This window comes from Natator depressus, chromosome 1, assembly GCF_965152275.1.
Source record: "Natator depressus isolate rNatDep1 chromosome 1, rNatDep2.hap1, whole genome shotgun sequence".
In the NCBI taxonomy this organism is placed as follows: domain Eukaryota; kingdom Metazoa; phylum Chordata; order Testudines; family Cheloniidae; genus Natator; species Natator depressus.
This window is the reverse complement of record NC_134234.1, coordinates 154,749,254-154,893,432: the sequence shown is the minus strand read 5'-3', so window position 1 is coordinate 154,893,432 and position 144,179 is coordinate 154,749,254. Positions and strand designations below refer to the sequence as shown.

The following is a 144,179-nucleotide window of genomic DNA, read 5'->3' as shown; positions in this document are numbered from 1 at the left end:
CCAGCAGTGAAGGAGGAAGACCTTGCTATTGATATCTCCTCAAATAAAATTTTAATCTTTTTATGACAACTGAATATGCTATTCAGCTTATTTAGTCCTATTCTGGTTTCCCCAGTGTCCTTTCCCCTTAATAATTAAAAAGAAATTAGAGCATCTTTGTAAAGCTCTTACATGGAGAGGGGAAAAAATACAAGGATAAGCCTAGCCAAAATGCAATCATCTAAACCATATGGATTGTCTATCAAACTTAGCAATTTCCCTTCATATTGTATTAGAATGGCTCCATTATAACCCATCTGCAAACTCTTACCTCACTTCAGCATTAAATCGCCCATCCCCTTACACTGGTAACACCTAAATACATGTATTTAAATTTGAATGGCTCTCTAATGCTAGAACAAATCCCATCATAACAATCATCCTCCAGAACGGACATAAAGTGTGTTAGCTGTTACTCTGTACTCCTACAGCTTTGATAATGGAGTTAGCACAATCTCCACCAAGCCTAGAAAAAACTCTTCTATATGGATTGGGAAACAAAGGGCTCAGAGAGCTCCTCCAGACAAACCGGGGGGAAGCATGTACTTGTTTGAAAAACTTAAACCAAACTGGTGTTAATACTGAACAGCTTTATAGGCACCTCCAAGGGAAAGAGTTTGTAAGCAAAGTATTAGCTGATTCTGTGCTATCACATCAACCACAGAACCATCTCACAGACCTCATTCACTTTAAAAGTTTAACATAGACTTTTCAGAACATCTTTCAGGCACAGAAGTTCTGCATATCAAGCCAAGCCTAGAGTATAAACAGGAGGCCTCAAAGGTCAACTTCAAAAGATTTAGATTGGTATTGGATATTATGTAAATGACATGAAGCTTCAGAATACAAGATCCAACATTATATTTTACTCATAGAACGTATTATTCACCTTGAGGAATAAATATTAGTCTATCAGCTTCTCACTGTAAGAAGCAAATGAAGAAGCAAATTCTCTACCCTCTTGTACGGATGTGGACAATCCCTGGTCAGTAGAACCAATATAGCTGCATTGCTCAGGTGGGGTCTGGATTAGTAGGCATAGATGCCCCCTGCTTGGTTGTGCTAAAGAGGCCAGAGGGAGACCCAGAGGAGGCTCAGGCCGGGACAGAAAATCCACTGTGAAAGCTGATCCTACCATCTCGCTCTTCCCCTCCATAGCAGAAGGGTAACACAAAAGGTCTCATGGAAGCTTCTCACCATTGCAGGCTACTCAGGCTAGGAAGTGAGCTAATGATTTGGGCCTACATGCTTAATATTAAGATCTTAGTTTTTGTTCCCAAGTATATTTCTGAGTACATTTGCAGGTGAAACAAGTGACATGATGTCATAAATCCTTACTAAAATGTAAAAATATTCACAATTTTACTTATTGTCCCATTTCTTTATTAAATGTTGACAACAGGATTAAGGCTAACATATTTGGGCCTGGGAATTTTTATAGCATGTTGGGAGGGCTTCAGAGAACCTCTGCCTTAATTTATCTCCATGTGACCAGTACTGGAAATTAAGTAGTTAGATTATTGTGTCGTCCCCCCAAATTGTACATTTTGGGGAGTTTATAAATAGGGGAAAGAAGCTGACTTGACTGAAATAAACCGATGTTACTTAAAGAACTTTGGAGTGTGTATCATTGTTTCCTTAAATTAAAAAGAGGAACACAGCTGATATATTAGATGCACAAGTCATTGCAGGCGGGTGACAGGGGAAGTTAAGGAAGGGAGAGACAAAGAAAATAACCCTAAACCAATGGCCCAGATTTTGTCCCCCACACCAATGTACAGGGACAAACTGGGGCGGAAGGAGGTATAGCCATAATGCTCAATGCTACAGCTATCCTGGCCTGTGGAGCAGACCATCAGAAGCCAGGGGTAGGCTACTGTAAACTAGAGCAGTTCCTGGGGCTGCACCTGCAGAATCTGGGAGTGGTGAAGATGACAAAGCCTTCCCTCCTCCGAGGCTTCAGCTTCTGAAAGATGCAGCACATAATTAGCCATCTGCATTTGCATGGTGCTTCGTGTGTTGTGTCACCAGAACTTGGTCTATCCCTCATAAAGCAGGAGCCTGATTCTCCTTTCACAGTTATAAAATAGAAGTGTCGCCACTGAAATTCCTCAGCAATCAACCAAATCAATGGAGACATAAAGCCCTGTATAAGTAAGAGGAATACCAGGCCCTATAGCCCTTTCCTGACTTTATTCCCCCCCTTGCAATGCAATCACATGTGTGCTTTCATATATAATACTGACTTCAGGGTGTTACCCCACTGTACAACTGCTGCAGATGAGTGGAGAAGCAGGCCCCTGGTTTTAATTAGAACAAGGGGTTTTTATATAGTTTTACTGTAACTTTCCAGATGCTCACATTAAAACTGCATATAAAGACATTTCACAGCAGCCCACAAAGCATATAGTAGTAGTCACGATGGTGCTTCGCGTAATTACTACCTCTCATCAGATGGAGGCTGAGAATAACAGCAAGAAAAGCCTGCTGCAGGCAAGGCTAAAAGGATGAAGGGACTAATAATCGACTAATTAAAATTCTCACAGAAGGAACAGGCTTTGATTGATAGAAACTGCAAATGAACAACTTCTCTAATGAAGAGCAACTGTCTATCTTGTCGCTGACTCAACAGAGAGCGGGTTTTGACAATAGGCAGAAAGTTAAAAACCTCTCTGAGAATAGAATGTCATATCACATTTTGCATCTAGCCTACTCCAGGTATCCCATAGTTGTACAGTCACTGACCATGGGCCCCATCCTGTATTCCCCCGACAGGCAAACTCCCACTGCTTGCAACTGAAGCGTTGCTGGTGTAAGAAATATGGGAACCAGTTCTGTATAGGCAAATTTGGCTGCCATTACATGCTCAGCAGTAACTCATGAGCAGCTCTGGGCATGCAGCAGTGGTAGCTCCCATGCAGCTGTTTGTTTGATGTATAAAGTACACCCTAACATTGCAGATCCCGTCAACATTCCATTGTTGCAGGTAAAGCTGCACCCTGCTGGGAAATTCCCCCAAGATGAGGACCAGGAGTAGTTTCCACTGCCACACTCCCATGGGTTCTGTTGAGGGAAGGTAGCTTTAATTTGCCTCCAAGACTCCAGCAGAGCCTTCCCAGGGAAGGTTGCTTAGGCTGTAAGCCGAACCAGCAAACCTTCCAGATGCTCTGGCTACTCCCCGTCCCTAGCCAGTGAGCCCACATCTGGGGCTGTGGCAGCTGACTGCACATCACTTGGTGGAGTGAAGTGATCTCCCTTGATGCAGACTGTCCATCACCAAGGGACCTCTGCCAGGCTCCAGGACTGAGCCAAGCCCACTCTTTGCAGGAGGTGAAGAATTACGTGACAACACATGTATAACATGGAATTGCAGTGAGATATACCAAAAGTCAAGGATGAAGAGGGAGGCTCCAGAGCATGCAACAGGGTGGAGGGTGAGACAATTGAGTCCCTGACTTGATATCTGTTTCAAAGGAGCCTCAGACTCCATAGCATGTCAAAGGCCAAAGAAAAATCTGCCCACAAAGCAGTCACGCATTGTTGTCTGACAGGTTTCAGAGTGATAGCGTGTTAGTCTGTATCAGCAAAAACAATGAGGAGTCCTTGTGGCACCTTAAAGGACTCCTCGTTGTTATTGTTGTCTGAGGTTCTACAGCAACACACACCTTAGTTTGGAATCTGGCTCTAGGCAGTGTATACGCATCATTGGGGCTGGAGAGGTACATTGTAACCACTGCAATTTCAGGCACTTATAAACCAACACCAAAATCAAAAGGAAAAAAAAAAGGTCCCACAGTTTCTTGCCTGTTTTCTGATTGATTGTTTGCCTTCAGCAGGAAGGCACCCATCTGTACTTTGTGAGCAGTTATCTCAGGGTCAGAATTCAACCTTACATACATACACAGGAATGTGGCCTCCCTCTTCACTGGTAAGAGAGAACTCAATTTGCACTCTCCTATCCCCTGGGGTGAGGGACGCTGCCATTCTATCCCTCTTTAGTCTCCTCTCTAACTAGACATAGGCAGCTGCACCATTAGCATTTTCCCTGACCGCTCCCGCACAGTCTCCTGTCCCTCAACTGTCCCGTCCTATCTTCACTGGCCTGCCATATGTCACTAACATTCTGCTACCCATTTTATTCTCCCTCTGTATGTCATGCCTTTTACCTTGCAACTCCCCACACCACCACCACACTCCTGCACTGCCTACTCTGCTCTCAGTTTGCCTGCTGCTCCCTCCACATGCTCCAACTCATAGTTTATTGTCTTATTTTCAAACATATTCCACTTCCCTGATGCCTCATCTCATTCCTGGCACCTTCACAGGCTCGTGTGCCCTGCCTGATGTTCGCACTGTGACTCAGGGGTCACCATCTTGCAACGATCTGTCTAGGGACAGACAAGCTTTCATCTACAATGGTTAGAAGTAGAGCTGTGTGGAGTGGTCTGACCCCCCCCCAATTCCCCCCCCCAAAAGTATTACTTGTAACTGTAGTAAGAAAAAATTAAGGTAGACGTGTGATTTAAGTTGATGATGTACCTTAAATACAACAACTGCAAGGCAATTTTGGGGACGATTTAAAGTGTTACCTTTTGTGCATAAAGGAGTGTTCAGTTGCTTGATGGAACTACTAAAGCCTCTTTCTTAGGGAAGCTCTCTTCCCCTCTGCCCTCTTTTCTCATTGCATAACCCCAGAAGGTTGGCTGCTACTTGCACTTATCCATGTGTCTTTCATTTTAAATCACTAGATTTAGTCTGCTGCACAATTTGTCCAGATTAAATTCTGTGCTGATTAACAACCATGACAAGTACACACAGTATTTTCAGTCAGGCTCACCCTTCAACATGACGAGACACGTACACCCTGATGTAACTCCATCTGTTTCAGTGGAGTTTGCACCAGGATGAATCTGGTCCAGCTTGTTTAAACAGAGCCGGAAAGGAATATGTCACCGTATTGTTCTGAGCAGAAGTAGATATAAAGATCATGGTTGTAGCTTACTTTCTTCATTAGAACAATCTTACTGATGTAAGAGTCAAGACACATACCAAGGGGAAATTTTATAATCACCTGGAAAAATAATTAACCTTGAACTACATCTACTTCCTAATGGCATGTTGTGTAAGCAACAAAACACCATCACATGATTTTGGGACCAGGGATGTTCCCCTTCCAATTGTTTTCATCTTGGAGGCCGCCAGGGTGCTTACGTGCACTTTCGACTGCCGTTGTGAAATATGTGTTCCCTGTTTGTTCTTGTACTGCCTCTGCAGGAAATCAGAGCCTTCGACTTCCTGTAAGCTGCAGATGCATTATTCTTTGTATTCCCCAAATAGGAAGTCCTGGGGTCATTCTGCCAAATAAATGGAAACTTAATTTCATTTCAGCACAGGATTAATTGCTAGGAAGTGTCAGGATATTGATGGGCTGATAACAAGACAGTCAGACCAGAAACCTTTTATGGGCACCAGAGCTAAAGCATTTGGCTACAGACATGAAACAGAATCCCTGTATCAAACTATGGGGAAGGAACGTTACCTGATGAGAAGCGATACAGGGATGTCTGTTATTGCTTTGTTTATCCCACTGTAAACTTTACAGCTTTATATTTTAGGAGGAAAAGAAATAAATTGCTTCTGATGACTAAGCCCTATTTTTGATGACTAAGCCCTATGATTTTTGTTCTTCAAATCTCAGCATTCTATAGTAAATGGGCCTGATTGTCCTCTGACTTACACACCAGTATTACAATAGCGTAACTCCATTGGCTTCAGAGGGTATTCTTCTGATTTGCACCAGTATAAGTGAGAGGAAAATCTGGCCCCAAATTTTTCCCTGCATATAATTTGAGGTTGCAGACTTCTCAAGAGACTGAGCACGTGGAAAATCATTGTAAAAGTAACATTTAAGCCCATTAAATTCTGTGAAGTTAAATCAGGCATGAATTTGGTCCATTATATTTTAAGCACTATCCAAACACAAACTTATCACCACCACATTCCTTTGAGGTTAGTATTATTATTATTCCCATTTGCAGATTTGGGAAAGTGAGGCGGATAGGTTAAGGGGCTTGCCTATGGCCAGAGACAGTCAGCTCAGAGCTAGGGTGCAGAGGCCAGGAGCTCCTGGTTATCAGTCCTCTGCTTAGCTCACTAGACCCTTCTCCTCCCCCTCCTGAAATCTAGTTTCAGGGACAATTAAGCACATCATTTTACCATAATAATGAGCTAAAATCATTTTAGATGTAACTCCACAGATGTCCACAGAATTCCACCAGGGATTAACATGGCCTGTGGTGGAAAGAGAACGGAAAAGCTGGGTTCTTATGTGCACCAATTGACAAAAAATCCTGCACTAAGTTTCCAGAGATTGGGGTAAGAGGTCTTCCTGAATGATAGGACTGTATATACTCTATGTTTGTCTATAAACTGCTGTATTCTCTACAATATTTTCTTCAGGCAGCTGCTGAAATGGAGGGAAGACCCTCCTTTCCACAGAGAAAGCAGAATACCTAAACTCTGGGGTTGCATGAATAGATCTTTGAGGAGTATATAAATAGAATCCTCCTTTCGCCTCTTCTAAAAATATGCATGTTACTACAGTAAGTGTTACTATGTATTTAATGTACACACTTTTGAAGCTGGAGCTATTTCATTTTAAATCTGATGTAGAAAAGAAGTCAAATGAGCTTTATGTGTCTTCCCCAAGTGCCTGTTCATGAGACCCCATAGTGGAATAATAGATAGGTATGGTCTAAGAGTAATATTGAATGGAATTCTGAAATGAGTTCTGGAGAACCCAGCCATGAATGGCCAAGTCAGGACTGACCCTTCCAGAGGAAGGATGTACGTGTTAATGAAGACTTTTGGGAGCTGGAAAGGACGCCATATAGATCATCTCAATTGGTGATCATTTTAGAGGATCTATTGCCACAGACACTTACTCTAGTGCCATGAACAAGAAAAGAAATCAGCATTGTATCACGGAGATGAATCATTGGCTGAAGCACTGATCAAGAGAGGAGGCTTTGGGAGTTAGACAGCATTGATACTGTGTCTGGTCCCAGTTCAGCAAAGCTCTTAAGCACATGCTTAACTCCTCCATCCCATTCGGGGAAGTACTTTAAGCATGTGCTTAAATCCCATTACAAACCATGGAACGTATGTATGACTTTAAACATTAAACTCATGATTATGTGCTTTGCTGAACAGGAATGGTTTGCTGAATTAAGGCCTTAATGAGGAATGGAGAGTATGTGGTGGTGGTGATCTTCTTTTCTTAAGCTGAGCTGGTTTTGAATGCTGAAGGTCAGTTCCCATTTCTCTTGTTACAAGGACATTAAAACTAGAACAACAGGGAAAAGAGCAACCATGTGCATGACAATCAAAGTAGCACATAGGAAAATAATGATTCTGAAAAAGATTTGGGGGTTGTGGTAGATAATCAGCTGAATGTGAGCTCCTGCCGTAATGTTGTGTCCAAAAGGGCAAATGCAATCCTGGGATACATAAACAGGGGAATCTCGAGTAGGAGTAGGGAGGTTATTTTACCTCTGTATTTGGCACTGGTGCAACAACTGCTGAAATACTGTGTCCAATTCTGGAGCCCACAATTCAAGAAGGAGGTTGATAAATTGGAGAGGGTTCAGAGAAGAGCCACGAGAATGATTAAAAGATTAGAAAACATGCCTTATAGTGATTGATTCAAGGAGCTCAATCTATTTAGCTTAAAAAAGAGAAGGTTAAGGGGTGAACCAAATACAGTCTATAAGTATCGACACAGGGAACAAATATTTAATAATGGTCTCCTCAGTCTAGCAGAGAAAAATATAACACAATCCAATGCCTGGAACTTGAAGCTAGACAAAGTCAGGCTGGAAATAAGGCATACATTTTTAATGGTGAGAGTAATTAACCACTGGAACAATTTACCAAGGGTCATGGTGAATTCTCCATCACTGACAATTTTTAAATCAAGACTGGATGTTTTTCTAAAAGGTCTGCTCTAGGAATTATTTTAGAAAAGGTCTATGGCCTGTGCCATACAGGAGATCAGACTAGATGATCACAGTGGTCCCTTCTGGCCCTGGAATCTGTGAATCTATGGGAAAAGGTAAGATGCAGAATGATTCTTCATTCCCTGAGGGATCGGCATGAGGATAATGCTCCACAAAGAAATTTATGAGCTCTCCTAACTGATTTATTACAATTGACTCAAACAACTGACACATCAGTATTGAAGGACATGCTCTGTATGGGAGAGAGAGAAAGGGGTGATGGCACACGTAGAGGACTGTTTAGAACTGGTGAAATATAAAATTCAAAGATGATATTAGATTGGAAATTTGTGATCAAAATTAGCAACAAAGGAATAAATCTAACTGTAAATCACTTTTGTTACAGACTAAACTCAAAGGAAAGAAAGATGAATGATTTATCAAAGAAAGAACTCATGATAATACACATGGTAAGTACTGTGTTTGTGGGGAGACAAACAAAGGTTACCAAGGAAGGTTTACATCGTTGTCCACAAGGGTATGTCCTTTCTACAAAGGGCTAGGAATGCAGTGGAAAGTGGGGCTCTCTTGGACTGGGTAAATAGAAATGCTGAGGGGCGGGGGGTAAATAGAAATGCTAGGGGCACCTATTCATTTCATTATTTGAGTATTAAAAAAAGAGATAACAGTAAGCAGTCAAATGAAGGCACTTAACAGCGCAAATTGGGCAGATTTAGAGAATGAGTGAGCAGGGCCCCATGTGTTGCGGTATTAGGAATAAGAAAGGGAAAAAGAATCGGCAGCCCTTCAGGGCACCCAAACAGCAACAAGGCAAGTGATGTAGTAAAAGGGAAACACCCCAGGCCCTGACCCACAGCTCTACCTGAGGGTGGCCTCACACAACAGGGTGATTTTATGTCACTACTGCACTCTCCACGTTCCAGTGCTGCTCTGTGCTGAGCCAGTCCCCTATTGCATGTCAGAGCACAGCCTTTCAGTTGCTCTAGCTTGTGCCTGCTGCCAACAGTCCCAAGGGGAAGCTGTGGCAACCAGAGATCCCCTTAGCACGTTGGAGTGATCATCCTGTGGCTGGCTAAGCCTTTTTTTTTTTTTTTTAGACAGCTTTGTGCTGCTGGAGCGCAGCCAAGTGGACGAGTTGCGGGGCGGGGGCGGGTTTTGAAAAGTCCAGCAAGGGATGTGCTGAGAGTAAGGCTCCTACAAGAGCCACACTACAAGAGAGTGTGCCAAGACCCTCTACACAGGTGCCCCATGCCTACCTACTTACTTACTCCATCAGAGCTCGGCACAGATCATGGAGGAGCCACTGGGTTTTGTCGGCAAATGCTGCCCCTGCTTCACCTGTAAGAGGGGCTGGGCAAATCCTATCTCTACACAAGGTGGAAAAATGTGTAGGAAATACTCTGATGGGAACCTCACAATTTCCTGTCAAGGACAGTCGGATTCAGTGAAAGGCGCCCAAGCAGTCTAATTAATTGAACAAGGAAATTGCAGGGCCCTGAGAAGTCTCTCATGCGGTCATTTTAAAAACTAGATCTTATGAAACTGGAGGCTTCTGGAATTATGAAGAGAACCCCAAAAGGGAACAGAAAAGGCCTTCCCCTCCCCCCTCAGAAAACCTGAGGAGCTACAAAAGATAGAAAAAAGAAAAGGGAGTGGTGGAGGGGAAACTTACCTGACCCTGGACTAGATGACCTCTTGAGGTCCCCTCCAGTCCTACGAGCCTATGATTCTATGACCCCTCTGAGGTCCAGCAAGGCTCCCTGGAAGTTGTGCCATCACAGGGTATCACAGTGGGATAAGCACCTTCTGGCCAACCACAGCTTCAGAATCATGACATCTAAAAAGAGAAGAGGAAGGGGATAAGATGAACATTTCTGTTCTGAAGAGATCGTTTACTTTTGCTCATTGGGGCATTTAGCTCCTAACCTGACTATTCACCTCCTCCCCCCCAACCCCACCCACCATTTTGTTTTAGCACTTTCAGGTCCCCTTGCAGGCACAGGGAACCCTGTAAATGAAAAATGGTTCGTAGTCTGGCTATTAGTTGGCCGACACACCTGGGGAAGTTAGCAATAGAGAGTGCCCCTTCTCCCTTGGTTCCCCAGGCAGCCTCTTCTTTGCATCCCCGTAATGCCATCCTTGCCTGTCCTTGGATTATTCCCTTAGCAAAATAGCATTGAAACATTCTCTCATATGGTCCTGAACTTGCATCATGGAACAATTTACTGGGGCTCTCCCCTCCTGCCTTGAAATTCTTCTCTCACAGTCCTTGGCTTGTGGAAGTGTAAAATCTTTCAGTTCCATGATAAGAAATTCTTCAAAAGGGAGGTGCTTTCTCTGTACTCCTCACTATTCTCTCAGCAGCCTAGTTCATGCCCTAAACCTCCTTTGATCATGTTTTTGTTCTGCTCAGCGCCTGCAAAAATATACCACCACTTTCCAAGTATTATGGGCAGCTAAAGAAAGCCACAAAGCTGCCCCCGTCCTGCAAGATAAGAAACATGCACACTGCATTTTCCCTATGAACTTCCATTAGCCTCTCTCCTATATAGAAGGGTCTCATATGACTTCAGAGTATGTACTTTGGAAAGGAGATCTTTCCTGGCCATTAATGCCTTGGCACCACGCCAAAGAGTGGCATTCAAGTAGGACAAAGGCAAGGGTTCAGTGTCACTCCTTAACTGTGCCAAAAGCAAGGCGAAAGCCCTCAAATGACAACGGCAGTTTGGAGAATGGAAGGAGCTATACAAATAAGACAAATCAGGTGGGCTTTTCTCATTAACCCTTACAGCTGTCATCTTCCAGACAGCCAGACAGATGCACTGTAAGGAGGTAAGCATAGACATATGTATCAGTATATAAGTACAGCCAAAGGGTAACATTTTCAAAGTGTCTAAGTGGTTTAGGATCCTAGGTCCCAATAACTTTCAATGGTACTTAGGGCCAGAATTTTAAAGGTATTCAGACACCTAAAGATGCAGGTAGCTGTCTAGTTTGGTTTTCAAAAGCACCTAGGCACTTAACTCCTATAGGCACCTAAATACCTTTAAAATCTGACCCTTGGGACCATAAGTCACCGTTGAAAATGGGCCGTAGGACCCTAAGTCAATTAGGCACTTCTGAAAATTCTACTGTTTTCCAGATGTTAATGTTACATTTTATACCATTTTCTTTTTTTGCTTCCCCTGGCCACTTACCTCACCGCCTCCTTTGCTATTCCAGGAGCAAGGAATTGATGGTGCTTCCATGAATAGCTCAGATTGGTTTTGTTTATAGTTCTTAGGGGATTTTCTACAAATATTTAGAATTCCAGGGCTTTTCTAACTTCACACACTTCAGTAAAAAAACAACAACAACCCAACAACCTGAACTTTTTATTGTGTTAAATTTCCCACCTCTCCTCCCTGCTCTTCTGCCCACCCCCCTCCTCCCTCTAGCATCGTCAACACTCCCCCTCATCCACACTTATAACCATGACATCACCACCACTGATTCATCCCCTCCTTCTCCCCCTCATCAGTCCTCTGTTGCTGTTTCCTCTAGGCTCTATAAGAATTTTTAAATCCACTGACTCTCCCTCACCCCCAGGGCTTTACTCCTTTCTCACTACAACGGTTTCTTCCTTCTCCTCTCTGAACTTTCTGTAGCTCCCTTCTCCCCACCCCACTCCTGACTACCCAAAATGTCACTTTCCTTACGTGCCTTCCTCTAGTCTCCCATTACACTGACCCTCTCTCCTCAGGTGCCTTCATTAGCTTCTTATCTTTTTCCACACAAAATTCAACCTTATATTCTCGTCTTTAGAGTCAATGCAGTGGCATCAGGGATGAACTTGGTGATTTCTAGTTTTTATGATTTTCAGTGAGTACTACATTTCAGTGTTTTGCGTTGTTTTAGCATCTTACTGTGGCAGAGCTCAGTTCCAAAGTCCTTCTCACAAACAGGAGACATTTCAGAAGAAAACCCCTCTTCTAGGAAAGAAGCCTGGCTATTTATTTTAAAGACAGCCAACACAAAGTAACATCTCTCCAAATGGCACTCAGCTCTTCAGACTACTTATTCCAAAGTTGGTTGACAACAGAAACCACCAAATCAATCAAACAGAGGCTGTGTTTTGAAATGCCTGTCTCAAGGGTGAAGAGATTCTCTCTCCCTCCAGCAGGGCTTCTAAACACTGTGTGTGGATCTGTGGGTAGTTCCAAAAATTCTCTCTAGCAAAAGAGATGAGGTGTAGTAGGAAACTGTTGCCCCTCAGGTTAAAGTGAACAACAAAGCCAATGCCACAGGATTACCTTTGGTCACTTTTCAACCTGTGTGACTTTAATCTATGGGAATGGGGGTGGGTTTTTTCTGTTTATTGCATCAAAAGCCATTCAGGATTTAGATGAATAAAATGGTACCTAATTCAAGGATTATACGTAGTCAGATAGATAAAATGCATCGCTTTATATTTTCCCATATAGATTGAGAGCTGTTCAGGGCAGGGGCCTTGTTAGTGTACTCTGCTAAATTCTGGTTCTGTTGAAGTGAATGGCAAAACTACCATTGACTTCAGTGAGATCAAAATCTACCTCACTGTCTGGAAAGTGCTGGCACTATCTCAGTAACAATATTGCACACTCTGGATTGACTGCAGCTTTGCTAAGCCTTTTTCTGTGTACACGTATCTTTTATAAGGACAACTACAAAAAGAAAGTTACAAAAGCAAATCTCTAATGCCACTAGATTTTAATGCCTACTAGCCCTAAAAAAGAGCCAAGTGTGTAGACTGAAAGAGCTTTACACAAAGTTAGTTTTAACTACTTACATAACTACAATCCCACTAACCACTCGTTTCTCAGTGTTACTGCAGCACCTCAAGGGCCAGAGGCTAAAAAAAGCCACAGTCAAATAAACAACTCAGTGTTCCTAGCTTCAGTGAGTCCATTATGTTTCTTTGCAAGCAAAACACAGTTTTTATTTTGTTTTTGTTTTTTAAACAAAAGCATGGTAATAATTTCTGTGTAGATCAATCCTCCTCCCACCCCCTAACCACTGATCTGGGGCTCAATGCCAGAGAAATGTCCAGGGTGGGATTCACAGGCACCTACATCCCCCTTAGCTGTCATTTTACATACCTATGTCCAACATTAAGGAACTGCTGGCATTCACAAAACCCCTGCTCCGCTGCTGCCTAAACCCGTAGGCACCTAAAATCCCTAGACACCTACAGTTCCACTTCTAAAGTCCCCAAAGTGCTTAAATTTTGGTAGCTAGGCATGCACACAGCCATGAAGTCATGACACTGCCCAGCAGCTCAGTGACTAACTCACACACAACTATGCGTTTCCACACCTATCTTGCCTTCAGGTCCTAGTCTGGTAGGCATGTTCAGATGCATATAAACCCATGCAAAATGGCCTCCCCCACTTCTAACCACTAGACTAAACACTAGAGCACTCACCCAGATGACAGAACTGTGGCCAGGCCAAACCTGAATGGCACTGTAACCCCACCCACCAGGGTGCCACTTCCAAAATGGGGAGCCAGAGCCAGGCCCAGGCCTGCAGGACAAGAGCTGTCACTCTGGGGTGAGTGCAGGGCAGGCTCAGGGCTGCTGAAACAATTTTTAATAGTGCATGTTTAAAACCACTGAACAAAACTGTACACCCAGTCTACGATGGAAGTCAGACGTTTAGTTGCTATTATTACTTGAAGCCGGGGGTGCTGCTGCGCCCCTAGTTCCAGCACCCCAGGCAGGCTCGCTCTCCAACCCCCTTCCCTTCTCTCAGGGCTCTCGTCAGTGTTAATTTTTCTGGAAGGGTGAGAGCCTTTATTTCAGATTTTGCCCCGGCCCCCAAAAACTTCTGTGCAGCCCTGATTAAAGGCTTTCATTGACTGGGAGCTCAGTCTACTTATCTTGTCAAATAGAATCACGGTATATGTACCCTCACGAGGAGAAGATATTGACTAGCAGAGAGTCCTTTAATAAAGCAGACAAAGACATAACAAAATCAGTGCCTGGAAGCTGAAGCTAGACAAATTCAAATTAGAAATAAGGCACGTTGTTTATATATTAAAAAAAAAAAAGAGGGTAATTAACCATTTCAACATCTTACCAAGGGATATGGTGGAAGTCTTCAGATCAAGAGAGGCCATCTTTCTTCAAAGTCTGCTCTAGTTCAAGCACAAGTGGTTGGTCTTGATGGCAAAGGGTGCAAGTCTATGGCCTGTGTAATGCAGGAGACCAGATAAGATAATCACCTCTAGGCTTAAACAAAAAATCTATGAACTGAATCTGTTAAAACATTTTAAAACTTTTCTGGGCATATTCAAAATGAATTATGGGAGAAAGGCTGTACTACAGCTGAATTCCAACAATGGAAAATTAAAAGAAAGTCTACACGTCTGTCTGTGTGAACCAGGATTTTCTATGACCTCCATTACCATAGTACATACATGCACCCTAATTAAATGTGGAAAGCACAGGGTTATCCCAAAACCTGTTCTGCTACACCATATGTGAATGTATGGTAAATACAGAGCTGTTGCAGAAAAAATTGTCACACTATTGGAAGGAAAGCAATAGGTTACATATTCTGATATGATCTACAGTCACACTTTCTGCTTGGGTTTCTTTCTACTGTATGTTGGTTTCTGAAAACACCTCTCCACAAATAGAATTCATTTAAACTCTCTTCTCTTTCAGGCACTGTATTCTTAGCATGCGTATTCATTACATTGATTTATTCTGCCATTATGAGATATCTGGTCTTTTGCTAGTGATGTAGTCATTTGTCAGCAATTATTTGCAATAGAACAGACAACATGCTTGTTGTCTGGAAATATTTCTGATCAATTGTGTTCTGTCAGTGTCACCCTGCACCACAATAATATAATATCTGTTCTCAGTAAGTCCCTATTCAGCTCCTGTGAGAGATTTCCCCTGAATGTTTGGTGAGAAGCCTGAAACAGAGCATGCCAGAAAAATACCACTTTGCTGAGTAGTATTTGGCCCCATTTTATGCGCTGAGATAGGTCCAAGGGCTGAATTCTCTCTTTAACTTATACAGTCTCCAAAGGCTAGTGAGTTTCAGCCTGGTAGTTTCACCTTATTTTGACACCAAACAAAAGCTTGACGTGAACATTCCATCACAGACAGCTGTATCTGGCTGGATGAATAATCACCAAGTTCATCAGCATTAATAGTGTTTTTACTAAGCCTATGACCCAACATGATATTAAAATCTTCTTGGTATCTCTCTCTCTCTCTCTCTCTCTCTATAAGTTTTACTATTGAGTGAGTGGGGGAGAGAGGGTGTGAAAAGGGAGAGTCCACATTTGGACCAAAGCTGGTTTTATTTAATAACACTGAGATTGGGTCTTGGTTCCAGTTAGTTAGGGCTAGTCACTGGTGGTCTTTTAGAGGAGCTGGATTCTGACCTCCAGAAAAGGACCTAGGGGTTGCAGTGGACGAGAAGCTGGATATGAGTCAACAGTCTGCCCTTGTTGCCAAGAAGGCTAACGGCATTTTGGGCTGTACAAGTAGGAGCACTGCCAGCAGATCGAAGGACGTGATCATTCCCCTCTATTTGGCATTGGTGAGGCCTCATCTGGAGTACTGTGTCCAGTTTTGGGTCCCACACTACAAGAAGGGTGTGGAAAAATTGGAAAGAGTCCAGCGGAGGGCAACAAAAATGATTCGGGGGCTGGAGCACATGACTTATGAGGAGAGGCTGAGGGAACTGGGACTGTTCAGTCTGCGGAAGAGAAGAATGAGGGGAGATTTGATAGCTGCTTTCAACTACCTGAAAGGGGGTTCCAAAGAGGATGATCTAGACTGTTCTCAGTGGTAGCAGATGACAAGGAGCAATGGTCTCAAGTTGCAGTAGGGGAGGTTTAGGTTGGATATTAGGAAAAAAAATTCACTAGGAGCGTGGTGAAGCACTGGCATGGGTTACCTAGGGAGAATATAAGAATGGCCATACTGGGTCAGACCAAAGGTCCATCCATCCAGTATCCTGTCTACTGACAGTGGCCAATGCCAGGTGCCCCAGAGGCATTGAACCTAACAGGTAATGATCAAGTGATCTCTCTCCTGCCATCCATCTCCACGCTCTGACAAACAGAGGCTAGGGACACCATTCCTTTCCTAACCTGGCTAATAGCCATTAATGGACTTAACCTCCATGAATTTATCCAGTTCTCTTTTAAACCCTGTTATAGTCCTAGCCTTCACCATCTCCTCAGGCAAGGAGTTCCACAGGTTGACTGTGCACTGAGTGAAGAAGAACTTCCTTTTATTTGTTTTAAACCTGCTACCCATTAATTTCATTTGATGGCCCCTAGTTCTTATATTATGGGAAAAAGTAAATAACTTTTCCTTATTTACTTTCTCCACACCACTCATGATTTTATAGACCTCTATCATATTCCCCCTTAGTTTTCTCTTTTCCAAGCTGAAAAGTCCTAGCCTCTTCAATCTCTCCTCATAGGGGACCCATTCCAAATCCCTAATAATTTTAGTTGCCCTTTTCTGAACCTTTTCTAATGTCAGTATATCTTTTTTGAGATGAGGGGACCACATCTGTACGCAGTATTCAAGATGTGGGCCTACCATGGATTTATATAAGGGCAGTAAGATATTCTCCGTCTTATTCTCTATCCCTTTTTAATGATTCCTAACATCCCGTTTGCTTTTTTGACTGCCACTGCACACTGCGTGGACGTTTTCAGAGAACTATCCATAATGGCTCCAAGATCTTTCTCCTGATTAGTTGTAGCTAAATTAGCCCCCATCATATTGTATGTACAGTTGAGGTTATTTTTTCCAATGTGCATTACTTTACATTTATCCACATTACATTTCATCTGCCATTTTGTTGCCCATTCACTTAGTTTTGTGAAATCTTTTTGAAGTTCTTCACAGTCTGCTTTGGTCTTAACTATCTAGAGCAGTTTAGTATCATCTGCAAACATTGCCACCTCACTGTTTACCCCTTTCTCCAGATCATTTATGAATAATTTGAATAGGACTGGTCCTAGGACTGACCCTTGGGGAACACCACTAGGTACCCCTCTCCACTCTGAAAATTTACCATTTATTCCTACCCTTTGTTCCCTGTCTTTTAAACAGTTCTCAATCCAGGAAAGGATCTTCCCTCTTATCCCATGACAACTTAATTTACGTAAGAGCCTTTGGTGCGGGACCTTGTCAAAGGCTTTCAGGAAATCTAAGTACATTATGTCCACTGGATCACCCTTATCCACATGTTTGTTGACCCCCTCAAAGAACTCTAATAGATTAGTAAGACATGATCTCCCTTTACAGAAACCATGTTGACTTTTGCGCAACAATTTATGTTCTTCTATGTGTCTGACAATTTTATTCTTTACTATTCTTTCAACTAACTTGCCTGGTACTGACATTAGACTTACTGGTCTGTAATTGCCAGGATCACCTCTAGAGCCCTTAAATATTGGCGTTACGTTAGCTATCTTCCAGTCATTGGGTACTGTAGCTGATTTAAAGGTGGTGATTTAAAGGAGGTGGTGGAATCTCCTTCCTTAGAGGTTTTTAAGGTCAGGCTTGACAAAGCCCTGGCTGGGATGATTTAGTTGGGGATTAGGTCCTGCTTTGAGCAGGGGGCTGGACTAGATGACCGCCTGAGGTCCCTTCTAACCCTGATATTCTATGATTCTGTGATGACCTAAGAGCACAGGAAGAAGTAGTGAATTAAGAGTGAATTAAGAACACTGACATGGGCAAAGGGGACTGTGATTTGCTCCCAAAATAGTGCTGTGAGGAGATTGCTGAAGGCTAGTATGGGCACAGGGAGAGATGAAAGCTGCTGGGTTTGGTTACAAGTCCATATGCAGCACTTGGTATAAAGGAAAGCCTGCCCTCTTCTTGACCTAATTGATGGGCTGCCAGCTGCTGGGGTAGGACCTTGTCTACTCCATGTTTGGTATAAAGCTGATCATCTTATCAGTGAAAAAGAATCTTACTAATTCACCTACCTCCTACCTGGGATACTGTGCAGCATGTATTTCAGGGGTGAAAGTAAGTCTAGGGACTTACTGGTACGGGGTTGGGCTGGGGCTGGCTCTGGCCCCCGGAAGCAGCGGGGCTGGAGGAGGTCAGAGCCAGCCCCAGCCCACCCTGTACCAGCAAGTGCCTCCTTCTCCCTCCCCGGGGTACTAGCAGCAGCTGGGAGCTCTGGCAGCGGTTTAAAGGGCCCTGGGCAGTAGTGGCGGCCGAGCCCTGGGCCCTTTAAATCGTCCCTGGAGCCCCGCCGCTGCTTCCCCAGGGCTCCAGCAGCAGGGCTCCAGGGATGGGGCTCCAGCCGCCACTACCACCCTGGGCCCTTTAAATCGTCCCTGGAGCCTGCCGGAGCCCCGGGGAAGCGGCAGCGGGGCTCCGGGGATGATTTAAAGGGTCCAGAGCTCGGCCGCCGCTACCACCCCAGGCCCTTTAAATCACTGCCCCAGCCCCACCGCCGCTACCCCAGGGCTCCGGCAGTGGGGCTCCAGCAGCAATTTAAAGGGCCGGGGGCTCCAGCCACTGCTGGGAGCCACAGGCCCTTTAAATTGCGCCTGGGGAAGCCGATCCACCCCAGTACGGCGCACCAGCTCTTGCCAGTACACCATACCGGGGCGTACCGGCTTACTTTCTCCTTTGATGTATTTGTGATGGTTTGGTTTTGTAATATATTAAAAACCAAGGGATTCATTTTAAAAAGACATTCAAATACTGTGGGGAAACTGTCTTTGCATCCCCTCAAGACCTGGCCATGAAATGCCACTAATGTCAAGGTAACATACCATTTACTTCTGCCCTAGATGGTGCAAGAAGATGGAGAGTTTCTTTTTGTGGCCTATCCTGTCAGTGAGTGTTGGAACCATGCAGGGAACTGCTGATGGGTTCCTGCCTCAGGTGGGGCTCATTAAGTCCACCCTAGGTATAACAGAGGTAGGAGTAGTTCTCTGACCAAAGAGGAAATGAGGATATGGAGTGAAGCAGTCTTCAGGAAGTGTCCCTAATGCTGCAGTTTATGTTGGGTAAGGGAGCTGTGCCAGAAATTATGAGAGAGTTACCCAGAGGTCATTCGCAAAAAGAAAAGGAGTACTTGTGGCACCTTAGAGACTAACAAATTTATTTGAGCATAAGCTTTCGTGAGCTACAGCTCACTTCATCAGATGCATTCAGTGGAAAATACAGTGGGGAGATTTATATACACAGAGAACATGAAACAATGGGTGTTACCATACACACTGTAACGAGAGTGATCAGGTAAGGTTACAAGAAGTGGAAGATTGGAAAAATGACCAGGGAAGAGTATAAAAATATTGCTCGGGCATGCAGGAGTGAAATCAGGAAGGCCATATCACACCTGGAGGTGCAGCTAGCAAGAGATGTTAAGAGTAATAAGAAGGGTTTCTTCAGGTATATTAGCAACAAGAAGAAAGTCAAGGAAAGTATGGGACCCTTACTGAATGAGGGAGGCAACCTAGTGACAGAGGATGTGGAAAAAGCTAATGTACTCAATGCTTTTTTTGCCTCTGTCTTCACGAACAAGGTCAGCTCCCAGACTGCTGCCCTGGGCAGCACAGCATGGGGAGGAGGTGACCAGCCCTCTGTGAAGAAAGAAGTGGTTCAGGACTATTTAGAAAAGCTGGACAAGCACAAATCCATGGGGCCGGATGCGCTGCATCCGAGAGTGCTAAAGGAGTTGGCGGGTGTGATTTCAGAGCCATTGGCCATTATCTTTGAAAACTCATGGCGATCGGGGGAGGTCCCGGACGACTGGAAAAAGGCTAATGTAGTGTCCATCTTTAAAAAAGGGAAGAAGGAGGATCCTGGGAACTTCAGGCCAGTCAGCCTCACCTCAGTCCCTGGAAAAATCATGGAGCAGGTCCTCAAGGAACCAATTCTGAAGCACTTAGAGGAGAGGAAAGTGATCAGGAACAGTCAGCATGGATTCACCAAGGGCAAGTCATGCCTGACTAATCTAATTGCCTTCTATGACGAGATAACTGGCTCTGTGGATGAGGGGAAAGCAGTGGACGTGTTGTTCCTTGACTTTAGCAAAGCTTTTGACATGGCCTCCCACAGTATTCTTGCCAGTAAGTTAAAGAAGTATGGGCTGGATGAATGGATGATAAGGTGGATAGAAAGTTGGCTAGATTGTCGGGCTCAACGGATAGTGATCAATGGCTCCATGTCTAGTTGGCAGCTGGTATCAAGTGGAGTGCCCCAAGGGTCAGTCCTCATGCCAGTTTTGTTCAATACCTTCATTAATGATCTGGAGGATGGTGTGGATTGCACCCTCAGCAAGTTTGCAGATGACACGAAACTGGGAGGAGAGGTAGATACGCTGGAGGGTAGGGATAGGATACAGAGGGACCTAGACAAATTAGAGGATTGGGCCAAAAGAAATCTAATGAGGTTCAACAAGCACAAATGCAGAGTCCTGCACTTAGGACAGAAGAATCCCATGCACCGCTACAGACTAGGGACCGAATGGCTCGGCAGCAGTTCTTCAGAAAAGCACCTAGGGATTACAGTGGATGAAAAGCTGGATATGAGTCAACAGTGTGCCCTTGTTGCCAAGAAGGCCAATGGCATTTGGGGCTGTATAAGTAGGGGCATTGCCAGCAGATCGAGGGACGTGATCGTTCCCCTCTATTTGTTATTGGTGAGGTCTCATCTGGAGTACTGTGTCCAGTTTTGGGCCCCACACTACAAGAAGGATGTGGAAAAATTGGAAATTGTCCAGCGGAGGTCAACAAAAATGATTAGGGGACTGGAACACATGACTTATGAGGAGAGGCTGAGGGAGTTGTTTAGTCTGCGGAAGAGAAGAATGAGGGGGGATTTGATAGCTGCTTTCAACTACCTGAAAGGGGGTTCCAAAGAGGATGGATCTAGACTGTTCTCAGTGGTACCAGATGACAGAACGAGGAGTAATGGTGTCAAGTTGCTGTGGGGAAGGTTTAGGTTGGATATTAGGAAAAACTTTTTCACTAGGAGGGTGGTGAAGCACTGGAATGTGTTACCTCGGGAGGTGGTGGAATCTCCTTCCTTAGAAGTTTTTAAGGTCAGGCTTGACAAAGCCCTGCTGGGATGATTTAGTTGGGGATTGGTCCTGCTTTGAGCAGGGGGTTGGGCTAGACGACCTCCTGCGGTCCCTTCCAACCCTGATATTCTATGATTCTATGATTCTAAGGTGAGCTATTACCAGCAGGGGGTGAGGGGGGACCTTTTGTAGTGATAATCAAGGTGGGCCATTTCCAGCAGTTGACAAGAACGTCTGAGGAACAGTGGGGGGAGGGGGGGAATAAACATGGGGAAATAGTTTTATATTGCAGCTGAGATAGCACCAGTGTGGGCATGGGTCAAAACTGCAACTTCAGAATGCAACTCGACATGATTAGCAGGGGCACACAGATCCATTTGGCCTTAACCCGGTTCTCCCCACCAGTTCAATTAGGAATGGTTCAGTTCTCTAATATGTGCCTGGCTTAATAGTGCCCAGGGCTTTGCTTTCCTTGCTCATTTTAAACTTGGCAACCCCGTGCCAGGAGCTCCAAATATCTACAAAATAATAATCATAGTTTCTGGTAGTTGCGTCCTTAAATGGCAGAAAAGCAAGTAAAAAGAAAAAAGAAAAGGAGTACTTGTGGCACCTTAGAGACTAACCAGTTTATTTGAGCATGAGCTTTCGTGAGCTACAGCTCACTTCATCGGATGCATAGCATATCGTGGAAACGGCAGAAGACATTATATACACACAGAGACCATGAAACAAAACTTCCTCCCACCCCACTCTCCTGCTGGTAACAGCTTATCTAAAGTGATCATCAAGGAGGGCCATTTCCAGCACAAATCCAGGTTTTCTCACCCTTCCCCCCCCCCCCCACAGACAAAGCAAGTGATTCCTTTCTTGAAGCTAACATAATATCCCCCATTGAAAATTCAAAGAGGCAGACCCAAACGACTCCAAACGCAAGTGGGGGCCAGAAGAGGAGATCATTTCACTGAAATGGTGAAAACACATTTGACAAACCAGCCTAGTGCTAGGTTTCAGAGTAACAGCGGTGTTAGTCTGTATTCACAAAAAGAAAAGGAGTACTTGTGGGATCTTAGAGACTAACCAATTTATTTGAGCATAAGTTTTTGTGAGCTACAGCTCACTTCATCAGATGCATAAAGTGGAAAATACAGTGAGGATGTTTTTATACACACAGACCATGAAAAAATGGGTGTTTATCACTACAAAAGGTTTTCTATCCCCCCACCCCACTCTCCTGCTGGTAACAGCTTATCTAAAGTGATCACTCTTCTTACAATGTGCTGGCACTTTGACTCCAGGCTGACCCCAACAAGGAGGCTGCTGCAGCTTTTGCGGCTGCTTTCAGCTCTACTTTAGTGCTGACCAAAAAAAATCTGTTATAACAGTCATGCAACGAGCTGAGCAGAAGCATGGGGTCTGAAGAAGAATTTTAAAGACAGGAAGCAGCATTTATATGGTAGAAAAGCATCTAATAATAAGCACTCATTGCCCCTGCGTGCATAGAAATACCAAGGGCAAACTATGACTTTATGCATTTTGAAGTGACTCATTTTCCCTCAAAGTTGAAGAGAGTGTTGAAGATCTATATTTTTCAGAGTGATTCACCCAGAATGGCCACTGGGTTACTGGCTGAGATGAACTACTAAGCTGAGGGATGAAAGCTAATGTAAGGGCCAAGGGACTTGGAATGTACCAGCTATTTGCAGGATAGCTATGGCAGACATTAACACTCAGTTGTCACTAGTAAATCTTAAATTGCTTTGACAGGTGGCAGATTGGGAGCTGTGAATGGCTATGTCTTTCAGGGAAGAGTTTCATTTCTTGGCAAGTGGGACAGAGTCTAGGGAACAGGCCATATTTTATTGATTTTTTTATTTTTTTTTAAATCAAGCATACTTTTTATGGATGAGTTAACTGACTTTGAACTCTTGCGCGGGTGAGTTAGCCCAATTCAGTAGCATGGTTAAAGCATTATGTTACTTCCATCTCATTGTCAGGATTCTGTCTCCAGACTAAGAAAAGAAGTTCCAGATACTTACCCACACACTTTTTTAACACAGGAGAACTTGATAGCTCAAGACATGGGTGATAGAATGTGGAATCTCCCCTTTCTCAGCTCAAATCACTCCCAGAACAATTTGTAACCAAATGTTGACGCATAAACTGGCTATTTGATGACCCCTATAAACTGAGCTGTTGGCTTCAACATAGTTCCCAGCAGACAGGTGTCCACATCATAACTGGCACAGAATTGCACTCTCAGCCGAAAGCACAAAGACTGGGTGCAAATGGTGTCTAATCTCACTTTAGAAGTAGTCAACCCCACAAGCACAAAGCTTGGGACAGTGCGGGGAAGCTTTCATTTCCAGTACCTGTGCTGCATCTAGAAGGTGAGGGAGGCAGTGACAGTAAGTTGGGGTTGCATAGGTTAGCCATCCACACTATAGGATGGTTCTGAATCATTTAAAAGGTCTCTCTCTCCCACTCCCCATTATAGAAATAAATACCAGCATCATGTCAGAAGCTGGTATGGAGGAGGGATTTGAAAGAGAAGAGAACAGATTAACTCTCTAGTTTCAGTCTCCCATAAAAATTGTTTTAAAGCAGTTTGACTGATGAAGGCCCATTTCTCTGGCTCTGTTTCTGAATCTTCATTCAGGATGGGGTTCGGTTTAGTTGATGTCACCAGGGAGAGCTTGTCTTCAAGAGGAACCTACTCCCTGGCTTCCATAAAGGGCAGACTTAGAGTCATAGTTTACAACTGTGAATACCAGCAATGCAACATATAACTGTTAAAATCAGCGTAAAAAGCAATCCTTTGGTAACTTGGAAATTATTTCACATTTAGGCTCAGATCCTACAATCAGCTGCATGCAGTTGAGCCCCTGAACCACGCACGAGCCCCAGTGAAGTTAGTGGAGCTCTCTGAAGGTGCATGTGTCCACCTGAAAGGATCCAATTGCAGGAGGGGGAGCCTCATTTCTTCTGCATGAAGAAAATTCTGCCAGTGAATTGGCTGATATAATTATTACTAATTTGCGTACATTCCTGCCAGAGGTAGCCACAGCAACTTTTGGTACATTTTACAGAGATGTTCATCATGGGTGTCCCATTGTGGGATAGCTCTTGCTGTGTAGTCATATGAAGAAATGAAAATTAAGACAAACCAATTTAAATCTAACTTTTTATAAAGAAGTGTGTGGTCCCCTGACTGAGCTCTTGTAACATCGGAAGGCCAGCAGAAAACTGTTCTTTGACAAACAACCCCCTCACCCACCACCCTAGATGAAATCTTGTGGCTAAAGCGGAGGGATGGGAGTTAGGAGATCTGGAGTCTAGTCCCAGTCCTACCAAAGATATTCTGTGTGACCTTAGATAAATGATTTAACCGTTCCTTTGAGCCATATCCTCTCACTTCACCACATAGGCTGAGAAGCCACAGGAATCCCTGTGGTTTCTCCATCTCTAGAAAAGGAATAATAATTCTAACCTGACAGCTAGCAGTGGATGAATTATTTGCAGCAATGTTTTTCTGCTTGCAAACTATTCACAAGAATACCTAGATAGTTACAAATTTATTCATTATCAATCATTATTTGATACATGCCTTACGTGAACGTATTCCATCCTATGGATTGTTGGCAAACTATTCACTATGACAGCTGCTTGAAGCATTTATACTGTACAAGTAGTCAATTAAGTCACGATACTGTTTCTGCTCCCTGACAAGATGATGTCTAAGTCCACAAAGAACTTTCAAGATGACCACATCAACATAGCTGACACAATTTCATATTTGCACAACTGTTCACAATACTTTTCCTTTTAGCACTCTAATAAGCAAAATTTTGCTCACATAAATGGTTGTGAAAAGTAACCAAAGGAGCTGTGTTTATCTAAATAAATGTTCATGGATACTTTTGTGCAGCATTCAAGCACCCGGGGGGTTGGTCTGGTGGTAAAGACGTTGGTTGGGGACTCAGGCAAACTAGGTTCAATTCCTGTTGTAACACAGCCTTCCTCTGTGACCTCAGACAGCTCATTTAACTTTTCTGTGCCTTGATTCCCCATTTGTAAAATGGGAATAACACCGACCTACTTCACAGAGGTATTGAGAGGATGAATACATTAATGATTGTGAAGGGCTCAGATACTACAATGAAGGAAAACCAGTATCTAGATAAGGTTAAGGCTGGAGACTTTACCACATCTGTTTCTAAAAGAACTTGGCATGCCCTGTTACATAATGCAGAGGTACAGTTTCTCTGCTGAAACAGTAATAGCTGATACCCGAAGAAGATAAATTCCTGCAAGGGCAATTTTGATCAGTAAAATGCATTTTAACTTTATTTTAAAGATACTTTTTTAAATTATTGCATAACAGGCTATGGTTCTCTATAACAAGAATAACTAAGAACACTTATATGAAATGGCAAACATATATATTGAAATATAGGTGAAATAAAAACTGAAGGCAAATTGTCTAAAACCAGCATGGGCTGGCTCTAAGAACTGTTACAGCTGTATCTGAGAACTTTCATTTATTACTTGCAATAAATAGCCTTTCCTTCTAAAACACCTCTTTGTGGGAGAGATTAGCAGTACAAGTGCAGCATATTTTTGCTGTGTAGAAGTTGCTTATTTTAGAATAACAGACGTCACACATTGGCCCTACGTAGAGCACTCCTTGGAAGAGGACCACGGATCCACTTAACACAAAAGTGCAATCATGAAGCCCATTGAAACTGAAGTCTCTTTACAGTGCAAAGACTGAAGGCATTTCTTATTTGTGTAAAGCTGGACAATTGCTCCACTCACACACACACACACAAAATGATTACATGTTGGCTATGCATGAGGAAAAGCTCATTAATCACACCATAGAGCATAAAGAAAAGGAGTACTTGTGGCACCTTAGAGACTAACCAATTTATCTGAGCATAAGCTTTCGTGAGCTACAGCTCACTTCATCAGATGCATGCAGTGGAAAATACAGTGGGGAGATTTTATATACATAGAGAACATGAAACAATGGGTGTTACCGTACACACTGTAACAAGAGTGATCAGGTAAGGTGAGCTATTACCAGCAGGAGAGAAAAAAAAACCTTTTGTAGTGATAATCAAGGTGGGCCATTCCAGCAATTGACAAGAACGTCTGAGGAACAGCGGGGGCGGGGAATAAACATGGGGAAATAGATTTACTTTGTGTAATGACACATCCACTCCCAGTCTTTATTCAAGCCTAAATTAATTGTATCCAATTTGCAAATTAATTCCAATTCAGCAGTCTCTCGTTGGAGTCTGTTTTTGAAGTTTTTTTGTTGAAGAATTGCCACTTTTAGGTCTGTAATCGAGTGACCAAAGAGATTGAAGTGTTCTCCGACTGGTTTTTGAATGTTATAATTCTTGACGTCTGATTTGTGTCCATTTATTCTTTTACATAGAGACTGTCCAGCTTGGCTAATGTACATGGCAGAGGGGCATTGCTGGCACATGATGGCATATATCACATTGGTAGATGTGCAGGTGAACGAGCCTCTGATAGTGTGGCTGATGTGATTAGGCCCTATGATGGTGTTCCCTGAATAGATATGTGGACACAGTTGGCAACGGGCTTTGCTGCAAGGATAGGTTCCTGGGTTAGTGTTTTTGTTGCGTGGTGTGTGGTTGCTGGTGAGTATTTGCTTCAGGTTGGGGGGCTGTCTGTAAGCAAGGACTGGCCTGTTTCCCAGGATCAGTGAGAGTGATGGGTCGTCCTTCAGGATAGGTTGTAGATCCTTGATGATGCGTTGGAGAGGTTTTAGTTGGGGGCTGAAGGGGATGGCTAGTGGCGTTCTGTTATTTTCTTTTTTGGGCCTGTCCTGTAGTAGGTAACTTCTGGGTACTCTTCTGGCTCTGTCAATCTGTTTCTTCACTTCAGCAGGTGGGTCCCGTAGTTGTAAGAAGCTTGACAGAGATCTTGTAGGTGTTTGTCTCTGTCTGAGGGGTTGGAGCAAATGCAGTTGTATCGTAGAGCTTGGCTGTAGACAATGGATCCTGTGGTGTGGTCTGGATGAAAGATGGAGGCATGTAGGTAAGCATAGCGGTCAGTAGGTTTCCGATATAGGGTGGTGTTTATGTGACCGTCGCTTATTATCTTATGCTCAAATAAATTGGTTAGTCTCTAAGGTGCCACAAGTACTCCTTTTCTTTTTGCGGATACAGACTAACACGGCTGCTACTCTGAAACTTATCACAGAGCATGAACATTTCAAGGTGAAATCCCGGTGCTGGGAAGAACTTCAGTATTTTTATGAAGTAAAGTAGTCTGAGTGAATAGGAATTACCTGCAAACCTCTAGAGGCATACATTGGGAGGTTAGATACAAATGTAGGCCATATTTTTCTCTTTAGAAAAGTGGAGTCCTGATAACAAATTTATACACATTGGCACTCAGTCTCCTCTCCATTAAATCAATTTTATGGCTGTGTAATGCTAGTGAAATCAGTGAAGTGACACCAGTTTTACGTGATATGAGGAACCAGGTCCAGATTCTACAAATGGATATTCACACTGACGTTTCCTGAAACTCTCTTTAATGCCATTTTTATAGCATTTATATATTAGAAGACTATAGAGAAATGTAGTATCAGGAAAAGGCTATGATCTGGCCAAACCAGCCCAGCTTTGTTTGTTTGGTTTATGGTATTTATTCCCACCTTTCGGTCTTTGCACTGTAAGTCTTCTGTTCTTCTCTAGGAAAACAAAATCTTTAGGCCTCAGAGTCAGACATAGGGAGTCAAATACTTCCTCCGATTATTTCTTCAATATATTGACAATGAAACAGTTGTGCCTAAGATCACTGCTGACTTGTCATTTGCTAGGGGCCAGATCCTCAGCTGGTGTCCAACAGTGAAGTCCTGTTGAAGTCAATGGTGCTATGATGATGTACACCAGCTGAGGATCTGGCCCCTAAGGTTTAATGTTCATCATTTCATTTCTGAAATGCTCACTGGTATAAACATTTCTCTATCAAGCTCACTGAGTCCTTTAATAATTTTGAGAAAACTTTTAGGTCTTCTTTGCCAGTGAAAACATGGCCAAGGACACACCCTCAATCTGTCCTTATCATTTATTTACAACCTTCACACCGGTTACCCACTTTTCTATTGTCTTTCCAAGGATGTGGCAGCAGTACTTTGTACTTTTACAGAATCTCCCAGATCTGAGGAGCTCAGAATGGTTTGCAAACATGTGCTCAACCTCACTGCAACACCCTGGGAGGTTCCATTCTAAGGCATGTATATTTAGGATTCCTTTCAGTCATCATAACCAAAGAATGGACTTGTGGTTACAGCACTAGCTGGGAACACCCAAGGTCTGGATGTGATTTCCAATTCTGCCACAGACTCTCTGTGCTGTGTTGGGCATGTCACTTAACTTCTCTGTGACTCCGTTCTCCATCTGAGAAATTTGACATAACACTTGCTGTCTTCCACCCTTTGTCTTGTCTATGTAGGCTGTGAACTCTTCAGGGCAGGGTCTATTCTTTACTATAGATACAGGCAGCACCTAAGATGATGGGATCCCAAGTATGGTTACAGAAGGGAACAGCTGCTTAATTGTACAGCAACATTACATGACATCTACACATATCTATCTCCTCTGGTGCAGAAACCACAGAGCACAAACCAATGTTCCTCTGAGCCCCATGACATTCTGCTGTGCTTATTATCATGAAACATGTTTGCTATGGTGGCCAATGCCCAGTTCCACACTTCTCTTCAGTCAAGCATGCCTCCTGATTTCCCATGGAGCCCTCAATGCTCATTGTTTGTGTGGAGGGGCTGTCAGCAGCCGCAGGTGGGTAAGTGTTGGGGGGAGGGGATGGGGGCAGGGGCTTGGGTTCAGTAGCTGCTTCTCTTCTGCATAGCCTCATCATTCTCCACTGCCTTGACCCTTGTCGAGTCATTTCTGCTGTTCCAAGTGAGGGGAAAATGCTACCACTGGTGTGAGTGGAGAATTTTGAGTCAGTGGCATTTTATACTCACTATTCACAGATATAAATCACTACCCAAAAAACAAGGCAATGGAGAATCAGGCCCTAGATGCACTTCTATTTTAAGCATGCATTTGTTGCCACCTATGACACACAGTGGAGGGAAGCACTGGGCCACAGGTTTGTTTGCAGATTCATTTGTTTTATTCACCACTCTAACTGGATTATACTAGAGAAAGGCCCAGGTCTTGTATCTGACTTGCCTGCCCCAAAATGCCCTTACTGTCATTCCCTGGCCCAGAAACTGCACTGCCATTGCCAAAGGTCAGTGGGAGCTGAGGGCGTTCAAGACCCTCCCATGAGGCATTCAGCACCTCACAGGATCAGGTCCTATGTGCAGCAACAACTGCAACAGTAAATGGACTGAGACCCAACGTACAAGGCCACATCTGTAGCTGGTGTAAATCAGGGTGCTCCACTCACATCAACGGAGATACACTGATTCGCGCCAGCTGAGAATCTGGACGACAGGCTCTAAGGCTGGGAGTTGTATAAATACCGGAAATAACTATGCAAAGCATTTGGGCAATTCATATGCGCTCAGTAGGGGTGTGTTTTGCGAAGCCTCCTGTTACATCAAAGATCAATTCCAGGATAGCTGTGACGTGTACGTATTGCTAGCAGTTCTAACTCATCCTGCTTTAGGTCAGCAGCTGAGTCAAATGTCAGGCAGCTGTCACATAATTAGATGTCTCTTCTGGATGAAGATGTTTTAATTTTAGCAATCTCACATACTTTGGGCATGCTTGCTCTTGGATCTGTGCTGCCAAGGTTAGAAATGGGTGTTTTCTGGCTGAACAGCTGTGGGTATCCAATCTGGCGAGGGCTCCTTTGCTTTGGATATAACCATAACTCGTTCAACTTCATCTTCAGGACAGTGGCAGATACACCCTCACGCAGGGTGACAGTGAGTCACCTGCCTTGTTTGTTTTGCCTTGGCTTGAATGAACTGCCTGGTTCTCTATAAAACAGCCAAGCAGGGAGATTAACAGCAATTACGATGCTCCCCTGTTCAGCTCAATGGCAATGCAATGAGCGAGAGAGTACACGGTGCATGGAGTGTTCAGCTGTTAACCTAAACCAGGAAGATTTAGATCTGCTGATAACATGTACACAGTCAGTCTGCCACACAATGCGGCTGACTTCTATATTCTGCAGTGAACAGCAATGGAGAAAATGTGACTCTGGCATCACAGGATTACAGGGCCAGAAAAGGAAAGAGGGAGACAAGCAGAGACATGTTGGAAACAAAACAAGGAAAAAGTTGGCTGAGTATATTTACTTATTTAAACAGCTAACAGTAGGCGCCTAATCTGGGATGCTTCACAGGGCACCCAGGGCTCCGAGTCACCTTGTGCCACCTGCCTCCAGTGTAGGGAGTCTTCCCTATGCCAGCTGGACATTAGCTCCCTAACACAGCCAGCCTGTCAGCCACTCAAGCACTCTTCTCTGGGCTCTACCAGGCTTGCCCTTGCCTTGCAGGTTGGCAATGGATGCACCCCAACCCCCAAGTCCTGGCAAAGTAGGGATGCTCTGGGCCTGACCACTGGATGTCCACAGAAAATCCAGAGCCTCGGTTCCCAGAGGAACAGCGTACCCCAGTTTACCAGCTTTCCCTTAGCCCACCGCTCCTATATCACACACAGCATTTGAGTTCAATTCTAATAAAACAAAAGGATAATTTATTTTAAAAGAAATAGAGATTAAAATAGAAACAAGCATGAGTGATGGAAACAAGTGGTTACACACAAAAGAAAATCATAAAATGTGAACTGGGGCCTACACTCATTAATAGTGACCTTTCGTAGCTAATGAAGCAGATTCTCAACCCACAGTTCAGACTTTTGCTGGCCTCAAGGAGCTAGGACCCAGTCTTTCATGAAGTACCCCTCCCCCCCATCAAGGTACCTCCTCAGTGAGTGGATCCAGAGTGTCTTTCTCCACCCTGTGATGTCCTGAATTAGTCTTTTGTCTTTATTCACAGACAGGGTGCTCCCCTCACTGTCCCATCACTCCTTTACAGTTTGTCTTTGATGGTTGTCCATTGACTTTTCTGGATTGGTGCAAAGGGGAGGGGTGGGGGTCAACTGAGAAATACATTACATAGTCAGCTAGCCAGGGAAGGGTGACAACTCCCTCCTGCTTGGATGGGTCACCACCAGAACATATGATTCCTTGATGACTCAAACTCACTCCAAGACCATAAGAACATAATTTTCAATATAGTTACATTATTCCTTAAATACCAACCTTGCACACATCTCACAATGATTATGAGTATCAACAAGTTACAAGCTTTCATTAGAGCCTTCACATACTACCCTTTATGGATAAGTACCATCAAAGCAGTCTATTAGGTGTAGTGAGTTTGTCAGGTCCGGGACAGGAGTTGCTTGTAAAGAACAGTGAAACCTTTGCCAGTTGGCCCCAGTGGTCCTCTGTGTCACACCTTCCTGTTTGTTTTATTAATAGTTTGCACCTATGGCACCTTTCAAGGATCTCAAAGCACTGTACAAACATCCCAATATGCCTGTTAAGTAGGGAAGTATTATCCCTCTTTTTCTGATGGGCAATCAGAGGCACCAGGGAGCTAAGCACACGTAGCTCCAGATGAAATCAATGGGAGCGCCAAATGCTCAGCAACTCTGCAAATCAGACCCCACATGGCTTGAACTGGGCTCCCACAAACTGAGGGACCCAGAACTAACAGACACTTATTAGAACTTTGGCCTAAATGACTTTCCCATGGTCACACAGTGAGTCAGTGGCAGAGTTGGGGAACAGAATCCAGGAGTTCAAGTGCTCCGCCACTTTCCCCAACCACTAGACAACAGCCCTGTCTGCACCGAGCATGACATTACCCTTAAACTTGATAATGCAAGTGATAACATACAGCTCACTATTACATCAAGGTATTTTGGCTCATTTGCCTGGAGATGTATACATGCTGTACATTTTTAACATTGTACTGGAAACATTTGCCATGAAATGCAATAAAATACAACAAGTGCTTAGCACTGATGCCCAAAGAGATTCAAATGGGTTTTGCAGACAAGTAAGAGGGAGAGCATCTCTCTTTGCCCTCACAATAAGCCTTAGGCTCACTAGAATTCTATCGTATAGATCGCAGAACTAAGCAGGATGTCCTGTTCATAAATCAAATCCCAGCAGGGGTTTCCCTCAACAGGAGTTTTCCCTTCCTGAACTAGACTTTCGGGAAATTAGCATCTTAGGCCCCAACCCTGCAAACCCTTACATACATGCTTCACTTTACTCACATGAATAGTCCCATCATTAAAGTTAAGTCTTTGTGAAAATGTTGGCAGGATCAGGGCCTATGGCTAGAAAAATACACTGTAAAACAGAACATAATATTTCTTTCTAGAGCTACGTATTTCTAACCAAATATTTGTATTTTTCCCTAGGATCTCATAATGGTACACACCCACCAACTGACATTTTGATCAGCTGTTTTGGCAGCCTAACTCTGTACAAGATATGGGATGCACGTTATGGAGTACATCACATAACACTTAGGAGTGTCACATTTCCCTCCCACACTATTATTCAAGCAGAAAATAGCTGATGGGGAGGGTATTTCCTGGCAACCATCCGGAGAAATTGAGGTCTTTGCTTTAGGCCCATCATTCAGCCAGACATTTTTGCCAGGAAATGACCTCCCCTCCTTTTTGGTATATTGCTGTTATAAATCCTGAAACTGACTGACTGATTTTATTTCTTTTGGTTTATAAAATACTTTAGGCCTAAATTTATATTCTCTCCTTGTATCAGTTTCTAAATGTTCAAAAGTGATGAGTGATTTTAGGGGCTCAGGTTGAGACACCGTAAGCAGCCTGATTTCCAAAGGGCAGATATTCTGCAATTCTGGAATATCAGGTCCCTTTAAGATGGGTGCCATCAAATTGTCAATATTTCTACAGCTAAAAATCAAATTTGTATGTCCCCCTCCCCCAAGTCTGGCTAAAACCATGAGTGGGCAAATTAATTTAAATTGATTAAATGGACATGACCAAAGCTACTGGACATCATCCCAAAGGAAATAAAAAGTATGTATCACTTCTTAAAGTCTTGTGCTGCCTAGCTGAGCTATAGGACTAATTATGAAAATGTCTGACATTATAATGAATGAAAGAGACAACCAAAAAACACTTTGTAAATATGCATGCATCCCAGTCAAAAACAAGACCTCTCCATCAGATCCGAAATATACTGTAGTTAAAAATGGATTCTCTCTTTAGCCAAAGGGAACAAACATCTTTTAAACAAATAAATAGAGCTGTACTAATAACACTGTTTTGATTTGCTGGCTATCATAAATATAAAGGGAAGGGTAAACCCCTTTAAAATCCCTCCTGGCCAGAGGAAAAATCCTCTCACCTGTAAAGGGTTAAGAAGCTAAAGGTAACCTCATTGGCACCTGACCAAAATGACCAATGAGGAGACAAGATACTTTCAAAAGCTGGGAGGAGGGAGAAAAACAAAGGGTCTGGTCTGTCTGTATGCTGCTTTTGCTGGGGATAGAACAGGAATGGAGTCTTAGAACTTTTAGTAAGTAATCTAGTAGGTATGTGTTAGATTATGATTTCTTTAAATGGCTGAGAAAAGAGTTGTGCTGAATAGAATGATTATTCCTGTCTCTGTGTCTTTTTTGTAACTTAAGGTTTTGTGTAGAGGGATTCTCTATGTTTTGAATCTAACTACCCTGTAAGGTATCTACCATCTTGATTTTACAGAGGTGATCCCTTTACTTCTATTAAAAGTCTTCTTGTAAGAAAACTGAATGCTTTTTCATTGTTCTCAGATCCAAGGGTTTGGGTCTGTGGTCACCTATGCAAATTGGTGAGGATTTTTACCAAACCTTCCCCAGGAAGTGGGGTGCAAGGGTTGGGAGGATTTTGGGGGGGAAAGATGTGTCCAAACTACGTTTCCCAGTAAACCCAGTTAAAGTTTGGTGGTGGCAGTGGAAATCCAGGGGCAAAGGATAAAATTAATTTGTAGCTTGGGGAAGTTTTAACCTAAGCTGGTGAAAGTAAGCTTAGGCGGTTTTCATGCAGGTCCCCACATCTGTACCCTAGAGTTCAGAGTAGGGAAGGAACCTTGACACTAGCCATTCCAAAAAAAAATTGCTTCGGGTCAAAACAGAAGCAAACATTTTTGGCAAATCAAAAAGTTGAAAAAAAAATTGTCAAAATGAAAATGGTCAAATTAAATGTTTTGTTTAGATCTTGAACATGTTTTCAATTTATTCAATAATGTTAAAGGAAATTTTGAACTGAAAATTTGAAATGTTTTGGTTAGAAATGTCAAATCAAAGTGTTTCTGAGTTTTTAGGAATTTTTTTCCTACACAACAATTTGGCAAAACTGAAAATTCATGAAATGTTTTAGTATCGCTGAATCTGCATTTTTGACAAAAAGGGTTTTGGTCCAAAAAAATTTGCTCAGCTTTATAAATAAACTTAGAAGTAAAAGAAATGCTCATACTTTCCGGGAGCATCATCATCTCACGTTTGGCAAATTCAAGATGCAGTGATTGGGGCTGGAGTACATCAAGCTCCTAAGGTGCCAGAAGCATGCCAGCTGTACCATGACTGTACCACAACTACGTGGCAAGCACTGTAGGTGTTTCAGCAGATAGGCCTTGTAGTCATTAGCCCTGGTGGATCCTATTAATCACTCGAACACATGGCTAAGGGAAAGGGTATTTTACTAGACCTGGCAGGAGAAGGGAAAGATTGCAAATACCTAAGGTACAGTGGCTTAAAAGTTACAGTTCAAAGTAAGTAACAGCAGTTCTTGTTTGGGTCCCTGGGGCAGTCCTGTCAAGAGTAATGGCTCTCCAGGCCTAGTGCTTGGGGTGCCATCTTCATTCCAGCCTCTAGTCACACAAATAGGAATTTGCAGATTTCCAGGCTGAGCTCAGTTAGTGCCTCATTGGGGCCCCTCTGTCCTGGTTCCCTGTCCAGCCACTGCTGCTCCCTGTCTCACACAGCCCTGCACCCATCTGTAATGTCCAGCATTCACAGCCTGTTCCACACACAGCTCTGTGTACAGTTTCTGGGGATTCCTCTCTGCAGCCAGCTTCTCTACAACTCCTGGCTAGCCATGCAGCCACTGCTTCCTAACAGAGCCTGCCTGGCCACTTCCTGATTCAGGACCTTTCTCATTACCTGGCATTACCCATTACCTGGTGTGGGGAGAGGGGCTTAGCAGATCCATCACACTTGTAACCTAAGTATGACAAAAGTGCTTGTGCAGTGTTTGTGGATCTGTCACTAGCCTGGTGTTTCTGTACCATATGATAGAATGGAATGGCTATTTCAGCCAAGGGGTCTGTCTGGGTAGAGGAGCATACCTGCCTAGAAAAGGAGGTGGTCTTTTTTAACAGTTGGCTAAATGGTGTTTTTTCCACACCCCTGACCAATGTAGCTATGCTGCTATAACCTTTCAGTGTAGACCAGGCCTAAAGTGTGAATTAAACTGAATAATTAAACTGGTATAGTCCCCCCATGTGGGTATTCCTGTTCCAGTCAAGGTTGGCTTTTTCCGGTTTAGCTTAAACTGCTTCTAGCATGACATCGCCTAAAGGACTTATCCAGAATAAGAATGTGGTATTCCCCACAATAGCAGAGTTCTGATTGTAACCTTTTTAAGCTTTTATACAAATATAACAATGAATTTTGTTTTGAAACAAAAAATTCGAAGACATTTCATTCAGAAAATATTGAAACGGGATGTTTCAGCATCATCAAATGGTTTCATTTGGGTTTTTTTATTAAATGAAATAGCATTGAAATCAACATGTTTTTCAAAAACTTTTTCATTTTGACCAAAGTAATTTTTTTGTCAAAAAATATTTTCACAAAAATTTCTGACTCACTCACTGCTCCCTTTGCTTTTGAAGACCTTGCCTCAAGTCTGGTTATACTGGCGGGGCTGCCTCTGCTCACTGATACTGGGAGATGAATAACTATCCCACTCACCCAAGCTTTTGCTGTTGCATTTGGGAGCTAGGGGCAAACTCCCATTTGTCCTAAAAGTGAAATCACTATTATCAGAGCTCAGCAGCAGGAGAACCTGAAGTCTTTAGTTCTGCCTTATCTATGTCTGCAGTCAGTGTGTTTAAGGACGTTTGGGAATAAGTCAAGCAGAAGCGTGTGTAGAGCAGGGGAGTGGAAAGGAAGCGAAGTAGTGAAGATAAACAGCAGTGTTTTACTTTCTTCATTTCCAACAGAACGACATTTTCAAGCTGGAGAATGCAGGTAAACAAATATGACATTTACAGATTGTTTTCTCTCATTAGTTGTTTGTTATGGCCCAAGTTAATGTCCTTAAAATCACTTCCTCTGATGGCACTAGTACAATACAACTTCTGAAAGTACAAATTTGTAATGAACTATCAAGCTTGGACAGGTGCATTAGAGATTAAGAGACTAACCATAGTCCCATTAAGATCTATGGCAGCGGTTCTCAAACTGTGGGTTGGGACCCCAAAGTGGGTCGCAACCCCATTTTAATGGGGTCTCCAGGGCTGGCGTTAGACTGGCTGGGGCCCGGGGCCAAAGCGGAAGCCTGAGTCCTGCCGCCCGAGACCCAAGCCCCACTGCCCAGGGTGGCGGGACTTAGGCTATAGGCCCCCTGCCCAGGGAAGAAGCCCTGGGGCTTTGGTCCCCCTGCCAAGGGTGGTGAGGCTTGGGCTTTGGCCCCCCACCCGGGGCAGCGGGGCTTGGGCAGGCTCAGGCTTCCATTCCCCTTCTTGGGGCCGAGTAGCAATTTTTGTTGTCAGAAGGGGGTTGCAGTGCAATAAAGTTTGAGAACCCCTGATCTATGGCAAAGCTCCCAGTGGGAGCCAAGATCAGACCTTTACAGTGTTTTTGCAAGCATCAGTATTACTGGAGAGACTCCTTGCCTGGGAGTCTCAAGAATTCTAGGCTTAATGTTGAATCCCAACTGCTACTTTCTGCAGTAGTGCTGTGAGATGGCAGTTACTGAGATTTCCCATTCATCAGCAAATACATGGAGCCAATACTAATTCTGTAGGAGCAAAGATCAGGGGCAAGTATGCACTGATGTACTGGAGGGTAGTACTGAAGCTTTACAATTCTATATGACCTACAGGAAAGGAGCATCTTTCCCCACAGGCATCCCCAACCTATTTCATGGGGATGTGTTTTTGTCCAGAGGAGGAAATGTTAAACATATACAGTACCTTGTAAAATATTACCACAGTCATAAAGGCTTGTTCCAAGATCAACAAGGTTTTAGATTATTTGTAAGAAGTTTGCCAGTCACATTAACTTGAAAATGTACAAGTCAAGTTTACTTTGTGCCCTCTGTTGGAGAACTATCCTTTCTACCCTTCTGCGTGTTCCTAAGTACACCACATGGCATTCTGTGATCATGATTCCTAGGTCAGCGAGGGAAATGGAAAAAGCACTAGTTTCAGAAAAATTAAAGAAAGCAATCCAGTTTGCTCCAATTTTACACAGAAATTGGACTTACTAAGGGGGGTGTTAGTTCCTAGAACCCATTACATGTCATAGAGCATTATATTCTGAAATTAACTATGCTCAGCTAGCTCGCTTTAACATTTAAAAATAATAGAAGAGTCAAACGGAAGTAGTGATGTGACTGGCTCCGAGGGAGCAAGCACATGCAGCCCCAGGGTGACGTCTGTATCCAGTTGGCTGGGTACCTTTCATAGCATTTGTTGATTAAGTTTGCTCTGCACAATTTGGCCTTGCCCAGAAAAGCTGGTTAAACCCCAGTATATCATAGCACACAATGGGTCAAATCACCATTGTTATTGAGTTCCCTCATACAATGGGGTGTTCACTTTAAAACCTTCAGGTCAATAAATAACTGACACTGACTGCATCTCCTGCATAGGCATTTTTTGGTCAACAGAGCTTAAAATTTGAACAGAAGCGTTTTAGGTCATATATGACTTAACTTGATACTGTAATGTCACTGTTAAACAGAGATATTAAACGGTCATATCTCCCTGTGCTCAATGGATAATCTGGTTTTGGTTTATTCCGTTTTGTTCTCTATGCAGTTATTTGCTCCTGTTCCACGTTAACATTTCATGGACATAGTAGCTAAGCAATACACATCAACAACCAGTCAGCATTTCTGATCATAGGACTTGCCATACTGGATCAGACGTATGGTCCAGCTAGTCTAGTATCCTGTCGCCAACAGTGGCCAGTACTAGTGGCTACAAGAAACCCTGAAATAAGCAACTAAGAAATAACCTACAATTAAGGGAAGTTTCTTCCAAACCCTGTTCCCCAGGTATGGGGCAGTTTACATGTTCTGGGGAAGGAGGGTTTATATCCTTTCCAAATTTTGTGGATTTTTAAAAATCCACAAATCTTATATAACTGTTAATTTCTATTTATCCATATCTAGAGTGACCATATTTCCTTATGCTGAACACAGGACACCTGGTAAAATTACTCATATTCAAGCAAGTTCAATGGCAATCAATCAGAACTATGCAGTACAAACTTTCAAATTACCATCAAGTTAACTGAGCCTGTTAAAAAGAAATACTGCATAGTTGGATTCTTTTTATTTACCTTCTTATCTTTAAGGTTCACACAGGGAGGGGTGACACCCCTACTACCCCTCCCCCAATTCCCGGACACCTCTCTCACACAGGGCGGGTGACCGACTGACCTGACCCTCCCTACCCAGTGCTCTCCGCCCTCCATGCCTGGCTGGGCACCCAGGACGGACCCACCTCTTCTGGTACCTGGCACCACAGCTTCCCAAGGCAACAGGTGGAGGGGGAGGGGGCACACAGGGACACATGGCCCTCCTCCCCAGATTTTTGCCAGGGTTCACACCAGAATGTGGCCAGCAGCAGCCTTGCAGCACTGTGTGGGAGGGAAAGGAGCTGCTTCCAGCCACAGGGGAAGAGGTGGGGAAGGGATGACCTGGCCTGTGTCTCTGCTGCTGGCCACCGACATCATCCAGCCACCTCCGGCTACAGCATGCGCAGGAAGGGGTTAAGCCCTAAGGCTGCACTGTGCACCAGGGCCCAAGGAACTTGACTGCAGGGGCTTCAGCAAACCCAGCTAGAGAGCTGGCTCAGCAGGGGAGAGTACCTAGGAGACAGAGCAGCCCCGGGGTCCCTGGGTGCAGGTCCCGGGGGGCAGGTGAAGAAGGTGCTAAGCCCCTGCCCCAGGGGCTGCTGTGGAGCCTGCAGGTTGAGGCATGAACAGGCTGGAACTTGCTTTCCTCCCCTCCCGCACCATTCCAAAGCTTAGCTGAGGGGCGGAGAGGCTTCCCTGTGCCAGTGCTGTGCGGGGCTTTGGCACACACAGGGCTTGGCTCCTCCTGGCCAGCGGCCTGGTCCGGAGGGTCTTGGGCTTTCCTGGGGTGCCGGCCCAGGTAGAAGCAGTGGGGGAAGGAAGGAGCCTGCCAGCCATACTGTTGGTGAACTGAGTGCTCTGACCAGGGGCTGGTTCTCCACACAGCACTGGGAGCGGGACATGCTCCGCTGGGGGGATATCAAGGAGCAGCAGGGCTGGGGAGGGGGGCAGCAAAGGGGCAAAGCAGAGAGAGGACAGCGAGAGGGGGAGCACATAAAGGGCCGATGGCTGGGCAGCAGAGGCGACATGTAACCGGCCGCTGCCTGCCCGCACTCACCAGCCACAGTAGCACGCAACCAGTGCCGGCCAGAAATGGGATGTGGGGGGCGCCCTGGTGGCTGAGAGCTGGCACATGGTGGGGGCTGCACTGGTGGACCAGCAGGGGGGAGCACCTGGCCCCGTGCACTGTATCTTTGCCCCCCCACCAGCCTTGCACACTAACCCCCATCATTGGCTACTGGACCCCCCTACTCACTGCTGGTGGACAGGCGGCTGGCGAGCAGGGATCCAGCCAGCAGCAGGACATGCCAGTACTGATGGGGGTGGAGGGCAAAGACAGAAAATACAGGACAATTTGCCTGTTTTTAAGAAAAAGCCAGGACACCTGCAGGATGGCTTAAAAACAAGACATCTGGTCACCCTTGACATATCAATGTCCAATCTTTTTTGAGGTCTGCTAAACTCTTGGCCTCAATCATATATTGCGGCAGTGAGTTCCACAGACCAATGGTACATTTTCTGTGTTTTAAAAAAATGCCTTTAATGGTTTTAAATGTAATCTCTTATGATACCTATTTTCTAAAAACTTCCACAAGTTAGTTGGCAACAAAAACTCCATTAATATTAACATGGGTGGCTTTGTGCTCTACTCATTAGTGCACAGGCCTGGGAGTCTGAATTCATGGATTCTAGTCCCCTCTGTGCCAGTGATTGTTGGACAACCTATGTGCTTCAGTTTACTGTCTGTAAAATGGGAATAAATAATTATAGGGTTGGTCACCACCTGTCAGATTCAAAAAACTACAGTACCATTGGCTTCTCTAGATCATGACTGTTAAATGTCATGTGGCATATCCAGCTCACTTCACTAGGAGAAGAGTTTTTAAGCAGACTGTAATAGGGCATAGCAGTGCCCCATTTGCTCCTGCCTCTGCTCTAAAAACCACTCAGAGACCTCCTGACTCAGCGATCACCAGTGCAGTTTATTTACAGCGTGTAATCTCACCATGCACAGCATGGGGGTTTCCATCTGAAGAACTTCCCAGCCTCTGCAGCCAGGAGAGATGACCACCACCTACTCTCCCTCCACTCCCTGGCTTCCCCCCTTTCTCTCTGTCCCCTTGGCTTCCTTCCCCTGAAGCTTTTATGCAGCCTAGGCTAATCAGGCTGGCAGCTGTTTCCCCTTTTGCCAGTCAGGAACAGGTTTCTCTAGGCAGCTCCAATCTACCTCCCTTCATTGGAGCTGGTGTGACAGGGGGCTGGCTCAGATGTTCCGGCCCACCACCCTGTCACACACACAACTAGTAAAAATTTGGCCCCAAATTTAGTTCTTCTATTTAAAAAAAACTATAAACCCTAAGACCAACAGAAACATTTCAATGAAGATTTTGGTCTGATCAACTGGCAAGGAAGACCTTTACATCAGATTTTTTGTGGAGGAAGAAGACGCAAGACTTGGTAGCAGCCTGGAGATATAGGGAAAAGGAGAGAGAAAATCATAGAATCGTAGGACTGGAAGGGACCTTGAAAGGTCTTCTAGTCCAGTCCCCTGCACTCATGGCAGGACTAAGTATTATCTAGACCATACCTGACGGGTGTTTGTCTAACCTGCTTGTAAAAACCTCCAACAATGGCAATGCCACAAGCTCCTTAGGCAATTTCATTCCAGTGCTTAACTACCCTCAGTAGGATTGAAATGAGGCAGGACAAGTTTGCCCATCACTTTTTTCATTCGCTTTTCTATACTGTGGTGAAGGCAGTGTCTACTGAGCTGAAAAGCATCAACATTTATATCGGGCTAGCGACTGCCCCATTTGGCATTGTCAATAGCTTTCATTATTTCTCATTTGCATTGCACTCGGTCCCAACTAAGCTCAGGGCCCTGTTGAGCGAGGCACTATGGAAGAATGACTCTGCCCTGACAAGACAGACAGGGTGGCAGAAAGGAAGTATTATTATCCACATTATATAAACAGAGAACTGAGGAACAGAGACTAAGTGACTTGCCCATGGTCACATAGGAAGTCTGTGGCAGATCAGGGAACTGAATACCACTCCAGCACCTCAACGATAAAACTATATTTCTTCTCTAGGTGGATGGGCTTCAGGAGTAGTCCCCAATTCAGTGTTTCCACTAATTTTTCCCATGCATGTGTGGAATGAATTTTGTTATGTGCACCAATATGGAGGTGATGTGTGGCAGGGGTGGGGCTGAGGGGTTTGGAGTGTGGGAGGGGACTCAGGGTTGGGGCAGAGGGTTGGGATGGGGGGATGGAAATGAGGGCTCCAGCTGGGGGGCGGGCTCTGGGCTAGGGATGAGGGGTTTGGGGTGCAGGCTGCCCTGGGGCCGCAGTGGGGAGAGAGGACTGCCCCCCCAGCCCTCTCTCACCTCAGCAGCACATTGGCTGAGGGGGGAGAGGTGCCCTTCCCTGGCTGCAGCAGCTCTGGAGCTGGGGGAAGAGCGTTCTCCCTGCCTCTCTCCGGCTGCAGCAGGTCCAGGGCTGGGGCCATGGGAGAGGCACCTTCGCATCTCCCCTCCACAGCCCTGAGCGCAGCCATGCAGCTTAGAGAGAACTTAGGTCCCCATTCAGTTCTTGGCCTGAAGGCTCAGAAGCTGCACCACCAGACCTTGAGTAGGGTGGAGGAACAGATGATCCATTAGTAGGGAAGCTGAGAACCCTCTCATCTCCTCCAAAAAAAATCAAATACTGAATTTAAAAAAAACACTTCACTGGTTAAAACACAAATCTTAGTTTGTTTAGTAAAGTTAAATTTCTGATGGTTAATGCAGAGCTGATAATTGTTTTACAGCCTCTTACTTTGGCCCTTTATAATGAATGACAACATCAAAAATGAGATCAGTTTTCAGCAATGGCCACCACCAGCAGCAGCCTCCTGCTCTAAAATATCCATTAACAATTGAAAATGCCTGTTACAATTAAAAAGCCATTATAAATCCATTTTAAAGCATTTTCTCCCTTTCCACATCCTGAGAAACATTTATCACCATGTGGCATTTCAGTGAGCAAAAGGCTCACAATCTGCTCCAAGTCAGAGGGGCTTTGCTGTACAGGATCTATGAAGTAAAACTATTCATTAATTGGCTCCTCCTGGTGGGTAATTTTAATGTGGGTTTCATTATGCTCTCATGTTCTTAGTCTAACCTTGAATGCTTCCCCCTCCCTAAACCAGTTACAGTAGATCTATTGTTTTTAGCAGCTCAGCTTTCCAGCTGACTTTAAGATTTCTGATCCCTAGATGAGGCCTCATATTTGATTGCATTCAGGCTTGCTGTTGCTGCTTATGTAACTACTCTTGCACCTTTTGGTCTCCTGCCATTCAGAGCCACTGCATCAAGGCTGCTGAGAGGGAACCTCCTTTCCTCCTGCTTCCTTAACCAAGATCTGTCTGCTGCTAGATTAGATGCCTGGGCACTGGAGACACTGGCTATGTCAGACATGCAATCTCTTAAGGTTTCCGGGGCAGTCTTACATATTGTCAGCATTGTTAGAGTTGAATAGCTTGACGGCTGATCAGGGCAGCACAGGACATAATTTCTAGAGAGACTTCCTGTGAAGGCTTCCTTACTGGAATGGGAACGTCTCACTTTTCCTCTGCTGTTCTTATTTCAGAAAGATTAAATTTCTGCTGTGGCAGAGCAATAATTGTGTTCATGATTATTACTCTGCCAGAATAAACGTTACTGCTGGAATGAAGGAATGGAAGCAGTATATACAGGATGAGTAGCAATCATTACTTGTAATTTCTTATTAGATTAATAACATACGTGGATGGAGATTTTGTGATTCTTTGTGGTGTACACAGTATGGAGTGTCCAATGTGTTTTCCCAAATGCCAGCTGTGGCCAATCAGGTCTTGAAACGCTGTGCACAGTTACAAGAACAAGTAAATATTAGGACTGTAGGGGGTTTACTGCTATTTCAAAATGTCTACACATCTATATGCAAATGAAATTCAGCCTTGGGCTCTTTGCCAGTTGTCAGTATGCCACGCTGGTGTTGCAATGTGTTCATGTGCCTGTGATAGGATGAGGAAAACTTACACGGCTAGTTATCCTAAGGTTTCACATTTTCCATCAAACTATGAATTGCATTTCACTCTGTGGTTTATGACACTCAGGAGTTATCCCAATGGACTCAACCTTATTTACTGGTCTCTGTCAATCTCCACTGGCTCACGTTTGTCTACTTAGCACAACCTTGTAGCCAATCAGCACTCAGCTATTGTCTGCACCAGAAAGTGTCACAGGTTTAACTTAAAACCTGTTTTTACAGCAGTTTAGATAAACTGACACAAACCCATCTGCGGACACTTTTTTCAGTTTAAAATTGGCTGATTAGCTTAAACCAGTTCCTAGTCAGCTAAAGCTGAACCAAAATAAAACCTATCTGAAGGAAGCATGTTCACCAACTCTTGTTGCCCAGTTTAAAAATCACACCTTAAGTTATACCGGTGCAATCTACTGGCAGTGAAGCCCTGAGTAATCTTTGAGTTCTCATTCTCTATATTAATCTTCATATTGTTTTATTACTGGTGCTGCTTATACAACTTGTCAGTGGGCATTGCCCTGTAAAGCACACTTCATCCATTGCAGGGACAATTGTAAGGAGCATTTACTTACATTTTAACCAGGTCTGATTTCACTCTTGTTGTTCTGTTATACACACAGTCTCTGCTGTTTCCTTGTGTGTGGTCAGAGAACTCATGTCATTTTATCATTCACTTTACACTCAACTTTCTAACAGCAGGCTCTAGCCTAGCATTTGTATCAGTGCATGAATACTCCCTCTCTTATAGCTTTGTTGTATGAGCTTTGATAACCATTAACGTACTATAGGTGAGCAATGCTTGGCTTTAAAAGCTTCAGTCATTCAGGTCACATTTTAAAGGACTTCTTCATCGAATAACTTCCCTGATGCTTCCTGCAAGCTCTGTCTGCACTGGAGCTTAGAGGAAGATTCATGTCATGGCTCCACTGAAGTTCATTTACATCAGCAGGGGATCTGCCGCTAGAGTCAAGTTTTAAATGAGCTGGGAATGCAGATACCAACATAGTTAGAACTTGGTTTGTGGCAACTTGCAACAGAGGCCTTAATAATTCTGTTACAATCATGTTCTAACCCTTCTGGGGACCTGGGGCACCAACACATCTACATTCTATAGCCTTGTCTGCATCAGATAGTTTTCAGAGTAGCAGCCGTGTTAGTCTGTATCCGCAAAAAGAAAAGGAGTACTTGTGGCACCTTCGAGACTAACGAATTTATTAGAGCATAAGCTTTCGTGAGCTACAGCTCACTTCTGTAATGGTATCTTTTTGTTTTTTTTCCAGCAGAAACTGCCTTGACTCCACCAACATTTTGTCTCTTTTTGGTTTGTCTCATACTTTATATCAGAATAATTACAACTCTTTGGAAGTGACTTAGCTCTGTTTCAGTAGGACTTCTATAGGTAAAAGGTAAAGGTATAGGTAAAGGTAACTGTATCTCCATGTTGGCACAACTAGACCGCTACAGTTAGTTCTTCCACTGGTATCATACAGTGCATTGCTTCACACCTGGAATGGCTTGTCTGGTTACCTATGTGCATTCTAGGGTCTACTGGACTGGATAGCAGAGACGTTGGGCACAGACACCATCTCCAGCTGTTCATAACACTCTGACAGTCCCTCCATCTCTGCCTGCCATGCATCAGTGAGGCCCTCGCCCTTGGTTTTAACAAATGTTTTGCAAAACTCAGCAAGCTACCTCGGGGATGCCTCAAGTCATGTCATCAGACACTTCCACCTTCCTAACAGTCTTCCAGATGTACACTCCACAGATTTTACTATAAACAGCACCTTCAAAGGCTTCCTAAGCCCTGGAAGCACAGGGTAAGCTGGGTCTCCCAGGATGACAGTTAGCATTTTAACACCGTTAATGCCCATGGTGACTACCAGGAGCAAAAATTTAACTTTTCATTGCATTAAATAAGAATGAGTTTCAAAAGATTCTGGCTTCATGGATATTTCCAGGCCACTCCACACTGACGTTAGTGATCTTGCCATCGTGATCAGACCTTCCAAGACCATGCACAAATATCCTTTTCTCTTGAACCCTGAGGCCTGGTTTAGGATGCAAAAAATAGGTCCCATCACTGGCCCCTGTATAATTTGGGAACCCCAAACATTCAAAGGCATCAGTTGTTCTCTGTGCATTGCCAAGTTTTTGACCCAGGTCAGCAGCTCATGTATCTTCATCACAACTGAATGGTGGTACTCAGGGGTGGTGAGCTTTGCTACAAACCTCTTCATAAGGAGGGGAGCGCTCATGTAGGGCCCAGCACTGCAGCTCTGCACAGATTTCCAGGAAAGTGGCCTTCTGCATCCAGGTTCTCCAGCCATTGCTGGTCATCCCAGGTGTGCAACACTATCCTTTCCTACCACACGGTGCTGATCAAGCCCAGGAGCATAACTCCACCAAGTGCAGCTGGTCAAGGAATTTGTCAAGGAGTGCCTACCTGGGTCCTTCCACTTCCTCCTCTAAAAGTAGCTGTGTGGAATCACACTGGTGATGTGATCTGCAAATCTTCCCCAGCTGCATGACTGCCAGTAAGTTACTCACCTGTTTTGTGTTAATAAACGGGATCACTGTGCTTCGTCCATGCTGCATGACAGCAGTTTGAAAATGGCTCTTGTTAATGAAAACAAGATGAAGCATAGAATATTGCAGGAGGGATCACAGGAGCTTGACCCCTGAGTCCCACAATTCTGATACATATCCCACAGTCTACTACAAAAGCCAACTGTAATGCATAATGCTTAGTGACATTACTTTGCACCTTGGGATACTCACCCAGCGTACTGCCTGCTTATATCAAAATAGTGCCAAATTGTGTGGACATAATGCTTCACAAATGAAGTACTTTAAAGCAGTGTAGAGAAAGTACTGTGTAGTCCCACTTCAGTTTAATTATATCAGAATAATTATACAGACATAAGTTATGCCAGTACAATTTTTTCATGTAGACAAGGCTTAAGGCCCCGTCTACACTATGGGCGTTTTCCAAATATTTCCCACTGCTGCTGAATCTGCCATAAGCATGTTCACGACACTTGCTCTGAACAGGCTTGTATGGCATAGTGTTGAATGCCAGCAGCCCATAGAGATTAGGGCTCCTGGGTAAAATTTGCAAAAGCCTCTGAGGAGGTAAGAGCCTAAATCCCATTCACCTTCACTTTTGAAAATGGTACTTGGGTTCCTAAGTCACATAAGGCTGTTTTGAAAATTTTATCCCCCAGTATTGCTAAAACCAGTGCAGCCAAATTGGTACTGGCAATCATAGGACATTTTTACAAAATTTCCTAACTCCAGACAGGCGCTAACAGGGCTTTGTCTCCGTGTAGATGGAATTCATTCTCTCAATGGCTGATCTAGATAAGTTGATCCTCCTACCTTCCAATCTTCCTGGTGGCAAATGATTAGCTAGTGCTCTACACCATGTCTTCCCAGTACTCTTTATCTGCATCAGCTGTCCCAGAGCCCGCTGCTGCCTGTGTAACATCAAGTACCCAAGTCCTGGCTACAAATAGTCAGTAGCACATGCCCATTGTCTAGACTCTTCTCCTGTGAGTTAGCTCTTGTGCTGTTATTTCATGAAGTGGAGAGATCATCCACATGGTGAAAGTCCAAGACGAACACTCTCATCAGCAGGGTCCATGAATCAACAGCAGTTCTCTTGTCCACAGAGCTTGCAGCTTGCTCTTCCCTCTGACTTCAGCCTTCCCCTGCTTCTATGGAAGCTCTCCAGTTCTTCAGCCCCAGTTGTATGCCAGGATGAATAAAAACATATAATCCTTAAAGATGAGGTGGGAGAATGCCTTATACAATCCAATTACTGGGAACATGCTTTGGTGAACCTGTCTTTTCCACAGAGGTCTGTGTGAACTTCGATTTTATTCCTGTCAGTTTGGAAAATAAAAAAATAGACTTTTCCACAGAAGTGTCTGAGGGTTGACATGACTTCAGTTGCCACGTGCATGGTACACACCTCTTCAAGGAAGCAAAGTTCAATTTTAATTGCACACTGTGATCTGTGAGGTAAACAGGGATTTTACTAGAGGGATTTTTATAACAGATTTTTTACTTTTTGGCTCATGTTAAGCGTAAGGACCAAATTCTGCTTTCATTTACACTGGTGTAAATCCAGAGTCACTCCATCACTTTCCTCAATGCAAATACCAAACTAGTTCTCCTCTTGATGGCAACTCTGATTAACACTGATGGGAGTCGACAGTATGCAACAAGAGAAGTGGCTTCAATGGTGTTATTCTGGATTTACATGAGTGTTAGTGAAAGCAGACTTAGGCCCTATGTATATTAATGTTTTGGAGGAGAAAAGGTAAAGTGATTAATCATTTGCCATTAGAAAAAAACCCAAACTTTTCAAACTGTTGCACAAAGCATAACATAAATTTCCAAAACATTTATTTAACTTTGTTTTTAAAAAACTAAAATTTCCAACAGCCTGAAGTTTCAGAATAGAGGAAAGGTTTACAAGAAAATAAAACCAGAGATTTATAATGCATAAGTTGACAGATCTTTAATTACAGTAGCACTAAAAGATGTTGCTATTATATAATATGAACTTTATTATCATCTATGTTCCTCTTTTTAAATTAAGAAAAAAATGGCACACACTTCAAAGTCCTTTGAGTAACATCCGTTTATTTCAATAAAGCCAACTTCTTTCCCTTATTTATAAACTCCCTAAAATGTATAATTTTTGGGGGGGTGGGGGAGGCACAATAATCTAACTACTTAATTTCCAGTACTGGTCACATGTAGATAAATCAACGCACTAAATAAAGACTATTCACTACAAAAACATTCAATTCAGTGCAGGTGTAGCTGACACAGTGCTTCAAATGATGAGCTCCCATCTTTAGTAACACTAGATAAGATAAACTGTTTGCCCTATTTTATTACTAGTGAAATGGACATCAAAACCGAAAACAACTAGAACTAGGGTGTGTCAGCTGATCTGTGTTTGGAAGTCATCAGACTTTACTCCCACTACAAAAGGTTCTATTAAATGTAACCAGTAACAGATTGCTTCCAGGTCTCAGCAATCTGGAGAAGGAGGTTGACTCCTGGGCCTACTGAATCTGGGATACAGGAAGAAAAAGACAGCAACAAGATATAAAGCTATTGATAAGTACTACAGCTAGTAAGTACTATTTATTCCACCACAATATTTACAGAGTGAAGGCTTCCATGAAAAACAAAATTTAAAACAGGTTCCTCTAACTTCAAAATAATTCAGTCCTTTTGACTCTTTGAAACTTTTTTGTGTGAACTGAAAAAAGCAATATACTGAACTATCATTTCCTTTGCACCAACAAAACCAAACAAAATACCTTTTCTTTTGCATAAAACCAAGTAATGAACAACAATTTCACTAAGAACTGTAATAAACAGGTTGAACGCTTCAATAAAAACAACTTGTTTAAAAATGTAATAGCGATCTTAAAACGTTATCTGTTTTATCACTGTTTCTGGAGTTTTTCATAATTCAAGTGTTTCAGAAGATGCAGTGAGTTTTACAGAGCCAGCTATACTTTTACTTATTTATTAAAATAGCATAATTAAACTTTTAAAACTAAACAGGTATTTCCTCAAAGTTGGTGGCTCCATAGCATTACGTCTGACTATGAGGGACCATAGCCCCAGCAAGTTAAATCTTGGAGAAAGGGAGCTGGGAGATGTACTGACGCTCACTATCAGATTTAACTGCTTAATTTCCAGTACTGGTCACATGGAGATGAATCAAGGCACTAAATGAAGACTATTCACTACAAAAACATTCAATTCAGAGCAGGTGTAACTGACACAGTGCTTCAAATGGTGAGCTCCCAGCTTTAGTAACACTAGGTACCATAAGATAAAGATAAGATAAAGTTGTAAGGTTTTTACCAAAGCCTCCAATGTGGATGGAAATGCTGTACGTGCCTACGCACACACACATACTTACTTTTTTTTTCTGTTGCTTACTGGCTTCCAATGGTTTGATTAAAAACAATGGGAGAACACCCCTCAGTTGATAAGTACAGTATCTGATTAGACTTTGTTTTTTGCCTTTTACTATATTTTAAAATGAAACACTTTCTTGAGTTGATAGTCCAGGAAATTACAGACTATCACCATTTTGATTTCATCATGGGATGGGGTTTGGTCAAGGTAAGAAAACAAATCCAAAGAAAATGTATTTTAATACTTATGAGATTTTACTCTGACTAACATCTACACATAGTGAGTATTGTATATTCTTGGATCAGAAATAGTATGACTCCCACTAAGTGCTCCTGGCATCTCTTTCTTTTACCCACCCCTATCTAACCTCATTTGTGATATCAGTCTCATATTTTGTGATAACCCTTTGATTTATGGCCTGTATTCTGGGAAGCTTATATATTGTATTTTTTTCATTCCGTGCCAATTAGGATCAATTGAATTTTTTAGTATATTGGCAAATTTCTGCAATGAGGAGCTTTACATCCATTTCTACTAAATTTTCTAGCATTGAATATTTGTAGCATTGTGCAAAACCCCTTTTCATGGCAGCTCGTGCAACTATGTCTTTATCTAATGCATTTTATAGTTCCTCAGCTGTAAAACGACCCATTAGCCATAACAGCTAATTAAGGGACAAAATGCATTTATTCTAAGGACTCCACCCTAAGCAGAACAACTTTGTATATATATATTAAAAAGTAGCTGCTACAGGATTCTTTTTATGTATTTGACTGGACTTGCACTTGATTTCATGTAACCAATTATGCGGCATTGTGTCATCAATGAGTTCAGTGGCACTGGGGCCCCACTTTAGCAAATCACTTAAATGTGTGCTTAACTTTTAGCCTGTGCTTAAATCCCAAATCAAAGTTAAGCCTATGTTAAGTGCTTTGCTGAACAGGGATGGAACTTTTAAGCTTGTCATTGTTTTTTGTCTTGTGCTATTTGAATAACAAAAAAATGCTGCAGCATGATGCAGATGCAAGACACAACAACAAAATTGGCTAAAACTGATTTCAGAAGATTGTGTTCTGAGTCTTCTGCACAGACAATGGACAAGACACCAATGTTGCATTTTTGTTAACATGTTGGGATCTTCGTTTTTCTTAATGTGCTGGCTTCATTGGTGAAGAACCATAACACCAGTGGGTAAAAGGAAGTTATTGTTTCTATAAAAGTATATCTTCTCTGTCACTGTCTCCAACATTGTCACACTGCAAGCTATATTACAAACACAAGAAAACTGGAAATGACAGCGTTATTACAGACATAAATCACAGCATTACAAAGTATATAATATAGCTGGTTTGGGGTTTTTTTTAATTGAGGTAAGCAAGCTTAGCCCTAATAAATAATGAGAATTTCAAATAAATACACCAGTGCTCATGACAGAGCAGTAATTAATTTTAGCCTCTTTGGCTATGGAACTAGGTATACTGAGACCACAGCAATCTTTTCCCTTCTGCAGGGCCTATGGGAAGCTCAGTTGCTATTATTCACGGCAGCTGCAAACTCAGTTCTCCAGCACCTCCACTGAATTTGAATAAAAATTCTAAAGCAGAATCTAATACACTCCACACAACTCCAATTGTCTTTGATTAGAAAGGACAGAGAAAAGAAACAGTAATAAAAATGAAATTTCTTATGTCTTCTGAAACACGAGAGTTATAAAAAGAATCAAAGTTTACTTTTAGCATACTAATTATTAGAGATGGGCTGAACGGCACCAGAAAGGTTGGGGCTATCCTTGAAAATAAAGATATAGTTCAGATGATTATTTTATTCCCGATGTATCACCAATGGGTCAGATGGTTTGGATCACTTTTGAAACACGTTACCAACAAAACCCTATGAAATAAATTAAACCTGTCATTCTTCTGGGAGCTCTTCTAGGATTATGTTCAGGCACCTAACAAACAACACATGCTTTTTTTCCAAGTATTATTTGGATTGGGTTATCTGGCTTCAGGCAGGGATTCTGATACAGGTAACTAGATAGATTGAAATGATTCAATCCAAGTCCATCTCTCCTAATTACTCAATATGTATATTTTTAATCTGCAATAATATTTTGCATACCCTTGCAGCATAAAAATGTGGGGAAAATGTAAACAATTGATGTCATAATACTCCAATGACTATGTCTCTACACTTCACACTCTAGGATTTTGAGGTCTTCAAGCAGTTCTTGCGCCAGTGTTTGCAGCTCTGCGTTGCGGCTCTTTGACAGTGCTATGATACGTTGAAATGGCAAGGTGTCACGCATCTCAGGTGCTGACTTTGCTAAAACTTCTGGCTCTAGAATCACAGACTGGAGAAGCCGTAGAACATGCAGACACACTTCCGTATCTGGGTCTAGAAGTGAGGAAGAAAAGATTCCAGTTACTTGTTACATGCACCCTTATATGCCAGGACTAACATTATAGCTCTCCATCACCATCCCTCATGGACACTGGGTAAAGAGAGAGTGGCTGAAGTTCTGCTGTTCTCAGCTGCTGAAATGGCTCTTTGGGGCTGGCTGGCCCCAGAATCTGAGAAGATATATAAGTGGCTTAAAACCACCACTGCTCTCCTCCTCAGTTCCCTGTGCTAAGCACTTGTTGGAGGGAACTGGTAATCAGGAATATTTTGTTCCCTTCTTCTTTACTCCAAATGTAGCAAATCCCACAGATATGTGGATTTATCAACAACTTGGTCAGTAGCCAAGATTTACAGTTTGCTGCAGTTTCACTTAGAACAGGATAAACTATGTCCCATTACTGTTTAGTCTGTTTTAAAACATTCATTCTGCAATTCTTATAAGGCTTTTCTTTATCTATATAAGGTTCAGATTCCATTTAAGCTCAATAAAACCTCAACTTTAATCAAATACACTTGGTAATAATATGCCAGTCCTCCAAATGCTAAAAATGCAGTTGACACAAACTGAAGTATTGGGTACATTTGATTTTATGGTAGTGGGACAAAACTGGTTTAACTGCTTAGGAACATGTCAGAAAAACATGCCTAGGAAGAGGTACAATTAATTTTGATTTCCATTGTTAAAGGAACAGGATGCACTTATTACTATTGAAATATTAGGAGTGATTCTATTTTAATTATACCCAACAGTCTGTTGGGGGGCTGTTTGTGCCTTTGCTAGATACATCCAGTAGGCAACTCCTTTTATGTTTATATTCTCTAGTTTGCATATTCCAAACTTGTATTTCTAATGTATTTGGTAGCTAAAATATCTATTTATTTGTATCATATGCTGTGCATTTCTACGGTGTCTCTCACTGTCATACCTAGATTTCAGTAAAGCCTTTGACAGAGTGTTGTACGAAAATATTGAAAAAATTAACTGAAATTAGTTTGCATACCAGCATTGCCATGGGGACTGAAGTCTTGCAGTAGGACCACAAATCAAGTGCAGTGATAAATCACAATGCCCTGAGCTGGAAGGAGGTGTCAAGTGGGCTAAAGCAAGGTTCTCTTATTAGTCAGCTTACTTAACACCTTTATTAATGATCTGAAATCACGGTAAGCAGAATGCTAATTAAATTCACATACATTAAATTGGGAGGTGTTGAAAACACCCAACAGGATAAGGAAACAGAACAGGGCCTAGAAAGGTGAGAAATATAGTCAAGAAATGACAAAAGATTTGTCCAGATGGGGAATTGTATGAAACAGTTCAGCAGAGCAGGCATTAAGCACTGGTGGCTTCTTCCAATTTTACCAATATGTTAGTTCAGGGGTCGGCAACCTATGGCACGCGTGCCAAAGACGGTACGCAAGCCGATTTTTAATGGCACGCTGCTACCTGCCGGGTTCCAGGCACTGGCTCCGCTCAGCCTGCTGCTGAACCCAGGCCGGCAGCGGGCTGAGGGACTCCGGCAGGCAGCAGCATGCCATTAAAAATCCTGCTGGCCCTGGCCCGCTCTTCTCCCCATGACCCGCGGGGGCAGGGTGAAGAAGCTTGGTCCTGCCGGCTACTGCTGCAAGGCAGGCAAGGTCCCTGCTCCCCCGCCCCTTCCCCCAGGGTGCTGGGTTCCTGCCCCTCCTCCTCTCCCTCCCCGCCACCAATCAGCTGATGCCCTTGCGAGGGAGGGGGAGAAGCCGAGCCGCAGCGCACTCGCTGCTCCGGGGAGGAGGCGGAGAAGAGGTGGGGATGGGGCCGTGATGACGGGGGATGGAATCAGGGCATAGCCCCCTCCAGCCCCCTGCCGTGAGCTGCTCTGGGCAGGGGACTGGGAGCACCCCCACGACCCTAGTCCACACCCCCAGCCCTCTGTCCTGACCCCCGCACACTCCCAGCCCTCTGCCTGGAAGCCTGCACCCCCCCACACAAACTCCCAGCCCTCTGCCTGGACCCCTGCACCCCTAACACACCCCAGCCTCCTGCACTGACCCCTGCACCCCCCCACAACCCCAGCCCTGACTCCAGCCCTCCCTCCACATACCCGGCCCCCACATGCCCTGACTCTTGCACCCCCCACATTCCCACGCCTACCCTGAGCACCAAAGAGGAGCTCCTGCACCCTCCCGCCCACATTCCCACCTGCACCCCTCGCACCAAATGGGAGCTGCCCAGGTAAGCACTCCACACCCAAACCTCCTGCCCCAACCCTGAGCCCCCTCCCTCATTCTCGCTCCTGGCCAGACCCTACACTCCAACCCCCAGCCTGCTCCTTCACCCCCAGCCCTGTGCTCAGTGCACTCCCACCCTCAGCTCAGTGCAGAGAGAGAGAGGAAAAGAATGGGCTAGAACCAGGGAGAAGGTAGGTACCCACTCTATGTGGGCAGGGCCGGGATCCCAGACCGGCAGCAGGCCAAGTGGCAGCGGGCTGAGGCGCTCAGCCCACTGCTGGTCTGGGGTCCCGGCTGCCGGCCCTGCTCAGCCCACTGCTGGTCTGGGGTTCTGGTTGCCAGCCCCTTGCCAGCTGGGGTCCCGGCCACAGGCCCCGCTCAGCCTGCTGCCGGCCTAGGTGAACGGAACCCCAGGCCGGCAACGGGCTGAGCGGGCTGGTGGCGTAAGATCAGCATTTTAATTTAATTTTAAATGAAGCTTCTTAAACATTTTGAAAACCTTGTTTACTTTACATACGACAATAGTTTAGTTATATGATGTATAGACTTATAGAAAGAGACCTTCTAAAAAATGTTAAAATGTATTACTGGCACGCGAAACCTTAAATTCAAGTGAATAAATGAAGACTCGGCACACCACTGTTCATCACACGTTCTTGTCAACTGCTGGAAATGGCCCACCTTGATTATCACTACAAAAGGTTTTTTTTCTCTCCTGATGGTAATAGCTCACCTTACCTGATCACTCTTGCTACAGTGTGTATGGTAACACCCACTGTTTCATGTTCTCTGTGTATCTAAAATCTCCCCACTGTATTTTCCACTGCATGCATCAGATGAAGTGAGCTGTAGCTCACGAAAGCTTATGCTCAAATAAATTTGTTAGTCTCTAAGGTGCCACAAGTACTCCTTTTCTTATTAATTGCATTGGGGCTGTCATGGAGAATGGCCCTGTGCACTGAGAGTAAGGATAGCAAAATATGGTCCAGTGAGGAGGAAAAGAAGCTTATTGAAATGAACTGGATATAGTTAGTCACACCCCTCTTGTGTTTCAGTTTGCCCATCTATAAAACAAGTCTACTACTTTTAGTAACTCACAGAAGAGTTGTGAGGCTTAGTATATATAAGTTGCTTTTAAATCCTTGATGAAAGATGCTATGTTAGCAATACTATATGCATTTACATTAGTATTATCTGCAAACATCAGAAGTGTGTAAATACTAAGGAAGAGAGGAATTGCCTAAGGGGGTATAACACTGTGCAACAAAGGTAAGGGAAATTATATCTAGCTGCACAATAGGAAAATTTTCCAGTGAAATCTACTGGATTCTGGGAAGTCTCCCCAATGGCAGTCAGACTCCCTATTGGTTGAATCACTTGAATGAAGAATATATTAGGCACGTGGTAAATATAATGCTGCATCACAAGAGGTATGGATAAGATGAACTCCTCTCTGATTTCTATTGTTCTACATGTATTCCAAGACACTTGAATTACATAAATGGATACATGTTAAAACACATACACCTTATCATGACTGTATATGGTTTTGGAAATCTGTTTGTTAAGGATAATTATATTTTTGTAATCTTCTACTTGGATTTTAAATCATACTCAAACAGCCCTTTTTTGGTCTCCCCAGTTTCATTAAGGATTTCTCTTTTAAAAGAAAATAAATTTTAGCAGCGAACAGGCAAAAGGAAAAGTAAGTATGGCAGGAATCTTCATTACTCAGCATTATCTTTATTACAATAGCTTCCAGATTTAGTCATTTCTATACTAGTTGAGTGATTTTATTTACACAAAGCCAAAAAAAAGCCTTAGCTGTAATCATATCACTGCATCACATCCTCCCAACAACTGGCGCATACATTTCTTAGCTAACATATTCGAGTCTAATCATTAAGGGGAAAAAAATGTCACTGCTTGTCTTGGTCTTGAACAGCATGTGTAATATAAGCTACCACAATTATAACATACTGATGCGATTTTAACAAGGTAATGAAACTGTTTAACTTTGCTGACGTTTTGTTAACTGCTAACGAGGTACTGTCTGTCGTCACTGGCACTCAGTCACTGACAAAAACAGCTGATAAAGCAGGCAGATTTTACAGTCACATCTGTCATTAGGAGTGTGCTCTCAGATGAACTATTCCCTACAGCAGGGTTTAAGTAACTGCATTACATCAATGCGAAACAGCTTATCTACAATTGGCTCTGTGCGTGGTGTGAATCTGATGTACATGTGCCTATGACATTTCCTGGCCAACCTGGATGCAATATTTATTGCTGGCAAATGATTTGCAATAGAGTTTAAGGCTCTGCCTACACCAGGACAATATTTCAAAAGTTTCGCCACCTTGGCTAACACTACTTCAGCACCACCAGAGTTAGCAATCCTGGGAGATCTAGTGTGGAGGGGCCACCAGCTGCTGCCCCCATTTTAAGCACTCTCTCACTACCCATGCTCACACTAGGTCTAACTGATGGTGAGGCAAGCTGATAGCAATATAAGGAGCTTTTGTATGCGTGGGCTAATGCCTGTAGACCTGAACCAGTGTCGGCAATAGCAGAGAGATTTTGAAAAATTTCCCTACTGTTGATAGGGCCAAAGAGATAAGAGGTGACATAATAAACAAAGTATCTGCGGTGGGGAAAATGCTAACAAAGAAAGCATTTACAAAGAATGAGCTCTGCTGCTGCAAGTCCTAATATTGAAAGTCTGCTTTTTCTGCGTACCATACCCTTTTATATTCTCTTTTTTTCACACCAGTTCCTGTATAACTGGTGTCAGTTCAATCTTCCCTTTTGTCAGGGGACTGTTCTCATTGCTATCTCAGGAGATCAGCCAGACAGCAATCCCATCTGTTAGGGCCAAAACTAGTTTCCACACATGTAAATCCATTAAAGCCAATAGTGCTACTCTAGATTCACATCAGAGCTGAGAATTTGGCCCATCTCCTCCACAACATGCCTGATCACTCACTGGACATGGAAGTGAGAGTCCAGAGGTCTTTCACATGGCAAAGTGATGCACTGTACATGTACCTCTTAGCTGCACAGCTGTTTAAGTAAAATCTTAAGCGCAGTATCTAGCACACACTAAGACTTCGATCCTGGCCGGGAACACTGGCACTACCACAATACAATGAACAATGAAGAAATAGTTAATTATTTCTTATACTGATGGTCCACTGAAACACTAAAATATATTTATCAGATTAAGTTTAGAACCTTTAAGATTTCTTATAAATAAAGACAAATATAAATTCTCTGTGCTACTCATGAGAGACTTGATTTGGAGGAATTTGTTTTTAGGCATGAAGATGAAGACTTAGTCATTAAATGAGTGCTGAGATGAATATGGTCCTGAAGTGGTTAAGGGCACTCTTCTGAAAACTGATTTCAAAGTCTGAAGAATTTGAACTGTTTGAGAGTTGGCTAGTGTGAGAATTAGAGAATCTAAGAATTAGAGGATTTGATTAATAAGACATTGGGCTAATAGAAAGCCAAGATGACTTCTAAAAGAGGTGCTACCATGAGAAGGACCTGGATCTTCAAAAACTTCTGAGACACACAGACAATCCAAACAGAAAAACTATATACTGGAAATGTTTAGGATCAGTCATGAAAAGCAAATATTGAAGGTGGCAGGGAGTATTAGGAATGTGAAGGTATGTTTCATTGAGATCTACAGAGTAGAGATAGTCATTTGCTGAAACTTCTTGGATCAACAATAAGAGTTTTCAAATAGAACTATGACAGTTTCAGGAGAAAAACTGAGAGACAAGAGATCTAAGAACACTTGAGCTTCCTGCCCTTCTTTGTTTTATGAAATACCTGAGTAATTTCCCTAGAACTGAGGGGAATATGGCACAGTGATAATCCCTCCAATTTCTGTAACACCTCTGAGTTCAAATTCAACAGCACCAATCTTTTGGCAGTGTTCAAAAAAGAAAAAGAAAAAAGTTGCCATAAAGTAAGATAATAATGAAGGGGAATACCAGAGTGTGATGGGGAAGTTGCCCCTCACTGGTATGTAAAGGGTTTTAAAGCAACCCTGGGGAGGCTGTGCAGGAGGCAGCCAATAAGAAAAAGGCTTTAGTGCCAGCCAATTAGGGGAAGGTTTATTGGAGGAGCCAATCAGGGGGCAGGCTGGCCCATATAAGAAGGGGCTGCTGAGCAGAGGAGGAGGCAGTCACTCCCTGAAGGGCAAGGGAGGAGGAGGAGGAGGACCATAGACAGACCAGTGCTGGGCAGGGTCAGTAGAGTATGAGAAAGCTCCAGGCTGACAGCTTCCAAACTGAGGCCCTGATACAAGGGCAGAGGAGGTGCTGGGGCTGCTGGGAAGTAGTCCAGGGAAGGAGACGGCAGAGTTGGAGGAGGGGTAGTACCTGGCTGTCGGCTATAGGGTCCCTGGGTTGGGGCCTGGAGTAGGGGGTGGGCCTGGACTCCCCTCTCCTTTGCCCCCCACTGGCCACTGAGGGAAGTGGCCCATGCACTGACTGCAGTCTGCCACTGAGGCAAGTGGCTAGAACCTGGACTGCAGATTGCCACTGAGGCAAGTGGTTAGACTGAGGACTGTCGGTCCCCCAGAAGGAGGGAAAGAACCAAGTGAGGCACAGCCAGAGGGCTGTGTCCAGAAGAGGACCTGGGTCCTGGGCAAGGAAACAGGAGTAACAACGGGAGAGACACCTCCTGAGGAGGGCGCATTGGCAACCACGAACTAATTGCCAGGACAGCCAGCAGGAGGCACCGCAGTGGTGAGTCGTGCCCCGTCACACAGAGAATAGCCCAATGAATTCCCTATATGCTCCTTTTTCTTGTAATTGTTTTAGCCCAGGAGAAGTGGCAAATCTGAGCCCACTCCCAATCAGTAATACTTGGGCCAACTGCTTCTCCTTGATGCTTAATGCTTGGTGATTAACAGAGAAAGGTGTTCTTGGTCTAGCACTTTGTAAGAGAGAAGATGAGACATACCTGTTGTGTTTGGAGGAATGAAGCACTAAGAAATCAAAAGTCTCAAAAGGCTTTGTATCAGAAAGAAAATTTATGTTGCTGAGAAAGATGGAGCTTCTTTATATCTGCAGATAATATAACAGCATTAGCCAGGACCACGCCACAGAGACACTGGCCTTTGAAAAGTGCTCATATCACACAGGTTCTCAAGAAGGTGTCAGCGTCCTGTGATTGTAGACAAACTGCGCTTCTTGAGATGGGAGAACATGAGAAGAGACCCTACTTTCACCACAAATTGCACCACAAACCAAAGAAACTTGAGCTACTTCATTAATTCATTTAGGCTTGGGGCTGGCCTTTCTACCCCCTGGAGATTTGTGAGTGATGCCCATGTGACCACAGAAGCTTTCAAAGCTATAGTTGAGGATTTGTTCCTTTTTCAGATTATGATCAATACTGCTTATCCACTGGATCCTTTAGGACTGCACCATTCCACAGGGATTACTTTTGTACAAAAACAAGCTAAGAAGGAGAAGCATTAACTTCAGCAGGTGTGTCAAATGTTAGCTTTTATTCTCTTGTAATTTATACAGTCTATTACAGACACAGCTATTGTGAGAAAGGCCATTTGGCATCATCAACATTTTCTAGACATTGGGATAGGGAAACCCAGCTCTTCCTAAAGATTTTTCATCTATTTGGGATCTCTTCTTCTTAATATCCAAGGATTTAATGACAACTGGAATCAGTTCATCAGCTTTGCTATCTTGAAAAAGTCTCCTAGAGTCAGACAGGAAAGAAGAAATCTCTCCTTCCTTCAAATGAAAAAATAATGGCAGGAGGAAAAAAATGAGCCTTCTTTTTGCTTACTTCTCTTTCTTGGAAGGAATATTCTTGTTTAGATTTCCTCCGAAGGGGATTGGATCTCGACTGACAAGTTCAGGGAGGGCTGGTAAGGAGTGTAATTAGGCATGTCACAGGAAGGGAAACCAGAGAGAGGCTCCTGGGACATAAATCCATAAACACTTTGAAATTCCAGGTCATAGGCACTTGCAGGGTAGAGAGGGTGAAGAGTATCAGAAGGGCCTGTAATGGCAGGGTAGAAGAGTCAGAGGATGACTCTGAGGGGCTCCTTGAGTGGGAACTTTGAAGGCCTTGAGAGAAAGCTTGAGGAGCTTGGAAAGTCCAGGCATCACAGGGGCAATACCACCTTTACCTAGTCTGCTCTTTTCAGGAGTCCCCTCCATTACTGAAACACAAGCAGAGTAACCCTGAGACTATATAAACTAGTGCTCCAGCCACTTTCTAAGAAGTGTGTGGAAAATGGAAGCAGGCAGGGCTGGGGTGCTTGATGTCTCTGAAATCATGGGTCCTGGCCTGGGAGGCTGGGCCCTGCAAGCAGTGGAAGGAAGGAACAAGAGGGGAAAAGAGAGAAATGAAAAAACAAAACTGCTAAGGCAATTTGAAAAGGTGAAGAAAGCCCTGAGCGCAGCGAAAACTGCCTGGACCTCCCGCTAAAGAAGATGATGGGAGTGAAGGTAGATCCTGGGCTCATCCTTTGTTCAGTACTGTGGGTCCAGTTACGCAAACTACTCAGCCATCTCTGTCAACTGGAAGCAGGCCTTCTCAGCACTCAGGAATCTGAACTGGCAGGTGCACACTGCCTGGGAATCCTTGTCCTTTCTCAGAATTTAAGAACTTCAGAGAGTGAAGGTATGATATAAGCCAGTCTTTTTCTCTCACTCCAGACATAGATGAGTGATACCTTTTAGAATGCAGAACAGCCTTTCAACCTCTTTTTTCATCAACAATTGCAAATTAAATACTATCAATTGTATATCATACTTTGTCTGCTTATGTGACCATAGGAGCTTTAATTAAAAAATAAAATCAGATCAGATATCTAGCTCCAAGCAAGATTAATTTATTCTATCAACGTCTTTTGAATGGGACATTTGGGAGCTTCAGTCACCTTAGTTTTGTTAGAATAATGCCCGAAATATTAGCTTGACAAAGAAGGAAATGTGGAGCAATGTGTGTACGGTTTCTATGTACGTAGGGCAAAAATTCATATACTCAAGTTCTTCCACTTAGCGATTCATCTCCCCCAGCTATGTATAAATCTATAAAATGGGTATGATATTTTACAGTGGTGTTGTGAGGTTTAATTAACTGTGATCCTTTGAAGAAAAAGTTATTTGATAATGAGCCTGAGTGCATAATTTTTATATAAAAATATATGTGAGAGCCCTGTGGCATATAGGAAATCCCTAAGTTTATTGAAATACCAAGAATTTGACACTTGAAGTTGTTTGATCAATCCTTGCATCAGCAGGTGCAACTCCCATTAATTTCTATTATTATTATTTGTACTACAATAGCCCCGCTGCACTAGGCACTGTACAAACACAGACAAACCCAGTGCTGAAGAGCTTACAGTCTAAACAGAAAAGACACGTGCAAAGAGAAACCATCACAGAGAGGAAAATTTACTTACATGGGGCCACACAAGTGGCAGAGCTGGGAATACAACCTATGTCTCCTGACTTTCAATCCAATGCCCCATTCACTAGACCAGTAGTTCTCAAACTTTTGTACAGGTGACCCCTTTCATATAGCAGATCTCTGAGTGTGACCCCCCCCTTATAAATTAAACACTTTTAAATATATTTAACACCATTATAAATGCTGGATGCAAAGTGGGGTTTGGGGTGGAGGCTGACAGCTCACAACCCACCCCCATGTAATAACCTCACGACCCCCTGAGGGGTACTGACCCCCAGTTTGAGAACCCCTGCAGTAGACCATGCTGGATCTCATCAATGAGAGCTGGCCTCACATCAGGGATGCGTTTAGTTGCAAAGGTTAATTTTGTTTCAAGATCAAAGACTAAGACTGACCTTACCCTACATAGTTTTCAGCAATTACATTTTATAGTGTCTCATAGATCAAAGATATCTATTTTAAAGTTCATAGATGCAAGTACAGGTGGCTGTCTTCCATTTGCTTTATCAGATTCCTCCCCTCCCCACACTGGGATACTGCCATCAATAACTCTTACATGAATTGAATGTTATACACTAGAATCATTGACAGAAATACTTATATTCATTCCTTCAGTTATTTCCCTCTCTTTGGATCTTTATTATCTCATAAAATTTAAATAGAACAAGGTCACAGATCTGAATTTCTACCCAGCTATTATCTGTATCTATTAACAGCTATTATCAAAAAGTCCACAATTTGAACTGTTGTAACAATCTTACCGTTCAATAGCCACCAAAGTAATGGAATAAAACCTGGACTTTCACTAATGTACTTCAAGCCTTTCAAGTTGATGCTCACATTGTACAGTGACATCAGAATTAGCCTAAAATAAAATTAAAAAGGTGATTAAATTGCTTCTTTAACTGCATCGCATTACAATAACTGCATCCAATACTTACGATAAGCATCTACAGCTGGCTAGATACAGATACATATTTCAATCTCTATAAGATACAAAGATATGTACTTATGTCACATTATACACATACAGCTACATGAATGCAAGAGTGTGTGAGACTATTTAAATTTATAAATCAAAATATTTTAATCATGTAAAAGTCAGTCAATTTGGCAGCATTTAAATTCCTCTGAACTGAATGGGACTATTCACATGAGTAGGACAAGCAGGATTTGGCCTTACATGATCACTCACCATATGCAACAGAATCCTCTTAACTGGGATTCCCCAGAAGGAAGCCTATCATCCTGATTAAGCTGCTTGTCTCAACAAATGAAAGGGCCACTTAAGAAAAAAAAAAGGCTGCAAAGATCTTATAACAATTACTATAATGAATCAAAAGAACTAAATGAAATTTGCTGCATTTCATTCATGGTTCTTTTGATCTTTGACAACTTCTGTATTTTAAAAAAAAAACCACAGCAGCTTAGAATTTCACATCTTTAACACCTAGCTATGCATCTCTTAATCGTCTGACACTGGCCACTCGTGTCCCTGTCAAACAAAGTTTATGCTAATTCTATACCAATTAAAGCAGCAGTCAATCATTCTATATTATGAGGTTAAATCTGTTCTCTGGAAGACATTCTGATAAAGCAGCTGTCCCGAATCTAAGAGGTGCTGAGCACCCTGACTTCAGTGGGAGCTGAGGTCACTCAACACTTTAAGGGATCAGGCTACAGGTAAAGCACACTCTAAAATAAAATCCAACAGAGAGGTTATTAAAAGAGAAAAGGTGAGACTCCATTGTAGTACACTCTCTTTGCCAAGCAATGTGTCTTAATAGCCAGTGGGACGATGAAATTATCCCAGGCAGGCACAACGCCTCCTGGAGTGCCACCCTTAAAGAAGGCACAGTGGTATCTTCTGCCACCAAACAGAGCCAACTCCACTGGCTGTTGTGGACAGGGTAGGGGCCACACCCATCTTTTTTTCACCCCACGCTGTTAAGTCTAGTGCTAGCAGAAGCACTGGACTCTAGTAGTCTTTGTGCTGAAGGGACTCATAAGGACTGTGTGTCTGGCTTCTGTGCAGAAGGCAAGGGGGTATTATGGGAGAAGAGACACTTCTTGTTTCCCTGCTCACCCTTGCTTAGGCATGAAGCAGCCAGGCAAAATTCAGGGCCAACATATATAAGCCACTAAGAGTAACTGTTGCAGCCATAGAAAAGCAACAAGCCTGGAGTGTACTGTTTTCTCAGCTGACTGCCAATCCAAATGTCAAGAGTGAAGGGGATGATTCTGGCCCCAGCTCTGGCAACATATAAGACTTGCAAGAGGTTGGAGAAGTCCCCTGAAATAGGAGCAGCATAGGACTTAGGCAGCCTCCCTCATCAGCCCTAGCATAGGGCCTGCACCAGGGCAGATATGGAGGGAGGGGACATACCCACAGCGCATAGTACTCCAAGGGATTCTGGACTGCTGCAGGGCTGCTCTAATTTATACCAAGGGCTGAAATGAGGATGCAACAGTGATGTAAAGCCACCACTGCCCCCTGGGCTGCACCTCTCGGAAAGTACAGCACAGAATCTGCCCCTGGCATCATGGAAATTACTTAAGCCATCCTTCTTCAAGCATCTACCCAGGGCCCCTCCAAGTACAACTTAACACGACTCCGATAATGTGACAGGATGGGAACTTATCCATTCCTGCATAGGGGAACTGAGAAGGAAGCCACGGTTCTGCCACCCTCTGAAATGTGTTTAGGAGTCCTTTACCAGGTCAGAGAGGATGGTCCCTGACAGTTCCAGCCTAGATCAGTACTTGCACCCACCAGCCATATAATACAGTCCTTGTCAATGTCTCTATGTGCTCCCCCAAATGCCTTCACATTCACACAGGGCCAGACAATTTGGTCCTTAAACCATGGCTATACTGTGAAAAATGTATTTTTGACTCTTAAAATGTCATCATGGGTTTATTGTGCCTCATGGACTCCACATCAAATTTGCTCAGTCTACGAGTAAAAAGATTTTCTTTTAATTGCCAGCCCTGCAAATTCAATCTGCATCTGAGTCAAAGCACACTCTTGCCTTTGCACACATCACTAGCAGTCACAAAGATGATGCAAGCCAAATGATGCTCTCAGTTATACCTGCATAACTTCACTGCCTCCAATTACCTTAACACCTGTGCAACCCCACAAGCCTTCAGTGGGTTTTCACAGGATGTAACTGAAGGCTTTTGTTGGCCTTTTTGATGTTGATGTCTGAAAAGGAAAGAACCCAGCTTAGCTTTCAGATCACATGTTGAGTCTCTGGGACTAGCAGTTAGAAAAAACATTTTATTTATAAATCAAACAAATCTGACATGGCATCACAAACATTTTTAAAGTCAAACTACATTTAACGTTTATGCAGCAGAATGAAAATGCAAACACTCAGTAAGTGCTATGCTCAGTCGTATATTTTCAAAGCCTCAAAAACTGTATTTTATAATTTGTCTTCCTAACATAGCAACATCCCTAGTCAACTTTTAGGACAACATCCATGACAAATTTAAATCTTAAAACAAACCAAAAATTTCCAACTTTTCTTCACAGACGAAAAACATATTCCCCGATCCACCCATGTTCACGTAAAGTGAATGCTTACTGTATCTGACCAAGCCATCGAATTTCTCCCAGAAAGGTCTACTTTCGGAAGAGATAAGCAGGAAAAATTTCAGTAAATTTCAGTAAATTGAAAATGCTGAAAGCCACTGAAAAAGGGATTAGTAAATAGGTGTCATCTCAGCTTTAACTGTAAGACTGCTAATGCAATGTTATAAGATAAAATAAAATTCATGCTGGATAGTTTTATATACAGAAATGTGATGCCTGTATTATACAAGTTATTCAGAAATAAGACCAAATATGGAAGTTATTTGAAGTAGTTCTGGACCTTTTGGGGAACCCAGGGCACAGGCAAGATCTTCTTTCTTCAAAGCTATCAAACTACTGATAATACTCGATGTAGAGACTGTATTGCCACTAAACTTTTGTTGCACTCTTTGTTGACCTAAATAGAATATCTGATGTGTGTTATTACATTGCCTTCCACACTTGCCACATGATTTTATTTTTTTATATTCTAAGATGAAAAGTTTTATGAACCTTTTTGCTTAACTAGCAACACTCTGAATAGCTTAATGTCCATTTATTCTGATTTTGTTTCTCTTTTCTTCAATTATTTCCAACAGATTTATGACCTAAATATTCAAAGGTGTTGAGCACACACAAAATCACTAAAGTCAACGAGAGACAGTGTTCAGCACTCTAGGCCACTAGTGTGCTGCAAACTCCTAGCCAGGAGGCTCTGAAGTGATTGAAAAAATAGTTGTATTCTGATGCTGATAGTTGTTTTATAAGTCCACTCCCCTTTTTAGTTTGTCTTTCCACTCTCTCTTTTCTATATATCTTCTCTAGGATCTGGTCTACACTACGAGTTTAGGTTGGATTTAGCAGCATTAGATCGGTTTAGCCCTGCACCCGTCCACACTACAAAGCTATTTTTTCCAACTTTAAGGGCTCTTAAAACCAGGTTGCAGTACGTTCGCATTTTACTGTGCAACTTCTACACGGAGAGCTAGGGTAAAAAAACTGTAAAGCTCCTACGTGACTTAGGAGTCTATGTCTCATTTTCAGAACTCGCTTAGGAGCCTAACTCTCATGGACTTTCAATGAGACTTAGGCTCCTAGGCACCTAAATGACTTTAAAAATGGGACTTAGGCTCCTAAATTGCTTAGCCACTTTTAAAAATTTTACCCTTAGACCAGTGAATCTATTGTGGTCATGGCCCACAGCAAGCTGTGGACGCTGCTCTGGAGCTGTGCTCTGCAGCATTCATGACCCATGTGCACCTCATTCCTCCTACAGCTTCCACGGCCCTTACTTGGGCAGCAGAATTTAGCCTTTAGTAATGAAATGTGAATACCTCTAACTATGCATGATCAGCCAAAATAAAAACAATAAATAAAATAACCATTTACAACAGAAAAGGTTAATATCTTTGGACCTGGTCTTTCAATCTGTTCCTCAATGGAAATCTCACACAGATTAAAAATTATGTGGAAGACACTGCTAGTTTGTATTTTTCTTTCGCTTGTTTGTTTTGTGTGGAGCTGAGGGGACTGGTTGTGGTGAACTAAAAATGTTGGAATGTTGGGGGAAGAAGAAGAAAGTCCCTGAGATTTAAACCCATTTTGCTAGCCACTCAGAAGATCTAAGCCCAAAGTAATAGTATATTATTAACACCACCACAATGTGGAAAAACTCCTTGGCTCTTTACGCCACTTTCAGCTCTACTGCTCCCTTATATTCTTGCTATATAAACACACTGTTTTTCCTTTGCCCTTCTCCTTATTATTATAACCCTCTCACTCTTTTTATTATTTCCCCCCACCCCTCAATTAACAAAAATTGGAAATGCATAACTTAGTCAACACATCTCTGAACTAGCTACACTTATTTATAAAGTAATTAGTTGAAAACAGACAAACAGCATTTCCTTTGGTCCGTAGAAAAGATGCCATTTGATTACGGAGTCTCGACTCACACTTGTTTCTACATCTTTTACTTGTACTGATCTCTCAAAAATAAATCATGTGTCAGCCTGGTAGCCATGCAGGCCTTACAAGTTTGACTATCAAACCTAGTCTCTCTAATCCTATGCCTGCAAGAGCCAGGTTTCAAGGTACAAGTGGGAAGAGAATGTTTTTTGTCACTTAAAACAGGTTTGTGATGAATCTTTGGTTTGAATCCAAATCATACATGGATCCAGCCACCTTGATTGGCAAACAAGCATAAATATCAGTCACATAATCTTTCATTAATATGGTATTTATGCCAGGACTGTGATAAATCCTCTTTTTTGGCATTTGATCCAACACCAAATATTAGGCAGTAGTCTTCATCGAATGCAGAATATAAACAGGATCAAAGATGATCATTGCATTGTGTAAGATACTGTAAAATTTATTGTAGCACCCCTGTAAAATGAATTTGGAATTAAAATTTCTGATCCACATGAGATTTTGTGAAGTACCTCTTCTAGGCTGTATGCTAACCCAGTTTGATGGACATTATATATTGATATTCTACAAACTAAATGTCCCCTGTTGAGTCTTTGGTTTATCTGTAGGCTTGACTTGCACATGTTTTAAAATCGCTGTTGCAAGGTAGCTGGAGATTACACCACCATGAGAAACTGTTTGGCAATCAGCTTTAGTTGTTTTTACAATAAAGAACTTATTTTTTAAACTTATTTCCAAAAAGAAGCCCCTCAAACACTGCATGATTACAATATTGCCAAGTGTTCAAAAATCAAGAGCCAGCCGCGGAAAACTCTTAAGATTGGCTTAACGATCAAGGGATTTGTAGAAGTCTGGGCTCTTTTTATTTGCCTTATGGATTTTGAGCCCTTAGAGGTCACATTTTCAAACTTTTCTCTGCAATCATGAGGCCTAGAAACTTGCATTTTAAAAAAATGAAAGTTGTAATTCTCACGTAATCATAACACACCAGAAATTGGGGCTTTCAGAAAAATACCACATAATATGAAAGTTGGCTATCCTATTTTGAATGCTGACTTCTAAACCCTACGCTTGGGAAACAGCATGATAGACATTAAATAATGCTAAGGGACTCTGTAATGATATACATAAAACACCAAATCATTAGCAACATGGTCATTCAATATTTATGCTTTTTCACAGATCAACATTCAAATATCTACTAAAATAAAATACTGCACACATGAATCAAAGATTATTCACATCAAAAATATTTATCTACACAAGCACCATATTAAGGTTCCCAATCCCTGTAGCGTCCAAGCGCCATATACATATGTCTAAGACAAGCTGAATTTCATACCTCCCAGGTACAACTTGCTTCAATTAATTAGTAATAGTTGCTGAGAAAATGGCAAAGAATGTTAATGCTTTATTTCTTCATTTACTGGAAAGTCTGACTTTTTCCGTTTTTGGATTATGTATCATGGTCTTTTCTTTACAATATTTCATAGGATCATTTGTCTCACAGGGCTTCTTTACAGACATCCCTTTACCAATGTTGTTGATAGCAGCTTGTGAGTAATAAGGTGGCAGGAGGTCATTTACACTTTGCTGGCCTAAGACAAATGCACTTTTGGTACATATGTAAGCTACTTATTTAACTAACCAAGCATAGTATTTTAACAGATTATTTTTCATTTTGGACGGTGATACAGGGTGAGTCCTACATTTCTCTCAGTTCTTTTCCCTACTTTAATACTTGAGCCTCCCTTAAATACCATTCATTCCAGCAACTCTACCTCTTACCAAGGCAGGGATGGGCACATCTCCACATTACCTATTATTCTGGTGCTTGACAGACCTTGCACAGACACTGGTGTGCCTGCAATATTGGTTGAGGAGAACTGGTATGCAGTCACCAGCCTTGCAACCACATCTCGCATATCTGTGAGGAATGGATGCTGTGAATGTTATTTCCAATGGACATATTTCCTCTCCAGTAAAGTAAATAATGAATGAATTTGTGATGGGGTGTGTAAACCCCACACCAGCATGGAAGGAGTTAGGGAGCTGCTTGGGGCTGGAGTAGCCCCATCCTGCAACACCTGCAAGAAGCCTCAAAGGAGGAAGTTCCATTCAATAGTGGACAGCCCTGGTAGGATGCAGGGTGCTATGCTTCCCAGCTCCCAGGAAGGCCTGATGTCTAGTGCAACCTCTGCCCTCACAAAAAGGAAACACAGATCTCCTATGCTAAAAGGAGGAAGAAACTTATCCTATAACTTGTTCTGGAGACCCAGAGGACTAAGGTGGACCATAACTCATCCAGGGCCTCTCTGAAGAAAGAGGTCAATATCCTGGTCAGAACTACCTATGTTTTCTTTTTTTCTTTGCCCCTTTCTTTAACGTCTTTTGCTGCCTTCGGATTTTTTGTTTCACCTGTGACTCTGAAAAGGGGATAAACTGCCAGAAGGGCTGAGAGCCCACCTCCACTAGACTGTCACTGAACGTTCCTGCTAAAAGGTCTGGATTTGTGTGACTGCTACTTTCCAAGTAGCATCCAAAGGAGGTATAGAGTAGTAAAAGAATCACTCCGTGAATGGAGGAGTATTGTGCTAGTGTCAAAACCTGATGGCATGACATGTTTCTGCACTGATTTTCGAAAGGTCAATGTGGTTTCAAAATTCAATGCACAGCCAGTGCCAACAGTGGATGAACTTTTACAATGGCTGAGAACTGCCAGATATATATCCACTTTAAAGCTCACAAAAGGGTACTGGAAAATAACTTTGATGCCAGAAACTGGGGGGGAAACAGCTTTTTTTCCGCATCCTTTGGTCTATATCAGTGATGGGCAACCTGCACCACACCACTGTTCTATATCAAGTCCAAGAAATGTTTTTGGTCACTCTGAGGCAGCGGGAACTTTCCAGAAGCTAACGGACCGAATCTTTTGGCTGCATAGGCAGTATGCAGCGGCCTACTTAGATGATACAATTCTCTCCTGCCAGGACTGGGACAGTCGCTTAAGAACTGTCACAGCAGCACTCCAGTTCCTCACAGATGCAGTAAGGCAGGGAACTGCAATGTCACGTACTTAGGCTACACCGTGACAGAAAGCCAACTACAACCCCTACTGAACAAGGTCCAAGCCTTGATGGATTGTCCTGTTCCCACGACAAAAAAGCCCAACCAATTATGGCACTTCTTGTGAGCTGCAGGCTGTTATCGATGTTTTGTGCTGGGATTCCCCACTACTGTGGCCCTCCTCACAGATCTCATAAAGGACAGATGCCCAGAAAGAGTCCAGTGGTTGAAAAGCCTGTGATAAGGCATTTAGGACACCGAAGGAGCGTTTATGTAAGGAGCCAGTCCTTTTTAATCCACACTTTTCATAGAGATTTATTCTGCAAATGAATGCCTCACATATAGGACTAAGGTTGATCCTTTTGCAAAAAATTGAGGGGGAAGGACATCTGATATTGTACATCAGCCAAAACTTGTTCCCCAGAGAGAAAATATACTCCGTGATCAAGAAGGAAGCATTGGCAGCAAAATGGGCTGTGGATTCAGTGGATGCTATCTGCTGGGAAATCCTTTTTTTAAAAAATCACAGACCACACTCCACTTAGGCGGTTGAACACCATGAAAGACACCAATCCAAGGATAATCCACTACAACCCTATGCCTTACCAGGTCAGTTGAGTACCTGGAAGCTACATCAAAATGCTGACTTTTTTTCACAAGACAACAGCAATTCCAGCACAGGGGATGGCAACCCTGCCCCTGTCTTGAGAGGGAGGGTACGTAAACCCTACCCCAGTATGGAGGCTAAGGCGCTGCTTTGGGCTGGAGAAGCCTCATCACACCACACCTGCAAGTCATGCCAGAAACAGAGGAGTTTGAAAGGGGGAAGCTCCACTCAGTAGTGGGCAGCCCTGAAGGGGAGCACAGTTAAGCGTCCCAACTCCAGGAAGAAGCCTGATAGCAAGCAGAGTCTCTGTCCTCACAAAAAGGGAACACAGATCTCGTGTGCCAAAAGCGGGAAGGGACTGTATCAGATAACCTTTACTGGAGACCTAGAGGTTTTCCTTTTTATTTTTCCCTTTTGTCGCCTTTGGATTGTTTGTTTCACCTGTGACTCTGGAAAAAGGGAGATATAGCCAAAACAAGAGCTGAGAGCCCACCACCGCTAGACTGTCACCAAATGCTCCTGCTAAAAGGACTGGATCTGTATGAATGCTACTTTCCAAGTAGCATCCAAAGGGGGCGCTCTGATGGGGACAGTTCCTTGACAGGATCATTAGGTAAAGAGCTTCAGTAATAATGATCTACATTGTAAGATAACATGCTTCATTTAAAAAATAATATCTGGCCTTCATACACTTTCAGTTTGGTACAGAGTCCTGGCTTCATGTCTCCCAGAAGCTGCATCATTGTGTCCAACAACACCTGACTTGAATTAACCAGGAATTCACGGCCACATGCCAATGCAGCAACATCTACAACAGAACACAAAATAAAATAATAAAAATCACATTCAAAAAAAAAAAAAAAAAAAAAAAAAAAAAAAACAGGAAAATGAGTTCATATCTAATACAATCAAATATTAACTACCTGTAGGAACTGTGAAGACTGAGCTATGACATCTATAAACCTTTCCCTAAATGTAGCGACACAGCAAAAATGGAACTGTATAATATGCTACCGAAGCAGCAAACAATACCTAGCAGTCAAAAAATCTGTTTATAATTATACATTGTTAATTAAAATATGTATTCAGGGTGGCTCAGCAGCAAAATTTGTAATGCAATGAGTTTATGAAACAGGTATGATTCAAGACGCTCTGAACTGGCAGCATCTAGAACTACTGTGGAAATAATGCAAAGTTGACCCTAATAGTCTCAGTTCTAAAGGAAGGAAGATGTAAATCAGTGGTGGGCAATCTGCAGCCCATCAGGGTAAGCTGATTGTGGGCTGCGAAACATTTTGCAGACGCTCAACATCTGCAGGCACACCCCTCCGCAGCTCCCAGTGGCCGCGGTTTGCCATTCCCGGTGAATGGGAGCTGCAGGAAGTGGCAGCCAGCACGTCCCTATGGCCCGCTGCTTCCTGCGGCTCCCATTGGCCGGGAACAGTGAACCGCAGCCACTGGGTGCTGCAGGGGTCTGTGCCTGCAGATGCTCAACATCCGCAAAATGTCTCGCAGACTGCAATCAGATTACCCTGATGGGCCGCATGCAGCCTGTGGGCTTCAAGTTGCCCACCACTGATGTAGATTATTTTATATTTGTTCCCCCTACGTTCCTGGCTAGAGTATACATCTAAAACAGCAACAGAGGTCAACTTGCAAGATCTTCCCTGCTCTTGTAGGAGTGCTTCCTTATGCAGTGAACAACACAATAAGCAAAAAAATGCAGAAAGACTATTACTCTGCTAAGGATATAGTTTGCCCTTGAATAAATGTATTGGACTGTAGGAAGCAAAACAAGTTCAAATGTTAAGCAGTGAGGAATAAAACAACATTACAGCAGCTTGCATTTAAAAAAAAATGAGCCTGACTCTCCTCAGACAGATGTAAATCAGGAATAACTTGACTGAAACCTACAGAGCCATGGCAGGTATTAAAACTGGAGTAAGTGAGGTGAGGATCAGGCCCATTGCATTGTATTCTGACACACTGAACCCTTAAAGAGAAAATATATTGTAATTCTTACATTAACATGACAAAACTATGAGATTATATACATGTAGTCTTGCTTTATTATCAATCACAAAATGGTTAAAAAGGGGAGAATATATATTCACCAACAGAAGGAAAGAGAGAAATAAAAGTGCAAAAACATGTGACGTTTTAGAAATTACAACCCTTGTCTGGAATGGATTTACTGTCAGAAAATCTGGCAGGTGGTGGTAGGCATTTTTTTTCCTATTTGCTCTTTTTACTGCTGTTTTTTTAACATTTGCAGGGTTCTTTTAAGTAATGACTGTGACACTGACAGAGCACTTCAGTGTGATGCTGAGAGACCAGCTTAAATCAAAGCCATAGGCCAATTCACTTGTGTTTGAATATCAAAGATATGTTAATGTTATTGTCTTCACTTCCCTATAATCTGTACTATGGCATTACGTTACGTATACCCTGTACTTAATTAACCCTAGATCAAAAGTGTATGTTAGTGAGAATTTAATTGATGTATAAACTTCATGAAAACTAATGAAAGACTGTTTGGATTGCTATAACTAAATGCATTGTGTATATCTCTGTAATTGGATTGACCATCAAATGGGATTGGAGCCTTGGAACTATAAATGAAGCATGCTAACTTCAAAGCATGGGTCATTGTGTTTGACAATGGGAAATCCACGGACCCAGTCTGCGTTTAGTCAACAGAGGAAAAGCCCATTCTGTAATGCAGTGGTTCCCAAACTTGTTCCGCCGCTTGTGCAGGAAAAGCCCCTGCCGGGCCAGGCCGGTTTGTTTACCTGCCGCATCTGCAGGTTCAGCCAATAGCAGCTCCCACTGGCCACGGTTTGCTGCTCCAGGCCAATGGGAGCTGCTGGAAGCGGCGGCCAGTATGTCCCTTGGCCCACACCGCTTCCAGCAGCTCCCATTGGCCTGGAGCAGCAAACCGCGGCCACTGGGAGCCGCGATCGGCCAAACCTGCAGACGAGGTAGCGTAAACAAACCGGCCTGGCAGGGGCTTTCCCTGCACAAACGGCGGAACAAGTTTGGGAACCACTGCTGTAATGGAAACATTTGCCAAATTGCTTTCCGGGGAAGACAGCTGTAAGACAGCGGTTTTGTTCAATATCTTCATTAATGATCTGGAAGATGGTGTGGATTGCACCCTCAGCAAGTTTGCAGATTACACTAAACTGGGAGGAGTGGTAGATACGCTGGAGGGTAGGGATAGGATACAGAGGGACCTAGACAAATTAGAGGATTGGGCCAAAAGAAATCTGATGAGGTTCAACAAGGACAAGTGCAGAGTCCTGCACTTAGGACGGAAGAATCCAATGCACCGCTACAGACTAGGGACCGAATGGCTCGGCAGCAGTTCTGCAGAAAAGGACCTAGGGGTGACAGTGGACGAGAAGCTGGATATGAGTCAACAATGTGCCCTTGTTGCAAGAAGGCCAATGGCATTTTGGGCTGTACAAGTAGGGGCATTGCCAGCAGATCGAGGGACGTGATCGTTCCCCTCTATTCGACACTGGTGAGGCCTCATCTGGAGTAGTGTGTCCAGTTTTGGGCCCCACACTACAAGAAGGATGTGGAAAAATTGGAAAGAGTCCAGCGGAGGGCAACAAAAATGATTAGGGGACTGGAACACATGACTTATGAGGAGAGGCTGAGGGAACTGGGGATGTTTAGTCTTCAGAAGAGAAGAATGAGGGGGGATTTGATAGCTGCTTTCAACTACCTGAAAGGGGGTTCCAAAGAGGATGGCTCTAGACTGTTCTCAGTGGTAGCAGATGACAGAACAAGGAGTAATGGTCTCAAGTTGCAGTGGGGGAGATTTAGGTTGGATATTAGGAAAAACTTTTTCACTAGGAGGGTGGTGAAACACTGGAATGCGTTACCTAGGGAGGTGGTGGAATCTCCTACCCTAGAAGTTTTTAAGGTCAGGCTTGACAAAGTCCTGGCTGGGATGATTTAATTGGGGATCGGTCCTGCTTTGAGCAGGGGGTTGGACTAGATGACCTCCTGAGGTCCCTTCCAACCCTGATATTCTAAGAATGGATTCAGGGAATGATCCTGAATCTCTGAACTGTTTAGATTCTAACAGGGTTGAATACTGAGCAAGTAGACAGAGATCCCCAGAATTATTTTGATAAACCCTGAGAGACTTAGGGAAAACTAGCAGATTACTACATCTCTGCTATCAATTTGGATATACATACTTGGACTCACCTGTTAATGTGTTTTACCTGCTTTAACTTCTCAGTAACTCATTTCTTTTTCTTAGCTAATAAACCTTTAGATAGATTACTTAAGAAATTGGCCGTCAGTGTTGTTTTTGGTGTAAGATTGAAGGTATCCATTGACTAGGGAAAAGTGACCGATCCTTTGGAATTGGGAGTACCAATGTTAGGTGATTTGTGGTTTTAAGAACCTTTCATCACAACGTCTAGTTTGTCTGGGCAGCAATATGTGTTGGAGAGCCTAAGGGGACTGTTTGTGACTCCATGGTAAGACTAATACAGTGATCCAGGAGTGCACACGTGCTATGGTGTGGTGAAATCTAATTATACAATATACTACCAGTTTGGGGGGTCTGCCCTGTTTTCTGACAGTCTGACCTGAGATTGGCACTCTCAGTTGTGAGCAATGATTTTGCAATCAACTGATGGTTTAGGTTGTCTGAAAGAGTAAATCACTGCTGGACTGGTTTACTGTTTCTGAAACTCCACATTGGTCTTGTTTTCTTTTTTCTCTCCTGCTTAATAATTATTTTTACAAAAATCACCATAAAAATATTTTTTTTCTTCTTCATTTGTTCTAAAGAAGAAAGCAGCATTAAAAATAATTAACAAACTTACTACATCATCCACTCTGAACCAATTTCAAGAGACAATTTTATATCTAAAATCTTGATACAAAAATCACAGATGCCCACTTGACATTTTTATACATTCAGGTGATGAAGTATTACATGGAAAAAAAAAAAAGACAAATGTCAGAAAGTATGAGTATCATTGTATGTGCTAATATTTTAAGGCATGGAGATGATGAGAGCGCAAAAACATTTTAAATAGATTCAGGACCTGTACTAATGCTAATATGTTGGTTGGGTTCAAAGTCCTGCTCACCACTCTGTATCTTCGGGCGGCTAGCCCCAAATTTATGTTAGACACTTCAATAACAATAAATATCGCTCTCGCATGAATACACTTCTGATGCTGAACCCAATGAACCCATTAAAGACAGAGAACACCAGTTGAAGTAACAACATACGTCATAAAAATGTATCTTAAAAGACACAGAAACATAGGAATTCCCATACTAGCTCAGACTTACATACATCTAGTTCAGTATCCTGTCTCCAACAATGGCCTGCACCAGAAGAGTCAGAGGAAGGTGCAAGAAACCCTACAGCAGGCAAATACAGAATGATCTTCACCCCATGAAGATCTCACTCTAATCCCTAATGGATAAAAACTGGTTTAAACCCTGAAGCATAAAATATTGTCTCCCTTCCACAACTCTTTTTTGCAGTAACAACTATAACACCCATTGTTTCAAGTTCTCTGTGTATATAAAATCTCTCCACTGTATTTTCCACTGCATGCATCCGATGAAGTGAGCTGTAGCTCACAAAAGCTTATGCTCAAATAAAATTTTGGTCTCTATGGTGCCACAAGTACTCCTTTTCTTATAACAACTCTGGATAATCTTCTTAGCTATATAAATATCCAGTCCCTCTTTCAATCTTACTAAATTGTTGGCCTCAACAGCAGCAGTGGCAATGAGTTTCAGAGTCTAATTACATGCTGAATTAAAAAGTATTTCCTTTAATCAGTTTTTAATTTGCTACCTTTCAATTTTATTAAATGCCCTCATGTTCTTGCGTTGGGAGGCAAGGAGAACAGAATCTCCCAATTTAGAGCAGACCTAATCTAATCTAGAAGACCCAAATTGCAGGCCAATCTGGTTACACATGATGGAAATTCGGATTTTTTTTTTCATTTTTTTAATTAAGAAATTATATCCAAAAAACCTACCTTAAAAATATTAAGGTTGCAAAACCAGGATTAAGGTTCAATCATTCATTACAGTGTATCCTTTACCATATTTGTCCTTAAACATTCTCCTTTCCAAATTAAATAGACATATGAGGTGAAATCTTGGCAGCACTGAAGTCACTGGCAATATTCTTTTTATTTTTTCCTCCCACTGAAGCCTTCCTCATTCCACAAACCTCTAAACATTGTCATTGTCAGTCTCTGGACCTTTATTTCTGTTATGCTTTTATAAATGAAGTGATCTGAGGCAGAATCAAATCACACCTTTAATTTGTGGAAGGGCATAATGTTTTCTATATTATTCTTAATACAGTTTTTCATCTTACTCACATTTACTAGACATCTTAATGAACCAGCCACAATGACACCTAGATCACCACCATCCCACTCCAAAAACAGGTTATTAAATTCAGAACCCACTACTGTGTATGAATAATTTATGTTGTTCTTATTTTGAACATCTTGTACTTGCCAATGCTGAATTTCATCTGCCATCATTTTGGCCAGTTATCCTAGTTTTATTAGGACTTTCTGTAGTTCTTCACAATGCTCTAGTTTTGACTAACCTAAATAATTTTGTGTCTTCACCAAATGCTTCCATCTCAATAGTTTGGCCCTCTTCAACAATGTTGATTCCAGGGGCACACAGTTTTTAACATTTTTTCCATGCCTAGAGTAAACAGTTAGTTCTTTGGCTTCCTTATCTTTTACTTCTCACCCTAGGATATCAGGCTTCCTTAATAGCCACTTGTGAGGCATATATACCTTCTGGAAGTTGAGATAATTAGCTTATGTCTTCTACTAATATTATATTAAACGTGAAAGCCTTGTCTAAACTTCTGATTTCAAAGTGTGATTACAGTGAGAGAGAATCTAAACAGCAGAGTTTTCTTTTCAACAGATCTACTCCCAGGATGAATTCAGAATCCTATTTACCAACTTAAATAACTAAGTAAGTTTTATCATGTTTTACTCTTCTTAGCATGGCAGAACCAACACAGCTAGAAGACAATGAAGTTTTCTAGAACTTGAAGAGAATGGTGATTCATACATGATACCAACATTTTAAAAAATCAGTTATTTAGTCAAACAGCTAGATATACATCATCACACATTTACAGCAATATATGCTCCTTACAGTACATGTGGAATATAGTCCTGACATACAAAATTGACTTACTTGTCACAATGCCTGCCAAAGCTAATACAAACTGATTTTCATCAGAATCCAGATCTTGGTGTTTGGTATCTTCACCTAATGACCTCACAAAGCTCTCCATAGTTTGTCCCGTAATTGTGAAAAACTTTACTGCTTTGCTCTGCAAGTGCGGAGGGAAAACAATCACTTTCACAGGTTGCACTAAGTAATACTGAAAGGAACACACGATAGGATACAAGTGTTACCTCTACCCACTGTACATGTCATATTTCTTTACATGCTATACTTTACTGTCTCTTGCAGAACTCCTCCCTTATGAGAGACATCCTTCAGTGACTAGAACTCAGCTGCCAAATTCAGCAGTTACATAAATGGTAGAAGTTGTTAAATGCGGAGTTACATAAATGGTAAAGTAGTGCAACTTGGGCTCATCTAAGTGGCATTTAGTGTGATAGTAAAGTGAGCAACTTAAATATGTCTAGGGACAGAAGCAGCATTGCAGAAAAAGCAACTGATAACAGAGTGTAAGATAAAGCTGTGTAAGTTATACTCATTTGCACACCCACTGAATGACAAATTAAGATCAATTTATACCTAAAATGTATCTTCTATGGTATGCTCCCAATTATCTGAATAGCATGGTGGACATGAATTTTGTTCAGATAATCAGGAGTTTGGATAATCAAGAGAACAGGAGTGATACTGCAAGAAACCCTCTGCAAGGTGCTGGGGAGGAGACTGTACTGTCTGGGCAGAGCAGACCAGGACTCTGCTCTGACCCACCAGGACTGCAGCATTCCCGGCACCTTGCATCTGCAGGGACTGGGTGTCACCAGCCCTAGGGCAGTGCAGGGAGCCCTCTGAAGCTGTGCTGTCATGGCCCTGCTCACTCGCTCCTGTAACAGCAGGGCTCTGGAGGGCTCCCTGCACTGCCCCAGGAGCCATTCACCAGCAGGGTTACCTCTCCCATGGCTGGAAATTTCTGCTCTATTGTCCGAACCTTTCCATTATCCAAATCCCAGGGAACAAGGAAGGGATTTGGATAATGCAGAGGTTCAGATGATCAGGTTTGGGAAAATTGGGAGTATACAGTATTTCAATTTGTCACCCAGAGAATTCCAGAGCAGTTGCATCCATTTACACTTGGCACGCTTTTAACCTTTTTTTTTTTTTTTTTTTTTTAAACAAACGATTCCTGGACACTGATAAATAAGTAGCCAATTCCTCCCCAGTATAATGACTTTAACGTGGTGCACTGACAGTACATTTGTATATTTCACATAAACCAACCACACATCCTAGGTGCCTATTACTATCAATGCGCAAGAAGTGCAGCTATTTTAAAATCATGATCCATGGAATATTCCTCTTAGAAAGTGACATAATTGATGTTTTGAATGAAATATGTTAGTATGGCTAAGTAGTTCCAAACACGCACTTCCTTCACCACAACAGCAGGGGTTAGAATCTTAGTCGGTCATAGTACTCTATCACTCTTCTCCATTTTAAATTGGTTTTAAAACTATCACTTTTAATTTTGTGGGCTAGAACAGAGGAAGAAACATCCCATAGTTCCTTGTGTTTCATGGCATGAGAGGTAGACTGTGCGCATTTTCTGATGAGCACTGCGGTGGGGAGGACGGGTTGGTAGGTACGTACTTTGGAGAATAAGTGGGCAAGGGAATTGCTGAAGTAATGTCAGGGATTTTTTTCCCCTGGTGGTGGGTTTACAAAATTATTTACACTGTGATGGCAGTAATCTGCATTTTCAGTCTGATGATAGCGGATGAGAGAAGAAAATGTCCCTCTTATCTGTGCCTTGTAACATCAAATATTAAATTACTGTTTGTTCCCTGCTTGCTCTACATTAAACTATTTATAGACTATAAAAATTGGATAGACCAAAAAGAATAAACAATTCAGAGAATTATTTTGCTATATGTTCAATTACTGAAATACACCTATGTGTTAAGATATGTTATTTAAAGCATGTTACCTACAATATAATACTTAAACATTCCCACTAAAATGTATACATCTGCAGTACTCACCCCTCCTAGAATGTTTTTAACTGCTTCCTCATTGCTAGAGACACCCCATAACAAAGTACAGACTGCCGCTCCCATTTCTGTACAATATTCTGCCTGTTGCAGTAGTTGCTGTCTTGCCTCATTCAGCTGCTGTCGAAGGGCTAATTTCTCCTGAAATTAATTTATGTAAATTTTGGGAGATTAATACTGAAGGGCATTTCATCTGGTTTCAAAGTATCCCAACTACGTTTCTACCACAAGACAGAGAAAGGGAGACAATATTATGGCCATATATATAAAATGCGGCAATTCACAGTACTTCCACAGAGCTAAATTCTCTCTCCAGAACAGTCTGAGTAACCATGCTGTGTGCTGGGGAAGTCAACAGGAGTTAGGAGTCTGCCACCTGCAATTTATGGAGCAGTGCTAGAGTTGAACAATGACAGCTACAACAGCCTCAGTGGTTCAAGTTAAAGTAGAATTAGCTCCTACTACACAAAGAATTGCATCTCTCACTGAGAGACAAGAGCTTTTAGCAAGACAGGTGAGTCTTAGGATAGCAGTCCTGTGAAAAACTGCTAAGTATCTCAGCCATGTGAGATAAAGTTGTTTGTGAGCTAGAATAAATGCCCCAGAAAAAAATCGTGGCCTATCTCAGAGAAGCTAGAGGCTATACTTAATCTGCCACTGCATGTCAGGGAAGACAGGATCCCTGGAGCGCTAAGTTCTAGGCCCGATGTTTGGGATGGCCTTCAAATTTAGGACCACAGATCACTAGGCTCCAAAGATCTGTCATCCATGGTGTAGGAGCAGCAGTCCCATCCCAGGTCTGTCTGCTTCAGTGCTGGGTGAACTGGTTTTGTGCTTGGCTCACTCCGCCATAGATCAGCACAGAGAACACAGCACTTGATTGGTAAATTCAACAAGACCTGAAAGTATTTTGGAGCGGTAAATGTTTCTCACAGCCATATGGAAGGTTGGCAGAAAGAGGGACATGAACTGAAGATATTACCAGGTCGCATTCAGTCTTAAATTAATCCTTACTTCCTCATCAGACAGAATTGCCTGACCAGACAAGAAAGAAGTAAGTCATGAGCAGACCACAAAGAAAACCAAGAGGTATCAATATCCTAAAAAATACTTCCAAATTGATGCCTAAAATAGACTAAATATAAACCTACCAAAAATCACACTAAATAATGAACAATGCTTCAAGGAAAGAGAGAGCAGAGCTACTAACACTTGTGAAGATACTCTGAGCATTGTGATTTGGGGGCAGTTTTTGCAGCTGCTTGTAAATAAACAAACAGCCATATGCACCTCAGGATTTCATACTTGCAGCCTGCAGCTTTTGCTTTGGCAGCCTGTGGTACAGACAGCAGCATAGCTGCTGCAGGTAATTCCTGAGCACACCTGGCCACTCAATGGGGAACAGAGCATATGCAACACTGAGGGGAATGTCTGCACTGCAATTATACAGATGATTCGGGCTTGGGCTAAGGGGCTGTTTAATTGTGGTACAGATGTTCAGGCTCAAGCTGGAGCCCAGGCTCTAGGACCCTGTGAGGTTGGAAGGTCCCAGAGCTCAGGCTGCCCAAGCCCAACATCTACACCACACTTAAACAGCCCCTTAGCCAGAGTCAGCTAGCACGGGCCAGCTGCGGGTTTTTAATTGTAGTGTAGACACACCCAGAGAAGACCTCTCCCTCTGAAGTAGGGAGCAACCGTCTCACATCCCCCATTACCACTACATTGGGGTAGCAAAGTTAATTTAGATGGGGGGATCCCTGCAGGACAGCCCTACTCCCAGAATAGGAGCTTTTCCTGCAGGCTGGGATGGGGGGCACTTGCTGAAGCCTAAAAGGGAGGAGGGATCTGGGGCACTGCTAGAGTATAGGATGGGAGTTGGAGGGGCACTCCTGGAGTCTGATGAGGAGTGATGGGTATGGGCTTCTGGGCCACTCAGACTATCCCAACGTGTGCAGTGCTAGACAGGCTGGGGAACTGACATCAGGACTGGGGTGCCAGGAACTGAGAACAGGGAGATGGAGGTGGGGGCTGTACCACACCTCTTGGAGAGTGCCTTGGGCAGAGGGAGTAGGGGCCAGTAAAGAAAAGGATACCAACTGAAGAGTTAAAAAGGGGGAAAGTACAGTCCATGTCAGAAGGAAGCATCCTGTTTGTGTGGGTGCCCTGTGTGTTTCCCATCCTGACACCAGCACACATATAAGGGCCGGGGGAGGGGGAGTATGTTTTCTTAACAAGTTTTGAGTATAGGAAAAAAAACAGAGCCAAACATATGATTTAAAAAAAAAAAAAAAAAAAACACCACGCTCAGGATTTCAAAGCTAAGGATCTCAATTTTGGGGGGCTGTCTCAATTTTTGAAGTTGTGGGGTTGAAAATACCGAAAGAGTTAAAGTTCACCTAAAGATAAGATGCTATAACATCCATGGATGCTATAACATCCATCCACAATGCTTTGCAGATTCATACGTTATTGTTAGAAGTGATTACTTTAATTAGATCTCTCAGGTCACGTAACTGGTCATCTAAAAATCTATTTCGTTGATATTTTCCTATGTCCACATCTAGCTGCCTACATCACATCTTATAGCCACCCTTGTGTTGATTAAATTTACTGTCAGTGGGAAATGCAACATATGATTCACTGTTTTGCAAATGAAATGTACTGAGCAGATATTTCAGCATCAATCCACAATATATTCTTCTGTTACTGTAGTCTACTCAATAGACTTACACTAATTACAGATACCAAAGAATCTGGGACTTCTGTTGCTGGTAAATAAATAGTTTTTGGAAATTTTTCTGTGTGTACTACAAGCAGTCGGTTATTAAAACCAGTCATTAAAATCTTGTTAACTTAAAAATGAGTTTGTTGAATTTACTCTTTTCTCTAAACTCAACATCAGATCCATTAGCTTCTTTGACACCAGCTTGCAGCAAGTCTTCTGCTCAAATACACTGAACCTTCTTCCTATCCTTCTTTTCTGTATTGCATTTATTCAGTGTTTGCATTTTGCACTTAGGAAGGGAAATGCTGATGTTGATTAATAAGACATAACTTTGGTAATGTCATAACTGGATAAGCCTGTCAGGATGCAAAGCCACAGCAAAAAAAATCAAACAGTGGAACTGTTCATAAACATCATCATAGCAAATGAATGAAAACCAGAAATAATATTACAAGACCAGAGGAATAAACAGACCCCGCAAAAAACACACTCACAACCCTCCAAGAAGCAATTCTACTATGGGTGCATGCACACCACTGACTACTTATTGTGCTATGCAACATCTTCCAAGAAGGGTCAAACTTCATGACTACAACAGTGATAAACTACCTAACTAGAAAGCGATTAGTTAAGAAGACAGTAGTGAACCAAAGATTACATGTATGCTTCCAATTTTGCTCAGGTTCAGAGGGTGTTTTAATTTCCTAAAGAAGTTATTGTTAGGGACCGAGATGTAGGCAGTTTGGCCTAGTAGTCAGAGCAGGAGTCAGGTCTAGTGGGCAAAGCAGGTATCCAGCTTGGGGAACGAAGCCAAGGTCAGCACCAGAGTCAACTGCCAGTTACTAGAGCCAGAGGTCAAGCCAAAGTCAGAACCAGTAATCAAAGCTGAGGTCAGATGCCAAATGCCAGCGCCAAGGGTCAAGCCGGAGTCAGGGTCAGAGCCAGGACTCATCACTGAGGATTGGAGGTGAGGCACAAAGGCAGAAGGAGAGGCAAGGATCAAGCACGGAGCAGGAGCACAAGAGGGAACAGGAGCCAAGGCAGGGATAAGGCAGGAACCAGGAGCAGAGCAGGAACAGGGTTGGGTGCAGTAAGCAGGCACAAGCAGGGTGCAACGCAGCCACAACCACCTTGCAACCACAAGGACACCACCTTATTATCAGACAAACTTCCTGTTTCTCCTCCTGGTGGAGGTGGGCGATCCTCCAACCAGAGCTCCCATAGGTGGTGCCTTGGCTGAGGCTACAGCCCTAGTAGCTTCTCAGCACACCAGGTTTCAGTAGCCATTGGGTGGAGGTCAGAATGGTGCAGCTGTCTAGGGATTCCCAGGGCCTGGGTTCAATACCTGGGATGTCACAGTTACCTAGGTTTGTGAAGAAACAATGGAATACAAAATGATTATTCATTCTTGACCAAGAAAAGAGTATTACTATTATCAACAAGGAGGAAGGAATGCAAGCCAAATAGGGAAAAAACAGGTTAAAGAATATTTAGAAAAGCAGGATGTATTCAAGTCAATAGGACCTGATGAAATTCATCCTAGGGTGCTTATGGAACTAGTTGAAGCAATCTCGGAACCACTGGCAATTATCTTTGAGAGGCTGAGGTCCCAGAAGACTATGGTACCTTTCTTTAAAAAAGGGAACAAAGAGGACCTGGGGAATTATAGACCAATCAACCTAATCTGACACTTGGAAAGATACTGGAACAAATTATTAAACGATCACTTGATACGCATCTGGAGGATAACAGGATTATCCAAGGAATAGCCAACATGGATTTGTCAAAAACAAATGATGCCAAACCAACCTCATTTCCTTCTTTGACAGGATTACTGGTCTACTGAATAGGGGGAAGCTCTAGATGTGATATATCTTGATTTTAGTAAGGCTTTTGACACAATCCCCCATGACATTTTCATAAGCAAACAGGGAAATGTAGTCTAGATGAAATTACTATAAGGCATAGCCAAAATGCACCTCATGAGCCGCATGCGGCACTTTAAGAGTTTGAGTGTGGCTCACAGAGCTCGGAGTTGCAGCACCACTGGAGGAGCCAAGGCTTGGGGCTGCAGCCCCACCAGGAAGAGCCAGTGCACGGGTCTGCAGCCCCGCTGGTAAGAGCTGGTGCTTGGGAGTCCAGCCCTGCAGGAGGCGCCCAGGCTCGGGGTTTCAGCTGCACATGCCCATTATAACAGAAAATTGCTTCAAGTAATGCTGTGTGGACCTCCTTGCTTGGGTTCTTCCCACATTCTGCACAACACATACAGTGTTTACTGTTCGTAAGTCAGATTTCAATTGTTTCAGATTTAAGTGTTAACCCTCCGTTACTTTCGTGGATGATGATGACATCTTCAAATTGTAAGAAACACAAGTATGAAGAAAACTGAAGTTTTAAGTCAGAATGGGGGGGGAGATTTTCCATTCACTGTTAAAGGTGACAAACCCCTGTGCCTTACCTGCAGTGCATCGCTCACTCACTACAAAGTGAGCAACTTGAAACCTCACTACAAACTAATCATAATAACTTTTTGTCTAAATACCCTCCTGAATGAGAATTAAGGAAGAACAAGCTAACCGCATTAAAATCACGCCTAAACAGTCAACAGACACTACTTTCTGTGTTCAGTAAGGAAGCTGACACAATGACCATAGCTAGTTTTGTTAGGTCCTGGAATATCGCTTGTGCTAAATGTCCATTGTGATAGAGAATTTGTTAAGAAGAATACTGCCCAAGTGGTTGCAATTTTAGATCCAAGTAACACAAAACCTGAACAACGAATAAAGCAAATTCCAATTTCGCACGACCCTATGGAGAGGCAGATCTCCCAGATCAGTGCTAATGTTCCAAGCAAGATCATAGATGCAAAATGATCTAAAGAATTCTGTAGCATTCCACCTGTCAACTAATCCACGATATACAAGGTAGACCACAACGAGCTGTATTTGTTTGCTATGTTTCTGTGGATGTAATTAGTGGCGCTAAAGAAACAACCCATGGTGTTGACATAAAGAACGCATTTGACAAAGCATTTACAAATGCCAATGTACCACTGGATAAACTTGTCAGTGTAGCAATGGATGGAGCATCTGCAATGGTGGGGAAAAAAGTAGGCCTTATCAGACTCTTGAAAAGCAATCCCAAATTTCCAGAGTTTCTCCCTGTTCATGTTATCATCCATTGTGAACATCTCACAGGTAGATACTTCAAGTACAAAAATATTACAAAAACGGTCCTAGACTTTGTCAATTTCATCTGCTCGAATGGGAAGATTCATCAACAGTTCAAAAATTTCATTGAAGAGCTGGATCTTGAAGACAAACCTAACGAGTCTCTTTCTACTGTATTGTGAGGTGGTTATCAACCAGCAATGTCTTAAATAGGTTTATGGAACTGCTGGAGCCTTTCAGTGCTTTCCTTGAAGAAAAGGAAAAGTCCTGTCCACAACTGAAAGATGAGCAATGGATGCAGAATCTGGTGTTTTTCGCTGATATTATGCGGCATCTGCAAACTCTCAATGTGGCACTCCAAGGGAAGGAAGATTATTTCTGACCTAACTCAGACAGTATTCAGCTGCCAGAACAAGTTAAAGCTTCTGCAAAGCGACATAGTATCAAGAGACTTCAACCACTTTCCCCATCTCAAGAGTAAGGTAAAAACATTCCCTATAACTGAAGTAGAAGATCACAAACATGAGGATTACAGAGGTAAATTACAAGCACTGCTTGATACTTTCAGGCCAGGTTTGAAGACTTGGAGAAGCTGGGATCCTGTTTTGCTTTTCTTGTAAACCCTTTCACGGTTGATGTGATCAACTATGGCTCTCCAATTCCCAAAACCGTGGTTACAGAAACATCTGCTGTGGAAATGGAACTACTGGAACTTCAGGAGGACTAAGCTCTAAAGATAATGAAAAAATCACAGTCTACAATCGAGTTCCAGAAGCAAGTGCCAGGAATGAAGTATCCTCAACTCAAGAAGACTAGTGTGCGGCTTATTTCAATTTTCGGCACAACATACTGCTGTAAATTGCTGTACTCCATGATGAAGTTCGTAAAATTGAAACATCATGCAGTCCTTACTAATCAACATCTGATTGAGCTCCTCCGTACTGCCTTGACAACATAACAACCACTTTCCAAATACTTACGACCAGGATGGAGACCCACAAATCCTGTACCTCGAACAGTAATTAGCCGTGACACATTAAGTAGGATGTTACTATTTTAGAAAATTTGTGTGTAAAGGTTGTGCATGTCTTGTGGCTCTCGAACTTCTGAAGATTATTGGATGTGGCTCAGAGGGTCAGTAAGTTTGGCCACCCTAGTCTAGATTTAGTTGGTCCTGCCACAATACAGGGGGCTGGACTTGATGACTTCTTGATTCCTTCCAGCCCCACATTTCTATGATTCTATGATTACCTATCCATAATTCCAGGTGATTTATTTTTCTCTTACATCCATACCAATGAATCACCAGTCTGTTTTCAGATAGCTTGATGAACATGCAGAAAACAATTCAGTACATTCACAAACACGACTACATCTTTTAACTTGTTCCCAGACTGACACCACCATCATTGCTACTAAATAGCTGTCAACTGAAAGAGTATTCTGGATAATGACATGCAAATAAGTAGACAATTATAATACTATACATATATCCATCAGGATCCCAAAGACTTTCACAACCTATACACACACACTCCACTGAAAGACACATAGTTTTTGACTGGAAGGCAACCAGCACATACTGCACAACAATGAAGATGAGAGGGAAAGCTTTGGCCAAGAACACCAGGGAAACTCCTACTCTTATTAAATGTGCCATAATTTATTTTAAGGTCTTATCCAAAAGAGAGCACACACAGTGAACAGGACGGCACTCAGTTTATAAAGTTTGTAAGAGTGGAGGGTTGAATCCATTAGGTCAGGATTTGAGTCAGTGGCAATAAGATGTGTAGGTATTTCAAATCTGACGTTTAGACCACTGAGGAATGGACCAGAATAGCTACAGCAGAATAAGCTACAGTAACTCCTCACTTAACGTTGTAGTTATGTTCCTGAAAAATGCAACTTTAAGTGAAACGATGTTAAACAAATCCAATTTTCCCGTAAGATTTAATGTAAATGTGGGGGTTAGGTTTCAAGGAAATTTTGAGGGGGCAGACAAAAGGCATTATATACTGTACAGTACTGTACTGTGATTGGGAAGTTCCCCTGGCTTACCCCACACAGGCACAGCCCACTGCAGGCAAGGCCGCTAGGAAGCACCTTTGCAGTAGCAGTGGCAGCTTACCTGGAGAAGAACAGGCACTGACTTTGCTGGGGGATGCTCCAAGCCCGCCTCTTCCCGTCCCCGCTCCACTCCAGGCCCAACTCTTCCCACCCCCACTCCACCTCCTCTCTGGAGCATGCCACATCCCCGCTCCCAGAAAGTCCTAAGCGCCACCAAACACCTGTTAGGCGGCACTTAGGACTTTCTGGGACGGAGGGGGAGGAGTGGAGATGCAGCACTTCCCTGCTCCTCCTCCTCCCTCCAAGAAAGTCCTAAGCGTCGCCAAACAGTTTGGCGGTGGGGGAAGCGCTGGGAGGGAAGGGGAGGAGGCGGAGAAGAGGAACTTGTGCAATGCTCCCTTGTAAAGTTGCTGCTCTTCCACAAAATCTTACATGCAGTGTACAGAGCAGGCAGCCAAACGATGTTATAAGGGAGCACTGCACAACTTTAAACAAGCATGTTCCCTAACTGAGCAGCGACGTAACTTTGAAACAAAGTGATGCGGGAGGACATTAAATGAGGAGTTACTGTATTCTGCAATTACTCTCCCGTGGACATTCTTATTCTGGAGTAAGAATGCCTTTTTCTGATTTAGCTTAATCCATTTTGGAAGCAGATCAAGATAAGCTGGAAAAAGGCACTCTTTTTGTGGAACAAGAGTATCCACACCAACAGCTATTCTGGAATAGCTACTGCCCTTTAAATTCACGCCCTACATTATTGTAGAGCATCTTCCCTATGTAGTCAATCCCTAGGTCACTTTCTGGAGTCAAGCATTCCACTTTGCTTGAGAATGTCTCTACGCAGTATTGCAACTATAGTTAGATCTAGAGTTTTACTCAGGTGCAGCTAGTGGTACATGACATGACAGCAGGAGAAATGAGAACAGTGGCCAAAAAGAAATACTGTATTAAAAACAAAAAATGCACACAGCTTAAGTCAGCCCAGATGGGAGAAGGTTTCATTTTGTGCACAGCAATGCCTGTGTTATATTCCATGTATTTTTCCTTTTGAAACAGACACATTATAGAATGTCATATTAAATTCAAGGGACTAATTCCTCCAAACAGCTCTTGATGTCAACTATCTGAAAAGATCTTGCAACAAACTTTGCGAACACCCAAGCAGTGTGTTTCTCAATCTTGATACAAAGAGCACATTTATGTAGATTTCCAGTGCTGGGTGTTAAACCAGATTCAAAAAGAGTCAAACAATCTAAAAAAAAATTAAGGAAATTCATATTAAAGGATAAAACTGTCCTAAATTCATCCTGTGACATATAACAATTGCGGCACATACAATATAAAAAAATCAAATTATTTTTAACCCATGTAGACTATGCAATACATACATACGTAACAGAGACAATCCCTTTATTATACCAATTCAGGTGTAATTTTATGTTTGAAAAAAAGGAGAGATCTCTGAACACAATTATCAAACATATTTAGTTTCCCCCCCAACTCCATTTGGGAATAATATGTAATTAGTTATTTTAGAGACATTTATAACAAGAGGTAAATAAATTCAGACAGAAGTGTGAATTTGTTTCCCTTTAAGATTTCAGCTTCAAATAATTATTAGTTCTGCAGCCATGTTTCATTTTACTACTTTTATCATATGGATCATTCTGTTCTAGAACAATCTTTCATACAAAAAGTATTAAGGCTAGAACTTTTAGGTGCACAATTTACATATTACTTGGTTATATGAACTCAGTGCCCAACAGTTTTCCAGGTTATCCAGAAGCCATATACTGAAGAGATATTATATCTTGCACGGTTCAAGTGCTGAACTAGTATTTCCCTGCACTTCTTACTAAAATTCGAGCATACAGATCACAGTTTACTTTTTTGTGAACAAATGTACCTTTTTCTCCCTCATGCAATCTGATTGGGCTGTTTCCAGACGGGCTTTGAAGTGTTCACAATCCATTCTCACCTGCTCTAGTTCTTGTTCTCTTTTCTCCATGTCTGCAAAATATAATTTGAACAAATTAAACAATAAGAAGTTACAAGCAACTACCTTACACTAAGCATGAAGATTCTGCCAAATGCAATATGAAGAGTCTGCTTTAATATTTGGTTGTGTCAGGCCTCCTCCTTGTGGCCAACTGGGACTATAACTATGTGTCACATTATTAAACAATTATTACAAAAAATCTATTAAATTAACATGAAGTTTTTGATTTAAACCAGGAAATACATGAGAATTCACCATGAAGGATCAAATCTCTCATACTTGACCACAACAGGGCACAGTAAGCTATGTTGAAATTGAACTCCCTTTTGCCCAGAACATTATCTTTATTTTTAATGTCATTCATTTTCTATTTTTTATTAGTTTTCATAATCTACAGATTATCTGAAATCTTTGCCCTCACTTTTAGTGGCGAAGATGAGGAAAGTACCAACACCAACTAGAAGTAAATGTTGATTTAATCTATGGGGTATGAAGTATGTGAACAATTAAAAAATGTAGTACAAGCACTCCAAATGTATTAATGTTTGTAGAACACTAGACAAATGCTAAGCATATCTTTATAGTGCTGTCTAAAACTGATCCATGATTGCTTTAAAAAAGAAAAACAGTTAAATAAGAGAAACTGATCTCCAGATTGATTAGAAATATGGTTTTATTTAAAGTGCTTTGCTGTAATAAATAGAAATCAAGTGCAATTATAATACTAATAAATCAGGAGATTAGCCCCATGCCACTTCAAACTAGCTTGCAACACTAGGTGGGCTGTCTTCATAGGACAGTTACACCCACTGCAATCTGCAGAATGAGAGACCAGGATTCCTCTCTGAACATACAGTACCACTTAGTCAACTTAGTAATCACTTTAAATATTAATTTCTCTTATATTTGAATAACAAACAAATTCTGAAGGGAAAAAATTCATTTTAAAAACTTCATCCAGTGCCTTTTCACAATTCCCCCCATGTGCTCAGAAGGACAGACTAGCTCTCCCACAATTCATTGGGAAAGAACAAAGTGGCTCCAGAGGTGAGGCCGGCAAACTGGCTGAAACTATAATAAAGAACAAAATTGTCAGACACATAGATGAACATGAATATTCCCCGACAAATTAAGATGTCTCACCAATCTACTAGAATTCTTTTAAGGGGTCAACAAGCATGTGGACAAGGGGGGATCCCATGGATATAGTGTACTTAGATTTTCAGAAAGCCTTTGACAAGTCCCTCACCAAAGGCTCTTAAGCAAAGTAAGCAATCATGGGATAAGAGGGAAGGTTCTCTCATGGATTGGTAACTGGTTAAAAGATAGAAAACAAAGGGTAGGAATAAATGGTCCATTTTCAGAATGAAGAGAGGTAAATAGTGGTGTCCCCCAGGGGTCTGTACTGAGCCCAGTCCTATTTAACATATTCATAAATGATCTGGAAAAAGGAGTAAAACAGTGAGGTGGCAAAATCTGCAGATGATAAAAAACTACTCAAGATAGTGACGTCCCACGCAGACTGCGAAGAGCTACAAAAGGATTTCCCAAAACTGGGTGACTGGGCAATAAAATCGCAGATGAAATTCAATGTTGATAAATGCAAAGTAATGCACATTGGAAAACATAATCCCAACTACACACATAAAATGATGGAGTCTAAATTAACTGTTACCACTCAAGAACAAGATCTTGGAGTCGTGGATAATTCTCTGAAAACATCCACTGAATGTGCAGCGGCAGACAAAAAAGCAAACAGAATGTTGGGCATCATTAAAAAAGGGATAGATAATAGGACAGAAAATGTCATATTGCCTCTATATAAATCCATGGTTCGCCCACATCTTGAATACTGCATGCAGATGTGGTCGCCCCATCTCAAAAAATATATATTGGAATGGGAAAAGGAAAAGATTCAGAAAAGGGCAACAAAAATGATTGGGGGTATGGAACAGCTGCCATATGAGGAGAGATTAATAAGACTGGGACTTTTCAGCTTGGAAAAGAGACGACTAAGGGGGGATATGATAGAGGTCTATAAAATCATGACTGATGTGGAGAAAGTAAATAAGGAAGTGTTATTTACTCCTCCTCATAACACAAGAACTAGGTGCTACCAAGTGAAATTAATAGGCAGCAGGTTTAAAACAAACAAAGGAAGTATTTTTTCACACAACGCACAGTCAACCGGTGGAACTCTTGCTAGAGGATGTTGTGAAGGCCAAGACTACAACAGGGCTCAAAAAAGAACTAGATACATTCATGGAGGATAGGTCCATCAATGGCTATTAGCCAGGATGGGCAGGGATAGTGTCATTCCCTCTGGGGCACCTGGCATTGGCCACTGTCGAAAGACAGGATGCTGGGTTAGAATCTGGATCTTTGGCCTGACCCAGTATGGCCGTTCTTATGTTCTTAAAGTGGCTCTATTTACTGCCACACAAAGAAAGAATTTCTCTTAGGAGCGGGGTAACTGCCCTGTTATAGTATGTAACCATGGTACTTACCCTACAGTAACTGTGATTCTTCGAAATGTTGTAGTCAGTATGGATCCTATTGTAAGTGCACATGCCCCTCCTGCACACAAGCTCGGAACGTCTTCTGAACAGCAGTGACTGTTAGGGCTACAGATGCCCTTGTGCCTCCTTATGCTCAAGCACGAGGGCATAAAGGGCAGACTGGGTGCAATCCTCCCTCAGTTCCCTAACAACTCAAAGCCTGTGCTGCTGAGGACTCTGACAAGCAGGGAAGGAGGGCAGATTATGGCATCATCTCAAGAAACCAGTTTCTGTAGGGTAAATATCTATTCTTTCTTCTATGAGTATGTGCCAGCGTGGATCTTACTGTACGTGACTGGCAAACAGTATCTTCTCCAGATGGTATGAATGAGGAGTATCAGCTGTGTCAGTCAAATCAAAATTGGAGTACTGCTCTCCCAAATTTGGAATAATGCTTGACAAATAAGGCAATTGCTCTCTGTAGCTGTCTTGCAGATTTCTGATATTGGCACATTTCAGAAGCAGGCAGAAGATGTTGTTTGAGTTCTGATGGAGTGAGCCTTGATATTTGGTGGGGGAGGTACACCAGCCAACTGGTAACACGTCAAGACACTTTGTGTTATCCAGTTTGACAAACTTTCCGATGAAACAACCAGCTGTAACCAAAACTGATTAGAGGACATTTTGAAATTTTATTCCTGTCAATATAATTTCAAAGAGCTCTGGATACATCCAGACTGTGTAGTTTCTTCTCCCCTTGCCTTGAGTGTTGTTTTGGGAAGAACACAGGTAAGTTAAAGGATTGACTTAACTGGAATTCAGAAATCATTTTGGGTACGAATCTTCCTAAGATCCAGTACCACATTGACTGCGTGAAACAATGTGTATGGGGGTTCAGCCATGCGCGCCTGAAGCTCACTCACTCTGCTGGCTAAGGTGATGGCCACCAAAAAAGATTGTTTTGAGAGATGGTGGATGGAACACAGTAGGAAAGAGGCTCAAAAGCGGGGGTGCACTCTGTAAGTTTTAGGAGAATAACATTGAGGTCCCATGCTGAAATAAGTTCTCTGGCCAGTAAGTTTACATTAGGCCAGTGGTGGACAACCTGCGGCCCATCAGGGTAATCTGATTGCGGGCCACGAGACATTTTGCTGATGTTGACCATCTGCAGGCATGGCCCCCCTCAGCTCCCAGTGGCCACTGTTTGCAGTTCCAAGCTAATGGGAGCTGTGGGAGGTGGCAGGCCACAGGGACATTTTCCGGAAGTACAGCTAGGAAAAGGGACAGAGGACATAACTGAAACTTGTCAATGTCTCTTGTGAGCTGCCTCCGATTAACATCATCTGGCCATAGATAGATGTGGATGACCCTCTTTCTCAGGTGCACTGCTGCCATCACCACAGTTAGGCATTTTCTGAAGTCTCTTGGTGACGTGAAGAGCCGGAATAACAATACCTTATACTGTTGGTGAGTAGGCCCCACTGTAAATCTCAGGTACTTCCTGTGGGCCAGGTGGATGGTGGCTATGTGGAAGTCTGTCTTGTGAGTTGAGAGCAAAGAACCGATCTTGAGCCTGAAGAGATGAAATAATGGAGGCAAGCATTACAATCCTAAATCTGAGGCAGTGTACATATTTGTTTGGTCTCCTCAGGTGTAGGATAGGACGAAGACCCCATTTTTTCTTCATAATAAGGAAGTATTACAAGCAGATGCCTCTACCCCCGTACTCTTGCAGCACCTTCTCTGTGGCTTCTGAGAGACTTCTTTCTGTAACAGGCACTCGCAGGAAGGGTCCCTGAAGAGGGACAGTAAAAGGAAGTAGGCAAGAGGCAAAAAATGAAAGTGGATGGGGTAGCAGTGGGCAATGATGTTGAACACCCGTTTGTCAGCAGTAATCTCTGGCCACACCCCTAGGAAGAGTGTAAAGCATTTTCTGAAGATCAACTCTGGATTGCTCTTGATGAGGCTCCTGACACTCCCATCAAACCTGCTGCCCCTGAGAGGGATTCGGGTGCATGATGGAGGATGACGGGTCTCTTCTGGAATAAGAAGCTGTTTCCTGGATGGTTATTCTGCTTGGCAGTTATGGGGGAAGGATAGCATTCTTTGTCGTGTTGGAGCTGGTATTGGAACAGCTTTTAGTATGGTACTGGAGAATAGTTTACTACTGACCTCAGCAGAGCTCTGGAATCTTTGAAGGAGCGGAGCACTTCATCCATCTAGTTACTGAACTACTTCATCTCCTTGAAGTCTTTTATAGAAGTTTGTACTTCTTTCGGAATACTAGGTGTCTGCAACCAAGAGGCATGTAGATGTAATGACCATGACCGTGGATCCAGCAGCCATGTACGATGCATCCACAGAAACTGGCAGCACCATCTTTACTAGTATTTGGCCCTCTTTGATGGTCTCCCTCAGTTCTTCTCCACAGCTGTTGGAGCTTGGATAGGAAAGGGGTTACCCTCTGCCATCTCAAAAAAACTGTATTTTGCAAACAAAGCCTAGTAGTTTGTCATATAAAGTTGAAGGGAAGCAGATAGATATGCCTTATGTTCAAAAAGGTCCAATTTCTTTGGAGCCTCATCTTCCGTTGCACTTCTCTCATGGTTTTCGATGCAGAATGAGTTTCTTCCTGTCCCAATCTCTCTTCCTTTCTGTCTTTAATAGGAAAATAGCAGCTTGCGTGAGTAAATAAAGATTTTGTCTTCAGTTAACTAATTAAAACATTTTAAAAAATTTAATTGATTGACATGTCTAGTTAATTCTGATATTTTGAAAAACACCAGGGTTATCCTTTAACAAAATATTTAAGCAGAATGTGTCAACAAAAATCTATAGCCATTTGTACAAACTGGACTGTGTTTGTTCTAAACAGTGTTGGAAGTATTTATGATTGCTGCTAATGTGGTGCAACTCACTTGTTTCAATAACATCCAATTTCCGGAAGCTCTCCAAGACATCTCCATTCAGTATTCGAGGCAGGAAGTCTCGTAACTGCATCACTTCAGTTGTCAGTCTCTCCAAATCTCTCTTTCTGACTTTAACAAATTCCTCTTTGGTCTCAGCCTTCTGAAACATGGAACAGACCACATATCTTTGTTACTCTACAATATTCTCTAATTTGTATTCTGGTTACACATCCTTCCTTCTCTCCCACAAATGCATCTCCCTGCATTCAATATATCTTCAGAAATATAGAATTTTATTTTGAAAGAAAATGTCATCTAGTGGTCTTTTAAAGCATGGGACTTTGACAATAGCAAGTGTCATACACATGCTGAACTACTGTCTTTAGAATGACCTAAGGCTTATGCTGTACCTTTCAAATTTTTAAAAGAACTCAAAAGTTTTCTGAACCCCCCAACCATGTTGCTAAATTATAATAGTTCTTCTACTGGAAATATTTCTTTTCACCACAAAAGATCAATTAAATTTTAAAAATTCTTAAATTAACATTCATGATGAACCAAAAACACACAGAAGCAATTAAATTCCAAGTTAAGACCAGTAAGAGTCATGTAATTCCTCTTCCTGTATCTAACTATTGCTATAGCATCCATTTCAACTCTGCATCTGAGAAAATTAGCTCTGGTTTAAAAAAACCCATGATTAAAAAAAAAAATCTCAATGCCAAAATAAAGTGAGGACTCAGCTCTAATCTCAGAGGTGAAGGTGCACATTGCACTGTCTTGAAAACTCTCCTGTACATTCACGAGTTATCACTAAGAGCTTCGGTTTTCTTTGTCTTCAATATCTGTTCTCCAACATGCTTTCAAAAGGCAGGATTGCAAAATTTCAAAAGATATTTTGCTTATTTCAACCACCAATCCAATTATAATGTTTATGTTACATCCAGCAACTAAACTGGGTGCTAAACAAACCCCACAAATACAATTTTTCACCCTAGAATGAAGCAACATATTTCTTACTCTCTTCTACTTTGATCACTTTGTATTATATGTGTCTATTTTTTTTTCCTTACAATCCTATTTCCACAAGTTTCTCTTGTGGTGTCTCTCTCTCCTCTTATTTCCCCTTTTTATTTAAATTCTGCTCCTTTTAGGGGGGACAGAAGGGAACATCGTCCCAGGAACCTTAATTTCCCCCCTTCTCCCTCTCCAAGAACCTTGCATTACGGGGACTACCTCACCTACCAAAAAGGACGCAAAACTAGACATATGTTGAAATCCCCAATCTTTATTTGATGTGTACACTATTAGAACCCCTCCAAAACTAGTCAGAAATGTTCATATAGTAACCCTGAAAAATGTGCAAATAGATAGGCAACTGATTATCACCTCTTGCCTTGCAAATCCACCTGTCCTAATAGCTGCGTGCCCACAGTGGTCAGTTAATTTTTAAAATAAGCCAGTAACTACCATGCTGGCAAGAAACCTCTAGTGAAAACAGCTCCCCCTCAAACCTGTTAAACTTCCTTCTGAAAAACAGCTCTGTTTAAGCTCGAAAATGTGTCTCTCTCATCAACAGAAGTTGTTGCAACAAAAGATATCACCTCACTCAACTTGTCTCTAATATCCTGGGACCAGCATGACTGCAACACTGCATACAAACTTCCTTCAGTCAGCCTCAAGGGGTTGCTAAAGAACTATACATGTAGCCTTTTCCCTAAAGTACTGAGCTGTCTATGCAACTTTCCCACCTCTAGGTGGATGGGGGAGTGAGGGTCATTCCAAGTATGCATTGCCACTAAACTATCAGGAAAAACACCTATGGCATTTGTATTTCTCCCACACCTTTTCTATTATTTCCTCTCCCTTCTTGGTTGCTTGCTTCCTCCTCTTTCTCTTCTCTTTGTATGCTTCCCTTAATTTTTACTTCTCGTTTTGCTTTTTTCTTTTGCAGTTCCCCACCACCACCACTTCAAAAACACACCTGTGCTGTCTTAACAAAATCCCAGCTGTTCTGGTTCAGGCAACAGAGTGAAAACGAAAATATTAAATTAAGATTCTTTACATAGATTGTAAGGTTTTCAGGGCAGAGAGCATCTCTTTGTCATATGTTTGTAAAATGCCCAACAACATTGGGGTCTCTAAGTGCTACCATATTACAAATAATAAATAATATTAAAATGAATTAAATCCCAAGGGGCTCAGAGGAAGGGAAGATAAATGGGGCAGCAAGACTTTAGATGAACAGTGTGACCAACCTGGGAACTGGGTAGATAAGTGGTCAAACAGGAAGGATGAAGCAGCAAATCAGTAGTTTTGAGAAAAATGGAAATCAATTTGGAATTGGCATCAAAGATGGATATATTCAGCACTGAACACTAAATTAAAAAAACCTGTTACTGGAACATTTGGACTGAGATGTTAAATTTACAAAATTGAGAAAGTTCTAATTTACGGTTCTCTCAGTAAATATAGTTCATCTCATGCAACATTACAGTTACAACAGCCAAGTTTAATTTTCTTTCCTCCACTCATAAATGAGTATTTTCAAACCGCCCACATGCTGGAATATTTTTTAAAAAGAAAGGAACTAGATACAGACTATTTAACAGAGGAAAGGATCATTTTGTGATTAAGGCCCCAGACTAAACTCAAAAAACCTATTAGGATCAATTCCTGACACTGCCACAAACTTCCCGTGCAACACTGGGCAGATCATTTAACTGTGTCTTGGTTCCCCATCTGTAAAACGTGGTTACTACTTCTCTAATGCACAAAGGTGCCATGTGGTGCTCAAATACTATGTGGCAATGGCTGCTTCATAAGTAACTAGAGAGACAAGGTGGCTGAGGTAATATCTTTTATTGGACCAACTTCTTTTGGTGAGAAAGACAAGTTTTTGAGCTCTTCTTCAGGTCGATGTAAGCTCAAAAACTCATCTCTCTCACCAAAAGAAGTTGGTCCAATAAAAGATATTACCTCACCCACCTTGTTTCTCTAATATCCTGGGACCAATACAGCTACCACACCACTGCACATAACAATAAGTAACTAGTCAGACATAACCCAGTTCTATCTATTCCCAGTTCTTCCAAAAGTTATGTGACATTGAACAGATCACTTGAATTCAGTGACCAAGTTTCCTCAACTGTGTTTAAAATAAAATAAAAAAGTAGAGAGAATAATACTCTCCAGTATAGTGCTTTTATAGTGCATTAAGGTTCACACAAACGTATACTACAGATTGCAAATTGAAGTTTTATTTCTTTGTATCTATCAGAACAAGTCATCCCAAGCTCATGTCTCACAGCAGAAGTCACTGTGACAGCATTTAATGTATTTAACATGCCCCGGTTTTCTAAGGGTACATCCACACAGCAAGCCTGATCAACACAGGTGTTCTGCAAAAAAACCCAAACAAAAAAAACCCAAACAAAACAAAATTATTCTAGAATGTATTAGCAGGAGTGTTGTAAGCAAGACCTAAGTAATTATTCCGCTCTACTCCATGCTGATTAGGCCTCAAGTGGAGTCTTGTGTTCAGTTCTGGGCACCATATTTCAGCAAAGATGTGGACAAATTGGAGAAAATCCAGAGAAGAGCAACAAAAGTGATTAAAGGTCTAGAAAACGTGACCTATGAGGGAGGATTGAAAAAACTGGGTTTAGTCTGAATAAAAGACTGAGAGGGGATTTGATAACTGTTTTCAACTACATAAGAGGTTGTTACAAGAAGGAGGAAGAAAAATTGTTCTTCTTAACCTCTGAGGATAGGATGAGAAGCAATGGGCTTAAACTGCAGCGAGGGCAGTCTATGGTGGACATCAGGAAAAACTTCCTGTCAGGGTGGTTAAGCACTGGAATAAGTTGCCTAGGGAGGTCGTGGAATCTCCAGCATTAGAGATTTGTAAGAGCAGGTTAGACAAACACCTGTCAGGGATGGTCTAGATAATACTTAGTCCAGCCATGAGTGCAGAGGACTAAACCAGATGATCTCTTGAGGCCCCTTCCAGTTCTACGATCTCTAGCACCACAGCAGGAGCCTGAGCCTTTAGACCTGGGCTCTCAGTCTCGCTGCCAGGGGATCCGGCTTGCTGTATAGTTGTACCCAAGGGTACCCATAGCCTGCATGGACTGCAAGCAGAGCAGCGTGAACTGGCCAATCCTGTAAATCTGACCCTCAGCCTTCAACCAAGCTGTAGGCAACTCCCGGGCAGGAACTGCCCTGCAACATTTCCCTCCACCGTTTAAATTCACTTCCACCCCCGGGGCAGCCAGGCCACCTCTCGCTGGGCAGACTGTTTATCCAGCCTCTCTCTCAGCGCCCACGAGCCTCCCCGCACTGCACAGCCTGGGGCAGGGCGCTGCTCCCCCGCCTGCACCTGAGGACACGCCCCGACCCCGGCCCCGCCGCTGTGTGGGCGGGAGGCCTAGGCCGGGCCCCGCGCTGCCACCTCCCCGGCGGGGAGGGGCGGATGCCCAGGGGTTGACGCGGCGGTGGGGGGAGGGGGCCGCTGACGCGAGGGGCCGCGCGGGAAGGCGGGTGGCGCCGCCCGCTCTACCTGCCCGTCCCCTGCAGGGCGCGCGCTCCGCTTCATAGTGCCGGCCTCAGCGCGAGGAACTCAGCAGCGCCGCCGCCCACCACGCACCTCCGCGCCTCGTGACTCCCCCTCAACGCCCCGCCCCACCCCACCCCACCGAAGCGAGGGGCGGAGCCTGGCGGGTTGCGGGCTGAGTTGGAACCGCAGCCGCGTGGGGGGCGGGCCCTCAGGGGGCGGGGCTTTCGTTGCTCGTCCTGGCCCCGCAGCCTCTTTGTCGTTAAGGGGCGGGGCAGATAGGGCACCCCCTACCTGGGCTGCCCCTAAGCGGGTGGGACCCCGCCCCCATCAGTGCCTGGGCTAGTCCGGTAGCTGCGGGGGGTGAGCACGTGTTTGGGGAGCGGACGGTGCGCAACGCGGGCCAATCCAGGGGGAGCGTTTGAAGGGGGGTTAGTATAAGGACCTGCCCTGTGGCTAGTGCCCGAGCCGTTGTGCCTGGGCTGGGAGTTGGGTACAGACGCTGCTGCTGCGTGGGCAGAGATTGCTATGGGGCTGTTTTTTTTTGGTTTTTAAGGGGCTACTGATGCCCATGAAGGTTTCAGCTCCAAAGGAACAAACAGGCGAGCGGGAGTTTTTAAAACTGGCAGTTTCGCTAGTAACAATAAGTGAAGTCAATCGGAAGAGGAGTGTAATCAGGCAACTTGGATTTTCTGCAAAGTGCAAGTGTTTGATGTCCACTACGCACATAGGGAGTGCCAGTGCCATACTGAATCAGGTCTCTGGCCCTGCTAGTCCGGTATCGTCTCTGGGCGGCACAAGATACTTCAGAGCACAGTGTAAGAGCGCTTGCAGTAGGGAGACGTGGGATGACCTGCCCTGTCCCACGTTACTAGAGACTAGGATGAGCACTAGCTAAAAAATTGGTTTAAACATCAGCTTTAATATTCTTTCCAAAAAAAATTAATATTCTTGATATAATTGTCCATCAATCTCTCTTTTTTTTTATTTTACTAAGTTCTTGATCTCAAAGACATCCTGTAGCAATGAGATCCAGAGTCTAATTATATACTCTGTGGAAAACCTTTATTGGTTTTTGAATTTCCCACTTCTAAATTTCATTGGATGTTCCTTTGTACTTGTGTTAGGAGACAGGCAAAACAGATGGGTCTTGTCTAGCTTCTCTATTTTATATACTTTTGTTATGTCCCCTCTTGTCTCCTTTTTAAAATAAAAAAATTGCAATCTTAAAACTCTCTTCACATGAGAATTTTCCCATGTCTCCAGCTATTCTCCTTATCCTTTTCTGAACACCGCTCTAATTCTACAATATCCTTTTTGAGATGGGGTAACTAATACTGCATACAATATTCTAGATGAGGCCACACTACTTTGATATGAAGGCATTATAATATTCTATTAGTCACTGTCCCATTCCTTGTGCATCCTAACATTTAGATTTTTTAAAAATGCTGCAGCATATTGAGCTAAGGGCTTCATTGTGCTGTTCAGAGTGATGCCCAGGTCCTCGTCCTGGGTTGAGAGAGTTAATCTACAGCGCTATAAAATGTATAAGATAATTTTTCCCTTCAGTATATATTACTTGCATTTATCAATACTGAATTTTATTCACCATCATGTTACCTATTTGCCTAGCTTGTTGATGTCTCTCTGAAGTTCCTCACAGTCCTCTCTGTTCCTGACTAACCTAAATAACTTTATTTGAGCATGAGCTTTCGTGAGCTACAGCTCACTTCATCGGATGCAGTGAGCTGTAGCTCACGAAAGCTCATGCTCAAATAAATTGGTTAGTCTCTAAGGTGCCACAAGTACTCCTTTTCTTTCTGCAAATACAGACTAACACGGCTGTTTACTCTGAAACCTAAATAACTTTGTCATTGCAACTTTTACACCTCACGTCTCACCACTATTTCCAGACCATTGTTTAATACTACAGGGCCTACTCTGGAATTTTGAGGCACCCTGTTAACTTTTTACAGTAAGGAAAACCAAGTAATCCTACTCTTTGCTTAATTTCTCCTAGCCAATTTTTGATCCATAACAATGCTTTGCCTCTTATCCCGTGACTGCTTAGCTTCTTATAGTCTTTTGTGTGGGACTTTGTCAAAGGCCTGTTTGGACATCTAAATAAATTGTTGTCTGGTTCTCCTTTATCCACTACTTTACTGATGTATTCAAAGAACTGTAAGAAATTAGTGAGACATTATTTTCCTGTGTAGAAACCATGCTTGTTAGACCCAATCATCATACCATGACCTTCCAAGTGTTTTATTTGTTTTTTAATTGTTTCAAATAATTTGTCTGGGTATAGATGTAAGTCTTACTGGTCTGTAATTCCCCAGATCACCATTACAGCCTTTTTAAAATATAGTTACAACACTGGGCTTAATGGAGGAATCGCAGAAACTGTTAAAATGTTTTAAGCATAAAGCTTAAGCATGAGAGAGGTCACACAGACACTGTCAATTTGCAATTTGGTCAGTTTTACAGAAATTAAATGTTGTTTAATTAATACACTTACCCCTGAATACTGCTTCTACTCTTTGTGATTTTACTATCATAGTTTCCTATCCCTTAAAAATACTTTTCTCTTTCCTGTTGTTTGTGAAAAATGTACACAGACAACAGGGAAACAAGACTCTCATCCTGTTTGCATTTTACATAGCTGGCCTCTTGTGCCTGCATGGAGTTCCACTGGTCTCTATGGAAACCACATGGGCACAGGGATCTGACCCTGTGGAACAGCCTGCAGGATGGAGCCTAAAGTGTTGTCAAATCCACAAAGTAAGCAAGCTGAAAAAAATGTTTATTCCTCTGTCATTTCTAGTAATCTTAGATATTACTTGTAACTATAGTAGATATAAATAGTTTCAAACAGAAGTGTGAATTTAAAATTGATGGTGTGCTTTAAAGTAGAAGGTAGTCACAAGGTCTGGATAAAAGTCAGAATTCACTCTTTTGTTACAAGCATTTAGTACTACAACTTTAGCTGGGCCCCAATCCTGTAGCTAGGTCCAGCCACACAGAATTTATTGCAGGATGAAGTCCCTGAATGAATAAATAAAAAACTCATTATTGGCTTTAACTTGGCAAGAGTCATTTTTGAGCAAAGTAACTTCCAAAACTGATCTATCACCCCCAAATAAATTAACTAATTAATTAAGGTAAATATTCAAAGCATTTTGCAGACATTTTCTTTTTCATGTACTTGCACAGCGTGTATGACAGGATATCTGGAAGATTAGAAAAAATAAGTAATCTGAAAGAGAAAATCAGAGGTATGTGCTGTTGAAAGAATGTAGAAAGAATTAGCGTGTCAAGTGTGGCTTCCCTGTTTTTGCAGGCAAAAGTCTGCATTGTAACAAATTATGAGCTGTTGTCCAGATCCTCAGAGGTATTTAGGTGCCTAACTGCCTTTGAGCCTGGGCCTGTGTGTTTTGGATTCTGTGGGCTGACAATATATTGCAGTATTTTATGAGAATAGAAGAACAGATCCAGGCAGTCGCTCCTTGATTTGGCATTATAACTGCATACACGGACTCTGTTTTCCATATAATGTTTTGAAGTTAAAAGAAAAGGAGTACTTGTGGCACCTTAGAGACTAACCAATTTATTTGAGCATGAGCTTTCGTGAGCTACAGCTCACTTCATCGGATGCATACTGTGGAAATTGCAGAAGACATTATATACACAGACACCATGAAACAATACCTCCTCCCACCCCTCTCCTGCTGGCCTATCCAACTATACTCTCAGCCCAGCAGAAGCAGCTGTCCTATATCGGGGCCTCTCCTTCTGCCCCTCCACCCCCACGAACATGATACAGTTCTGTGGTGACCTAGAATCCTATTTTCGACGTCTCCGACTCACCAAAAACCACATACCACACAACAGAACCACTAACCCAGGAACCTATCCTTGCAACAAAGCCCGTTGCCAACTGTGCCCACATATCTATTCAGGGAACACCATCATAGGGCCTAATAACATCAGCCACACTATCAGAGGCTCGTTCACCTGCACATCCACCAATGTGATATATGCCATCATGTGCCAGCAATGCCCCTCTGCCATGTACATTGGTCAAACTGGACAGTCTCTACGTAAAAGAATAAATGGACACAAATCAGATGTCAAGAATTATAACATTCATAAACCGGTCGGAGAACACTTCAATCTCTCTGGTCACGCAATCAGAGACATGAAGGTCACTATCTTACAACAAAAAAACTTCAAATCCAGAGTCCAGTGAGAAACTGCTGAATTGGAATTCATTTGCAAATTGGATACTATTAATTTAGGCTTAAATAGAGACTGGGAGTGGCTAAGTCATTATGCAAGGTAGCCTATTTCCCCTTGTTTTTTCCTACCCCCCCCCCCGACGTTCTGGTTAAACTTGGATTTATGCTGGAAGTGGCCCACCTTGATTGTCATGCACATTGTGGGGAGAGTGGTCAGTTTGGATGAGCTATTGCCAGCAGGAGAGTGAGTTTGTGGGGGGCGGGGGTGAGAAAACCTGGATTTGTGTTGCAAATGGCCCACCTTGATTATCATGCACATTGTAGGGAGAGTGGTCACTTTGGATGAGCAATTACCAGCAGGAGAGTGAGTTTGTGTGTGTATGGGGGTGGGGGAGTGAGAAAACCTGTATTTCTGCAGGAAATGGCCCACCTTGATTATCATACACATTGTGAAGAGAGTGGTCACTTTGGATGGGCTATTACCAGCAAGAGAGTGAGTTTGTCTGTGGGGGGGTGGAGGGTGAGAAAACCTGGATTTGTGCTGGAAATGGCCCAACTTGATGATCACTTTAGATAAGCTATTACCAGCAGGAGAGTGGGGTGGGAGGAGGTATTGTTTCATGGTGTCTGTGTATATAATGTCTTCTGCAATTTCCACAGTATGCATCCGATGAAGTGAGCTGTAGCTCACGAAAGCTCATGCTCAAATAAATTGGTTAGTCTCTAAGGTGCCACAAGTCCTCCTTTTCTTTTTGCGAATACAGACTAACACGGCTGTTACTCTGAAACTTGAAGTTAAAAAACACTGTGTAATTGCAAAGTAGGACGCACGGTCTTGTGGTTAAGGCACTGCACTGGTATTTAGGGGTTATAAATTCAGTTTGAGTCCCTCCCACAAACTTTTTACATGATTTTGCATAATTCAAGGCCCCCCGACCATGAAAATTTTTCTGTGTGGGTGATGCCCACTCCAATAGTTGGATCCAAGAAGGCATGACTCACCTGCATTGATCCATTTGTACCAATGGCCTTTGCTGCCTCACATCCCCATTTGTAAAATGGAAATAATAATACTTGTGCACCTTAATGGGAGTTGGCAGTGCTGGTCAGAACAGCTGATACAAAGCAAAGAGATGACTAGTAGGTTTAAAATAAACATTAGAATGGTAGGGGAACGCTTTTTGTTAAAGAGGGGCTTTCCGATTTCTGTCAAAAACCTAAAAGCATTCACTTCTCACCTGTGGGGTTTGTTTGCTTGGATTTTTCAGTCCATGTTTACTAATCCCTGAAGCTGTTTTTCCTAATCTAGGGTTTCAAGCAATGCAGTACCCAGTGGGCCGGGATGGGGGGCGGAGCGAGATAGTGCTTTATATACTGAAAAGCATCTGTGTCCAGCAAAAGTGCGGGGGGACTTTGGGCACCGCTTCTACGGAAGCCATGGGGGAGGGGGGGTTGTTAAAATGTACAGAGTGCCTTGCTACCAGCTACAATTTGCGGCGGGTGGGCCAGGGAACGCTCAGTGTTGCACCAATGGCCTGGCAGGGCCCTAAACTTTGGTGCTCTTCCTGCACCGTGGAGCAGCAGAGCCTACCAGCGCAGAAAAGCCTATGGGCTCCCCACAGCAAGCCAAGCCGCTGTAGTGACACAAACTGCAACCGGCACATTTTCCCAGCGGGCGGAAGCCCCTGTCCAAGAGACTACTAGCCCTTTAAGGGCAGAACCCTCCCCGGAGAGACCAGCAACTTTTGCGACAGAGAGCGATTGTGACGCAATCAGCGGGCGTTCGATGGAACGCGTCAGCCGGTTCCAGCGGGCCGGCGGGAGGGACGCCTTTCACCCAGCAGCGGGAGCGGGGGCGAAGGGGGATGGTGGAGCAGGGACCATGGCTCCTGCCGCCGCCGCCGTCGCCGTGCAGCCGCCCGAGATCCAGTTCGCGCAGAGATTGGCCGCCAACGAGAAGCGGAGCCGGGACCGGGCGGTGAAGAAGCTGCGCGGCTACATCAGCCTCCGGACCCAGAGCCCGGCGGGTAAAGACTGGGAGAGGCGCGTGGTGGGCCAGGCACGTGGCGCTGGGGCGGGCAGCCGAGTATTGGGGGCAGTGGCAACTCTGCGGAGACGCCGTGGGCGTAGGAGGCGCACGTGCCTGGGGTAAGGGTCGGAGCGGCTGGGGCAAGCACATGGTGCTCCGGGAGGCATCGACATTCGTGAAGGAGGGTGGGTAGCGCAGGCACGTGGGATTGGCACTGGCGGCAGACTGCTGAGGGGCAGCGGAGTTAGGGAAAGGAAGTGGAGTCACAGAATGTGTGAGAGGCACGTGGAGTTGTTGGGAGCCTCTGAGAATGGAGATGTGGGGTTGGCACGTGGTGTGTGGTGCAGCAGGGCCAGAGTAGGAGGGAGTGAGGGATGCTGCTACTCAGATGGGAGTGGAGTGTCTTGTACTCGCCCATCTTTTCTGAGGAGAATTAGTATGCCCAGTGTCCCTATTTTATATTATTTTTAATTGACTTTTACCACAGGAAGCATTTTTCCTGAAATATAGTTCTACAAATGTGGAGGGGATGATTAGCAGCTCTTAAGAGCACAGAGACTTCAAGTACTTGAACATGGACAATTAAATTTCCTTGGTGGACCATTTGTACAGTGGGTACACTTAAGTTTCTTGTGGCTTTAGAAATATTACAGGTTTCTTAGAGACTCCCCATTTTAAACACAGAATATCACTGGAACCAGAATGAATTTTTTTTTTAAGCTTGCTCATCGAACTTACATTTTGAAACTGCATGTAACCCAGTTATGATTGCCAGAGGAGTACACGCATTTGAGCTCACAAATGAAGCACCCTAGCTGGATGACTGAGGAAATGTTAAGTGACAACATGCTTTAGAGTTGACAGCTGACTGAGGCCTAATCTACATTGAAAAATTAGATCAATGTGGCTAGGTCAGCTCTGGAAAACCTTTGTCTCCTGAGTGCTATGGGTATGCTGACCTAATCCCCAGTGTAAATGCGGCGAGGTGAGCGCAATAATTCCTCTGTCAGCCTGGCTGCTGCCTTGCGGAGAGATGGATTAACTACATCAATAGAAAAACTCCTTCCGTCCATGTCAGAAGCATCTGCGGTATGGCACGACAGCAGCGCAGGTGCAGCTCTATAGCTGTACCACTGCAGACCTACCCTGAGATGAATGGGTGTAATTCATAGCTGTTCCATGTTTTCCGCCTGACAATTCAATAGGGTCTGCACTTCAGTTGTTTATGGGAGCACCCATTTACAATATGACTGTGTACCAAACTTGTTAGAAAATGTCTTGGTGTAGCTAATAGGGGCAGAATCCAGCCCCATCAATGTTAGCAATACCAGGCCATATGCTAGCAAGATTGGTGCACAACCATATTGCATGCCTTAATATACGGCTGCAATTACAGTGGAAAGAGGGATTTTAGGTCCTCTTTCCACCTCACTACGCATGTTGCGGCCTGGTTTGACCTCTTAGGGTAGACTAAGCATATTTTTACTCTGTCCAGGATTTCGCCACAAACCAAGGAGAGGGTTATGGGCCTGCATACACATCAAGATTAAACACTATACAGTAACTCCTCACTTAACGTTGTAGTTATGTTCCTGAAAACACAACTTTAAGCGAAAAGATGTTAAGCGAATCCAATTTCCCAATAAGAATTAATGTAGATTGCGGGGGGGCGGGGGTAGGTTCTGGGGAAATTTTTTTTCACCAGATAAAAGACTATATTATATTAAATTGTTTGTTTAAAACTTATACTGAGTGTGTGTGTGTGTGTGTGTGTATATATATACACACACACACACAGTGTATGTTTTAAAACAAACAATTTAATAGTGGTACACAGCGATGATGATTGTGAAGCTTGGTTGAGGTGGTGAAGTCAGAGGGTGGGCTATTTCCCAGGAGATGCCTTACTGCTAAATGATGACCTACCAATTGGCTGAGCCCTCAAGGGTTAATTCATTGTTGTTAAGGTACCCTCACACACTACAAGGCAGCAAAAATGGAGGGAGGGGAGACAGCATGGCAGACAGAGACACACACCGTGTGTGGGAGAGAGAAGCGCATTGCTCCTTTACATACGCTGACCCCACTTTTACATACACTGCCTTTTTAAGTTAATCAGCAAGCTGAGACAGCTGCTGCCAGGAAGCTCCCTCCGTCCTGAGCCCTGTCGTGTGTCCTCCCCGCTCTATGGAAGACGGGGAAGCGGGGTGCAGGTGATAGCCTGCTGGGCGGTTACCACACAGGAAACTTAGGGGAGCGGGGAGCTGTTAGCGGGGCTGCCAGTCCACCCTGGTTCCAAGCCCCCACTAGCTAGCTCCAACAGGCAGCTCTTCCTGCAAACAGTGGACAAAGCAGGCGGCTGCCAAACAACGTTATAAGGGAGCATTGCACAACTTTTAAACGAGCATGTTCCCTAATTGATCAGCAATGAAACAACGTTAACCGGGACGACTTTGAGGAGTTACTGTATTGGGTACTGTATTGACAACTATGGTATGTCCCCTAACAAGGTGGCTATGTAGATGAGCATTTAACACTCCATTGGGTCACATTTGAAAGGATTTCGTTGCAACTGGAAGAGCTAAAATCTTTTTTATTGTTTTAAAAGAAATTAAATTCTGCAGAAACCTGAAATGCAAGACACTGAATCCATTGTATGCATGGAAATTTAGTGTGTGCGGAGTACCAGGGCTCTTGCTAATATAATTACAAAATACTTAGATAAATATCAGCACCTTGTTTCTTAATTTGGATTCTTCATGGTTTTTTCACACTTTCTTTTTAAACCTTGCCACTCAGTAATTGGGTGACTGAAGGGCTTAAAAGGGAATGAAAGGAGCCTTCTGTGGCTTCCCATCCTAGAGATCTACAATCTGTTAGAGCCTATCTAGATTAGGAAAACTTGCACCAGTATAGTTGTAGTGCTCTTATACCAGCACAAGCCCCAAGCGCAGAGATGCTTCACCAGTGTGACTTACACTGGTGACTTGCTGAAGGCAAGTTGCACAGATGCATTCTGTCTACACTGCAGGTTTGCAGATACCCCAGGGCAACCTCCTCCCACACCGTAGAAGGGCTATTTCTGAGCTGTAGCTAACAATATATTTGTACCTGCACTAACTGAAACACTGCCCCTTCATGACACGATACCTATAACTTAAGGCAGGCCTGCTATTATGCTCACTATAATCACTAATATAGGGGGTTCAGTTTTAATATACACATGAAGTGATTATATTTTAATAATCCACCTGTGGGAAAAGAGCATAAGGAATTGATAGTGTTGCATTCTAAATGTTATCCTTGTGAAATAAAAATGTTTTAAAAGTCTATCTCCTTACCCATGGAAAAGTTCCCCTTGATCTTTTCAAAATTTAACAACTGACATAATCTGTGACAGGCCTTATTATGGAGGCAGCAGTCATGACTCTATAGTTAAGGTTGTACATACACTCGGACTTTCTTTCTGTTACACTGTTGTAAATTGTTGACTATAGTGTACTTAAAATGGTCTAAAGCAGAGCAGACCCAGGTTCAGTATCCATATGAAAAAACATCTGTCAAGCAGCAAAGCCCGTGTTTCAGAGAAGCTGCCAAAAACCTGAAACTATTATTTTGTAATCCACACATAACCTATAACAGGATATCTATGTAAAACTCCAAAGAACAGTTTTTAATTTATATATGGCCGTTTTTTATCTTCAGAAGGTTGGTCTAGCTTGAATTGTACTGAAGATACATTGGCTTGATAGTCACATCTCATTTACAATAGCTAGGGAGCTATTTAAGTTTGTGGAGATTTTGGAGGAGCAGATCCTGGTGAGATATTCCCATAACTTGCTCATGTATCTATATACCAGCTAAAAGGCAGTCTTATTGTCACAGAACACCACCTTTTCTGAACATTTGCTTGGATGGCTGAAGCTGGCACAGTTTTAAAATGTTGATGTTGAGTATAGTTTCCTTTGGTTACAACTTACGATCTGAGCCTGATGGTTTTTCAAGGCTCACATGTAGCACTTTGCATGTTTCCATCACCCACTTCTATTTCTTGTATTTGGAAATGTTGGTGGATCAGGCTGAAGTGTGTGTTTTGATGTATGTTTGATATGGTACAGAAGTGATAGGGACTCTCAACTAGCACTCAAAGTCTTGTGGTGATAAATCCTATCTTAAAGCTCAGTATCACTTTGCTATAATAGGCTCTGAGCACTATTTTTAGCATCACTAATATTAGAGAACCTAAAATATGTAGGTGTTCAACTGGCTCTACTGATACTTGTTACTTTTCTTAGACGTCCACATGCCATAGCTTGGAATTGAGTGTAAGACCACTGCACAAATTCTAGTGAAAATTAGAGACTCTTGAATTTTTAGTACTATGAGAGAGACTCTGAACAATTAAAATAAAGAGGTAATAATGTACCTCAAGTTTAATTTGTGACTAAAATGTTTTCATTGTATTTGTTTGTACAGCTTGATTTAGTAAAAAAGGGAATATGCCATATTTTTCTGATAATTAGAGGCTCACCTCCTGTAGAGCACCTATATGCATCTCTTGACCTGTGCTACATGAAAAGTGAAACTTTTATTAAAAACATGGTCAAGGGAAATTTAGAAATATGTGGACATAGAAATGGTAAGATACAGTGGGAAGGAGAATACTAAACAGGAAGGGAATGCTACTTCAGTGTATCAAATTAAAAGGAAAACACAGTGCAGTGTGTTAAACCAGAAAAAAAAGGAGCTCTGCAAGCTCAGAAAAAGAAACACTTTGTTCTAATATAAACATAACTTTTGCAATGCGGTGCATGGGGTTTCTACTGGTAAGCATTCAACTCTCAGTACAATCAAAAGAACTTAATTACTATCTAGATTTAGGACTGAGTCATGCTCAAAAATATTAAATGTGATTCAGTGATCTGCGTTCTAATACCGTTTTATCCCATCCACGACTGCTGACCACTGAGAAATCAGTTCAATGTTTGGACCACATTAAAATAAGATTCCAAAACACAGACCCATTCTGAATGTATAGATTGGGCTTTCATGTTTCTTAGTGCAGTGACAGCCACTTACTCTCCCTGGTTTGTACTTCCCCTTTCATCCTTTCCATGCAAAATTAAATATGATGCCCTCACCAAAAATAACACTGGGACTTTGTTCCCTATAGTATGTTTTCTTGTAGTGCAATGCTGTGCTGGCAGGGGGATCGATCAGTATGACCTAACACAGATGGGTTTTTCCCATCTGTGACTTCAAAATCCTTGTTAGTGTACTATATACTTTGTATGAGACAAGTTGGAGGCTTAAAGGCACTGTATCATTGTATTAACCGCATTTTTCCAAAAGCAAAACCGTCATATTCGCTTCAGTTCCATTCAAAATAGGAGAAAAAATGTTTGCCGAAAAGGAACTGAAAGGGGTGGAAGAGGGTGAGGGGGAAATGAGAAATCTGCTTGTAAGCATTTGGTGGCAGTGTCTTTTTTTTTTCTCTCTCTCTCTCCTCCCCTCCCACCCCCCTCCCATGCATAATTTTTGTTGTTGTTTGCACTCTAGGTGGCTTCAGCCAAGAAGAATTATTAAAAATATGGAAAGGACTATTTTATTGTATGTGGATGCAGGATAAACCTCTGCTACAGGTACGTCATCCCATGTTTTTTTGTGTATATAATGGATATTCTTCTGAATTGCACCATGAAGATGTAGTGCCCTTTCATTTTGGGTAGCAACACTGACCCAATTTAACACTCTTGCCACATTTCATTCATAAGGATAAGTTGGAATTAAGCGCATGTGGGAGAGTTAATTGTAACTGGTAGTCCTTCACTAAAAGGAGGTACCTGTAGATTTACTTGAATGGGAGTGTAATTGGGTTTGGAATTTTCAGCAGCCTTTCCAGGGAGATGTAAAACCTTTTCCTTCAAATTTTATTTTGTTTATGTACCCCCTGGAATTGTATTGGTTTGCGTATGACCTACCACAGTTGCCTCTATAAACAAAGTAGGAATCCTTTAACTACAACATGTCCTGGCCTCTGATTTAACCCAGTTTGAAAGTTTTGCTTGCCTTTTTTTTGTGTCAGGCTACAGAAGAGAACCCTTTTCTTTGTCACGAGGGATTCAGATAATCTTTCTTTCTCTTGCCATTTGGCTTCAACAATAATTTTCTTCAGCTTCTTCAGTCTGTATTGGTACAGTTTCTATCCTGGGGGAGCAGGGAACTTTAGAGTTTGTCATCCACTTTTGGAAGACTCTAGCGTTGCTCCTTGTCCCCCCTCTACCCCCCCCCCCCTTTTTTTTAAGGTAGTTGGGGATGGGGAGGAAACTAAAGGTTAATAACTCTATTGAGGTAACTGATCTTTGGTGATACTGTCTTTCATTGTTCTCTCATAGGTCTCTGAAGCTGATCCCTCATGTAGTCCTAATTGTCCAAATCTAATTTTTTAGTGTAACAACTTTGGCCAGGAAGTTTGGATAACTTTCTCCTTTACCTTCAGTTCTAAGTGGGCTGTGTTGTACTCCATCCGGTGCCAGCTTACTTCCCTTACATTATCTGCAGATTCTTTGCAACTTGAGTGCCTCTTTGTATTCAACACTATGTAAGCTTAGAGGAAGATGTTGATTCCTAACCTTAAAATCACTCCAGATCCCAGTAACTTCATTCCTTGCAACCGTTTAAATTGCCGTTTGCATAGCCAGTATTCATTTTGTAAAGAATACAGCGTGTGCTGCATATAATTGACGACTTCATATTATCAGTGCTCATAAGGTTTTATACGGATTTGTAAACTCAAAGGTGTGCGTTTATTCTCCTGATGATCTAGTTTGGTCTGCTGCTGGAAAGAAGTTCTTTTGTAGACTTGTCAAGATGAACAGTTCCTTGGTATCCTTGAGTCTTCTCTTATGTGTAATCCATACTAACAAAAGTGCAGCCACAGCATGGCAATGTAGGTTAAAAAGAACATTTTCAAGCTCTGGGTTGCTTTGTCATATCCACAACTACGTGAGATTCTGTGTGTGTGGAAACATGAACTCTTATTCCTGCTACCTCAACACTTTTTTAGTATAAAGTTAATTTAAAAGTTTAGATTAACCAATGTTGTTTTGCCGCAGATCGGAAGGAGGCTAAACCCTGAAACAAGGTGCTAACTTTATTTTATTTTTAAGGAGGAACTAGCAAGTACTATCTCCCAACTTATCCATGTCGTTCAGAATATAGAGGCTCGTAAGTTTACCATTTCATTTTGTTTTCTCTAATTTTTCTCCAAAGTGCCTTTTGTATTTTGGAACTTTTAGCCAGTTGTCAGAGTCCAGAACAGAGACAGGTGGGGTGGTTGTTTATTTTGTTGTCTTTCTTTTCCAGCTGTCATCCAAGATTTGTTTGTGATTGCAATGTATGAGGCAGGTCTCTGTCACATATTCAGAATCCAATCAGTTCTTCTTTGTATCTAGACTTGTCTTGCTGAAGTTTGTTTGCAGTATGATAACAAGTGTGCTTATTACCAGTCTGACATAAAAAGTGCTCATATACAATGATGGATAGCAATACAAAACCATAAGATTGCCTTTCTACTTCACTTTTATTCAGCTGCTGATTTGTTTTTATGTCTTTCACCTCAATTAAAAACAAACATGGTTTTTGAACTGTAAGGCCCTGATTCAGTATTAAGGATGTGCCTAACTGCTTTGCTGAATCAGGGCCTAAATGGGTATAGGTACAACTTAGTGCAAAATCAACGCTTCCTTGTCCCTGGTGTAGATGTGCATTTTGTATTTAATGTTTTACAAAGATCAGTCACTGTAACTGTTTGCCACACCTATCTATGTAAAGTACTTGTTTGCTTCCTATTACTGTAGTATCTGAGCACCTTACAGTCTGTATTGTATCTATCCTCACAACAGTCTTGAGTATGTATTTCTAGGCTGGTGCTGAAGCTGTTGGACCAGTATGTAGAGAAGTGTGGAAAAAAAATTAAGTTGGAAAAGTAGTCTCTCTCGGCTGCTTTCAGTAACAGAAAATAGTATTGGTGTTGAACGTGCACATTCACTCTTTTTGTTCTGTTGCAGAGCATCTGTTCATTCAGACCTTTTGGCAAACCATGAACCGTGAATGGAATGGGATAGACAGACTGCGCCTTGATAAATACTACATGGTAATATTAACTTTTTTCAGGTGGTGGGGTGGTGGTTGTTTTTCTTTTTGGGGTAGGGGTGTACATTTGTGTGTGTGTTTGTATTTTGAATACTTTTAAAAATCTCGTGATTAATCACGATTAATGCTTTTTAGTCATTTGACAACCCTATTTTAAATGTAACCATTTGTTTCCAATACTACTCACTATGACTTGAATCTTGATTCTTTGTTAAATAAAAGTATACGGTGCTTGTTTTCAATATAAAAATAGCTAAGTGCCTTGTGTCAAGCAGCACAGTGACCTGAAGTGTAATTGCTAAACTGGTGTGCACTGTTTCTTTAGGTTTCAGAGTAACAGCCGTGTTAGTCTGTATTCGCAAAAAGAAAAGGAGTACTTGTGGCATCTTAGAGACTAACCAATTTATTTGAGCATAAGCTTTCGTGAGCTACAGCTCAGTTCATCGGATTTCTTTAGAAGCAGCGAATCTGTGAACACTCTGAGTGTCCAGTGAATCAGGGGATGGACGCTCCAGGGAGATGCTTGCACGGTTTGATGGCAAAAGGATTTTGCTAGTTTCAGCATACACAATGCAAAGCATATTTGTTTATAGGCCTTTAACTAGGAGCCATGACAGATATAGAGGTCATCACATAATTTTTATATAAGTGTCTGATCCTGCACATGCTTATACATTTGCTTAGCTTTACACCATTGGGTACTCCTCATTGACTTTAGTAGGACTACTCCTGGGGATAAAGTTAAGCACATGCATAAGTGTTTGTCATGATATCCAGAGGGCATGTTAATGGATACCTCATCAACATTCAGGTTTCAGAGTAACAGCCGTGTTAGTCTGTATTCGCAAAAAGAAAAGGAGTACTTGTGGCACCTTGGAGACTAACCAATTTATTTGAGCATAAGCTTTCGTGAGCTACAGCTCACTTCATCGGATGCATACTGTGGAAAGTACAGAAGATCTTTTTATACACACAAACCATGAAAAAATGGGTGTTTACCACTACAAAAAGGTTTTCTCTCCCTCCACCCCTCTCTCCTGCTGGTAATAGCTTATCTAAAGTGATCGCTCTCCTTACGATGTGTATGATAATCAACTTGGGCCATTTCCATCATACACATCGTAAGGAGAGCGATCACTTTAGATAAGCTATTACCAGCAGGAGAGAGGGGTGGGGGGAGAGAAAACCTTTTTGTAGTGGTAAACACCCATTTTTTCATGGTTTGTGTGTATAAAAAGATCTTCTGTACTTTCCACAGTATGCATCCGATGAAGTGAGCTGTAGCTCACGAAAGCTTATGCTCAAATAAATTGGTTAGTCTCTAAGGTGCCACAAGTACTCCTTTTCTTTTTGCTCATCAACATTAATATTTAAATAAAAGTAAGGCTACTTTAAGATTTTTCTGGAAGGTGCCATTTAAAAACAAAAGAAGTTACCATCTGTAGTAGTTAAACTTACCACAGTGTATTAGATTCCTAATTTTAATACAATATTTCCTATACTTAAGTATTGAAGTGAGGTAAATTAATTTTTAAAGGCATATTCTAAGCTTAAAATATCTATTAATGGAAATACACAGTAAAATCAGATTAGTATTTTAGTCTTCCTATTTTTATTTCTTTTTTTAAAAAAGGACGCTAAATTCAAAAACTTGCATTATTGTAGTGTTATGGTTGAGAAGTTAACTACTCCAAATTGAGAACGTCAAAAATGTAAGGTTCCTAGAGGTTAATTTATTATGGCTGTTACATATGTAGTGTTCCTGTCTCTTAATTAAATGTATATACAACAGGACAAACTAATGTTAGTATGAAGGTGTTAACATTTTCAATTGGTTTGAATTTATTAAATTGGAATTTCTGTAAATGGGAAAGTGGGGGAATGCACCTTCACTGCTTTGGAGGATTTTTGGGGTGGGGGAGCAGCATAGAACAGTGAGGAGGGATGTACTATGGTCACTGTATTTTGTTTGGCTTGCAATGTAATGACAGCAAATAGTGATGCTGTTGGAACTTTAGATCACACGCTGCCTGTACCCCATCTCCCAGTAGTGGAGAGACTTCTCGTGTATTCATGAAAGACCCTTTCCAGCAAACTTTGTGGGCCATAAAAAGCTCAACTAAAGAGTCTGCCTATGTGACTGTCAGAGTAGCTATTTTATTGACTCTCAAATAGTTAGAAAACTGTAGTGTCATATAACAAATCTTCTGCTTTATAGCTAATCCGCATGGTTTTGAGGCAGTCCTTCGAGGTACTGAAAAGAAATGGATGGGATGAAAGGTAAATAAACTGCTAGATGTATAATAAAGAAGTTACATGGTTTGCCCATATCAAAAATATTTTAATTTAACATGCCTTCTTCCTCTCAAGATGGCTCTTTTTAGTCGTTGGCTTTCTTTGTTCTGTACACTGATTTTATGCAACACAAACCATCCCAGACTTGCTAAATATTACAATATTTTCACCCTTGCTCAAGTATTCTTTCAAAGACATTGCTTTCACTTACCCCTCACTCTGCCCTGGTGACTGCCACATAGGGCACCAGGCTGCTGACCATCTTGGTAGCAAGATCTTTCTGCACTTCTGCTGATATAGTCCTCAAAACTCAGTGCTGAATTGAGAAATGTTTGATCCTTCAAGGGACATATGCATCTTTTCTCATATCACAATCACAGCTTTCCCAAGCTGCTCCGAGTAATTCCTCCACTATTTGGTACAGCTACACATAACACGGGGAACATGGCTGGAGTGCATGCAGATAAATGCTGGATGTTCAAATCTGTGAAGCACAGCACCAACAATGCTGCGTTCTTTTAGTTCTCCTTATCTATTTATTGTGGCACCATGCTACTGAATCCTTCATAATAATATTGCTAGCTCCAGGGTACAGAGTTACGGTTGCATTGTGGGTATGTTGTGTACTGTAAGTTCATATTTCCTGGTTTCCAGAGAAATAAGTATAAGTGTACTTGACGTTCTGGAAGAGCATGAGGTAACTTTAACTCCATTTTAACAGAAGTGTCTGGGCACTCAGTTTCCAGGGGGGTTGGGGGTTTTTTTGTTTGTTTGTTTTCAGTACCCCTATGAACCACAACACAGCTCTCCCCCCTCCACTGCCTTGTTGGTAATGATCAACTCAACAACAACATCCACTGGCCATGTTAGTCCCTTCTCTGCCCCTGTATCCTTTTCTCATCTTGCCTCTTTTCCTGCCCAACACAGCCCCGCTCTCTCTCCTCCCCATGTAGAGCCAAGTGTTGGCATGAGACCTGAAGGTTGAGGAGCCAGGGAGAGGATGCAGAAACAGTTCAGGGGCTAGCCTGGAGTCAGTGGGGATGTGGTTTTTGTTTGTTTGTTTTGTTTTTTGTTTTTTTAAAGGGAGGGACAGATGAGTATGGATGTGGCCAGATGTAGCGGGACAGAGCTAAGTCCCTTGTACATCCCCAGTGTACAGCTCTCACCCCAAAACTCTTCTGCTCTGACCTCCCCTTCTCCTATAGGAGCAGAGGGAAGGGTGAGCCTAGAACCCCTTCCCCACTGCTTGGGGGAGCTGGGGATTTCTGGATTCTTTCTCCAGTCAGGGAGCAGTGGAGGGAAGGAGAAGGGAGCCCTAGGGAGCCCCCTTTGGGCCAGTGGAGCTGCCAGAGGGAGGAATGGTGGGCAATGGGAGCTATTTGTGGGGGAGGGCAGAGATGACTCCACTTTCCTTCCACTCACCCCCAGGTATGTCAGTAGAGGGAAGGTGCCCAACTTCCCCTCTTCCCTCCCTTGTGGTTAAAGTACTTTTTTGGAAAGCCAGTACTTTGTCAACTTCCAGTCATCAAACTGGGTTTTGAAAAACATAGTATTGGAATGATCCCCATTGGATTGTTGTTCCCTCTGTGGGCTGTGCCCTGGCACAGCGAAAGGGGCAGAGCCTTTATCCTGCACCCTCCCCAACCCCCACAATCCCTGCACTGCTCCAGTACCCCCTCTCACTGCTACAACACCTCCCCCTCCCCCTTTAGCCCTTACCACTGCATCAAACAAGATACAAGAATCTGGAAATGTTAGGCTCAGTTCACGTTAGGGGTGCTGTGTATCAGGAACTAAATGACCAAGGGACTTGTTTTCCTTCGCTCATACTCAGTCCCATTGTTCAGGATGTTTACAGTATCCCAATTGCTTCCTAGAGTCTGTCATCTTCCTTTTGATTAATTAATGCTAATTTCTTTGATTTTATTTTATAAGTACCATCAATCTGTATGTGGATTTCAGAGCACTTCAAAATCTCTTAAACTAGAAATGTTGGTCTCAGATGGGAAGAAACTTCTAGGCTTAGAGCAAAGAGCATGTACAACATACATGCTTTGACAGCTGCCAAGGACAGAGCTCAAACACCCAGTGCCTGAGTGTTGCCAAGATTCAATGATCACGTCATATCTCCCTGAGCCACTCAATTATCCTGACAGCAGGCTGACTGGAAACCCTGTTGCTTTTAACAGGCCCTAGTTTTGCAGGGTGTGTGTATTTCTCTTTGCCTTGAGCTACTGATGATCCGATCCCAAATTCCTAAACTAATTCTAAAGAACTTCAATATAACACACCCAAAGGGGCAATGGGAGCCAGACACTATGTAAGATAAATTCTGAACAGCTGAGATCAGTTTGGAGAGGACTAGAGCTATTGCCTGAGCCCCAGGTGTGCACACAAAGAAAATTAGAAGAGCTAGCTTATTTTGTAAAATGCTGGGCGGCGGGTTAGGAGGAGTTGTATCATGGGAACCCCTGGCTCAGATGACCCCAAATCTGGACCCTCTCACCACCACGAGACACAGTAAGTTTAAAGGTTTCAGAGTAACAGCCGTGTTAGTCTGTATTCGCAAAAAGAAAAGGAGTACTTGTGGCACCTTAGAGACTAACCAATTTATTTGAGCATAAGCTTTCGTGAGCTACAGCTCACTTCATTGGATGCATACTGTGGAAAGTGTAGAAGATCTTTTTATATACACACAAAGCATGAAAAAATACCTCCTCCCACCCCACTCTCCTGCTGCTAATAGCTTATCTAAAGTGATCACTCTCCTTACAATGTGTATGATAATCAAGTTGGGCCATTTCCAGCACAAATCCAGGGTTTAACAAGAACGTCTGAGGAGGTGGGGGGGGGGGGGTAGGAAAAAACAAGGGGAAATAGGTTACCTTGCATAATGACTTAGCCACTCCCAGTCTCTATTCAAGCCTAAGTTAATTGTATCCAATTTGCAAATGAATTCCAATTCAACAGTTTCTCGCTGGAGTCTGGAATTGGAATTCATTTGCAAATTTGATACAATTAACTTAGGCTTGAATAGAGACTGGGAGTGGCTAAGTCATTATGCAAGGTAACCTATTTCCCCTTGTTTTTTCCTACCCTCCCCCCCCACCTCCTCAGACGTTCTTGTTAAACCCTGGATTTGTGCTGGAAATGGCCCAACTTGATTATCATACACATTGTAAGGAGAGTGATCACTTTAGATAAGCTATTAGCAGCAGGAGAGTGGGGTGGGAGGAGGTATTTTTTCATGCTTTGTGTATATATAAAAAGATCTTCTACACTTTCCACGGTATGCATCCGATGAAGTGAGCTGTAGCTCACGAAAGCTTATGCTCAAATAAATTGGTTAGTCTCTAAGGTGCCACAAGTACTCCTTTTCTTTTTAGTAAGTTTAAAGGCATTCTGAGTCAGCATATGGATTCTCGAGCACTTAGAATAGTCTTTTAAACGATAAAAGAGACTAAACCTTAACTAAAACAGTTGCCACTCCACTATATTCACTTGTGTTGCGTGGATTTCCTTACTGCCGGCAAACAATATTCTGACCCCAGGAAACTGACAATAACAATTTTTTTAAGCAGTAAAATTATGACTGGACTTCTCTGAATATTTTCTTTATTTCTGACAAGTGTCAAAAAGCCACCTTTTAGCAGTTGGTGAAAAAGTAAACTAAACCCAGACTTTTAAATTTATGTATCCTGCTTGCCTTTTTTCTTTTTTTCTTTTTTTCTTTTCAGTCTGATTGAGCCATTTCTGCATCTGTTAATGAAGGAAGTTATACACCCAGAGAGTAATGCTCCCAGTGGGATAAAATTCCATTTTATTGACATTTATCTGGAAGAACTGGCTAAAGCTGGAGCCAAGGAGGTAGAAAACACATTGTAATTGTCTTTGTGATTGCTATATTATACAACTGTCTTTTTATCAGTGTTTTTAAATTCTAGTTTATTTATATTCAGTTGTTTTAAATATAACTCATTAACACTGAAGAAATTTCTAAAATCCTGTTTCCTTATCGCTATTTATGCTGCTAAGTTTTGCATTTTTCTGAGCTTGGACAAGGAACATAAATTGGTCACTTTCCAATTCTCATGCTCTGGTACAAATGCTCCAATTTTAGATTGTAAATATAATGAGGGAATCTTTTTGATTTTGACTCCCTCCTCCCCCCCCCACCCCCCTTGGAGAGAGAAAAGAATAAAAGAAAGAAAACCCAATTGTTTCGGTTGGGATTTTAAAATTTTTCATCACTCCTTCCTTTTATAAAAATTCACGTTGAGCCCATACTTGGCCTGATCCTTTAACCACATACGTTGTAGAGATTCAAAATCTAATTTTACAACTGTCTTCAATTACTTGGGCACTACTGGATTCAGACATGGGCATTTTGATAGACTGCCCCATAAAGAACAAGTTACACAATTTGCCAGGTACCAACAATATCTTTAATTTAGTTTGCCTGTTATCTCTTTCAGTATAGACCTTCCTCTGTCTTTCTTAAGTCTTATTGGCTATTGCAAAGCAGCAGAATTTTGCGGCAGTCTAAAGTCTGATTCTACAGCAGCTACTGTGGAATTCTGCTGCAGGAATCTGAATTCTGCAGATCATTTAATTATTACTTGAAATCCCTCCCCACAATGTCACTCTTCTTAGCCTGGTAGGGAGGAGTCCCTGCAGCCTCCATATACTAACTTGTAGCCTTCGCTTTGCTAGTCCATATGTGGTGCTGCTGGCAGATGCCCTCCTGGTAACTCTTTTCTCTTTAACAAGCAAGATGTTAGCAGTTTTGTAGCAGTGCTCTCTAAAGAAGAGACAGCAGAATGCAAAGGGTGACCCGGCAGGTGTAGGCAGTGGGGGGCAGGAGAGGGAAAGCTTCTGTAGTAGGGGACAGTGTCTACAATCAGGGCTCTAATTCAGCAATAGTTTCTCCAGCCCTAGAATTGCATAGAGTTCATAAGGCCTATGACTGAGACTTTCAAAACAGTCTAAGGGATTTAGATTAATTGAAATGAAAGATGTGTGTAAATCCCCTAGACTGCTTTGAAAGTCTCAGCCTATATTCCTATGTTGACCTTAGTAAAAGGATCAGATCTTACTGTTCATTACTATTTTGTTTGATGGCCTTTAGGGTAAGGTCTGCCAGTCAGAAGACACCCAGGATATAGTATGCTGCAGACTTCCTTTGTGACCTTGGGCTGTCTAATTTCGCCATCTGTGAATTGAGGATCAAGGACATATTGTGCAGTTTAATAAATCGACGTGTGCAGAGCACTCTGTTTCTATAGTGCGTCTATCAAGTATCTCAGTGGTGGTGCTCAAGTGTTACTCTTGTCAATTTTAGTGGGGAAAAAACATAATGAAAAGTGCCGGTGTGTAGCCTCTCAGAAAGATCTCCTACCTTACAATCTACAATGAGTTACTCGACCTGCCTGCTCTACTATAATAAGTCTTTCTGTCTCCTAATCTCACAGCTCACAGCAGACCAGAATCTCAAGTTTATTGAACCATTCTGCAAAATTGCTGCCAAATCTAAGGAGTAAGTTTGATGGATGAATATTGGATTTTCCATTTTATTTATTTAGTCTAAGATCTACGAAGTTCTTGAAATGCCATTTCAAAAGGTAATGAACAAATGGACTGAAGCAAAGCAAAGAACATAACGAAGTTCAGGTCGTAGAGAAACAACCGCTGGGGCAGGCCTTTGTGGCTAGCTTCACTCACCATTATGTTCCTCAAAACCATAAGTGAAGTGGGTGTGTAAATATTAGGAACCACCTATACCTCTGTTTATAGAGTACCCCTCACAGCAGAGCCCTGACTCTGGTCTGATACTACCGGAATATAAAATATTAATAAGCCAAGCAAAATCTCCAAGCTATAACATTGGAAGAACCAAATACAAAACTGGAAAATGTGTTTGGAGTTAAGCGAGTTGTTTAAGTAATTGGTGACTTTTTTTCCCCAAAGTTAGTTGCATCTCTCTCCCTCTCTTTCACCATCTTCAAAGTGTTTTAAATGTAAATGGGAAGGAAAGGGGGCTTTTAATGCTCTGCATGTGTTCCCTCCCACTCATACTGTTATTATATAATGCAGTCGTCACCTGATGCAAGCAGTAGCCCGGGGTATCTTTGAAGCCATTGTGGATCAGTCCCCTTTTGCCATTGAGGATCTAATGAAAGAATTGAAAACAAGCGGTGATGGCGATGTTGAGCTGTCCGAGGGAGATGAAGCGGAAAACGAGCCATCAATGACCAAAGGTAAGGAGGAAGTAATGAAAATTTAGCCCAGACTTTAAAGAAATACAGTAACCACTGACAGGATCCAAAAATGTATCCTACCTCTTAAAAATACCATTCCTATTCTCAGCCAACCATGGTCATGCAGGTGGATACACTAACAACAAATCTTGCTTCTGTTCTCTTCAGATGATCTAATAGACAAAGTAACCATAGACTAGTAAATTACAAACATCTTAGTGCTCCTTTTATATAGCAGATCATATGATTCCACATTTCAGTCTACTTACAGCAACAGCTGTAGATAACCCAGGGCTGTTCAAAAACTAGTACAGGTGAGTCGCATCATATGCGCGTTTAACTTACGCGAATTCAACTATATGCACTCGGCAAAAAAAAACAAATAACAAGATACCTGTAAATAGTGTGGGCGATTCCGCGTACCATTCCACTCAATGAGCGTCTGCCCCAGAGTGAGCATGAGATGGGAGACGTGAATCTGCTGTTCTCTCAGTCGATCTCAGTTCCCGTGTGCCTCTCACAGCGTGAGCATCTCGCCACGCTGAGTGTGATTCTAGTATTTTAAAGGTGCTGTACGTATTTTTCGTACAACATGGCCCCTAAACACAAGCTAACTACTTCATCTGGTGCGCAGCCGAAGAAACACTGATCTGATCCAACTCTGGAGGAAAAACTGGCTGTGTTGGACTTACTGAGAGACAGTCTGTCGGTCTCCAACGCGGCGCGTAAATATGGCCACAACGAATCTAGCATCTGTGCCTTCGAGAGAGAGAAATTCATTAAGCCGTGGCATCAAGTGCTCCAATAACTGCTAAGGTGACGAGCCAGGTGTGTGATAAGGCTTTTTAGTGAAGACTGAAAAGGCATTAAACTTATGGCTGGAAGACATGAACTGTAAACGTGTGCCTATTGATGGCAACACGTTGCGAGAAAAGGCTCTTAACCTCTACACGCTGTTCAAACCTCCCATCGAAGAGGGACAGCCTTCTGATGAGGAGGAATTCAAAGGCAGCCAAGGTTGGCTTAGCAGTTTTAGGAACCACTTCAACCTCAAAAACGCGCAGCCTACTGGTGAAGGTGCATCTCCCAATGAAGAGGCAGCAAAAGCTTACCCTGAACAATTAAAGAAAATCATAGGAGAAAAGGGCTATCTTCCGGAACAAGTTTTTAATGCTGATGAGACTGGGCTTTTCTGGAAAAAAAAATGCCCAACCGCACTTACACTTGGAAATCAGAAAGACAAGCCTCTGGCTTCAAAGCAGCTGAAGACCGTGTGACTGTGTTGTTTTGTGGCAATGCGGCTGGGCATTTAATAAAGCCGGGCTTGCTCTGCAGGGCTGCAAATCCCATGCCCTAAAAGGCAAGAGCAAAAATCTCCTGCCTGTGTTCTGGCAATCAAATAAAAAGGCTTGGGTGATGGCAGCATTACCTCGAAGAGCAAGGACTTGACTTTAAAGTGTCGCTGATCGTAGGCAATGTTCCTGGCCACCCTGTGGCACTCCGGTTTGCACATAACGATGTTTGCATATAACTTTGACTATACACGATTTTCGCCTTACACGCTGATTTTAGAACCTAACCCCCGTGTAAGATGCGACTCCACTGTATTTTGTGGCAATGCTCTGGGAGGAAATTGCTCCAAGCTATTCTTCTACTATGGGGATGGTCATCTCAGACCCAGAAATAATACTGTGGTTCTGAATTGTGTAATGTTTTTCATCCTTAGAGCTAAAACGCTTGGATATAGATGGGTATGTATCATCCCCAATATAAAGAGCAGGTAACTGAGGTGTAGAGTGTCTCCATTAGTTTCTGAAGGTAACACAGCATGTCAGTGCTAGAGCAAGGAAGAATATCCAGGTCTTCTGACTTTCAGCCCTATGCTCAGATGCTAAATGATACTTGCATCCCACCTCCCTGCCTGGGAAGATAGTTTCATGGCTGAAGCACTCCTCTTATTCCTCTGTGCTGGATGGAACTTTCCCCATTCTTTCCGACTGATCTTTAAAATCCTTTTTGTTTAATAACAGACAAACGTTTATCAAAAAAATCTGCACTGGGCATTGAAGAACAAGAGGACCTTTCTGAAAATGCCGATGAAAACATTGGTCCTGTTCTCCAGGTTTGTGCCTTGCTTTCCTCATGTTAACATGACGTCCCCATGAATAATCCTAGGCTTTTTTTTATTTGTCACTTAGTGGATAGTGGAGACGTCACCAGTCGAATAATAAGGTAAACATCTCTTGCATCTCATAGGGTATGTCTACACTGCAAATAAAATCTTGCGGCTGGCCCATGCCAGCTGAGTCAGGCTGCAGGGCTGTTTAATTGCAGTGTAGACATCTGGGCCTGGGCTGGAGCCTGGGCCCTAGGACCTCTGAGGCGGGAGGGTCCTAGGGCTCAGGGTACAGCCTGAGCTGGAACGTCTGCACCACAATTAAATAGCCCCACGAGTCCCTGTCAGCTGGCATGGGCCAGCTGTGGGTTTTTAATTGCAGGGTAGACGTACCCTAAATGTCATATTAATAACACATTCCGTGTGAGTAGGTTACAAAACAAATGACGAAAGAGAAGTACATGTGCCAAATTCTGTTTCTTCTCTCTCCCCCTGCCCCCACCCCTTTTTTTCCCCCCTTCCACTTCAAGAGGTACCAAAAAAGTTGCTAAAACCATATTGTGTTCTGTCTGTCCCAGGAGTCAGCATACCCCTTACTGATGTTAAGAGCACAAGTGCTCGCGTGGGAGGGTACACAAGAGATGGGGCTAGGCACTAAAACACGTCCCAGATCTTATGAACTCGTTGGAACGAACTGCTGGGATCCGGGATTATGCTATAACAGAGATGCCTCGTGTTCCTGTGTTGGCTATGGCTTTTAAGCAGGGACTAGAATGTTGCACATTTAAATCTTGGCATTGAACTGAAAGGTTTTTTAAAAATAAGTTAATTTATTTGCTTTTTTCCTTCTGAATGAGAGTCCAGGTTAGAAGTGTTCTGAAAAAATATTATTTGAATGCTTCATTGTAATGTAGTGTTGTTGTAGCCATGTTTTATCCCAGGGTCCGAGAGAGACCAGGTGGGTAAGGTAGTATCTTTTATTGGACCAACTTCTCTTAGTGGAAGATACAAATGTTCAAGCTACACAGAGTTCTTAGGTTGTCTCTTCCACCAACAGAAGTTGGTCCAGTAAGATATTACTTCACCCACCTGGTCTCTCCCATTGTTATGTAGTCAGATAAAACCCATTCATAAAGCTAGCATGTGCATTCGGGGGCGTGAATCTTGGCAGAGATCAAGTGTAGTGGAAGGAATTGGAAGTAGTAAAAAGCATATGCTGCTTGAAGTATTTATAACATCAGCTATACTTGGCTGTTCAGTATGATAGCCTAACAAAGATACCGTATTGTGCTTTCTTTCTTTTGGCAGTTTAACTACAAAGCTGTTGCTGACAGACTTTTTGAATTGGCCAGCAGAAAAAATACACCTGCCTTTAACAGAAAACGTCTGTACAAATTGGTCAAAAAGTGAGTTCTCTTGAAACAACTCTGTATGATGATTTGTCTAAGTAGACTTGACATCCTGTTTCCCCAACCCCCTCTACTGCTAGTGTTCACATAAGAGATTTCCGTCCTTTTAATGAAAGTGTTTCTGCGGTGAATTTACTGTCCACTACATTCCTACTTGGCCCAGATATCTTAGAAAGAGGACGCTGCTTACAGTATGTGGTAATATGAGTACAAAATCTTTGTCAGACATGGATATATGTATGGGTCTGAGACAGATTTTGGTTTTGCTTTTGTGTTTTTTCACAGATTCCTAGACACTAGAGTTGGAAAAGACTTGAGTTGTCTTGTCTGTACTTTGTACCGGTTTAGGATTGTTCCCTGTGTTGCATTGTCAAACGCTTCGTCTTGTATAGCTCTAAGTATTTCAAGTGATCAGGCTTCCACGCCTTCACTTCGCAGATTACTCCACGCTCACTTAAATCATGCAGTGTTTTGAACAATACTGTGCTCAAACTGCAGGGGGTGGGTGTCGGCAGTGTTAAATCGCACTCTTGCCAAGACTTCTTCAGTAGTTTGGCTTTGAGTTGCTGGAGTTGTGAGGCAGATCTCTTGGAGAGCTAGCGTTTTCTAGCCCTCGGATGTAATATGCTTTCCTCAAAAGTGGGAAGTGTGCATCATACATGCAGTAACTTGGTGACATTTCAGTCAAATATTGTAACAACAATAAGTCTTTGTATTTTTTAACTTTTTCAGGTTCCAGGACCTAGCAGAAGGTGAGAATTGAGCATCAAAAAAGAAGCACTTTTATTCTGCTAAATTATTCATCCTGTTCTCAATGTAGATTTGCAGTGAATGTTATTGTCTTGTGCTATTTTACATATGTTTGAAGGATATTAGTTTCAGAGGTTATTGCTGTGATGTGGTTTTCTCATTAGGAAGTATAACTTCCTCAGTTTCACAAAGGAGGTCAGGTCCCCATATCTAATACCTCACAACTTTGGGAAGCATTGTAATTTTATAAGCTGAGGTCTTGCCCGCTTATTCAGATTCTTTATTTCTTGAGTGAGAAACATGGTCAGCTTGATTCAAAATAATGAAGAAACCGCACACTTCGGTGCACATTTCTTTGCAGTGCTTTAAGCGTGCTGATAGCCAAGTGGAGTGGGGAATCAGTGTTTGTGCCCCTTGTGCTGTATGTGAACACCGAAACTACTTGGTGGGGGGGAAAAAGGGTATTTTCAGACAGCTCATCAGACTTTTTGCTCGACAGGAATCTTCCCACAAGATGATTTCCCTGAAGATGTTTCTACAGATGAAGATGACGATACATTCAGCAGGGGCAGGCGAAAGAAAAAAGTTGTCAAATCCTTGGAGAAAGCCAGGCTGGAAAAAGAAAAAGGTAGGAGGCAAAGCTAGGGAAGTGAGACTACTCTCACCAGTCTGTAGGTGTGTCTACACTGCAGCAATGAGTGAGCCTCCCAGTCTGCATAGATAGACTTGGGCTAGCAAGGCTCAAGCTAGCATGCTAAAAATAGATGTGTGGTACACTGAGACTCAGGTTCTCAAGCCTAGTGAGTCTGGTGGGCTTGAGAGACTGAGCCGCAGTGCGCACGCTGCTCTTTTTAGCACGCTAGCTCAAGCCCTGCTAGTACAAGTCTGTCTACCCAGGCCGGGAGGCTTGCTCCCAGCTGCAGGGCAGACATACCTAGTGTGGCTTGGCAATGTAACAGGATGAGATCATTTAAGTCCATGATCAGTTGCTTGGGATTCACCGGTTTCTGAGTCTCATTGCAGTGAAGGGTAACGGGTGAAACCGTGACCTCATTGAAGTCCATGGGAATTTGGCCACTGACGTCAGTAGAGCTAGGATTCCACCCAATATGCGGCAGATTGGGAAGAAGCTGTGCTTTGCCTTTACCCAATCAAGAAGTACTATTGGTATTTACTGTGAAAGCAAGAACATATCTGTCCTCTTGAAAGAGGAATGCCATTAGAACATTTAGCAATTAGGGGGAATGTCTGGAAGAGAGGAATGGAAATAAGCTATCTAGGAGACATTACAGCTGTTTCTACCATCAGGGTTTGCATTTACATTGCTACAAGCTTAATGTTCTTCAAGAAAATCTCCCAGAGTCGGCTGACACATAAGCTGCCTTTTAATGGCAGCAGGAAGGCCTCCAAGAGAGAGCACCTTGATGGGGTGGAGATATTACTACATTAGAACTATTCATGGGCAACTGCTGGCAACCAGGCAGTAACATGAAAAAAGGCAAGAAAAGCATTAATAGGCCTGGAAAAAATGTTATAGACTCTCAGTGGCCCTATGTGCAGTAAAGATTTAGAGATGTAAGGAAAGCAACTTCTCTATTGCAGTTGTCTTTTTTCATTTTATATTTGGGTTAAATGTTACTGCTTCTGATTTTGCCTCCTTGCAGAGAAGGATGGAAAAGAGGCATCAAGTACGGAGGAAGATGATGCATCAAGACTCCAGAAGAAGAGGAAGAGGCGGAAGAAGAGGGACTGTCAAATTGCAGACTCGGGCACAGCTGATGGGACAAGTGAGGAGGGGGTACCTGATGCAGTTGAACCTGAAGAACCCGACAAGGGCAGAGCACCAGAAACTAGTAAAAGAAAAAATAAATCTCTAGACCAAGAAGCAACTGAGACTGGAATTGGAGTAATCAGCAGTGGAGGAGATGGCGACAGCTGTGCACAGGATGCTCTGACGGACGTGATGCAGAATAAAAGGAGACAACTCAAGATAAAGAATACAAAACTGCAGAAGGTTCATGTAAAACCTGTATCTCAAAATGGACCAGCTAATGCCATTGCCCTGTGGGATGGCAGTGACTCTGCCACTGTAACTACTACCAAGATAGTAAAAAAGAAACAGAAAATGGGGACTGTCTTACTCAATGGCTTATCTGAACAGGCTGCTCTTCAGTCAGAACAGGAAAGCTTTCAGAATAGCCTTACAGGAGAAGGGGACTTTGAATCCACACTGCCCCAAAAAGTCAAATTGAAGAAAAAACCTAAGTTAGGCAGTTTAGACGGGCTCAGGGTCTCAAACCAGAAACCACCATCCCTGAAAAAGAAAAGGAAGATCAAGGAAGTGATAAACTCTGTGGAAGTGAAGGGATTTCTTGAGGCTGCATGCAAGAAAAGCAAAAAGAGTGTAAGCAGAGGGTTCTAATTCTCTTTTGCCTGTGAGGCTTGTTTGAATTCAGTTTGAGCTGAGTGGTCTATAGGATGGCTTTTTTACATGCATTAAATTCCCCTTGTCAAGGAATAACAATATCAATTGGGAATTAAGGGAGTGGGAGGGTCCTATGTGTATATTTACCCTCTTTCAACACCCAGGAATGTCATGTATCTGAATCTAAGGTCATGACTTTCATTGCTCATAGTGCTTCCATGACTACTTGTGTGAATGAGCCAAATTCTTGGAAGAAGGGCATTGCATCCAATACTGTGCTCAACTTGTTCTTGGCCAGGAGGCCATCTCTGATGCAACAATAATAGTTCCTTGCAACAAATTATGATCATTTTGATTTTTGTCCCTTACACCCTCCCTGGGGGGGTAAGTGGAGGCAGTCTGAATTTACAAAGCATTTAGAGTCCACAAATATTTTGCAGGTTATGACTTTGCCAGGATTCCTGCAGTGTTTGTCTGTTTTTGTTTTGTTTTTCCCTTGAAATATTCTGAGTTTTCCTTAATGAAAATTATTGAATATTTACAAGTTATATATTTTCATTTTGTTTCCTGATGTATTTCAGACATTTTAGTCCCAGTTTTTCACCTCACACCATTCATTTTGTCTTTTCCATGGTTCAAAGGAAACTATTCTGGAAACATTTATGCATCGTTTGTTCCTCTTCCTTAAAAACCAGGTTACTTAAGTACTGTGTATGCCTTGGTTACACACCAATTTAAACAAGTTTTAAAACCTAGACAAATTAGAGGATTGGGCCAAAAGAAATCTGATGAGGTTCAACAAGGACAAGTGCAGAGTCCTGCACTTAGGAAGGAAGAATCCCTTCTACAGACTGCTACAGACTAGGGAGCGAGTGGCTAGGCAGCAGTTCTGCAGAAAAGGACCCTAGGGGTTACAGTGGACGAGAAGCTGGATATGAGTCAACAGTCTGCCCTTGTTGCCAAGAAGGCTAACGGCATTTTGGGCTGTACAAGTAGGAGCATAGCCAGCAGATCGAGGGATGTGATCATTCCCCTCTATTTGGCATTGGTGAGGCCTCATCTGGAGTACTGTGTCCAGTTTTGTGTCCCACACTACAAGAAGGATGTGGAAAAATTGGAAAGAGTCCAGCGGAGGGCAACAAAAATGATTCAGGGTCTGGAGCACATGACTTATGGGGAGAGGCTGAGGGAACTGGGATTATTTAGTCTGCAGAAGAGAAGACTGAGGGGGAGTTTGATAGCTGCTTTCAACTACCTGAAAGGGGGTTCCAAAGAGTATGGATCTAGACTGTTGTCAGTGGTAGCAGATGACAGAACAAGGAGTAATGGTCTCAAGTTGCAGTGGGGGAGGTTTAGGTTGGATATTAGGAAAACCTTTCTCACGAGGAGGGTGGTGAAGCACTGGAATGGGTTACCTAGGGAGGTGATGGAATCTCCTTCCTTTGAGGTTTTTAAGGTCAGGCTTGAGAAGGCCCTGGCTGGGATGATTTAGTTGAGGATTGGTCCTGCTTTGAGCAGGGGGTTGGACTAGATGACCTCCTGAGGTCCCTTCCAACCCTGATTTTTTTTATTCTAAAACACATCTTTAGTTAAACCTGTACGAATTTGTGTATAGACGAGGCCTAATGGTATGGTCCTTGGAGGACTAATAACTCATACATATGATACTGTTAGAAAGTTTCCAGAGCTTTTTATACATAATACTGTGATCATTTTTTTAAAGGGCTATGTGTTCAGAGAATGAGTGCTTCACGATAGTATTGGAAATTGGCATTTCCAAATTGCAAATCTCACATTTCTGCCATTGGAGAGTTTGCAAGATATTGAATCTTTAAACCTGTCTCTGGTGCATAACTAAATACTGCTTCACTCCTTTATGATGTATAAAGATGGATTCCTCTTTTTTTAAATCTTTTGTTTTAAATTGTGTAATCTCAGGTTCTCACTTCTCTGTCTTTGATGGAGGAGCTTAGCTACACCTGAAGAATGATGTCCCACAAAGCTGTATCCTGAACTGCAAATTGCCCTGCCTCCAGCAGAGAGGAGTTGGAGATGTTTTGATTCTTGGTTTCCCAAGCATGAAAAATTTTGAGAATGGGAAGAAGCAACTCTATACATCATAAAAGAATAGAAAAGGGCAAAACCAGAAATGTTCAGAATTGCTTCCCAGTTTGCCTGTTGAAATTGGGAAGCTAAGACTTCTGCATTGTTTAAAGTGGAGCATAATTTTATTAGTTCTGGTCCCATTGGTGATCATGAGATTCAGATTGTGTTGAAAAGGGACCCCTCTGATCTCCCCCTCCTTTTATTTATTTATATATTTTTTAAATAGACAAACTGAAAAATGCTAGTTTAGATTATGAGGAGAGGGCAGCCACTCAGTGGCCAGTGCTCTACAAGAGACTTTTGGTTTCGTTCCTGGTAGCTTTCTGGGTCCCCAGGCTAAGATGTTAGCATATTCAGTCCCTAGAGAGGAAAGCATGCTTTGTATCTCTCAGTAGCATCCTGTCCACTCCTTTAGCTGGATGGACAGAGGAGTAGAGTTAAACGGACCCAAAAGCAATCTTTGACCCTAGTGGGGCAGAGGGAAAGGGGAAAGCTTCAGAGCTCCCAGATGGACATAGAGGGGAGTAGGGGAACCTTGTGCTCCTGAAAATGATGCCACTATCTGGACCCTGACAGAGCAGGCACGTGTCTTACAAATTCCCTTCACCTTCCAGAACTCCATCACTGCACCTCCTTTTCCCATTCAGCAGTCTTGCTATTCCAGCACTGACCTTTCTTGAACAGAGATTTCCAATCATGCAAACTTGTGAGGCATTTTTGTAATGGGGGCAAATGTTAACCAGGGGGCTATCAGGTGACTGCAAACTAACATTCATTCATGACGAGTTTCCATTGTTTAGCTATGGCCACCACTGGCAAATGGCTAGCACTAACCCTAGCATCCTCTATTTCTCAGTTAGCTGCTGCTCTTTTTCTCACACTGAGTAAACTTTTTTGTTTTATTTTTCCCCTCCTCTTAGGAGATTGGTGGCACTCTCGCTCCATTAAAGAAAAAGAAGGCAAAGACAGGGAATGACTTCATGAAATTTGAAAAAACAACTTTACCAAAGCCAGTGTTCTTCAGGAAAGCCAAAGGCAGCCTCTCTTCAACCAGAGCCTCCATGCAGGTAAAATGACCCTGATTTGGTCTGCCAAAATTGGGGGGTTGCCTTAAGTATGGCTCATGGAACTCCAAGATGTGGCTCACAGCCACCTGCATCTACAAAAACAGAGGGCAGCTTGCCCAGATGTGGGTCCCAGCCTGTGATACTCCATCTGGATCACACCAGTGTCTCAGTCTAGTTTTGCTGGGACCTATAGTCTCCATGGGCAACATCTGTGACTGTGGAAGGGCAGCTGTTGTCTGCTCCATCCTGTGCAAACTAGATGCAGCCCTGAGGCTCCTGGCAAATTCTCAGCACTGTTCATACTTGGTAAAAGTTTGGGAACCCTAACCTCGATGAAAACTGGCCTGGAGCTCCTCAGCAGATAGAGTTGTGATTGCCGTGGGGTTTTTAATTGTCCATTCAAAAAGTTTTATACGCGCGCGCGCGCGCACACACACTTTTTACACACACAAGCAAAGCTGTCAGTGTGAGCAGTTTAAACTCTTCAAAAGTAATTTTATTTAACTTGTTGCTTGTACATGGCTGGATTATCTGCCATCTGAGTTGATCATAATGATCATCCCCACAGTTGCAACATCTTCTGTCTGGGTTGCTCTTGCGGGTGGTTGTCTTCCTCTTCAGGGAGTAAGGTGGAAAGTGAAGCCTCTGTCTATGTCTAACCAAGCTCTGCCACCACTTCAGTCTCCCCTAATAAACTGCACTAATCTTCTCAACACCTGTAAAATAGGCAGTTTTAAAATAATAATAAAAATATTACCTAACAAACCACTTGAGTAGTGTAAACTGATTCAGGCATATTTTCTAAGGCTGACAAACTGGGATGGTGACATCATTCATTGTTTAAAAGAAATCCCTCTTGTGGAAAGAGCAGTTTTGAGTGTTTACATTATTTTGAGAATAATAAAAGAACAAATAATTACAGATGGGCTCTAAGCTTTGCAGTTCTTTCTTTTCATGGAGGCTTGTAACAGAAGAGGCCTTCTGAAACAGCCTACTTGTTTCCATATAAGCCTCTTAAACTTTCTCTCACTATTTCTAAACCCTGTTCAAATTATGCTTTGTAACACCCTCATAACTCGGTGGGCTAAGAGTGCTGTCAGGCCAGTGTACTTAACACCTGGGAGGAAAGACAATCTTCTCAATTGTTGGCAGGCTATCTAGTCAGCTTTAAGAAATATCATTCGTTCTTGTCCATTACGATGGTAGCTGCTAAGCAAATACTGCTGTGCCTAGGCCTTTAAGGTGGGGAGGGTATCTACAACAGGGGAAGAAACTGGGACTCCTCAAGAGTTTCAGCAGGGAAACGGAACGTAATGTTGTCTCAAATCAACCTTTATTTGCCATCTTCTTTTTATTCTGTAGTTAAACATGCTGCAGTGTTCCAGCTCCAAAAAAGTCACCTTTGGATTGAATAAGAACATGACTGCAGGTGAGTTTAATGTGTCTGCATACCTTCACCATGTCTTTTGAGGTGCAGTGGGGCAAGGATGAAAGCGGGGGAGGTGAGATCTACACAAACAGTATATAGAGGTGGATGTGGAACCTGTCGGATGCCGCTTCTGGAGTTTGTCTTTTTGTCACAATTTTGGTATTGTTTTTGATGCTGTATATGATCTCATAAATTAAGGAAATATATACACGAACCTACTATAAGGTGGGTGGACAACTGGTTGGAAAACCATTCTTAAAGAGTAGTTATCCATGGTTCACAGTCAAGCTGGATGGGCATATCAAGTGGGGTCCCGCATGGATCTGTCCTGTGTCCGGTTCTATTCAATATCCTTATAAATTATTTGGATAATAGCATAGAGAGCACACGTATAAAGTTTGCAGACTGGGAGAAGTTGCAAGTGCTTTGGAGGGCAGGATTAGAATTCAAATTGATAAACTTGAGAAGAAGGATGAAATTCAAAAAGAATCCAATGCAAAGTAGTCCACTTAGGGAGGAGTAATCAATTGCACAAATACAAAATGGGAAATTGCTTAGGAGGGAGTACTGCAGAAAGGGATCTGGGGGTTATATTGGATCACAAACTAAATATAAGTCATCACTGTAACACTGTTGCAGAAAAAATAAAGATCATTCTGGGATGTATTAGCCGGAGTGTTGTAAGCAAGACATGACAAGTAATTCTTCCACTCTACTCAGCACTGAGAAGACTTCAACTGGAGTACTGTGTCCAGTTTTGGACTCCACGGTTCAGGAAAGATGTGGACAAATTGGAGAAAGTCCAGAGAAGAGCAACAAAAAATGATGAAAGGTCTAGAAAACATGAGCTATGAGGAAAGATTGAAAAAATTGGGTCTGTTTAGTTTGGAGTAGAGAAGACGGGGGGGATATGATAAGTGTTCAAGTTCATAAAAGGTTGTTTTAAAGAGAAGGGTGATAAATTGTTCTCCTGATCCACTGAGGTCAGGACAAGAAGTAATGGGCTTACATTGCAGCAGGAGAGATTTAGGTTAAACATTAGGAACCATTTCTTAACAGTAAGGGTAGTTTAAGCACTGGAACAAATTACCTAGGGAGGTTGTGAAATCTGTCAAACCTGTTCTTAAAAACCTCCAATGACGAACACCTGTCAGGGATGGTCTAGGTAATACTTAATCCCCTGCATTGAGGAAGGATTGGACTAGATGACCTATTGAAGTCCTGTCCAGTCTTAGTTTCTGTGATTCTGTGAAACTCCTCTTCTTCAGATTCCCCACTGCTTCATTCTGCCTCCCAGCAGAAACATCTGTGAAACACTGATGGCCCATGCTCCACGGGAGGGGAATCACCATTGTTACGGCAAAATTCCAGTTTTACTTTGGCTGCCTCTGCTGACTATGATATTAACAAATAAGTATCCCCACACACAAACTGTTACATGTCCATGCTTTTCTTGGGGACATATTGATGTGTATAAAATTGAAATTGATTTCTAATGTAATGAGGCAAGGTATCCATTTTCTTACCTTTTCGTCCCTCTCTAAGATGCAGATCACATCTTATTATTTCAGCACTGGAGTAACAGACTGTATATTTTCCCGTGGGTGCGTGGGGGTGTGTGTGTGTGTGTGTTTTTGTGCTCATAAACCATCTTTGTGAGGAGAATTAAGATGCTTAAACCCTGCTGCCAGCAATGGTCATCAAACGCTAGGACCATGGGATTTAAACAGTATGAATAGTGTCCTTGTTCCTTTCCTTCCTTTCAATGGGAAGATGTAAATTTTGTTAGGAAACCTAAATCAAGGGCTCTCAGTCTGAATTGTCTCTTTACAAAGAGAGTGTTTTTGGGTACCTTGCCTCCCACTTACGATCGTGGAATAACTGGCAGCTGCAGGAATAGGAGGGAAGTATTTAGCTGGCTTTTAACACGATAGAGGATCTGGTAACAAGGAGAGCTGCACCACATGGCCAGCCAGTTCTCTCTGGGTACCACCAGTCAGTCCGTGGGTTACAGCTGGAGGTGGTAGCACAACCTAAAGAGAGAGTGATAAGGCACCATCAGGAGCTGGATATTCAGGCTGACCTCTTCTGTACCCCCTCCCCGCAAATCTTTAGGTTTTTGATTTTTGCTAACAGCCTGGATCTCGTGCATTAATGGCAGATTGCTCTGGCACCCAAATGGGTACCAAGGAAATCAGGGAACTGGGGAGCTGCCTAAATCTCTCAATGTCTGGCTCTCTAATAGCTTTGTCCTTTAACTTTTATTTGACAGAATTTAAAAAGACAGACAAAAGTATCTTAGTGAGCCCAGAAGGAGCCTCCCGGGTGGCTTTCAACCCTGAACAAAAGCCTCCCCATGGGGTGCTGAAGTCACCTGGTACACCCACAGGAGAGCCCCAGATGAAGAAATCATTTGTAACACCAGCTAAGAAGAGACCAACTGCTATGGACTTCTTTTAAGCCAACTTGGAGTGGCCTACTTTTGTACATGACATTTCAGGAAACTAGAACTTTCTCTGGAGGTATTTTGGACTTCTCTATTTTTTTAAATTGCTCTGAAGTGTATATAAAAGGTTCTGATTATGACCTGGGATACAGCTGATTTTACCACATTTTCAGCTGTACCTTGTGAAGTACCTTGTTCCACCTGTTACAGAAAAGGGATTAAAATGAAACTCTGCCCAGATTTCCAAAAGGTGTGGTCTCTCCCCATGACATTCTCAAGAGATTTGCTAGTTAAAGAATGTTAGGGTCAATACTTCGAGACTGATTAAGAAAACTTGCTCTTCAAGCTGCTTGACTGTCTTCAGCAGGTCAGGATGTTAAAGAGAAAATGTGGATGTTTAAACCTACTAGTCAGCTGTCAGTGTATTTACAGATTTGCTCCTGACTATTGCCTCATATGTCATTCTGATCACTGGCATTTTGGTTTAGTCTTTTTTTACTAATGAGCTGTTTAATCGACTTCTGACGATTGAAACCTAGTGTCTCTGTTTTAATGGACCACTTCACTTTCAGTAGCCTTCCTCATGGCAGCAAAACTTTTTTCCATGGATTAGAAATAAAGTAGCTGTTCAGATGATCATTTCATCTACAAACCCCTGACATTGATTGGCCAGTCAGCTGCTTATATGCAAACCACCTGAATATCTGTAAAACAAGTACCAAATCTGACTTGTACTTCACTATCACTTGTGGTGGCAGAGTTGGCTTTTCCACATTCTTCCTTTTACCTACTACAACTGCAATAATGCTATCATATTTGAGAAGTCTCTTGTATTTTAATGTTCAGTTCTGTCTTCTTTCCCAAAGAGATTGCAAAAGTTTCAAAACAATCTTTGTTTCCTCCTCTATCAATTGGCGTCACTACATTTTGAGCAGAGGTCAGACTTTCATTCACTGAATGAAGTTTATACCATATTAAAGCAAGTGAGATCAGAATAGTGCATCTTTGTTTAGAATACGCATCTCTCTGAAAACCTTGGTGCCTTTAAAAACAAGGTAGAGCTTTATAGCCCAAGCAGCTCATAGTTTTTTCTTTAAGGTAGAACCAGAAGCATTATTTCTACAGGATCTTTTTTTTTTTTTGGTATGTTTTATTCTGCATGGAATATTCAGGTATTCTATGATTATCCTATGATTTGACTTTTGTTTTAATTTTGTTTCTTACTCTTATGACTTCAGTCAAGAACGAGAGAAACTTCTGTAACAGACCATTAATTTATTCTGACAAATTATGATGGGGCAGGGGGGAACTATTCTATAATCTGATGCAGTAGGTCTTTTCTGAAAGACCTGCTTATAGAAAAAGATTTGAACCAGACCTTTGCTTTGGACTTCAGTCTTAAAGCACAGTGGAGTGTCAGGACACAACTATTCATTTAATTTCCCTCTGTTACTTCTGGGAATCCATAGGCACAGAAAGCCTATATCATTATCTTGTCATATCAAAACTCAGATGTTTACTTCAGCCAACGGAGTAAATATGTAACATCTATCTAGAAAGATAGATAGATCCATATCTTTTGACCAGTATTTGGTACCTGCTGTCCTCTGCCAAATAGTTCCAACAGCTACTAGAATGAAACTGTACCTTCTGAGAAACCAGTTCATTTACAATTTCTCCAAAATGTTGTATAATTGTAAATTGATGGTGCTCAGTGTTAAATGGCTCTTGCTATTACGCTAAATTAATGCCAGTCAATGGCTTGTGGTACTGACATGAGAGTTTTAGAAAATCATTTAGTCCTGCTGTTTGAATGTTACTACTCAGTCAAAATGAAGGACTGAATTTCAGTGGGCTGTATTTTTTGTTATTGATCTGGCTGCTCAATAAAGAACTAAGGAGCATACATCTGACAACAATATTAATATTTACTGTTTGGTACATTATTAATTCATAAATATGAGAAATTCTCATTGTATCGAAGAAAATGACTTATTCTGAGAAGACAGTGGTGAGTAGGAGTTAACAAGGACTAATCAATAATATGTTGTGCTGTTTACCTTGTACTGTGGGTAAGAAGTCTCTTGTGGAATATGCATAATAGCATTTGTATGTGCATGGACTTTAATGCATTATGTTTGAGATTCCGTATTCCTCCAAGGATGTAGATGCAACACAATCAGTGGGTTGAACCTGGTGTATGTAGAGACACTGGTGATCAGAAGTTGAAACAAAATGTCCATTTTTTTTTAAATCTTTCTGCAAGCATCTTTAAATTATCTCATCCCTCTTTACTGGTTCTGGATCCTGTGACCCAGTGCTTGTCCAAATGTACTGTCACCCACAGATGCTAAATGGTGTGGGTAAAAATGGCAGTCACCGTTTAATGAATATTGTAGTGATATGATTGTTCATTGGGGTTCATGGATTTATGCATACTGTGTCTGTACCATTATATTGGTGGAATGTCTTGTAAATATGCATGTGTAGTATGTATTTCATTTTCTTCAGTGGTGCCTGGAATTTCATTAAGGACAAGCTTTTAAGAAAACCCAAAAAACTGTCATCGCAATTTCTAGATTAAATTGATTAAATTACCCAGAACATTTCAGTAATGGAAATTCCAATAAACATTTGAAGATAAATAAAAGGAGAAATTAATGCAACATCTGGGATACCCACTGTGCAAACACAATTGTAGTACAAAAAAATGGATTTTTTTTAAAAGTGGGTTCTAATCAGGTTGATATCACTTAATAATTTTATTCCAAATCTGCAGCTGCCAACCATATTCAGCGTTGAAATAAACAGAAGGGTGGAGTTAATGTGGTTAGGATTAAAAAGACAATATTTCATAATGGGGATCTCTCTCCATTTTTTTATAAATCTGGTCAACTTTGTACTTGTCAAATTTTTCTGATAGTTTGTAATTCTTTATAGTTTTAGATGAACTCAAAAGCACAGAACGAATCCTCGAGGAAAACCTGTTTAAAATTGTATTTAAAATATCTGTCTGTAAAAGCTTTTATTTTTTATCAAAGCTTAAAGCTTTGTGTGCACTCGTTCCTTTTATTCTCTTGTTTCCTGAACATAACTTTTATTGCAGGCAGGAAATATGTTTGTTGCATTACTTTGTGTACATCTGCAACTGCACTGTTAATATAAATATGGATGGTTAAACATTGGATCTTTTAGTCAAGTCCAATAAAACTGTCTTTTCTGTGGATTTTGTATCTTGCAGTGATTTTTTTGTTGTTTGTTTGTTTTTTGGTCTGTTTCCTTTTTTTTTTGGTAATACCCAGAACTGAGGAGGTATCATGTGCATATTGGAAGTAAAGAGGTTAGTAGTGGCTGAACATGCGTGTCCACATGGCCATTGTAATAGGAACCATTGAGTAGATGTCAACAGAAGAATAAAGACTCCTTAAAAGAAACAAAATAAGATAAATACCATAACTACTTGGCAATTTAGCCCTGGTCTACACTACGAGGTTAGGTTGAATTTAGCTGCATTAGGTCGACTTTATAAGCGATGCGGCTACACAACCAATCCCGTTCCGTCGACCTAAAGGGTTCTTAAAATCGACTGCTGTACTCCTCCACCATCACAAGGGGAGTAGCGCTAAAATCGACCACCTTAAGTCGAATTTAGGGTAGTGCACATGCAGCATTGTGCAGTTCGACAGTATTGGCCTCTGGGAGCTATCCCAGAGTGCTCCAATGTGACCACTCTGGACAGCACTTTCAATTCCGATGCACTAGCCAGGTACGCTGGAAAAGCCCCGGGAACTTTTTGAATTTTTTGAATTTCATTTCCTGTTTGGTCAGCATGGCAAGCTCAGCAGCACAGGTGACCATGCAGCTCCAGCATGGAGCGAATGGGAGACACTGGATCTGATTGCTGTATGGGGAGAAGAATCTGTGCAGGCAGAACTCTGATCAAAAAGAAGAAATGCTAATATGTGCCAAAATCACACAGGGCATGGCGGAGAGAAGCTACACCAGGGACACACAGCAGTGCCGCATCAAAGTCAAGGAGCTCAGGCAAGCCTACCAAAAGACAAAGGAGGCAAATGGTTGCTCCGGGTCAGAGCCCCATACATGCCGCTTCTATGATCAACTGCATGCCATTCTAGGGGGGGACCCTACCACTACTCCACCACTGTCCATGGACACCTGCAAGTGGGGAGTCTCGCGCAACACGGAGGAGGATTTTGTGGATGAGGAGGAGGACAATGCGCACCAGGCAAGCGGAGATTCCATTCTCCCCGGCAGCCAGGACCTTTTCATCACTCTGGAGCCAATACCCTCCCACGGTGGGTTCCCAGACCCTGAAGGCAGAGAAGGCACCTCTGGTGAGTGCACATTTGTAACTGCACTACAGGGGTTAAAAACAATAGTGTTTAATGTTTGATTTGCCCTGAAGAATTGGGATGCATTAGTGGCCAGTACAGCTACTGGAAAAGTCTGTTAACGTGTTTGGGGATGGAGCGGGAATCCTCCAGGGACATCTCCGTGAAGCTCTCCTGGAGGTGCTCTGAAAGCCTTTGCAGAAGGTTTCTGGGGAGGGCTGCCTTATTTCGTCCTCCATGGTAGGACACTTTACCACACCAAGCCAGTAGCAAGTAGTCCAGAATCACTGCAGCACAAAGCATGGCAGCGAATGGTCCTGAGTTTTGGTTGCATTCAAGCAACATTCAGTCTTTATCTTTCTGAGTCTGCCTCAGGAGAGTGATATCATTCACGGTCACCTGGTTGAAACGGGAATTTTTGTAAGGGAACAGTAAAATGACCCCGTTCATGCTGGGCTGTTTGCACTTGGTTAAAAGGGATCATCCCAGAGAATAGCCATGTGGTGGAGGAAGGGTGCACTGCACATCCACTCCAAAAGCGCAGCCCTTCCTTTTAAATGGCAGATCCAACCGGCATTGCTTGCTATGGGAAAGGAGGGCACTGCAGTTTGAAACCATTCCCACATGTTATGAAGGCGGAAGAAGCTAAACCCATGTATCCTTTGGCTTACCATGGCTGCCTGGAAACCGAATTCTGTTGTCCAGCCATGTGTGACGTCACCATACCGGCAGGCGCTCAATATAAAAGGCAAAATGTGACCTTTTACCTAAAGCACATGTGCTGTCTGCTGTGAATTGCTTGATTCACTGTGAAAGAGTCTCCCTTTTGTTCTCAGAAATGTATCTTAAAATTTACTCTCCCTTTTTATCCCCCCTGCAGGTGAAAATGTTTCTATGCTCCCAGTATCAACTCCGTCCCTGAGGTTATCGCAGATTAGAAGATGAAAAAAACACTCGCAATGACATGTTTTCCAAGCTCATGCAGTCCTCCCGCACTGATAGGGCACAGCTGAATGCATGGAGACATTTGGTGGCAGAGGCCAGGAAAGCATTCAGTGAGCGTGATCAGAACATGCAGGAGGAGATGCTGAGGTTAATGCGGGAGCAAAGGGACATGATCAGGCATCTGGTGGAGCTGCAGGAAAGGCAACGAGCACGGACCGCTGCTGCATCCATTGTATAACCGCCTGCCCTCCTTGCCAAGTTCCATATCCTCCTCACCCAGACGCCCAACAACACAGGGGGAGGCTCTGGGCACCCAGCCACTCCACTCCAGAGGATGACCCAAGCAACAGAAGGCTGTAATTCAAACAGCTTTGATTTGTAGTATGGCTACAATAAGCAATGTGGCCTTGTCCTTCCCTCCCCCCACCCCACCTGGGCTACCTTGTCAGTGATCTTCCTTTTTAAAAAATAAAGAATGCATGGATTCAAAACAATAGGGACTTTATTTCCTTTGCCAGCTGTGGTCAGAGGGGGGAGGTAGATTAGCTTACAGGGAAGTAAATTCAACAAAGGGGGCGGTTTTGCATCAAGGAGAAAAAAACACAACTGTCACACCGTAGCCTGGCCAGTCATGAAACTGTTTTTCAAAGCCTCTCTGATGTGCAGCATGCCTAGCTGTGCTCTTCTCATCCCCCTGGTGTCTGGCTGTTCAAAATTGGCCACCAGGCGATTTGCCTCAACCTCCCACCCTGCCATAAATGTCTCCCCTTTACTCTCAGATATTATGGAGCACACAGCAAGCAGCAATAACAATGGAAATATTGGTTGCACTGAGGTCTAACCTAGTCAGCAAACAGCGCCAGCAAGCTTTTAAACGTCCAAAGGCACATTCTACCACCATTCTGCACTTGCTCAGCCTATAGTTGAACTGTTCCTTACTACTGTCCAGGCTGCCTGTGTATAGCTTCATGAGCCATAGGAGCAAGGGGTAGGCTGGGTCCCCAAGGATAACTTGGCATTTCAACATCCCCAACGGTAATTTTCTGGTCTGGGAAGTAAGTCCCTTCTTGCAGCTGTTCGAACAACCCAGAGTTCCTAAAGATGCGAGCGTCATGCACCTTTCCCAGCCATCCCACACTGATGTCGGTGAAACATCCCTTGTGATCCACCAGTGTTTGCAGCACCATTGAGAAGTACCCCTTGCGGTTTACATAATGGTTGGCAAGGTGGTCTGGTGCCAAGATAGGGATATGCATTCCATCTATCGCCCCACCACAGTTAGGGAACCCCATTGCAGCAAAGCCATCCACTATGACCTGCACATTTCCCAGAGTCACTACCCTTAATAGTAGAAGGTCACTGATTGCCTTGGCTACTTGGATCACAGCAGCCCCATGGTAGATTTGACCACTCCAAATTGATTCCCGACTTCTCAACTGTCAGGGCAGGTCTCATCTTGGTATTCCTGCGCTTCAGGGAGGGGGGAAAACAACTCTCAGAGTTCCAGGAAAGTGGCCTTACGCATTCGAAAGTTTTGCAGCCACTGGGAATCATCCCATACCCGTAACGCTATGGGATGGGATAGTCTGCGCCACCAGTCTGTGCTTGTTTGCCGGGCCCAGAATCGGCGTTCCAGTGTATCAGCTTACCCCACTGCCGCCATGATGTCCCAATTGCCACATCCTCTGCTTTCAGGAACATCTGTGTCCATGTCTTCATCACAGTCGTCCTCGTGCTGGCATCTTCTAGCCAGGTTCTGCACATACTGCAGGATAATGCACAAGGTGTTTACAATGCTCACAACAGCAGCGCTGATCTGAGCGGGCTCCATGCTTGCCGTGCTATGGCGTCTGCACAGGTAACCCAGGAAAAAAGGTGTGAAACGAGTGTTTG

At 42.6% G+C, this 144,179-nt stretch overlaps 2 protein-coding genes across 6 annotated transcripts; one reads left to right on the top strand and one right to left on the bottom strand.

Moving 5' to 3' along the window:
* Nucleotides 1–48,499: 48,499 nt before the first annotated feature.
* On the bottom strand, nt 48,500–100,457 carry HSF2BP (heat shock transcription factor 2 binding protein). 5 transcript variants are annotated; one of them, XM_074969348.1, is made up of 8 exons: nt 100,359–100,457; nt 95,720–95,870; nt 90,211–90,314; nt 80,331–80,480; nt 78,301–78,439; nt 71,755–71,872; nt 62,641–62,744; nt 48,500–52,198 (listed from the first exon to the last, which is right to left on the bottom strand). In XM_074969348.1, exons 2-8 carry the CDS (start codon nt 95,799–95,801, stop codon nt 51,990–51,992), a joined length of 906 nt encoding a protein of 301 aa, XP_074825449.1. In that variant the 5' UTR covers nt 95,802–95,870; nt 100,359–100,457; the 3' UTR covers nt 48,500–51,989. The 5 variants fall into 5 exon arrangements, with proteins under 5 accessions (XP_074825449.1, XP_074825446.1, XP_074825448.1 ...); XM_074969345.1 differs by having other exon boundaries at nt 100,272–100,390; XM_074969347.1 differs by having other exon boundaries at nt 100,276–100,369.
* A 5,811-nt stretch (nt 100,458–106,268) lies between these two features.
* Nucleotides 106,269–138,774, top strand: RRP1B (ribosomal RNA processing 1B). Its single transcript, XM_074969333.1, has 16 exons — nt 106,269–106,533; nt 112,095–112,177; nt 113,705–113,762; nt 114,605–114,690; nt 116,908–116,969; nt 120,722–120,851; nt 122,456–122,520; nt 123,078–123,241; nt 125,272–125,363; nt 126,666–126,763; nt 127,499–127,518; nt 128,016–128,144; nt 129,181–129,920; nt 132,968–133,114; nt 134,477–134,543; nt 136,816–138,774. The coding sequence occupies exons 1-16, from the start codon at nt 106,293–106,295 to the stop codon at nt 137,001–137,003; spliced, it is 2,370 nt and encodes a 789-aa protein (XP_074825434.1). The 5' UTR covers nt 106,269–106,292; the 3' UTR covers nt 137,004–138,774.
* Nucleotides 138,775–144,179: the final 5,405 nt, after the last annotated feature.

Bases quoted from the DNA above. Each gene is read 5' to 3' on its own strand.
- RRP1B (XM_074969333.1), top strand. From the start codon at position 106,293: ATGGAACGCGTCAGCCGGTTCCAGCGGGCCGGCGGGAGGGACGCCTTT. The intron at 113,763-114,604 runs GTAAGTTTACCA...GTTCTGTTGCAG, and splicing joins CGTTCAGAATATAGAGGCTC to AGCATCTGTTCATTCAGACC. The intron at 116,970-120,721 runs GTAAATAAACTG...TTTTCTTTTCAG, and splicing joins AGAAATGGATGGGATGAAAG to TCTGATTGAGCCATTTCTGC.
- HSF2BP (XM_074969345.1), bottom strand. From the start codon at position 100,307: ATGAAGCGGAGCGCGCGCCCTGCAGGGGACGGGCAG. The intron at 80,481-90,210 runs GTACATTTGTTC...AATTAATTTCAG, and splicing joins ATTGCATGAGGGAGAAAAAG to GAGAAATTAGCCCTTCGACA. The intron at 71,873-78,300 runs GTAAGTCAATTT...GTTCTGTTGTAG, and splicing joins TTTGGCAGGCATTGTGACAA to ATGTTGCTGCATTGGCATGT.